The sequence below is a fragment of the Cibotium barometz genome, chromosome 34 (genome assembly GCF_041138505.1).
Source record: "Cibotium barometz isolate CiBa-2024 chromosome 34, ASM4113850v1, whole genome shotgun sequence".
NCBI classification, from domain to species: Eukaryota; Viridiplantae; Streptophyta; class Polypodiopsida; order Cyatheales; family Cibotiaceae; genus Cibotium; species Cibotium barometz.
In genome coordinates this window covers 45,031,568-45,175,746 of record NC_141079.1, presented here as the reverse complement: position 1 = coordinate 45,175,746, position 144,179 = coordinate 45,031,568, and the positions used below count along the sequence as shown (strand labels likewise).

General features: G+C 42.6%; 2 protein-coding genes across 3 annotated transcripts; both read left to right on the top strand.

Annotated features, from left to right (window-relative positions):
• The first annotated feature begins 45,473 nt into the window (after positions 1-45,473).
• LOC147619083 (putative mitochondrial import inner membrane translocase subunit TIM21) lies at positions 45,474-120,648 on the top strand. 2 transcript variants are annotated; one of them, XM_086774287.1, is made up of 6 exons: positions 45,474-45,629; positions 46,051-46,278; positions 88,304-88,488; positions 88,585-88,633; positions 88,723-88,842; positions 120,190-120,648. In XM_086774287.1, the coding sequence occupies exons 1-6, from the start codon at positions 45,627-45,629 to the stop codon at positions 120,346-120,348; spliced, it is 744 nt and encodes a 247-aa protein (XP_086630413.1). In that variant the 5' UTR covers positions 45,474-45,626; the 3' UTR covers positions 120,349-120,648. The 2 variants fall into 2 exon arrangements, with proteins under 2 accessions (XP_086630413.1, XP_086630414.1); XM_086774288.1 differs by lacking the exon at positions 45,474-45,629 and adding an exon at positions 87,910-88,097 and having other exon boundaries at positions 46,175-46,278.
• LOC147619084 (uncharacterized) lies at positions 58,615-61,573 on the top strand. Its single transcript, XM_086774283.1, has 4 exons — positions 58,615-60,140; positions 60,252-60,597; positions 60,703-60,864; positions 60,970-61,573. The coding sequence occupies exons 1-4, from the start codon at positions 58,642-58,644 to the stop codon at positions 61,390-61,392; spliced, it is 2,430 nt and encodes an 809-aa protein (XP_086630409.1). The 5' UTR covers positions 58,615-58,641; the 3' UTR covers positions 61,393-61,573.
• Positions 120,649-144,179: the final 23,531 nt, after the last annotated feature.

Genomic DNA, 144,179 nt, shown 5'->3' with positions numbered 1-144,179 from the left:
TATGTATGAATGCGGATGTGGAAGTGGATGTATGGATGTGGATGTGTATGTGGAATAATGAATGCGAATGTGTATGTGAAATGATGTGGCGTTGATATGAGTGAATGGATGAGATGTGATGACATGTGAATTGGGATGTGAATAAATGATATGTGATGTGAATGAATCTGATGTGATGAGATGGAAAATGATGTGATTGGATGAGAATGAGTACACATATGAATGGAATGTGGAATAAATAATGTGGACTGAGATGAGGGATAATGTGGAAAGACGGGAGTTCCTTATAGAAACTGTATTTGTGACCTGTTTGTAAATGATTGTTTTATGTCAAGAATGCTGGGGAAGCATATTGATCGTCTTGTGATTAAGGTCGTGGAGACCTAACTGATAAAGTTGCAACTGCTGAACGGAGAATCAATGGAGGACGTCTCGCGTAGCAAGATCGGCCGAGGTCTTGACCAGCCTCGGTTTCATTAAAATGGTGAGCTTCCGGTACAGTGGTGGATGAGGGACCAAGGAAGCGGCCTATGAGTGAAGTGCTAGGTGACCTGCGAAGGATCCTAGAGGGTGTTGACCATACGGTGCTCGGGCTCTAGGTCGCCGAAGATACCCACAAGTACATCACGGAAGATATTGGAACAAGGAGTAAGAGTTGTTTTCTGAATTCGGGTGTGGATCTGGTTGATTGACCTTGTTGGTCCTCAATGGATGAGTCCATGACCCTTTTATATGGATCTATTGGTTGATCTTGCTGATCTTCCTCGAAGATTTTATTTTGTTATGTGAACAGGCCCCTGAGTGAACAGGTGGCGAGCGTTCTAGTTGCCAATGATGCCATAAGTACACCGATGAAGGAATGATTGGAAATACGGACTAAACCAGAGATTTTGAGGATTGTGATCAGTGACACAATGGTTTCATTAAAGGATTGTTTTAAAGATAGCTGATGCTGAGAAAAAAAGACAATTTCATATTGGGTGTGTAAGTGGTGTGACTAGTTTTATGTTTGCATGAACATCTGGCTAGGGGGCCTGGGAACTCTTTTCCCTGATACCTGAGACAAAACCTAACCAAATTCCTAATTGGATCCCATCACTACAGTGGTTGGACGGTTGGCTTGGGCGGTTGGCTAACCCATCGGACTGGATAGGGTTAGGCTGGACTGATGGATCCATCGTAAATCGAGACTCAATTTCTGTTTAGTTCGATAGATGAAGTAAATTCCGGACAAAAATTGTTCTATGGAAAAGAATCAACAGCTGTGCCTCTCAATGAGGAAAAAAGTGTTGGTCTCTATGATCCAAGTGCAGTTTTTTTCCCTGATCTGCTGACTATGCGACTTACGGGTTCGGTTAGATGAGCTCAGTTAGTTAAGGCTTTTGACTACGTTAGGGAAAAGTTATCGTGGTGGAATCGCCCGTGCTTTTCGGGCAAAGGAAGTCTTTTCGGGTTCGGTTTTGGATTAGTCTCTTGTCCGGATATCCGTGGTGGGCGAGGCCCCAAGTGTGGGATCCTGCCCCGCGCAAGAAGTGCTACTTCTGCTACTAGCACCCCGAATCCGTTGCGCGCTAGGGACGGGGATCTTACAATCTAGATTAAACTCAATACAATCTGTCTCATGGTGAGTGAAAAGAAACTTCCCACTGGCCAATTCAACTTGCATAGGTTTCCCTGGTTTCTGTTCTAAGACTAGCTTACGCAAGCATCCTCGGGAAATAAATGAATGAGTACTGCCTAAATCAATCAAAATCTTAAATGGCTTACCCTTATACTTAGCTAGAGCATGGATGATAGAGAATTGATGATTTGGCCCTTGGTTTTCAATCGCGGCACAAATCTAACCTCTTTCCTCTTCCACTACTTCTGCTATCGTAACTACTCTTGCTGCTGCAGATTGGGGTGGAACTCTATCTCTTTGGTTATCCCAGTTCTGGGAGGGAGTTCTGAGATTACTCTGAACAGAGGCAAATGGTTGTGAGCTGGAGTCCTCCTGGGATTGCCTTGATTTTGGCAAGACGGACTGATACAAAGGGACTGGTCTCTGCACTCTAGGTCCTTAACTTCCCTGTCCTCTTGACATGGCAGGAGTCGGGTAGTCTTTAAGCTGGTGATCGAAACCCTGACACCCAAAACACCTGTTCTCACTTCTAAGCTCATCCCTCTAAATCCTTGAAAGAGGTGGGGCTCCAGAGAAAGTGTTCTGAGGGAAGGGTCTTCCTTCACTTCTGAATTTCCCAGCATCTTGATTCAGATTAGGGCCTTGCTGCCTCTTTGGGGGTGGAAAGTTTGAAGCACTTCCTGGGGTTTGGAACCTTTTAAAGTTTTAGGGTGCAGGCTTCGGCAGGACCTTAACAACAAATGCTTTGGCAAAGTCCTTTGCCATTCTGACAGCTTCTGCCATTGAGACTCGTTTGGCATTTTTCATTAAAGTGTCCAATGGCTCGTTCATCCCTCGAATGAATCTGGCCATCAATTACTCTTCATTCAAAAGTGGAGAATATTTGAGGAGAAGGAAAAATGCCTGATGGTATTCGTCAATCGTCCGGCTATCCTGCTTCAATTCCAAGAACTCATTCATTTTGGTTTCCAAGAAGCTCGGAGGACAGAACCTCTTCTTGAGGTAAGCTTTAAGATTTGACCAAGTCTGGGTATTTCGGTCGAGACGGTTTGTCTCGCAAAATGGTTCCTCCATGCGACCCTGGCCGTTTCCACAATTTTCAATCTGGCGAGAGCCATCGTGCTCTTCTCGTTATAAACCGGTTACATCAAAATACTCTTCCATTGCCTCGATCCATTTTCCACTACTTCTCCTAACTGTTCCCCTTCACCCTTGAAGGGACTAGGTTGGGATTGGTGCAGGGCTTTACGAATGTCCGGATCTAACTCTTCATCATCGGTAAGAGGATCCGGCTGCCTACCACGGGCCACACACCTCATGATTCTGACAAAATGATATTTTTGTCAACTTAACTTTGTCATCAGATTTATGACTATTTAATTTTTGAGATTTATTTCTCAAATAAATAAATATTCCATCATAATTCTCGAAGATAAGATTCACTCTGATAATTTTATTAACCAATATTCACAACCACGAAAACAATTTGAAATCTTTTGCAAAACATCATTTATTAATCAAAAGTTTTTGATATATACATAGAGCGTCTCGGCTCCAAAAGTCACTGCCTCAATCGCGTACGCATAAAAAGGCGAGACTACGATGGAGACATGCTATGATATACACGATTCATCACTGATAATGGTGCTGTAATTCTTCTCCTAGGAATAAAGCGGCTAAGAAGTCTAAAAATACAGCAAGAAATTCTAAAATTTCAGGGTGCGTGATTATATAGTTGTACATAAGGAATAACTCCTAGCCTTGTCAAGATCATCGCTAGCGAGATATTCTGTCTGAGTCTCTGTCGTTGATTGGTATTGATGCGAATACTTCGCCCTCCAGAGAACCACATAAGCTGACGTCGCTCTACTGGATCAGGAAAGTATAGATCCTCAAAGTGACGGAGTCTTACTCTGCTTCCTCGGGTTGTAGCGGAGTTGATGAGATTTTCGAAAAGGCAAAGGCGATCATATCCTAACTCTAGGAGAGTCCACGAATGCTAGACAGATTTGGGGTATCCATCTAAAAATCTAGTTCAATTTATGAAGTTCATTTCAAACATAATCTTAAAGAGTGAAAACATTATTTTCCAAATTTACTTTAAAATTTTTGGCAATTTCTACTGCTGTTTCGTAAGTTTACAACAGCGCTCTGATACCAACTGTGAGACCCCTCTGCCCCCTCCACGCACCGGATTCCTGGTTGCTAGCAATGAAAGTAGCTTCCTCTTGCGCGGGGCAGGGTTTCCCACTCGAGGCCTTGCCCTTCGAATGTCCAGACACGAGACTAATTTGGTGGTCATTCCAAAACCGAAACCGGGAAAATTTCCCTTGCCTAAAAAACGAGGACGATTCTACCTTTTTGATTTTCTTAACGAATTTTCTAACGGGGTCAAGAGACTAAACTATCCTTCACCTGATTAAACCAGATAAAAGGAAAACTATCACTGACTTAGTTTGAAGAAATCAGCGCTTTTTTCTTAACCAAAATCAGGCATAACCGTTGATCTAATCATTTGAGGAAAACGCTTTTTCCCTAACCGAAGTCAGGCACAGCCATTGATTTACACATTTGAGAAATTCTTCAGGTTTTTATTTAACTACTCGAAGTCTAAGCGTATTCCTATTATTTCAATTTAATTATTAAAATTTCACTGATTCCAGCCTACCCCATTCGGCCGATCAGTTAGCCACCACCCAACCACTGGAATTAGTAGAACCAGACAGTTACTCACCCACCCATAATTGAATGCATTTCTTAAGTTTTTCTTTCGAATACAGATACGCACACACTCCTCTTTAAAACTTTAACATATAAAATAATCCATTGACAAACAGTTATTGGTTACCGATGTCATAACTCAAAAATTCCATCCAGTCCCTTGTTTCTCAAAAAATAGTATCACTCTGGACTCTCTGTTGAGACCAACTCGTCAACAACGAGATCCAATGTGACAGATTACAATAATCATTTCGTCCATCATACATATCTTCCACGACATACGCATGGGTGTCATAGTTAGGCACCGCGATCCCGTGCATCTCCTGGTCAGAACCCTCCAAGATCCTCCTTAGGTGTCCTGGCACTTCACTCAGGGACCGCTTCGTCGACGGCCCTCACCCATCAATCGTACACTAGAAGCGCACCATTTTTCAAACATACCAAGGCTGGTCAAGACCTGGGCACGCTTTGCCGCGTGAGCCGTCCTTTGAACACTCCACGCCAGCTGTTGCAACCGAACTTCCCTTAGAAAAACATATACCAAATGCTCCCCCTCTAGCATTCTGGCGTAAGACAGTCCTTTAAGAAAACAGGGTTTCTAAGCAAGTTTTCAGTTTGATTTTCTTTTGAATACAAGGAGTATTTCTTGAATCATTATCCCCAAAACTGCTTGATCGAAATTTTGAATTTCATACTAGAATTCCTCAAATTCTACAACCTTGATCCACATATCAATTCAAAGGGTCTCAAACTTAGTTTCAGATGTGATGGGAGTTTTGAGTGTATTTTTCTAAACTAGTCACACCTTCTTTCCTCGAAACTGACGAAAGAGTTTGGTCTTGGTCATACGCTGATTCAAGGTTCAAGTCGGATAAGATTTTTCTTAAACTATCTTTCTCGAAAAGGTTTGATAATTCAGTTACTATTTTACTGAATTTTTTTTCTTTGAATATTCACTTAACTGATTTCAAAATTAGCTACGAATTCCAATGAGGAATAAATCAATCATTTATCTCAATATTTTGATCTTGATAGATTTTTTGAATTTTCTTTTTACAATCCCTGGGAATGTAAAACGATAGAAATTTCTCTCTTAGAGTGTTCACTCATAGAATTTAAACATAGAATTTAAGAGAATTCTAATTTTGATATAAAATTCTTTATGCATAAAAATCAACTTCAATGGGAATAACACTTTTATATAAAAGAATCCTTTTATGCATAGAAATCAAATTTAATAAGAACAACACTTTTATAATTAAAAACAATTCCATGACGCATCTTTCTATGCATAGAAATCAAATTTAATAAGAATAACACTTTTATAAAAAACAATTTCCTTTATGCATCTTTCTATGCATAGAAATAAAATTTAATAAGAATAACACTTTTATAATTAAAAAAATTCCTTTATGCATCTTTCTATCCACAAAAATCAAATTTAATAAGAATAACACTTTTATAATAAAAAATTTTCCTTTATGCATCTTTCTATGCATAGAAATCAATTTTAATAAGAATAACACTTTTATAGTTAAAAAAAATTCCTTTATATGCATCTTTCTATGCATAGAAATCAAATTTAATAAGAATAACACTTTTAAAATTAAAAAATCCATTATGCATCTTTCTATGCATAGAAATCAAATTTATTAAGAATAACACTTTTATAATAAAAAAAATTCTATTATGCATCTTTCTATGCATAGAAATCAATTTTAATAAGAATAACTCTTTTATAATAAAAAAATTTCATTATGCATCTTTCTATGCATAGAAATCAAATTTAATAATTAATATCAATGATATCTATGCATATTCATAGGTGAATATGTATATGGAGTAATTAGAATATTTCTTTTAGATGCAAAAATTGTGGGAATTACTCTTTTGGAATAACATAAAAACAAACTTTCTTTTTCACAAAATTTTGAAAATTTTTTGTCATAACCTCCTTTGTATGGCTGACCATTTCTCATTTTTATCTTTCTTCACTTAACTTAATTAACCCAATTTAGGATTATAGAACTCTAATCTACACAATTTTCTAAATTCAAGAGAGTAAACAATAAGAAGAGTATAATTAATCACTTAGTTAATCTTTCTAGGATTAAGAAGGTTGGAATGTAAAGAAGAAAAGGGGGTGGCCTTTTCATCAAAGGCATAGCATTTGAATTTAATTCAATCATTTTCAAAACATAAAAATCTAAAAAACCATAGATTTTTCATTAAAATTCCTAAACAAAGTAAGAAAATTAGCTTACATGGAGCTTGTAAGCTCTCCTTTGGCTTGAGGGATTGAGGGTTCTACTCTTGTTTGAAGCAATAGTGGCCACCAATTCACTTTGGAGAGGATTAGGCCAAAAACAATCAAATTATTAAAAAATTCAATGTAGATAGCTCAAGACAAGAGTAGAGTAACAGTGCATAAACACCATTAAGCTTTTACAAAAGGGAGAGGCTTCTATTCATAGGAGAAAGTGAGCCTCTAACCAAGCAAACTGATTCTAGAATTTTCCAGATCAATTTGGTCAATTTCTGACCATTTTTGGGTCAGTTCATCTTACTTTTTAGATCTAGATTTGAAATAGAAGAGAGGAGAGATGAAAATATCTCATTTTATTGATTGAAAAATTGGGGGTAATGATGAGAAAATGCGCCTACTTCATGAGGGGACATCCCCACACTGAGGTGTCAAAATTCAGTTTTTTTAATTCTTTTCTTTGGTTCTTAGTCCACTCTTCATCTTATGTAAGCATTTACTCATTTTTGGCAAATGAAGACCATATCTGCTTCTTCGAATTTTCTGCCTTACCTCTTCTTATCTGTATACTGCTTCTATCTATCCTGGGTAGCTTTTATATCCTTATGGATTGACTACATCTGCTGCTCCATGTCGTTAAGCATATGTCTCGACATCTCGACCCTAATCAATGGGTCGGACCAAGTTAATGGTGTTAGGTAGTCTTCTCCATACAGAGATTTGAAAGGGCTCATCCCGATACTTCAGTTATATGAAGCATTGTAGGCGAATTCGACCAGGTGTAGAGACCGAAGTATATCTTCGATTACTTGGTTCACCCTTTTTGTTTGACCATCGGTCTCGCGGTGGTAAGCTGTGCTGAGATCCAAGAAAGCTCCTACTGCTTTGAAGAATGTAGTCTAGAATCTTGACGTGAATTTGGGATCTCGATCACTTACTATTCTCCTTGGTGACCATGCAATCTGAAGATGTCCTTGAGGAACACTCTGGCCACATCCACTTCAATGTAGGTTTCTTTTACTGGAATCAGATGGGCAACTTTGGTTAGTGTGTCAACTACCACGAAGATGGAGTTGTAACCTGATTGCACTGAAGGTAGTCTAGTAATAAAATCCATACTGATACATTCCCACTTCATCTCTTGGGGATGTCTAAATGGATGTAACTTCCCATGCATTTTTACTCTCTCGGCTTTGACTTTCTGACATATCAGACATTGACGTACATGATTAAGTACATCCTTTTTTAGTCCAGGCCAAAAGAAGCTTTTCTTTACAGACATGTAGGTCTTGATGAAACCTCGATGTCCTGCTATAAGGCTATCATGGAAGGAAACGGTTCCATTGTGACAGTGAATGTCAGCTTGATTTTTGTGGAGCCAATCCATTCCAAGGATTTCGTCAAAAACTCCCAAAGGTAAGACTCTGAACTGGCAGTCAATTACATTCCCATCTAGATTAAAGTCAATACAATCTGTCTCATGGTGAGTGAAAAGAATCTTCCCACTGGCCAATTCAACTCAATGCATAGGTTTCCTTGTTTTCTGATCTAAGACTAGCTTACGCAAGCATCATGGGAAAATAAATAAATGAGTACTGCCTGAATCAATCAAAAGCTTAAATGGCTTACCCTTATACTCATCTGGAGCATGGATGATATAGAATTGATGATTTGGCCCTTGGTTTTCAATCGCGGCATTAATCTAACCTCTTTCCTCTTCCACTACTTCTGCTATCGTAATTGCTCTGGCTGCTGCAAATTGGGGCGGAACTCTTTCTCTTTGGTTATCCCAGTTCTGGGAGGGAGTTCTGAGATTACTCTGAACAGAGGCAGATGGTTGAGCTGGAGTCCTCCTGGGATTGCCCTGATTTTGGCAAGATGGACTGATACGAGGGGCTGGTCTCTGCACTCTAGGTCCTTGACTTCCCTGTCCTCTCGACATGGCAAGAGTCGAGCAGTCTTTAAGCTAGTGACCGAAACCCTGACACCCAAAACACCTCACTTCTAAGCTCATCCCTCTAAATCCATTCCTTGAAAGAGGTGGGGCTCCAGAGAAAGTGTTCTAAGGGAAGGGTCTTCCTTCACTTCTGAATTTTCCAGCATCTTGATTTAGATTAGGGCCTTACTACCTCTTTGGGGGTGGAAAGTTTGAAGCACTTCCCGGGGTTTAGAACCTTTTAAAGTTTGAGGGTGCAGGCTTTGGCGGGACCTTAACAACAAATGCTTTGGCAAAGCCCTTTGCCATTCTGACAGCTTCTGCCATTGAGTCTGGTTTGGCTTTTTTCACTAAAGTGTCCAATGGCTAGTTCATCCCTCGAATGAATCTGGCCATCAGTTACTCTTCATCCCTCGAATGAACCTGGCCATCAGTTACTCTTCATCCCTCGAATGAACCTGGCCATCAGTTACTCTTCATCCAAAAGTGGAGAATATTTGAGGAGAAGGGAAAATGCCTGATGGTATTCGTCCGGCTATCCTGCTTCAGTTCCAAGAACTCATTCATTTTGGTTTCCAAGAAGCCCGGAGGACAGAACCTCTTCCTGAGGTAAGCTTTAAGATCTGACCAAGTCTGGGTATTTCGGTCGAGACGGTTTGTCTTGCAATGGTTCCTCCATGCGACCCTGGCCGTTTCCACAATTTTCAATCTGGCAAGAGCCATCGTGCTCTTCTCGTAACCGATTACATCAAAATACTCTTCCATTGCCTTGATCCATTTTCAATCTGGCAAGAGCCATCGTGCTCTTCCCGTAACCGATTACATCAAAATACTCTTCCATTGCCTCGATCCATTTTTCCACTACTTCTCCTAATAACTATTCCCCTTCACCCTTGAAGGGACCATGTTGGGATCGGTGCAGGGCTTTACGAACGTCCGGATCTAACTCTTCATCATTGGTAAGAGGATCCGACTACCTACCACGAGCCGCGCGCCTCATGATTCTGACAAAACGATATTTTTGACAACTTAACTTTGTCATCAGATTTATGACTATTTAATTTTTGAGATTTATTTCTCAAACAAATAAATATTCCATTGTAATTCTTGAAAACAAGATTCACTCTGATAATTTTATTAACCAATATTCACAACCACGAAAACAATTTGGAATCTTTTGCAAAATATCATTTATTATCAAAAGTTTTTGATATATACATAGAGCGTCTCGGCTCCAAAAGTCACCGCCTCAATCGCGTACGCATAAAAAGGCAATAGTGCGATGGAGACATGCTATGATATACACGATTCATCTCACTGATAATGGTGCTGTAATTCTTCTCCTAGGAATAAAGCAGCTAAGAAGTCTAAAAATACGGCAAGAAGTTCTAAAATTTTGGGGTGAGTGATTATAGAGTTGTACATTATGAATAACTCCTAGCCTTATCAAGATCATGGCTAGCGAGATATTCTATCTGAGTCTCTGTCGTTTTGATTGGTATTGACGTGATTACTTTGCCCTCCAGAGAACCACATAAGCTAACGTCGCTCTACTGGATCAGGAAAGTATAGATCCTCAAAGTGACGAGCGAGTCTCACTCTGCTTCCTCAGGTTATAGCGGAGTTGATGAGATTTTCGAAGGCAAAGGCGATCATATCCTAACTCTGGGAGAGTCCACGAATGCTAGACAAATTTGGGGTATCCATCTAAAAATCCAGTTCAATTTATGAAGTTTATTTCAAACATATTCTTAACAAGTGGAAACATTATTTTCCAGATTTACTTTAAAAATTTTGGCAATTTTTGCTTTTATTTCGTAAGTTTACAACAGCGCTCTAATACCAGCTGTGAGACCTCTATGTCCCCTCCATGCACCGGATTCCTGGTTGCTAGCAACGGAAGTAGCTTCCTCTTACGTGGGGTAGGGTTTCCCACTCGGGGCCTCGCCCTCGAATGTCTAGACACGAGACTAATTTGGTGGTCATTCCGAAACCAAAACGGAGAAAATTTCCCTTGCGTGAAAAATGAGGACGATTCTACCTTTTTGATTTTCTTAACGAATTTTCTAACGGGGTCAAGAGACTAAACTATCCTTCACCTGATTAAACCAGATAGAAGGAAAACTATCACTGATTTAGTTTGAAGAAAGCAACGCTTTTTTCCTAACCAAACTCAGGCACAATCGTTGATCTAATCATTTGAGGAAATTAACGCTTTTTTCCTAACCGAAGTCAGGCACAGCCATTGATCTACTCATTTGAGAAATTCTTCAGGTTTTTATTTAACTACTTGAATTCTTAGCGTATTCTTATTATTTCAATTGAATTATTATTAAAATTCTACTGATTCCAGCCTACCCCATCCGGCCCATGGGTTAGCCACCACCCAACCACTCGAATCGGTAGAACCAGACAGTTACTCACCCACCCACCCACCCACCCATAATTGAATGCATTTCTTAACTTTTGCTTTCAAATACAGATACGCACACACTCCTCTTTAAAACTTTAACATTTTTAATTAATCCATTGACAAACAATTATTGGTTACCGATGTCATAACTCAAAAATTCCATCCAGTCCCTTGTTTCTCAAAAAATAGTATCACTCTGGACTCTCCGTTGAGACCAACTCATTTAGCAATCTAGTGACAGATTACAATAATCATTTCGTCCATCATACATATCTTCCATGACATACGCATGGGTGTCATAGGCACCGCGAGCCCGTGCATCTCCTGGTGAGAACCCTCTAGGATCCTCCTTAGGTGTCTTGGCACTTCACACAAGGACCGCTTCGTCGGACCTCACCCATCGTACACCAGAAGCGCACCATTTTTCAACCATACCGAGGCTGGTCAAGACCTGGGCAGGCTTTGCCGCATGAGCTGTCCTTTGAACACTCCCCACCATCTGTTGCAACCAAACTTCCCTTAGAAAAACATATACCAAATGCTTCCTCTAGCATTCTGGCGTAAGACAATCCTTTAAGAAAACAGGGTTTCTAAGCAAGTTTTTAGTTTGATTTCTTTTGAATACAAGGAGTATTTCTTGAATCATTATCCCCAAAACTTCTTGATCGGAATTCTGAATTTCATACCAGAATTCCTCAAATTCTACAACCTTGATCCACAGATCAATTCGAAGGGTCTCAAACTTAGTTTCAGATGTGGCGGAAGTTTTGAGTGTATTTTTCCAAACTGGTCACACCTTCTTTCCTTGAAACTGACGAAAGAGTTTGGTCTTGGTCATACACTGATTCAAGGTTCGAGTCAGATAAGATTTTTCCTGAACTATCTTTCTCGAAAAGGTTTGATAATTCAGTTACTATTTTACTGAATTTTTTTTCTTTGCATATTCACTTAACTGATTTCTAAATTAATTACGAATTCCAATGAGGAATAAATCAATCATTTATCTGAATATTTCGATCTCGATAGATTTCCTGAATTTTCTTTTTACAATTCATGGGAATATAAAACGATAGAAATTTCTCTCTTAGATTATTTAATTATTTATTTATCAAATACTCATAAAATTTTAACATAGAATTTAAGAGAATTCTAATTTTGATATCAAAATTCTTTCTACATCTATTTATGCACAAAAATCAACTTCGATGGGAATAACACTTTTATATTAAGAAAATTCCATGATGCATCTTTCTATGCATAGAAATCAAATTTAATAAGAATAACACTTTTATAATTAAAAAAATTCCATGATGCATCTTTCTATGCATAGAAATCAAATTTAATAAGAATAACACTTATAATTAAAAAAATTTCCTTTATGCATAGAAATCAAATTTAATAAGAATAACACTTTTATGATTTAAAAAAATCCTTTATGCATCTTTCTATGCATAGAAATCAAATTTAATAAGAATAACACTTTTATAATAAAAAAATTTCCATTATGCATCTTTCTATGCATAGAAATCAATTTTAATAAGAATAACACTTTTATAGTTAAAAAATTTCCTTTATATGCATATTTCTATGCATAGAAATCAAATTCAATGAGAATAACACTTTTATAATAAAAAATCCATTATGCATCTTTCTATGCATAGAAATCAATTTTAATAAGAATAACACTTTTATAATTAAAAAAATCCATTATGCATCTTTCTATGCATAGAAATCAATTTTAATAAGAATAACTCTTTTATAAATAAAAAAATTCCATTATGCATCTTTCTATGCATAGAAATCAAATTTAATAATTAATATCAATGATATCCATGCATATTCATAGGTGAATATGTACATAGAGTAATTAGAATATTTCTTTTAGATGCAAAAATGGTGGGAATTACTCTTTTGGAATAACATAAAAAGAAACTTTCTTTTTCACAAAATTCTGGAGAATTTTGTCATAACCTCCTTTGTATGGCTGACCATTTCTCATTTTTATCTTTCTTCACTTAATCAACCCAATTTAGAATAATAGAACTCTAATCTACACAATTTTCTAAATTCAAGAGAGTAAACAATAAGAAGAGTTTAATTAATCACTTAGTTAATCTTTCTAGGATTAAGAAAGGTTGGAATGTAAAGAAGAAAAGAGAGTGGCCTTTTCATCAAAGGCATAGCATTTGAATTTAATTCAATCATTTGCAAAACATAAAAATCAAGTATAGCATTTGAATTTCATTCAATCATTTGCAAAACATAAAAATCAAGAAAATCATAGATTTTTCATTAAAATTCGTAAACAAAGTAAGAAAATTAGCTTACATGGAGCTTGTAAGCTCTCCTTTGGCTTGAGGGATTGAGGGTTCTACTCTTGTTTGAAGCAATAGTGGCCACCAATTCGTAAACAAAGTAAGAAAATTAGCTTACATGGAGCTTGTAAGCTCTCCTTTGGCTTGAGGGATTGAGGATTCTACTCTTGTTTGAAGCAATAGTGGCCACCAATTCACTTTGGAGAGGATTAGGCCAAAAACAATTGAATTATTAAAAAATTCAATGTAGATGGCTCAGGGACAGGAGTAGAGTAAGATTACATAAACACCATTAAGCTTTTACAAAAGGGGGAGGCTTCTATTTATAGGAAAAAGTGAGCCTCTAACCAAGCAAATTGATTCTAGAATTTTCCAGATTAGTTTGGTCAATTTTTGACTATTTTTGGGTCAGTTCAGCTTACTTTTTAGATCTAGATTTGAAATAGGAGAGAGGAGAGATGAAAATATCTCATTTTATTGATTAAAAATTGGGGGTAATGATGAGAAAAATGCACCTACTTCATGAGGGGACATCCCCACACTGAGGTGTCAAAATTTAAATTTTTTAATTCTTTTCTTTGGTCCTTAGTCCACTCTTCATCTTATGTGAGCATTTACTCATTTTTGGGGGGTTTTTCTTTTACTCTTCAATTTATCTCCTCCCTACATTTGGATTAATCTCATTGGCTTGTCAAACCTTTGTTTGGACCTTAATTTAAAATTTTCTGAAAACAGGGGCTCTTAGGCTAAGGTCTTTTGTGCACATTATAATTTATTTCTAATGCACCTTAGGAATTTATTTTTAAACTTCTGTTTTGGGGGAATTTATTTTAATAAGAAGGGATATTTTTCCATCCAAAGATATCTAAAAACTGAATTACCTCTCTCTAGAATATTTTTTCTCTCTAGGTCAAAACAGGTAGAAACAAGATCTTTTATTATTCTGAAAAGGGGATTGATTACAAGGAAAGAAACTGGACATCTTGAGGGGCTGGGGGAGGAATCTTACATCCTCTCCCACTTGAAAAATGCAAGATGTCCTCATCTCGCAAACTAGGGGTAATCCCGCATCAATTCGGCTTCTTTCTCCCAGGTGGCGTCTTCAACAAAAGGATAGAACTTCCATTTGACTAATAATTCTCTCAGAATTCTATTACTAAGAACCTTCTCTCGAACATCATGGATTTCTTCAGGTTGGAGTTCCATCTGCCCTTGGGTTGAAGAAGTTAAGAGTTCATCATTAAGCACATGATTTGGGCTCGCTACATACTTCTTAAGTAGTAGGCTGACATGAAATACATTATGTACTTTGAGATGAGGAGGCAGAAGAAGTTCATAGGCTAAGTCACCTACTTTCTTTGTAATCAGATATGGCCCACAGGATCAGGGAGAGAACTTCTTGTACTTCCCAAGAGATAGAGAACTTTTTATGGAGCGTACTTGAATGAAGACCATATCTGCTTCTTCGAATTTTTTGCCTTACCTCTTCTTATCTGCTTATTGCTTCTGTCTATCCTGGGTAGCTTTTATATCCTTGCGGATTGTCTGCATCTGCTGCTCCATGTCATCAGGCATTTGTCTGGATATCTCAACCCTAATCAATGAGTCGGACCAAGTTAATGGTGTTAGGTAGTCTTGTCCATACAGAGCTTTGAAAGGGCTCATCCCGATACTTTGGTGATAAGAAGCATTGTAGGTGAATTCAACTAGGTGCAGATAGCTTAGCCACTTCTTGGGTTCCCTGCCCACAGCATGACCGTAGTATATCTTTGATTACTTAGTTCACCCTTTCTGTTTGACCATCGATGTCGGGGTGGTAAGTTGTGCTGAGATCCAAGAAAGTTCCTACTGCTGCGAAGAATGTAGTCCAGAATCTTGACGTGAATTTGGGATCTCGATCACTTACTATTCTCCCGGTGGGTAGGCCATGCAATCTGAAGATTTCCTTGAGGAACACTCTGGCCACATCCACTGTAGTGTAGGTTTCTTTTACTGGAATCAGATGGGCAACTTTGGTTAGTCTGTCAACTACCACGAAGATGGAGTTGTAACCTGATTGCACCGAAGGTAGTCCAGTAATAAAATCCATACTGATACATTCCCACTTCATCTGGGAGATGTCTAATGGATGTAACTACCCAGGCATTTTTACTCTCTCGGCTTTGACTTTCTGACATATCAAAAATTGATGTACATGATTAAGTACATCCTTTTTTAGTCCAGGCCAAAAGAAGCTTTTCTTTACAGACATGTAGGTCTTGATGAAACCTGGATGTCTTGCTATAAGGCTATCATGGGCTTCATTCAGAATTCGACCCTTAGTTCCCTCATCATTGGGAATGCATAGCCTGCTATTATAATACATAATTCCTTCATCCAGGCTGTACCCTTGAACTCGGTTCAACTCCTGAGAAGTTTGGCTTTCGTGCATAATTAGGGTAGCAATAGGGCCAAAGAATCTATCCTGCATTATCTTCTCTCTTGCTTCATTAATCAATGGATTTGACACCACTGTGATTGCAAGAAAGGAGGCTTTTTTGCTGAGGGCATCTGCTACCACATTTTCTTTGCCTGGGCGGTACTTAATTTCAAAATCAAATTCTTGCAGGGTCTGCATCCACCTTCTTTTGGTGCATGTTGAGATCCTTTTGAGTGAAGATCCACTTTAAGCTCTGATGATCTGTCTCATCAAAGTGAATCTTTGACCCATTAGGTAATGTCTCCACAACTTCAGGGCATAGACTACTGAAAGTAGCTCCAGGTCATGGACAGCATAATTTCTCTCATGCGTTCTAAGTTTTCAAGATTCATAGGCCACTGCATGACCTTCCTGCATGAGTGCACCTCCCAGGGCAAAACCACTGGCATCAATACTACCTCAAAGGGTAGAGAGAAATTTGGCAACTTCCGAATGGGATTGGTTACCAAGGCGGTCTTCAGCTTATCAAAAGCGCTGTGACATCTGGTATTCTTCTTGAGAAGATTAGTCAGGGGGGAAGCTATGAGAGCATACTTAGGTATAAAAATTCTATACCAACCAATTAATCCCAAGAATCCCCTGACTTCTTTCACTATCTTTGGTTTAGGCCAATCTATGACTGCTTGGACTTTTGCGGAATCTAGAGAAATTCTATCTTTGGATACCAGAAAGCCCAAGTATTCAACATGGTTGATAGAGAAAGTGAATTTTCTCTTTTTTGCAAAAGAGCTGGTGCTTCCTTAGAATCTCAAGAACTTTACGGAGACGTGATCTTCATAGTCAGCTGCATTCTTTGAGTAAATCAGAATATCATCAAAGAAAACAAGAACAAAATCATCCAAGTATTCTTTGAGAATGTCCTGCATTAGGCGATTGAATGTAGCTGGGGCATTTGTCAATCCAAATGGCATGACAGTAAATTCATTGTGCCCATAAACGAGTATTGATGACTATCTTCAGGATATCTTGATTATTAATCTTGATCTGGTAATACCCTGATTTGAGATCTATCTTGATTATTAATCTTGATCTGGTAATACCCTGATTTGAGATCTATCTTTGTGAAGAACTGGGCTCAATTTAGCCGGTTGAGAAGCTCATCAATTCTGGGGATAGGATACTTATTCTTAACTGTCAACTGATTGAGACCTTTGTAATCCACACAGAGTCTTAACGTTCCATCCTTCTTTTTCTGAAAGAGAACTGACACTCCCCAAGGTGAAACACTGTGTCTTACAAACCCTTGTTCTAACAGCTGTCTAAGCTGTTGAGTTCAATGGCTTTAAGGACTGGCATTTTGTACGTGCGCTGGGCTACTGGCTGAGCTCCGGGGGTCAATTCTATCTCATGATCTACTTCCTGAATGGGCGGCATCTCAGTTAGCTCTGCTGGGAATAAATCATCATACTCACTTAACCATTCTGGTTCTTTAGCCTTTAACTTTGTGTCTACTGAATTCATTTTGACAACATAAATGAGCAACTTCTTTCTAAGCCCTTTCAGTAACCTAGAAGCTTTTACTAATTGCAGATCTGGGGATCCTAAAATTCCAGTTCCTTGAACTTTTTTCTCGTGAAGGTCATAGAAGGAAATGGTTCCATTGTGACAGTTAATGTCATCTTGATTTTTGTGGAGCCAATCCATTCCGAGGATTCCGTCAAAAACTCCCAAAGGTAAGACTCTGAACTGGCAGTCAGTTACATTCCCATCTAGATTAAACTCAATACGATCTGTCTCATGGTGAGTGAAAAGAATCTTCCCACTGGCCAATTCAACTTGCATAGGTTTCCCTGATTTCTGTACTAAGACTAGCTTACGCAAGCATCCTAGGGAAATAAATGAATGAGTACTGCCTGAATCAATCAAAAGCTTAAATGGCTTACCCTTATACTCAGCTGGAGCATGGATGATAGAGAATTGACGATTTGGCCCTTGGCTTTCAATCGCGGCATAAATCTAACCTCTTTCCTCTTCCACTACTTCTACTATCGTAACTGCTCTGGCTGCTGCTGCAGATTGGGGCGGAACTCTTTCTCTTTGGTTATCCCAGTTCTGGGAGGGAGTTCTAAGATTACTCTGAACAGAGGCAGATGGTTGAGCTGGAGTCCTCCTGGGATTGCCCTGATTTTTGTAAGACAAACTGATACGAAGGGGCTAGTCTCTGCACTCTAGGTCCTTGACTTCCCTGTCCTCTTAACATGGCAGGAGTCAGGCAGTCTTTAAGCTGGTGACCGAAACCCTGACACTCAAAACACCTGTTCTCACTTCTAAGCTCATCCCTCTAAATCCTTAAAAGAGGTGGGGCTCCAGAGAAAGTGTTCTGAGGGAAGGGTCTTCCTTCACTTTTGAATTTCCTAGCATCCATATTTCAGATTAGGGCCTTGCTGCCTCTTTGGGGGTGCAAAGTTTGAAGCACTTCCCGGGGTTTGGAACCTTTTAAAGTTTGAGGGTGCAGGCTTCGGCAGGACCTTAACAACAAATGCTTTGGCAAAGTCCTTTGCCATTCTAACAGCTTTTGCCTTTGAGACTGGTTTGGCATTTTTCACTAAAGTGTCCAATGGCTCGTTCATCCCTCGAATGAATTTGGCCACACCATCAGTTACTCCATCCAAAAGTGGAGAATATTTGAGGAGAAGGAAAAATGCCTAATGGTATTCTTCAATCGTCCGGCTATCCTGCTTCAGTTCCAAGAACTCATTCATTTTTGTTTCCAGGAAGCTCGGAGGACAGAACCTCTTCCTGAGGTAAGCTTTAAGATCTGACTAAGTCTGGGTATTTCGATCGAGATGGTTTGTCTCGCAAAAATTCCTCCATGCGACCCTGGTTGTTTCCACAATTTTCAATCTGGCAAGAGCCATCGTGCTCTTCTCGTTATAGCCGGTTATAACTGATTACATCAAAATACTCTTCCATTGCCTCGATCAATTTTTCTACTACTTCTCCTAAACTGTTCCCCTTCACCCTTGAAGGGACCAGGTTGGGATCGGTGCAGGGCTTTACGAACGTCGAGATCTAACTCTTCATCATCGGTAAGAGGATCCGGCTGCCTACCACCACAGGCCGTGCGCCTCATGATTCTGACAAAACGATATTTTTGTCAACTTAGCTTTGTCATCAGATTTATGACTATTTAATTTTTAGATTTATTTCTCAAACAAATAATTATTCCATCATAATTCTTGAAAAAAAGATTCACTTTGATAATTTTATTAACCAATATTCACAAACACGAAAACAATTTGGAATCTTTTGCAAAACATCATTTATTTATCAAAAGTTTTTTATATATACAAGCGCCTCGGCTCCAAAAGTCACCGCCTCAATCGCGTACGCATAAAAAGGCGATAGTGCGATGGAGACATGCTATGATATACACGATTCATCTCACTGATAATGGTGCTGTTATTCTTCTCCTAGGAATAAAGCGGCTAAGAAGTCTAAAAATACGGCAAGAAATTCTAAAATTTCGGGGTGAGTGATTATAGAGTTGTACATAATGAATAACTCCTAGTCTTATCAAGATCTTGGTTAGCGAGATATTCTGTCTGAGTCTCTGTCGTTGATTGGTATTGACACGAATACTTCTTCCTCCAGAGAACCACATAAGCTGATGTCGCTCTACTAGATCACGAAAGTATAGATCCTCAAAGTGACGAGCGAGTCTCGCTCTGCTTCCTCGGGTTATAGTGGAGTTGATGAGATTTTCAAAGGCAAAGGCGATCATATCCTCACTCTGGGAGAGTCCAGGAATGCTAGACAGATTTAGGGTATCCATCTAAAAATCCAGTTCAATTTATGAAGTTCATTTCAAAAATAATCTTAACAAGTGAAAACATTATTTCCCAGATTTACTTTAAAATTTTTGGCAATTTCTGTTGCTGTTTCATAAGTTTACAACAGCGCTCTGATACCAGCTGTGAGACCCCTTTGCCCCCTCCATGCACCGGATTCCCGGTTGCTAGCAACAACGAAAGTAGCTTCCTCTTACGCAAGGAAGGGTTTCCCACTCGGGGCCTCGCCCTCGAATGTCCAGACACGAGACTAATTTGGTGGTCATTCCGAAACCGAAACCGAGAATACAACCTTGATCCACAGATCAATTCGAAGGGTCTCAATTTTAGTTTCAGATGTGGCGGGAGTTTTGAGTGTAATTTTCTAAACTGGTCACACCTTCTTTCCTCGAAACTGATGAAAGAGTTTGGTCTTGGTCATACGCTGATTCAAGGCTCGAGTCGGATAAGAATTTTCCTGAACTATCTTTCTCGAAAAGGTTTGATAATTCAGTTACTATTTTACTAAAAAAAATTCTTTGAATATTCACTTAACTGATTTCTAAATTAATTACGAATTCCAATGAAGAATAAATCAATCATTTATCTGAATATTTCGATCTCGATAGATTTCCTGAATTTTCTTTTTACAATCCATGGGAATATAAAACGATAGAAATTTCTCTCTTAGAGTATTTATTTATTCATTTATCAAATACTCATAGAATTTAAACATAGAATTTAAGAGAATTCTAATTTTGATATAAAAATTCTTTATGCATCTATTTATGCATAAAAATCAACTTCAATGGAAATAACACTTTTATAAAAAACAAATCCTTTTATGCATCTTTCTATGCATAGAAATCAAATTTAATAAGAATAACACTTTTATAATTTAAAAAAAATTCCATGATGCATCTTTCTATGCATAGAAATCAAATTTAATAAGAATAACACTTTTATTAAAAAACAATTTCCTTTATGCATCTTTCTATGCATAGAAATCAAATTTAATAAGAATAACACTTTTATAATTAAAAAAATCCTTTATGCATCTTTCTATGCATAGAAATCAAATTTAATAAGAATAACACTTTTATAATAAAAAATTTTCATAGGCCACTGCATGAACTTCCTGCATGAGCGCACCTCCCAAGGCAAAACCAGGGGCATCAATTACTACCTCAAAGGGTAGAGAGAAATTTGGCAACTTCAGAACGGGAATTGTTACCAAGGTGGTGGTCTTCAGCTTATCAAAAGTGCTCTGACACCTAGCAGACCATTGAAACGGGGTATTCCAAAGGTTGGAATGTAAAGAAGAGAAGGGGGTGGCCTTTTCATCAAAGGCATAGCATTTGAAATTAATTCAAATGCATAGCATTTGAATTAAATTCAATCATTTGTAAAACATACAAATCAAGAAAACCATAGATTTTTCATTAAAATTCGTAAACAAAGTAAGAAAATTAGCTTACATGGAGCTTGTAAGCTCTCCTTTGGCTTGGGGGATTAAGGGTTCTACTCTTGTTTGAAGCAATAGTGGCCACCAATTCACTTTAGAGAGAATTAGGCCAAAAACAATCGAATTATTAAAAAATTCAAGGTAGATGGCTCAGGACAGGAGTAGAGTAAGAGTGCATAAACACCATTAAGCTTTTACAAAAGGGGGAGGCTTTTATTTATAGAAAAAAGTGAGCCTCTAACCACGCAAACTGATTCTAGAATTTTCCAGATCAGTTTGGTTAATTTTTGACCATTTTTGGGTCAGTTCAGCTTACTTTTTAGATCTAGATTTGAAATAGGAGAGAGGAGAGATGAAAATATTTCATTTTATTATTAAAAGTTGGGGGTAATGATGAGAAAAAGGTGCCTACTTCATGAGGGGAGATCCCCACACTGAGGTGTCAAAGTTCATTTTTTTTAATTCTTTTCTTTGGTCCTTAGTCCACTCTTCATCTTATGTGAGCATTTACTCATTTTTGGGGGGGTTTTCTTTTACTCTTTAATTTATCTCCTCCCTACATTTGGATTAATCTCATTGGCCTGTCAAACCTTTGTTTAGACCTTAATCCAAAATTTTCTGAAAATAGGGGCTCTTAGGCTAAGGTCTTTTGTTCACATTATAATATATTTCTAATGCACCTTAGGAATTTCTTTTAACTTCTGTTTCGGGGGAATTTATTTTAATAAGAAGGGATATTTTTCCATCCAAAGATATCTAAAAACTAAATTATCTCTCTCTAGAATATTTTCTCTCTCTAGGCCAAAACAGGTAGAAACAAGATCTTTTATTATTCTGAAAAGGGGATTGATTACAAGGGAAGAAACTAGACATCTTGAGGGGCTGGGGAGGAAACTTACATCCTCTCCCACTTGAAAAACGCGAGATGTCCTCATCTCGCAAAAAACTGGGGGTAATCCCGCATCAGTTTGGCTTCTTTCTCCTAGGTGGCGTCTTCAAAAGGATAGAACTTCCATTTGACTAATAATTCTCTCAGAATTCTGTTCCTAAGGACCTTCTCTCGAACATCAAGGATTTCTTCAAGTTGGAGTTCCATCTGCCCTTGGGTTGAAGAAGTTAAGAGTTCATCATTAAGCACATGTTTTGGGCTCGGTACATACTTCTTAAGTAGGCTGACATAAAATACATTATGTACTTTGAGATGAGGAGGCAGAAGAAGTTCATAGGCTAAGTCATCTACTTTCTTTGTAATCAGATATGGCCCACAGTATCTAGGGGATAACTTCTTGTACTTCCCAAGAGATAGAGAACTTCTTTTGGGGCGTACTCGAATGAAGACCATATCTGCTTCTTCGAATTTTCTACCTGACCTCTTCTTATCTGCATACTGCTTCTGTCTGCAGCTTTTATATCCTTGTAGATTGACTACATCTGCTGCTCCATGTCGTCAAGCATCTGTCTGGAGGACATCTCGACCCTAATCAATGGGTCGAACCAAGTTAATGGTGTTAGGTAGTCTTGTCCATACAGAGCTTTGAAAGGGCTCATCCTGATACTTCGATGATAAGAAGCATTGTAGGCAAATTCGACTAGGTGCAGATAGCTTAGCCACTTCTTGGGTTCCATGCCACCCACCCAGCATGACCAAAGTATATCTTCGATTACTTGGTTCACCATTTTTGTTTGACCAGGTTGTGGGGACAGCATAATTTCTCTCATGCGTTCTAAGTTTTTGGGATTCATAGGCCACTGCATGAGCTTGCATGAGCACACCTCCCAGGGCAAAACCACTGGCATCAATTACTACCTCAAAGAGTAGAGAGAAATTTAGCAACTTCAGAACGGGATTGGTTACCAAGGCGATCTTTAGCTTATCAAAAGCGCTCTGCAGACCATTGAAACGGGGTATTCTTCTTGAGAAGATTAGTCAGGGGGGAAGCTATGAGAGCATACTTAGGTATAAAAATTCTATACCAACCAATTAATCCCAAGAATCCCCTGACTTCTTTCGCTATCTTTGGTTCAAGCCAATCTATGACTGCTTGGACTTTTGCGGAATCTAGAGAAATTCCGTCTTTGGACACAAGAAAGCCCAAGTATTCAACATGGTCGATAGAGAAAGTGCATTTGCTCTTTTTTGCAAAGAGTTGGTGCTTCCTTAAAATCTCAAGAACTTTACGGACGTGAGCTTCATGGTCAGCTGCATTCTTTAAGTAAATCAGAATATCATCAAAGAAAACAAGAACAAAATCATCCAAGTATTCTCTAAGAATGTCTTACATTAGGCGATTGAATGTAGCTGGGACATTTGTCAATCCAAACGGCATGACAGTAAATTCATAGTGCCCATAGCGAGTATTGGCTGTCTTTGGGATATCTTGATTATTAATCCTAATCTAGTAATACCCTGATTTGAGATCTAACTTTGTGAAGATCTGGGCTCCATTTAGCCTATCTAAAAGCTCATCAATTCTGGGGATAGGATACATATTCTTAACTATAGCTGATTGAGACCTCTATAATCCACACAGAGTCTTAACGTTCCATCCTTCTTTTTCTGAAAGAGAACTGGGTGTGCTCCCCAAGGTGAAACATTGGTCTTACAAACCCTTATTCTAACAGCTGCCTAAGCTGTTCCTTGAGTTCAATGGCTTCAGGGACTGGCATTTTATACGTGCGCTGGGCTACTGGGGGGGTCAATTCTATCTCATGATCTACTTCCCGAATCGGAGGCATCTTAGTGAGCTCTGCTGGGAATAAATCATCATACTCACTTAACCATTCTGGTTCTTTAGCCTTTAACTTTGTGTCTACTGGATTCATTTTGACAACATAAATGAACTGCTTCTTTCTAAGCCCTTTCAGTAACCTAGAAGCTTTTACTAATTGCAGATCTGGGGGATCCGAAAATTCCAGTTCCTTGAACTTTGTTCCTGTGAAGGTCACGGAAGGAAATGGTTCCATTGGGACAGTGAATGTCAGCTTGATTTTTGTGGAGCCAATCCATTCCAAGGATTCCGTCAAAAACTCCCAAAGGTAAGACTCTGAACTGGCAGTCACTTACATTCCCATCTAGATTAAACAGAATACAATCTGTCTCATGGTGAGTGAAAAGAATCTTCCCACTGGCCAATTCAACTTGCATAGGTTTCCCTGATTTCTATACTAAGACTAGCTTACTCAAGCATCCTCGGGAAATAAATGAATGAGTATGCCTCAATCAATCAAAAGCTTAAATGGCTTACCCTTATATTCAGTTGGAGCATGGATGATAGAGTATTGACGATTTGGCCCTTGGTTTTCAATCACGGCATAAATCTAACCTCTTTCCTCTTCCACTACTTCTGCTATCGTAACAGCTCTGGCTGCCTGCAGATTGGGGCGGAACTCTTTCTCTTTGGTTACCCCAGTTCTGGGAGGGAGTTCTAAGATTACTCTGAACAGAGGCAGATGGTTGTGAGCTGGAGTCCTCCTGGGATTGCCCTGATTTTGGCGAGACGATGGACTCTGATGATTTGGATGATACGAAGGGGCTGGTCTCTGCACTCTAGGTCCTTGACTTCCCTGTCCTCTTGACATGGCAGGAGTCGGGCAGTCTTTAAGCTGGTGACTGAAACCCTGACACCCAAAACACCTGTTCTCACTTCTAAGCTCATCCCTCTGAATCCTTGAAAGTGGTGGGGCTCTAGAGAAAGTGTTCTAAGGGAAGGGTCTTCCTTCACTTCTGAATTTCCTAGCATCTTGATTCAGATTAGGGCCTTGCTGCCTCTTTGGGGGTGGAAAGTTTAAAGCACTTCCCGGGGTTTGGAACCTTTTAAAGTTTGAGGGTGTAGGCTTCGGCAAGACCTTAACAACAAATGCTTTGGCAAAGTCCTTTGCCATTCTAACAGCTTCTACCGCCATTGACACTGGTTTGGCATTTTTCACTAAAGTGTCCAATGGCTCGTTCATCCCTCGAATGAATCTGGCCATCAGTTACTCTCTTCATCCAAAAGTGGAGAATATTTGAGGAGAAGGGAAAATGCCTGATGGTATTCTTCAATCGTTTGGCTATCGTGCTTCAATTCCCAAGAACTCATTCATTTTGGTTTCCAGGAAGCCTGGAGGACAGAACCTCTTCCTAAGGTAAGCTTTAAGATCTGACCAAGTCTAGGTATTTTGGTCGAGATGGTTTGTCTCGCAATGGTTCCTCCATGCGACCCTGGCCATTTCCACAATTTTCAATCTGGCGAGAGCCATCGTGCTCTTCTCGTTATTACCGGTTACATCAAAATACTCTTCCATTGCCTCGATCCATTTTTCCACTACTTCTCTTAATAACTGTTCTCCTTCACCCTTGAAGGGACCAGGTTGGGATCGGTGCAGGGCTTTACGAACGTCCGGATCTAACTCTTCATCATCGGTAAGAGGATCCGACTGCCTACCATAGGCCGTGCGCCTCATGATTCTAAGAAAACGATATTTTTGTCAACTTAGCTTTGTCATCAGATTTATGATTATTTATTTTTTTAGATTTATTTCTCAAACAAATAAATATTCCATCATAATTCTTGAAAGAAAGATTCACTTTGATAATTTTATTAACCAATATTCACAAACACGAAAACAATTTGGAATCTTTTGTAAAACATCATTTATTATCAAAAGTTTTTTATATATACAAGCGTCTCAACTCCAAAAGTCACCGCCTCAATCGCGTACGCATAAAAAGGTGATACTGCGATGGAGACATGCTATGATATACACAATTCATCTCACTGATAATGGTGCTGTAATTCTTCTCCTAGGAATAAAGCGGCTAAGAAGTCTAAAAATACGGCAATAAATTCTAAAATTCTGGGGTGAGTGATTATAGAGTTGTACATAATGAATAACTCCTAGCCTTATCAAGATCATGGCTAGCGAGATATTCTGTCTGAGTCTCTGTCGTTGATTGGTATTGACGCGAATACTTTGCCCTCCAAAAAACCACATAAGTTGACGTCGCTCTACTGGATCAGGAAAGTATAAATCCTCAAAGTGACAAGGGAGTCTCACTCTGCTTCCTCGGGTTGTAGCGGAGTTGATGAGATTTTCGAAGGCAAAGGCGATCATATCCTGACTCTGGGAGAGTCAAGGAATGCTAGACAGATTTGGGGTATCCATCTAAAAATCCAATTCAATTTATGAAGTTCATTTCAAACATAATCTTAACAAGTGAAAATATTATTTCCCAGATTTACTTTAAAATTTTTGGCAATTTTTGCTGCTGTTTTGTAAGTTTACAACAGCGCTTTGATACGAGCTGTGAGACCCCTCTACCCCCTCCACACACCGGTTTCCCGATTACTAGCAACAACGAAAGTAGCTTCCTCTTACGCGGGGCAGGGTTTCCCACTCGAGGCCTCGCCCTCGATGTCTAGACACGAGACTAATCTGGTGGTCATTCCGAAACCGAAACTGAGAAAATTTCCCTTGCCCAAAAAATGGGGACGATTCCACCTTTTTGATTTTCTTAACGAATTTTCTAACGGGGTCAAGACTCTAAACTATCCTTGACCTGATTAAACCATATAGAAGGAAAACTATCACTGACTCAGTTTTTCCTAACCGAAATCAGGCACAACCGTTGATCTAATCATTTGCGGAAAACTATCACTGACTCGGATTTTTCCTAACAAAAATCAGGCACAACTGTTGATCTAATCATTTGAGGAAATTAACGTTTTTTTCCTAACCGAAGTCAGGCAAGTTTTCAGTTTGATTTTCTTTTGAATACAAGGAGTATTTCTTGAATCAGTATCCCCAAAACTTCTTGACCGGAATTTTGAATTTCATACCAGAATTCCTCGAATTCTACAACCTTGATCCACATATCAATTCGAAGGGTCTCAAACTTAGTTTTAGATTTGGCAAGAGTTTTAAGTGTACTTTTCTAAACTGGTCACACCTTCTTTCCTCGAAACTGACGAAAGAGTTTGGTCTTGGTCATAGTCTGATTCAAGGTTCGAGTCGGATAAGATTTTTCCTGAACTATCTTTCTCAAAAAGGTTTGATAATTCAATTTACTATTCTACTGAATTTTTGAATATTCACTTAACTGATTTCTAAATTAGTTACGAATTCCAATGAGGAATAAATCAATCATTTATCTGAATATTTTGATCTCGATAGATTTCCTGAATTTTCTTCTTACAATCCGTGGGAATATAAAACGATAGAAATTTCTCTCTTAGAGTATTTAATTATTCATTTATCAAATACTCATAGAATTTAAGAGAATTCTAATTTTGATATAAAAATTCTTTATCCATCTATTTATGCATAAAAATCAACTTCAATGGGAATAACACTTTTATATATAAAAAATCCTTTTATGCATCTTTCTATGCAAAGAAATCAAATTTAATAAGAATAACACTTTTATAAATTAAAAAAATTCCATGATGCATCTTTCTATGCATAGAAATCAAATTTATTAAGAATAACACTTTTATAATAAAACAATTTTCTTTATGCATCTTTCTACGCATAGAAATCAAATTTAATAATAAGAATAACACTTTTATAATAAAAAATTTTCCTTTATGCATCTTTCTATGCATAGAAATCAAATTTAATAAGAATAACACTTTTATAATAAAAAAATTTCCTTTATGCATCTTTCTATGCATAGAAATCAATTTTAATAAGAATAACACTTTTATAGTTAAAAAAATCCTTTATATGCATCTTTCTATGCATAGAAATCAAATTTAATAAGAATAACACTTTTATAATAAAAAAATTCCATTATACATCTTTCTATGCATAGAAATCAAATTTAATAAGAATAACACTTTTATAATTAAAAAAATCCATTATAAATCTTTATATGCATAGAAATTAATTTTAATAAGAATAACTCTTTTATAATAACTCTTTTATAATAAAAAACTCCATTATGCATCTTTCTATGCATAGAAATCAAATTTAATAATTAGTATCAGTGATATCCATGCATATTCATAGGTGAATATGTACATGGAGTAATTAGAATATTTCTTTTAGATGCAAAAATGGTGGGAGTTACTCTTTTGGAATAACATAAAAACAAACATTCTTTTTCACAAAATTTTGGCAAAATTTTGTCATAACCTCCTTTGTATGACTGACCATTTCTCATTTTTATCTTTCTTCACTTAACTTAATTAACCTAATTTAGAATTATAGAACTCTAATCTACATAATTTTCTAAATTCAAGAGAGTAAACAATAAGAAGAGTTTAATTAATCACTTAGTTAATCTTTCTAGGATTAAGAAAGGTTGGAATGTAAAGAAGAGAAGGGGGTGGCCTTTTCATCAAAGGCATAGCATTTGAATTTAATTCAATCATTTGCAAAACATAAAAATCACGAAAACCATAGATTTTTCATTAAAATTCGTAAACAAAGTAAGAAAATTTGCTTACATGGAGCTTGTAAGCTCTCCTTTGGCTTGAGGAATTGAGGGTTCTACTCTTGTTTGAAGCAATAGTGGCCACCAATTCACTTTGGAGAGGATTAGGCCAAAAACAATCGAATTATTTAAAAAAAATCAATGTAGATGGCTCAGGAGACAGGAGTAGAGTAACAGCGCATAAACACCATTAAGCTTTTACAAAAGGGGGAGGCTTCGATTTAAAGGAAAAAGTGAGCCTCTAACCAAGCAAACTGATTCTAGAATTTTCCAGATCAGTTTGGTCAATTTTTGACCATTTTTAAGTCAGTTCAGTTCGCTTACTTTTTAGATCTAGATTTGAAATAAGAGAGAGGAGAGATGAAAATATCTCATTTTATTGATTAAAATTTGGGGGTAATGATGAGAAAAAGGCACCTACTTCATGAGGGGAGATCCCCACACTGAGGTGTTAAAATTAAGTTTTTTTAATTCTTTTCTTTGATCCTTAGTCCACTCTTCATCTTATGTGAGAATTTACTCATTTTTGGGGGGTTTTTCTTTTATTCTTCAATTTACCTCCTCCCTAGATTTGGATTAATCTCATTGGCCTATCAAACCTTTGTTTGAACCTTAATCTAAAATTTTTTTGAAAACAGGGGCCCTTAGGCTAAGGTCTTTTGTGCACATTATAATTTATTTCTAATGCACCTTAGGAATTTATTTTTAAACTTCTATTTCGAGGGAATTTATTTTAATAAGAAGGGATATTTTTCTATCTAAAGATATCTAAAAACTGAATTACCTCTCTCTAGAATATTTTCTCTCTCTAGGCCAAAACATGTAGTAGAAACAAGATCTTTTATTATTCTGAAAAGGGGATTGATTACAGGGGAAGAAACTGGACATCTTGAGGGACTGGGGAAGAATCTTACATCCTCTCCCACTTGAAAAACGCTAGATGTCCTCATCTCGTAAACTGGGGGTAATCCACATCAGTTCGGCTTCTTTCTCCCAAGTGGTGTCTTCAAAAGGATAGAACTTCCATTTGACTAATAATTCTCTCAGAATTCTGTTCCTAAGAACCTTCTCTCGAACATCAAGGATTTCTTCAAGTTGGAGTTCCATCTGCCCTTGGGTTGAAGAAGTTAAGAGTTCATCATTAAGCACATGATTTGGGCTCGATACATACTTCTTAAGTAGGCTGACATAAAATACATTATGTACTTTGAGATGAGGAAGCAGAAGAAGTTCATAGGCTAAGTCACCTACTTTCTTTGTAATCAGATATGGCCCACAGTATCTGGGGGAGAACTTCTTGTACTTCCCAAGAGATAGAGAACTTCTTTTGGGGTGTACTCGAATGAAGACCATATCTGCTTCTTTGAATTTTTTGCATGACCTCTTCTTATCTGCATACTGCTTTTGTCTATCCTGGGTAGCATTTATATCATTGCGGATTGACTACATCTCCTGCTCTATGTCGTCAAGCATGTGTATGGACATCTCGACCCTAATCAATGGGTCGGACCAAGTTAATGGTGTTAGGTAGTCTTGTCCATACAGAGCTTTGAAAGGGCTCATCCCGATACTTCGGTGATAAGAAGCATTGTAGGCGAATTCGACTAGGTGCAGATAGCTTAGCCACTTCTTGGGTTCCCTGCCCACAGCATGACTGAAGTATATCTTTGATTACTTAGTTCACCCTTTCTGTTTGACCATCCGTCTCTCGGGGTGGTAAGTTGTGCTGAGATCCAGAAAGTTCCTACTGCTTCGAGGAATGTAGTCCAGAATCTTGACGTGAATTTGGGATCTCGATCACTTACTATTCTCCTGGGTAGGCCATGCAATCTGAAGATTTCCTTGAGGAACACTCTGGCCACATCCACTATAGTGTAGGTTTCTTTTACTGGAATCAGATGGGCAACTTTGGTTAGTCTGGCAACTACCACGAAGATGGAGTTGTAACCTGATTGCACTGAAGGTAGTCTAGTAATAAAATCCATACTAATACATTCCCACTTCATCTGGGGGATGTCTAATGGATGTAACTTCCGAGGCATTTTTACTCTCTCGGCTTTAACTTTCTGACATATGGGCTTCATTCAGAATTTGACCCTTAGTTCCCTCATTATTGGGATTGCATAGCTTGCTATTATAATACATATGTCCTTCATCCCCCAGGGTGTACCCTTGAACTCGGTTCAACTCCTGAGGAGTTTTGTCATTTAGCCTGTCCAGAAGCTCATCAATTCTTGGGATAGGATACTTATTCTTAAACTGTCAGCTGATTGAGACCTCTGTAATCCACACAGAGTCTTAACGTTCCATCCTTCTTTTTCTGAAAGAGAACTGGTGCTCCCCAAGGTGAAATACTAGGTCTTACAAGCCCTTGTTCTAACAGCTGCCTAAGCTGTTCCTTGAGTTCAATGGCTTCAAGGACTGGCATTTTGTACATGTGCTGGGCTACTGGCTAAGCTCCGGGGGGGGTCAATTCTATCTCATGATCTACTTCCCGAATCGGAGGCATCTCAGTTAGCTCTGCTGGGAATAAATCATCATACTCACTTAACCATTCTGGTTCTTTAGCCTTTAACTTTGTGTTTACTAATTGCAGATCTGGGGATTCGGAAATTCTAGTTCCTTGAACTTTGTTCCCATGAAGGTGATGGAAGGAAATGGTTCCATTGTGACAGTGAATGTCAGCTTGATTTTTGTGGAGCCAATCCATTCTAAGGATTCCGTCAAAAACTCCCAAAGGTAAGACTCTGAACTGGTAGTAGTCAGTTACATTCCCATCTAGATTAAACTCAATACGATCTATCTCATGGTGGTGAGTGAAAAGAATCTTCCCACCACTGGCCAATTCAACTTGCATAGGTTTCCCTGATTTCTGTTCTAAGACTAGCTTACACAAGCATCCTGGGGAAATAAATGAATGAGTACTGCCTGAATCAATCAAAAGCTTAAATGGCTTACCCTTATACTCAGTTGGAGCATGGATGATAGAGAATTTACGATTTGGCCCTTGGTTTTCAATCGCGGCATAAATCTAACCTCTTTCCTCTTCCACGACTTCTGCTATCGTAACTGCTCTGGTTGCTTACAGATTGGGGCAGAACTCTTTCTCTTTGGTTACCCCAGTTCTGGGAGGGAGTTCTGAGATTACTCTGAACAGAGGCAGATGGTTGAGCTGGAGTCCTCATGGGATTGCCCTGATTTTGGCAAGATGGACCCTGATTTGACTCATACGAAGGGGTTGGTCTCTGCACTCTAGGTCCTTGACTTCCTTGTCCTCTTGACATGGCAGGAGTCGGGCAGTCTTTAAGCTGGTGACTGAAACCTTGACACCCAAAACACCTGTTCTCACTTCTAAGCTCATCCCTTTGAATCCTTGAAAGAGGTGGGGCTCCAGAGAAAGTGTTCTGAGGGAAGGGTCTTCCTTCACTTTTGAATTTCCCAGCATCTTGATTCAGATTAGGGCCTTGCTGCCTCTTTGGGGGTGGAAAGTTTGAAGCACTTCCCGGGGTTTAGAACCTTTTAAAGTTTGAGGGTGCAGGCTTCGACGGGATCTTAACAAAAAATTCTTTGGCAAAGTCCTTTGCCATTCTGACAGCTTCTGCCACCACTGCCATTGAGACTAGTTTGGCATTTTTCACTAAAGTGTCCAATGGCTCGTTCATCCCTCGAATGAATCTGGCCATCAGTTACTCTTCATCCAAAAGTGGAGAATATTTGAGGAGAAGGAAAAATATCTGATGGTATTCTTCCGGCTATCCTGCTTCAGTTCCAAGAACTCATTCATTTTGGTTTCCAGGAAGCCCGGAGGACAAAACCTCTTCCTGAGGTAAGCTTTAGATCTGACCCGATCTGGGTATTTCGGTCGAGACGATTTGTCTCGCAATGGTTCCTCCATGCGACCCTGGCCATTTCCACAATTTTCAATCTGGCGAGAGCCATCGTGCTCTTCTCGTTATAACCGGTTACATCAAAATTTTCTTCCATTGCCTCGATTCCATTTTTCCACTACTTCTCCTAACTGTTCCTCTTCACCCTTGAAGGGACCAAGTTGGATCGGTGCAGGCTTTACGAACGTTCGGATCTAACTCTTTATCATCGCGACGGTAAGAGGATCCGACTGCCTCAATGGCGGCCTAATCAGAGAAAGAAAGGTCTATATCTTGAGGATTATGGCCAAATGGATGACAAAAAAGGTGCTTATAACCAAGAAACCATAAGGTTCCATCTAGTCCAGAGTAATCAAGCAAGCAGATAGCCTCTTCCCTACTAACCCTATGACCAATTGAGGTTATGGTTTTAAATTTGCAAGCTGCCTTGCTCAAAATCTTTCTTGACTTCGCTTCAAACGATCATACTTTTGTCAATATACATTGAAAATGAAAAATATAAGGTATTTTAATTTAAAAAATGACACCTTATGGCTCCTCGGTCATAGATCTCTTGTAATCATGCCCTATAGCCCTTGTACTACTAAAGTCTGAATAGACATCCTATGGCCCCTTGATCACAAGCCTTACCCTCCTTCTTTACTTAATAAGTCCATATGAATAGACACCTTGTGGCCCCTTAGAAGCAGGCCTTAACCTCATTCTCTACTTGACAAGTTCATGTGAATAGCCACCCTATGGACCTTGGTAATATGCCAGGCTCTCATTATTTACTTGTCAAGTTTTTTATTAATAGACACCCTATGGCCTCCCGGCGGTCATAGGCCTTGCCTTCATGCTTTACTTGAAATTCCTTGTGAATAGGTACCCTATGGTCCCTCGGTCATAGGCCTTTTACTCATTCTTTACTTGACAAGTCCGGGCCATGTGAATAGCCACCCTATAGCCTATATGGCTTATTATCAAGGCTAAATACACACCCTGTGGCCCCTTGGTCAGACCCCTTAGTCGCAAGCCTTAACCTCATTCTCTAATTAACCAATTTATAGACACCCTATGGCCTCCTGGTCATAGGCCTTGCTCTCATGATTTATTTGACAAGTCCTTGTGAATAGGCACCCTCGGTCATAGGCCTTATTCTCATTCTTTACTTGACAAGCCCACGTGAATAGACACCCTATGGCCTTTTGGTCACTTGTCTTACCCTCATTATTTACTTACAAGTCCAAGTGAACATACACCCTATGTCCCCTTGTTCACAAGGCTTACCCTCATTCTTTACTTGACAAGCCCATGTGATCAAGTTTGAATACTCACCTTATGCCCCTTTGTAATCAAGTTCTGGAGGCCTTATAAATAAGTTTGAATAGACATCATATGGTCCCTCAGTCGTAGTTCTTACCATCATGCTTTACTTAACAAGTCCATTTAAATAGACACCCTATGGACCCTCCATCATAGGCCTTCTTGTACTCATTATTTATTTGATAAGTCCATTTGAATAGACACCCTATGGCCCCTCGATCATAGGCCTCTTGTAGTCAAGTCCTATAGGCCTTATAATGAAGTCTAAATAGACACCCTATGGCCCCTTGTTCGCATGCCTTAACCTCAGTCTCTACTTGACAAGTCTATCCGAATAGCCACTCTATGGCCCTCGGTCATAGGCTTTGCACTCATAGGCACCTAGTAACCAATTCGTGTAGGTCTTATAAAATAGTCTAAATAGATGACTTATGGCTCCATTGATCATAGGCCTTTCCCTCATGCTTTACTTGACAAGTCGGTGTGATAGGCACCTTACAGTCCCTCGGTCATAGGCCTTATCCTCACAAGTCCATGTGAATAGACCCCTTCGTCACTTGCCTTACCCTCATTACTTACTTCACAAGTCCAAGTGAATAGACACCCTATGGCTGCTCGGTCATAGGCCTTGCCCTCATGATTTATTTGACAAGTCCAATCAAATATACACCTTATGGTCCCTTGATCGTAGTTCTCTTGTAATCAAGATAGGCCTTGTAATCAATTGTGAATAGACTCCCTATGTCCCCTTGGTCAATGGGCCTTTCTCCACCATTCTTTACTTGTCAATTCCATGTGAATAAGCACCCTTGTGCTTTGCCTTCATTCTTTACCTATGGCCTCCCAGTCATAGGCCCCTAGTTACCAAACCATCGTATGCCTTATTATCAAGTCTAAATAGATGAACTATGGTCCCATTGGTCATAGGCCTTGCCCTCATGTTTTTCTTGACAAATCAATGTGAATAGGCACCCTATGGCCCCTCGATCATAGGCCTTATCCTCATTATTTAATTGACAAGTCCAAGTGAACAGACACCCTATGGTCATTTGGTCATAGGCCTTGTCCTCATGATTTACTTGACAAGTCCAAGTGAACACCTCATGATTTCCTTGACAAGTCCAATTGAATATACACCCTATAGCTGCTTGGTCATAGGCCTCTTGTTGTAATCAAGATAGGCCTACTCATTTTTGAATAGGCACCCAATGGACCCTTGGTCATAGGCCTTCTCCCATTTGTTACTTGTTGTTAATTCCATGTTAATAAGCACCCTATGGCATTATAATCAAGTACTGGAGGCCTTATGATCAAGTCCTAGAGGTCTTATATTATTCAAGTTTAAATATACGTTCTATGGCCCCTCGGTCTCATAAGCCTTGCTATCATGCTTTACTTGACAAGCTTTACTTGACAAGTCCATGTAATTATACACCCTATGGCTCCTCTATCATCATCATAGGACTTGTCCTCATTATTTACTTGACAAGTCCATTTGAATAGACACCCCCCCCCCCCCCCCAGTCACAAGCCTCTTGTAATCAAGTCCTATATGTCTTATAATGAAGTTTAAATAGATACCCTATGGCCCCTTGGTCGTCGTAGGCCTGTTGTAATCACGTCGTAGGCCTGTTGTAATCACGTCGTAGGCCTGTTGTCAGCTATATAACATTCTAGTTTTGAGACATTCTAGTTTAAATAGATACCCTATGGCCCCTTGGTCGTAGGCCTATTGTAATCACGTCCATTCTATAAGTTAACTATATAACATTCTAGTTTTGAGACATTTTTAATGCATTGGCATAGAAAATATCTCCACCACCACCAAATAAGAGATCATCTAGCAAATAACAAGTAGTCTGAATGGATGACTTATGGCCCCCATTGGTCATAGGCCTTGCCCTCATGCTTTACTTAGCAAGTCAGTGTGAATAGGCATTGTATGGCCCCTCGATCATATGCCTTATCCTCGTTCTTTACTTTACAAGTCCATGTGAATAGACACCATATGGCTCCATTAGTCACTTGCCTTACCTTCATTATTTACTTGATAAGTCCAAGGCAATAGATACGCTATGGCCGCTCGGTCATAGGCCTTGTCCTTATGATTTACTTGATAAGTCCAATTGAATATACACCATATGCTCCCCTGGTCATAGGCCTCTTTTAATCAAGTCCAATTGAAATAGTGTAAAACACTATTGAGTTTCAACAAAGGGGAAGGCTTCTATTTATAGGAAAAAGTGAACTTCTAACCAAGCCAATTGATTCTAGAATTTTCCAGATCAGTTTGGTCAATTTTTGACCATTTTTGGGTCAATTTTGCTCACTTTTTGGATCTAGTTGAAACAGGAGAGAGGAGAGATAAAAATATCTCATTATTTGGGAGTTTAAAACTCATTCAAGCATGTGAAATAGGCTCCTCCTTCACGAGGAAAATTCCCCCATACTGAGGTGTCAAAAATGCATCATTTCACCTAAATATCTCTCTTTTTTAACTATTAACCTTGTCCTTAGTCAACTCTTCATCTTATGTAAGTATTTACTCATTTTTGGGAGATTTTTCTTTTATTCTTCTATTTATCTCCTCCCTACATTTGGATGAATCTTATTGGTCCATAGGAACCTTAATTTAAAATTTCGAAAAAATCTTCACCCCCAAGATAATGCCTATTGAACAGATTATACTTAATTTCTAATGCACCTTCTGAAATTCTTTTTGAACTTCTGTTTCAGGGGAACTTATTTTAATAAGATGAGATATTTTTCTATCCAAAAATATTTAAAAATTGAATTACTACTCTGTAGAAGATTTTCTCTCTCTAGGCCTGGTAGAAACAAGATCTTATATATTTTTGAAGAGGGATTTGATTACAGGGGAAGATGTTGGACATCTTGAGAGGTTGGGGAGGAATCTTACAATATCATGATAGCAAGGCCTCTCTTTTTTAAGAGGGATGTAGATAATAGAGCAATGCCTTCTACAAGATGCTTATGACTGGGTGACATAGGGTCTCTTGGAACACCCATCTATCTAGTATGAGGGAAAAAGTCTAATGGGAATGCCTTTATTTTAGCAAGGGGGTGTAATCTTGAAAGGAAGTCCTTCCACAAGAGGCCCGTGACCAAGATGCCTTAGGATCTCTTCAACTAACATGTGAGCAAGGCCACAGATGAAGATGATAGTGAGGGCAATGCAAAAGAGGCCTATGGTGGCTGAGGGGCCATAGGGTCAGCTGAAACATACATCTATATAGGAAGAGGGAACTACCTTTCTTTTTTGCAAGAGGGGTGCAATATTCTTAGCAAGTCCTTCTAGAAGAGGGATGTAGAAGATAGCAAGACCATGTACAAGAGGCCTATGACTAGGGGGCCATAGGGTTAGTTGAAACACACATCTCTCAGTACCATAAAGTCAAGACCAATCTTTTGTAAGATAGTGTAGATGATAGCACAGTCTTTCACAAGATGCTTATGATCGAGGGGCCTTAGGGTCACCCTAGCATGAGGGAAAGGCCTTCCTTTTATAAGAGGGGTGTAGAAACGAAGGCCCTTCACAAGAGGGCCATGACCCTGGGGGCATGGGGTCCCTTTCAACACACATCTCCTCTACGCTTAATAGATTCGTGCCTATCACTAGGAGACTACTCTCTTTAGAATAAGGCAAGGCCGCATACTATATTTTAATAAAATATCTAGACCTCCCTTGTGTTGCAAGAGGGGTGTAGACAATAGCAAAACCATGTACAAGAGACCTATGACCGGGTGGCCATAGGGTTAGTTGAAACACACATCTCTCACTACCATAAGGACGAGACCTATCTTTTGTAAGATGGTGTAGATGATAGCTAGGTCTTTCACAAGATACTTAGGGCCGTCCCAGCATGAGGAGAAGTCCTTCCTTGTGTAAGAGGGGTGTAGAATTGATAATAAGGCCCTTCACAAGAGGGTCATGTTCAGAGTAAGGCAAGGCCACATACTATATTTCAATTAAAAAAATGCTAGACCTTCTTGTGGTACAAGAGGGATGTAGAAAATAGCAAGACCATGTACAATAGGCCTATGACCAGGGGACCATAGGGTGAGTAGGCACACACATCTCTCAGTACCATAAAGACACAACTTATCTTTTGTAAGATGGTGTAGATGATAGCAAGGTCTTTCAGAAGAAGATGCTTATGAACGACCGGGGGGCCTTAGGGTATTTCTAGCATGAGGGGAAGGTCTTCCTTTTAGAAGGGTGTAGAATTGATATTAATACCCTTCACAAGAGGCCCATGACCCAGAGGGCATAGGGTGTCTTTCAACATAGATCTCCTCTACTCTCATTGGATTTGTGCCTATCACTAGGAGAGTACTCTCTTTAGAATAAGGCAAGGACACATACTATATTTTAATAAAAGAGGTGCTAGACACCTCTTTTGCTGCGAGAGGGGTGTAGATGATAGCAAGACGATGTACAAAAGGCTTATGACCGGGGGGCCATAGGGTTAGTCAAAACATGCAACTCTATAGGAAGCTCGGGAGGGATCACTCACAAATATGCAAGCGTAGTAGGTGGGTTCAACAGAAGGGGTTTTTTAAATCCCCTTTTTACACATTTTTTTACATACGGAAGGGTACCATTTAAAGGGGGTATTTACAGATTGAATAGAAAAAGGGTGTGTTTTATTCATGAAAAATTTACAGATAAGGGTTTTTAAATTAGGCCTTGAACGCACGTGATATAGAGAGTTTACATATAGTGAACCCCCCGAGCTAGGAAGAGGGAATTACAATTCTTTTTTGGAAGAGAGGTGTAATATTGATAGTATCTCCTTCCACAAGAGGCCTATGACCAATAGGCATAGGGTCTCTTCTTCCACTAACACACATGCAAAGCTTCACTTTGGCAAGAGGGTAGCAAGGCCTGCCGTAAGAGGCCTATTAAACGAGCGAGCATAAGGTCCCTTAAAACACACCCTTCTAGAATGTGAAAAAGGCCTTTCTTTGTCAAGAGGGTGTGGGTTTGATAGTTAGGAGTATGGTCCTAACAATGCATGGTGTTTGAACAATAATGGTGTCTTAATAATACCTGGTGCTAAGAGAGGTCATTTGTATCTTCTCAGGAATATCACCATATCCCTAAATACTAGAAATTTTAAAAGAGTCTATTTCGGAGAAGTCATTGTCTGAAGATAAATCTATGTGAAAATTTCAAAATCTCCTCAGTGATAAATACATTCCCAAAATGTAATTTTAATTACAACAAGATAATTAAAACAATATACAAAAATGATAATCACTTTATTCACTTAGAGATACAAATACATAGAAAAGTGACATCAAAGAGTAATCATAATCTTTCTAACATTCTTGTGGTGTACAATGCCACTGGAATTCATAGCTGGCAAAACAACTCTTCCCCATTTGGAATGTCACATAAGGTTTCAACAATTACATAACCATACTCCGCTGAATCCACATTGTTGTCTTGTGTATTCCAAGATGGTAAATCAATGACAAGTGTAAAACATACATTTGGGCTTATTGTCATGCCTTGACAACTGTTTATATAATCCGCCACATTTCCATCTTGTACATCACCAAGAATATATACGAGGTCTTCCTCACAATCCACTTTTGGGTCCTCTAAGAATGAGTACTTTGAAGCCTGTGAATAAAGATTGCATAATTATTTCTAAATATTAAAAGTATATTTATGTCCTCCATAGAAGAGAATAGTTACACCACTCGCAAGAGGTGTGCATAAATAGCCCAAGATCTGCTCCTTGTATTATTGAGAGATGGACCATAAATGCTACACTATTGATCTCAAACATCTCATCGATTGGAATTGGGAAGATGGGTGTTCCTAAGGGATCATGCTTTCTCACATATAGTGCAACATAAGAGTCAACAATGGACTTCTTTTATTCCCTAAGTCTGCAATACAAAATATAAGTGTAATCAGCAAAAAAACTACCTCTATATATAATGCACAAGAAGCCACATGATCAAGGTTGTATAGAATTCTTATAGAGACGTCTATGCATGTAAGATAACGTTTATCATGCTTGAAGGCCTTTAAATGAGAGTGCATAAGCATTTGCATAAGAGGATTTATCACTAGTAAATCCATCTCCATGCATGCTATCATAAATTCTAGCCATTTGGCTAGAATTTAGTTAGTCACCACTTAGGCATATGACCGAGGGGCCATAGGGGTATCCTTAAAAATTATATTCTTTGGGTTGTAATAACAAAAAAGGATTTAAGAATGAGGTCAATGTCTACGCAACCATAGAACACTCTCCCCCTTGTTGGGAAGATTCCACAAAGCTGGTGGATATGATGTTGACATATCTTTTAGCATTAAGCAATCGTAGTAGGAAGGAACTATAAGGGTCTCTCTCAAAAAAAAATTCTTCTGGTCTAAATGGATACCGACATTTCAAAAAAGAATAAATCTCACTAGGATAAGACCCCTAGGCCCATGCAGAACATATTTGTCTATTCACAAGGCCTCTGTTTTGTAAAAGGCATTTTGACTTTGATTGCAAGGCCTTTCACATAGACATACCATCAAGAGTCCATACGTTTTCTTTCTATGAAAAACTCATATAGTCTCAATAGGTCAATGCATTTGTTAAAAGATTGGAACTCTCTTTTTTGAAACTATAACCGTGAGCCTATGATTAAGAGGCCACTGGGTTCATTTCTATGCACATCCCCTATAGTTTCAATAGGCTAGTGCATTTCAAGGGTTAGAAATATTTTTGCAAATTATCACGACAAGCCTATACTGAGCGGCCATAGGGTGTCTACATACAAGGATTGTATAAATATCAGAGCAATATTTTATTACTGGAGATATTAAAACTTGATCACAAGACCACATACTTCACAATAAAGAATCCAACACAAGGATTTTATGCAAGAGGTATTTTTATTGTGCTTGCAAGGTCTTTCACATAGGCATACCATCATGAGTCCATTTTATGCATTTCATAAAAGAGTAGAACTCTCTTTTGGAACTAACCCTAAGCCTATGACCAAGAGGCCATAGGGTTCCTTTCTATGCACATCTCTTATAGTTTCGATAGGCTAGTGCATTTCAAAGGTTAGAAATATTTTTGCGGATTATCATCTTAATCCTATGATGACCGAGTGGCCATAGGGTGTCTATATACAAGGATTGTATAAATGTTAGAGTAAGAAAGATTTCATTTTTGGAGCTCTTAAAAGTTGATCACAAGACCACATACTTCACATTAAAGAATCCAACACAATGATTTTATGAAGCCTTTAAAATAACACAAACATAAAAATATAATAAAACCAATTTCATCATTCTAAATTAAAAACCCAATGTCATAGATCAAGCTACATCAAAAGAAATTACAAAAAAAAGCATATGTCTTAATCAATAGAGCTAGGTGATATCAATTTAACCTGGTCTCTCTAATCCTTGAAGAAAAGCATCAGCATTTGGTTCCAAATCATCATTCTCTCCATTGTTGTATTCATCTCTCCCACCGGATGCTTCCTTTCGCTTGTCCAATCATGTCCACTTTCTGAGAATAGGTTCTGTCTCAATCATTGCAATGCAAGTAGATTGTAGTTGTATAATCTGCTCATTAGAACACGCAATAAAAATAACTCTTCTTTGTTGCTCAAGTGTTTCCCTGGCACCATATCCCAGTGAGAAAATATCCACCACATGGTCATCCTCATTGATGCACATACATTTAATGGCATGCCTAATTAAATAGGCCTTTACCATCATAATTGCATCCTGACCCTCACTCTCAATGTAAATACAGTCATTGACATCATGAGAGATTCTTTGATGCGAGACAAGTCAATGTATTCCTCTCCTTGGCTAAATAAAACCACTACACTAAAGCAAATCTCATTCACTGTAGTCAAGGAGCTCACCTCGGTAGCGATCAAAGAGTCAATGCCCCATAATTAGCATCTCATGCCAACCCGCCTTTGATGCTAAAGCCTTCTCCAATGCGGCAACATGTTGATACCAAATAAAGGCAACAATAACAAACTAAGCTGGCTGAAATGATATGCTGGAGACACCGTCAAGAACCTTTCCAAAGTTAGTAAAATACCACCTACCTTCTGTAATGAAACTATGTGTGGCATCTAAAATGCAAATACCAATAGAGAATGGGGATCCCTCTTCATCACTAAGAAATTTGATCCCCTCCAACGCCAAAAGGTGGACACAAAGACAAGAAAGGACAAATAATCAAAGAGCATAAAGTCAAGCCAAAGAGCAAAGACCAAGAACCAAGAAGCATCCAACAATGCAAAGAAGGACACGACATTGACATGGAGCATGAAGGAAACAACAAGGGATCTTCATCAAGCAAAATCAAGGACATCTTAAGCAAGCAGCAACCCTGAGCAACAAAGGAGCTGCTAACCACTACCCTCATCTAAACAATTCATGTGTGGTAAGCCACTAAATGAGTAGGCAAATCTATGTGTTTGTAAGTAAGCTTTACCACCCTAAGAGTAGTTAGAGAGCACCTAGGGGAAGTGATGCAAATGTAAACATTCATGACCACCTGAGAGTACCTAATCAAGAACCCAAGGGCAGAGATGTCCCATGTCCGAGCCCAAATGTAAACATTCATGACCACCCGAGAGTACCTAATCAAGAACCCAAGGGCAGAGATGTCCCATGTCCGAGCCCAAATGTCAATCCACCTACCATCTACATTAAGGGGGGGTGAAGTATTTGTAAACCGCATCTGACCACCTTGCTGTGGTGTTAAGAAATGTGGCATCATTGAGCATAGAGGTTGGTAGGGAGTGAGTATGAGTAATCCAAATGAAGTACAAGCCTAAAAAGTAGCCACATGAGCAAAGGTGGAATTATCCACATGAGCTAGCAAAGCCAATGTTGTGCCCACTTATATAAAAAGGGTCATTTCAAGCAATGAAATATGAAGCAAGCTCTCAAGCCTCTTTATGCCCACTTATATAAAAAGGGGTCGTTTCAAGCAATGAAATATGAAGCAAGCTCTCAAGCCTCTTTATGAGTACAAGTCTCAATCTTGTATCCTAATTATGCTTGAGTCTTAATCTTGGTTAGCATAATCGTTTCATCACCATGTGTGTAATTAGGCTGTAGCCACCTTAGGTTAGGTCACACTAATTCACTTCAGGGTTTAGGATTAGGAAGCACACCATAGCCAAGCTTGAGGTGCCATGTCTGATTTCTAACATGGAAAAGAGGATTGTTTGAAGGATGAAGTGAAGAGGCCTCACATAAAGGACTTCTACTTTACATCTATCTTCCATGCCACCTCGCCAAGCTGCCTACCACTAGGGTTACCCAAAGCTTATCACCAATATGCCCTTCATCTCGATGTGGATTGGTCCTAAACCTTACTACTTAACCACATATGCCAACTTCCTAATGCATCTTGGATTGTGCACAACTCTTCACGCTTGCACTGACTTAGGTGACGTGAGGATGCGGTCACCATTAGGAAAGGGGGTATGTTAACCACTTCATAGGTTAACATAGTTTCACCCGCCCGACCTATCACAAGGTGCTTTTCCATCTTACCCGCTCAAATGGGCACTTATCTTTTGTAAGACACTGTTAAAACATATAAAGAGGTCTTATCATGAGCTTAATGCCAAATAGATAAAGTCTAAGGACTTCATGTACATACTTGCTTAAGACTAGTAATAATGGCTATACCATTTTTAACTTTGGTCAGCCTAGGTAAAAACTAGCCACTTATATAGAAAGCAGTTTTGACACTAAGAAATACACAATCATTCCCTTGCATTAGAATACGTGTGAGCTCTTGTCTTTTATACTCTTGATTACTTGTATGCTATTGGATTCATACATGCTAGATGAATGCTTACTTGAATCAGATTCATGCATGCTAGATGGATGCTTGGTTGAATTGGTTTGGTTATAGGATTCCCTCTTGCATTAGCTTCTTCTTCTCCCCCTGTCTTTTGTAGAGAGTACCACCGTGAAGGATAATCTCTATTTTCTTCCATCTAGGTGAAGAGAGATCTTCTCCATTGGTAAAGGAGAATTCCGGTGAGATAACAAAGTGAGAATGTGACACATAAGCTAGCCGCATCCACATCGAGGACAAAGGAGCATTCTAGTGTGACAACGGAGTGAGGACATGATGGACAAGCTAGCGTACCCACATGGGGGAGTTGCATTGTGGCTCTAAGGCAAGGCCCAAAGACACGTGATTTAATAAGGCTAAAAAGTAAACCCTTGAGTATGAACACCAAGCTAACCTGATAATCATGCATTTGGATTTTTGCAACATAAAGGATAAAAATGCCACATAGTAACCGACAAAGGTATACATAGACAACACATGCAACTAACAACCATCCAAAGTGTAGCAAACTATAAATGGGTTGTAAAAAATCCCATGAAAAACATTAGCCCTTGTAGCTTGAATCCCTTGTAATCACTTTTGTCCTCTACAATTTCCTATTGCAAAATATAGGTCATCATCATCGTGTGAATTCTTTTCCTTGTCAAGCCCCTATAATCACTTATGCCCCCTATTATTTTCTATTGCAAGAAAATTCAAGGGTTTTAAATTATCTATGTGGCTAGATATGATACTTAAATTTGTAGAAGATACAATGATAGCATGTACAATCAAGGTGCCTCTCATTGCACAAAGAAGCACCCACAATTTCCTTCTTTAACCTTGTGCACATAACACTCTCAGATGCAATAAAGAAGCACCCACAATTTCCTTCTTTTAGCCTACACACATAACACTCTTAGATGCAATAAACATGCTCTCTCTGTTAGTATCTTTCCTCTCTGCCTCCACCCCCCCTCTCTCTCTCTCCCCCCAACCCCAAAAGAAGTAACACTTTCTCTCTCCCTAAAAACTGCAAATGGCAAAAACGTTTGTCCCAAAACAATTCCCAACCTGTCATAGAGCCAAAAAGTGTGTGTGTGTGTGTGTGTGATGACGGGGAGGTAGGATGTAGAGGGGACAAAGAGATAAATGCACCCCGCATTCACCTTCGCTATCTCCCATCATTTACACCTTAACCCCAAGCTAGCCCTTATTTCTACCTGCATATACTTACTACCAGTGAATCATAGTCTTCTTTCTATATAGAGAGAGATTTTAGTTTTTTAAAAGTGAAACGAGAAATATCGTAAAATAATGTGTGTGTGTGTGTGTGAGAGAGAGAGAGAGAGAGAGAGAGAGAGAGAGAGAGAGAGTTTGCAAAAGGTTTGGTGGGGATTTTGCACACGAGTTAAAGCCTAGTCCCTTCTGTCTCACTTGTGCTTGGGTGTTCGGTTCCCTTTTGCACACGAGTTAAAGCCTTGTCCCTTCTATCTCACTTGTGCTTGGGTGTTCGGTTCCCTTTTGCACACGAGTTAAAGCCTTGTCCCTTCTATCTCACTTGCGGTTTAGTCCCCTTTTGCACATGAGTAAAAGCCTAGTCCCTTCCATCTCGGTCAATGCATCATGGCAGCAAAAAAAAGCTAAAAAGAGTTTCGAGATAAGATGTCCTTAAAAGGAACGACAATCTCTGACCACTTAGATATCATGTACTCTTTTTTAAAACATTTCACATGTATTTGCCCTCGGCATATTCACTAGGTATCATCCAAACTTTTGTACAACATTTCATATGCATTTGTTGCGGGCGATACCATACCCGTCTCAGGACCAAAAACTAAAAAATGATCCAAGAAGATCTGAGAAACAATAAGCGCCCATCATCGCCTTCAATCCACGATCAAAATGAGGTGTCCTTGTTGGCAAGACCACTAGGATGGTGGTTGAGCCATGTACATATGCCCGCTCAAAAATTGGTCCACCGTCCATAACATCCTTGGAAGTTGACCGCTCCCACGCTGCATAACCTAGTATGGTAAAAAGGAAGCAAAACGAATCAGTCGCTCGCTGGGGTGAATCGTGATCGCACTGTTAATCTGCACTCGCAAGTCCCACCTTCAAAGGGTTTCGAGAGAAATTGCGCCTGCACATGGTTGCAGCTCAACATGGTATGTATACAACTCCGCCCGGCTCTCCCTCCTCCTCTCCTCATCAGCTCTTTCTTTTTACGTTGTGTAGTTCCTGTCTCGTGTCCTGTGTGTGTGTGTGTGTGGGGGGGGGGGGGGGGGTGGGGTCGGTGGGTGGGGTTGTCCGCTAGGCCACTAGAAATTAGCAGAGCCATCTTTCTCATTGGCAGTGAGTCTTGTAGACCACCACACTTGACAAGCTATGGTGTGACACTATTGGGAATATCAGTCTTTCTTAACAGCAATGTGTATATGTATGTGCATTGTCTCACCTCCTTTGCACTTTGTAGGATAGTGTGAAAAAGTTTGTCTAGGACAACAAAAGTAACTCAACTGTCTTAGAGCAGGTTCAGACTTGTTTTTTTAAAATAAAACAACTGAATTTTCCCTGGGCTGAAATCAGGGAAGAGGGATACGACGACTGTGCTACTATGTATTTCAAGCAAGCTACAGGTCATCAAGTCATCCTCATTCCAGTGTAGCTGCAAAAAACACAATAAAGTATGCACATGTGCATCCATTGAAGGGCCAGATGGCTAAGTATTGGTTGGTTCGGAGTGAGAGGGAATCACTTGACTCTCCAAAGTTCCTTTCAACACAACCTTCCACCAGCCGGCGAGCAAAACAAGAGGTTTGAAATGACCTCTTAGTGTCTTGTTTTTTTATATATTTTGAAAGTAACTGAAGCTTTTTTTTAGGGCAAGTTAAAGTGGTGATTATTTGTCTCTCTTTGTTGAAGTTTGATTGGGTGTGCCCTTTAATACCATGTGGGTGAGTGTACCCTGCTGCTTAAAGATGTGAGGGAAGTGTATCATGGTGGTTCACGTTCCAAAATGCAAACATTGAGATAGTCATGTCTCTCACAATGTACATATAATGGGCAATCATATTGGCCCTTATCAAGTATACAGTCTAGATTGCATGTGGGATTCATGATGTGAACTTTTCTCAATGGAGCTTGCACTTCGCTTTAATGATGACCTATTGGACCATGAGGAGCACCCTCAATCTGATGGGGTGCCTATTGAGGTTGGGGAGGTTGAAGGGGGAGTGGAGAAATCTTACTTGAGGAGCAAATGACCAAACTCCGGGCCAACTAACAGGCTGATATTCAGCAGTTGTGGGACCAGGTGATACTCGTGCAGAGGGCTTGGATCAGCCCCTACTCTAGGTATGGTTATTGTTGTGCCTTCTTTCACGCCACATGCTTTTATGGGCGAGAATGAGAGAACACTGGAGGTTGTAGACTCCCAGCTCAACCAATGGAATGTGCACTTCGAGTTTCACCCTTTCCTAGATGCCTGGAAGATTGAGACTGTGAGGGGTCTCCCGAAAGGGAAAAAGCTCTTATTCGTCAGAGAGAACTCAGGGATAAACCCACTACTTGGGCAGATTTTGAGGCGCAGTTTCACGATGAGTTCCTCCAAGCAAAGGACGAGTTTGATGTTGTGGCCAAGTTTGTAGGCTTGGATATGCGCAACATATCTTTTGACACTTATCTACAGAGGTTTAGGGAATTGCAGTCTTGAGCAAGGCACATGGATGCTGCTACTTTATGCAAATTCTTTATTCGTGGACTTGCCCAAGATCACAGACTCCAAGTGAGAAATAACCATAGCAGAATGCTTGAGAATGCCATCAAGTATGCTAGAATTTATGAGGAGACCGGTAACTTCAATGCTCAGAAAATCAGCAATCGTTCATGACGAGAATAACGCACAAAACTGAAAATAGATGTGTAGAAAAGAGAGAGAGAGAGAGAGAGAGAGAGAGAGAGAGAGAGAGAGAAAGGAAAGGAGAAGAGGACAGAGTATTGGGTCCCGAATACCCTCTATAGGGCCCCCACCATGAATGGTGTATTTGCTTTTGTTAGAATGATACAAAATCTGAAAATAAAAGACTGACTGAACCTGTTTTGGCTGAGATAACGCTATGCCAAAAGACTGACTGAACCTGTTTTGGCTGAGATAACTCTCTGCCCTTGACCTTCAACCTTCACCCTTGCATTAGCTTCTCCCTTGGCTGTGCAGGCCCTTGAGTAGCTTCAGCACCTTGTGAGATACGAGATGAATGAATCGCTTGGTAGGGTTGGGCTTTATATACCCTTCATGTAGTTGGCTGTCTACTAAAGGAGTCGGCCAGCAGCAAACTCCACGACTAGATAAAGTGGCACTTTTTGCTAATAAAACTCAACGTTTTCACACCTAAAAGGCTTGTCCATCTTGCGCATACATGTTGGGCTGCTGGGCAGCCCTGTGCATGGACCAAAAGCTGTTGGGCAGCCAGTGTGGGCTGTCCCACACCTGGCCGATAGCCAACTAGGCTTGGGTGCCCGGTCGGCTGGCTGTCCCCAGGCCCTAGGGCTGGCCGACAGCCCCTTCCAGCCCTCAACATGGCTGGTGGGCACAGCTGGGGCCCTCCTGGCCCCTTGGGGATGGTTCTACACCTCGCCCATGCTCACTCTATGAATGCAAACCTAAGCCTTGGGGTAGCCCTATGGGCTGGCCCCATTTCTACATGCAAAGTTCAAACCTGCATACTCTATACAGCTGTCTGACATCTGGTCGCAGACCAAACACACAGAGCAACTGACATCATTCCAGAGGGAGACTCATGGCGCAGACTGGCACTGCCTCATGTGTAGGAGGACAATGCACCTTGACCTTGGATGCATGGAGTGGAACCCTGGCTGACTCATCCCAGACTGGGCTCAATGGGACGAGTTTTGCACTCCAGGTCCTGCACCTTCTTGTTCAAATATGTCTACGTGGTATCCAAGTGCGGGATGTACGTGACATCCCCTTTTGCTTAACTTGACGGAAGCTGCATAGCTGCCAAGTAGTCCGTCAATAAAGCTGGATAGTCGTCGAAGAACTCCTTGCCAAGCCATACTGCTTCGTGGATCCCTCGGTCCTGAAACTTTGTGAGGAACTGTCTTTGTCTTCAGCCTGAGCCATGCTTAAAGCGGTGCAAAAGGATCTGTTCTGGAACCATCACTTCAGCTTCATCAATGATGTCTGGTTTCGCTTCGTCTTTCACTTTTGAAGGGATCAGACCTACATATGGTTTTAACCAACTAACATGGAACACATCGCGCATAGTCTAGCTCGGAGGTAGCTTCAACCTCATTGAAACCTCGCTAATCGTTCTTTGGATGGGAAAAGATCCGAAGCTCCTGAATGACAACTTTGGGCATCGCTTGTCCACCTGTTTCAACCTTTGCTTCATGATCCGAAGATATATCCAATCACCTTTTGAAAACTTCATATCCCTTTGGTCTTTGTTGGCCTGTTGAGTGTAGGCCTCTTGTGCTTTAGCCAACCTATCTTTTACTAACTCCAAAATCTTCTAGTAAGACTCCGTCAATTTGTTCGCTTCAGGTATTGAAGACGAGGTTCTAGTAAATAGCGATTGGAATGGTCTTCCAAACGCAGCTTCATATGGATTCTTGTCAATAGCTAAAGAAAAGGAATCATAGTTGCATTCCGTACTCTCTCATCCGATGAGTATCTTTAGTACTTTTCATACTCCATACGTACCGTACCTCGTACGGATAAGGTCTTCGTACCAAATATGAGGTTCAATGTACAACACTTATTTGGCCGGTTTTTTAACTATTTTAGTCGTTGGTCATTGCTTAGTAGTTAATAGATTAGTTTTCATTTCAGCATCACCATTGTCTTTCATGCTATTTTTGTATGGATGCTAGATATTTTTTATTTTACATACATACATACTAAAAAACGTGAACGTACTTAAAGTACTTATCGTGATGCGTACTTTACATACTCGTACCGTACATGTACCATACCGCACCGTACGTAAAGTACTCAACCACTATGAAAGGAATCATTCAAAACAGCTCGAACCAAAGGCAAATACGATTCCCACTTACCTTGCTGATCGTGGACATAACACTTCAGCACATCAAAGGCCAAATTGTTGTAGACTTCTGTTTGGCCGTTTGTCTGTGGGTGAAATGCATTGGAAAAATTCAATTTAGTACTAAAGTTATTAAACAATGCCCACAAGTTAGGATTTGCAATTGATCTCTGAAAACCTGTCCTTAGAAAGAAGGAATCAATCTTCTGATTCCAAGCCCTAGGAGCCTGCTTAAGACCATACAAGGTCTTCCGTAACGTGTGAACCATCCCCTTTGATCTCGGAACCTCAAAGCCTGGAGGACATACACCTCCTCTTGCAAGTCACCATTAAGGAACGTAGATTTTACATCCATCTGATATACCGGCCACCGCTAAGAAGAGGTAAGGGCAAGAACTGTCCGAATCGTGGTCATCCTCGCTGTCGGTGCAAAAGTATCCTCATAGTCGATGCCAGGCCGCTGAGCATAGCCCTTGGCCACAAGTCTGGCCTTGTGCTTGTCCACCAATCCATCAGACGTATACTTGGTCTTATAGACCCACTTGACTGATCGTTTTGACGGCCTTGGAATCAATTCCCAAGTGTTATTCTTCTCAATGGCTTCCAGTTCCACTTGCATGGCTGTCCTCCAAGTCTGGGAAAGAGCTTCCTTAACGGAAGTGGGCTCTTTGTTCCGAATGATACGAGACATCAAAGCATAGTTCACATGTAAAGGCTCCTCTGACTCTGACGATCGCAAGAACTGGAATGTCCTTGCTTGTGTCAACATCTGGCAAGCCATCCACCATCTGGTCGCGGAAAGCCCGCCGCAGCGTATCCACAGTCAAGTGGTCATGACGAAACTGCTACAAATCACCTAACTGAGAACCTGTAAGAGAGAGTGTTGAGAGTTTGTAGATCCCATTCTCCACTCCGCCTTCCCAAATAACCTGGCATGTTGCTTTGTCTCAGAGAGCAACAAAATGCTCATCAAACTCCACATGTACGCCAGCCTTGCAAACCTCATGCACTGACAAAAGATGAAAACCAAGGGATGTGACATAAAGAACGTGGAAGGGATGCTTCCCCCCTTTGCCATCGGGAACGATCTCCAACTTGCCCTCATTGTGAATAGTAAAGATGTGATTTGTTTGCCTTCGAAGATCCTGTAATAACTCTCTGGAAGGAGTCATGTGCTTGGAAGCACCACTGTCTAGAATCCACTCCCGAGTATCCCTAGTGGTGAGTCCAACCGCCTCCTTGCTCAAAGAAGATGAAACTCCGGTGCCCATAATCTCCAAGTGCACAAAAGCTGGAGTCTTCTCAGTTATTGCTGAGGAATTTGCACCTTTCTCGGTGCTCCGCTAAGGACATTTCCTCCAATTGTGGCCTTTCTCGCCACAATGGTGTCATTTGCAGAGAGTGTATCTACCGTGTGCAACACGCACACAAGACTAGCTTCAAGGCTTGGGGAAGCTTGGAGCTAGGCAAGCTGATTGGCGAGTTGGGCTAGGGATAGACTGACAGGCGGGCACCCAAGTATAGACGGGCGGCCGCCCAAGTGTTAGGACACCCGGTGACCGGCCAAGAGCCTATAAAAGGGTGGCCAAGGTTAGTCAGTTGGTCATAGAGTTTCGCGAGTCTTTGTGAGAGCTCTACGGTCAGGCGCTTGGATCTAGTGTAGACGTGCACCTGCTTCATGCAGCCAAGGCCGGCAGCAGTCTCGAGGCTTGCGAGGGTAGCTCCGTGGCGGTATGGGACGTCACGGGGTAGAGATTGGTTGGTGTGTCTTGCTAGTTAGCTCAGCTCGTGGCTCGGTGGGGACAAGCAAGACTTGTGGGTTTTGCCCACGGCTGTCATGGTTGGGTGGTGAGTCAGGCTTGCACCCCCTTCACGTTGTTTGGCTTTGTTTTGCGGGTTTCGAGTTGTGTTTCAGGATTGCTCTACGAGGAGATCCGTGGGGATTTGACAGTGGTATTAGAGCATGCCTCGAAGAGCGTGCAAGTTGGTAGGTAGAGAAGAAAGAGGTATGAGTTCGAGATGCTATTTTTTTTTTCATAAATACTGCTGTTTTTTTTTCAAAAATCAGCGTATGGTATTATGTTTGCATCATTGGAACCTGCGTTTGGGTTGTGGTCTTAGTAAGGGTTGATTAGACTGCTTGAGAAGAGCCTTTGTTTTTGGCAAGGAGAGAAGCAAGAGCCTGTCAGCTGTGTGAACCAGCAAGAGTCAGTCGGCTGTGTGAATGAGAGAGAGAGAGAGAGAGAGAGAGAGAGAGAGAGAGAGAGAGAGTTATTGGCTGTGCAGGCGGCTAGTTTGTCGGGCATGCAGAAGCAATGAAACAGCCTGTAGTTAGGCGGTGCCGTTGCTGTTTGTGGGTGACGGCGAAGACCTCCCTCGCAGTCGACAGGTGGCTGCCGAATTCAGCCTATGATTTTTTTTTTGGTCTAAGTGACTGCTTTTCGTTAAAAAAAAAAACAAACAAAACCTTATGTTTTTCCAAAAACGTGGGTAGCATGTTTTTTTAAAAACACGCCTAGCGTGGGTTATAAAAAAAAACCGAAAGCAGCATGTTTTTTTAAACAAAAAAAGTGTGGCTTTTCCATGTTTGATGCATGGCTTTTACATAAAGCCATCCTATATGTAAAAAAAATAAAATAAAAAAAATCAAAAGCAAAAAAGCACAAAAGCTTTTGTGGGCTTTAAAAACCCAGCTTGGGCGTCTAGTTTTCAGCACAACACTTCTCCGGGAGTTCTCGTGCACCATCTCTTGCTTGCAGCCAAGTTTTTCTCTCACTTTCCTACTTCGAGATGTCGACCCAAGAATTGGAGATGGAACCCGTTTCCAAACGTAAAGACCTGTTGGCTACTGAGACTGCCGATGGCGATCTTTTCGAAGATTTTGTGACTAAATCTGATTTTCGAGAATTTAAAGTGGCTTTCGATTCTTCTTTCACGGAGCATTAGGCACAGGTCGCCGCGCAGATGCAGACTTTGCAAAATTCCATCTCTTTGTTGACAACTACCTTGTCTACTCTCTCGGGCATGGATACCTTGGCGTTTGCTTTAGGCCCCAACATTACTCCGGAACAGTTTGGGGGCGAGAAAAAGCAACATACCAAGGAGATTGTGGACATGTGGCTACATAAGTGGCAGGTCCACTTCCAGTTTCATCCATATGGCGATGACAAAAAGATTCAATTGGCAGCAGGTTTCCTCTCGGGCAAAGCTTTGCTCTGGTGGAAAGAACTCAAACCTAAACCAACAACTTGGACGTAGATTGAAGAAGTCTTCAAGAAAGAGTTCCTCAAGAAGGAGGATGACTACGATATAGTTTCTCAGTTTGCCAGTTTGACCTTGACCTCGCAGAACCTCACTTATGAGGTCTACCTCCAAAAATTTAGAGGCTTGCTGGACGAGACCATTCATTTTGCATGTATCTACGATGATACGATGGTCTCTTCCAAAACCAAGTTCGTAACCGAGCAGGGGAACAAGCACAAAAGGAAGTTCTCTGCGTCGATGACTAGCACGACAGAAGGAAAGTCTTTGGACCAACCTTCGAAGAATTCTACTTCGACTCTAGTGAAGAAAAACCGTCGCCTCAAGGCTTTGAAGCTCAAGGAGGAGGGACGTTGCTTCATCTGCGAAGAAAAAGGACACATGCGTAACGAGTGCCTGAAGAAGAAGGGTGCTAAGACCCATGCAGGACCCAAGACGAAGGCAGTCAACTAGTTGTCTTTGATAGGTACTTCATGTTAGACATCATCCCCTTCTTGCTGGCTTCCTGTTTGGTGTTGTATTTTAGCCTCTAGGGCTGACCATGTTAGCTAGAGGGGCTGGTCAACCCTCACATATGTTATCCCATATTATTCCCCATTTTATGGAGTCTTGGGTATTTTTCCCTAGTCGTGGAGGACTTTTTCCCTAGTCGGCTGCCTTCATATGGGCATATATACTTGTGTTTTGTTCCTGGCCTACACAGTTACCCGGTTTCTTTGTGTTTCTTGCCTTCTGTTGGCGGTGGAGTGCTTTTTTTGTTGTTGGACATAAGTGTTTTGGCTGCGTTTTACTTCCCAAAGGAGTTTTCTACACTCACAGGGGGCCCTTCTCTAGCTACTTCACTTGAGGATCAGTTTCGGGAGCTGTTTGTATCTATGGAGACTTTCTTCTGTGACATGAGTTTACAGATTTTGGAGGAGAGTAGTGATCTTTTCAGAGATCTTGAGCAGAGTTTATTTTGTCCGAGCTTGTGTTCTTTGCAGTGTTTGCAGAACAAGGAGGGTGTTTTGCCCTTGAGGTGTGATCCTTTCACATGGATTATTTATTTGTTGCTAATTCTTGGGATCTAATTCTACTTATGGAACGGTCTTCTGCTATCAGTGATGCTTTTGAGGACTTTGTTACCACTGCAGTTTATATTCCTGTTTCCCTTCCTCATTGTGAGGAGTCTTCCTTTGCCTCTCTTTGTGATGCTTCTGAGGATGCCCCTCCCCCTGCCAGTTCTGCAGGTTTGTTTTGGAGGATGGTTTTTTGGACCCTGTGGGATGCTTTGGATCTGTGGTTGCTAACCGTGCCTAGGGCACAGTGGTACTTCCAGAGTTTTTTGGGTTTGGATCAGAATTAGGTTGGGCTTGTACCTGTCCGACGACATCTTTTTTCAGAGGGGGATGTGGAGTCCTTTCATCTTGCGATGCCCATCTTAGTGGCGTGTACTTATGTACATCATTGGGCAACTCATGGTACGGAGTTTGAGCAGATAGACCCCATCTTTTCTACAGAGTCTTTACATATTGCAATGCCGATCTTTTCAAAGGATGCTTTTGTACAGCATTTGGCTACTCTTGGTACAGAGTTGGAGCAGATTGACTCTTTCTTTTGAGGGTTCCAGTGAGGAGCACCTTGCTTCTCCTAGGATTGATTATATATAGGATTTGATCTTGGTTGGTTATGAGGTTTTTCATACGTTCTTCAAGCTGGATACACGATATTCGACTTCGGGGAGTGTTCTTACACTTGGGTTTGGAACCATTATTTGGAGTAGCATATCGCAGCCTACATGGTTGTTTTCTTCCAGAGGAGCGGTGTACCTGGCAACTTGTTATATTGCTTTTGTAGCTAAGTTGCTGAGGAGATTGCTTGTGGAGCTTTCTTGGTATCTGTTTCTGCAGTCTTTCATCTATGATCGAGGACGGCGTCTTTGGCTTCTTGGATTTCACTCAGCATCTGATGCTGAGAGGGGGTGTTAGAAATCATCCCCTTCTTGCTGGCTTCCTGTTTGGTGTCATATTTTAGCCTCTAAGGTTGACCATGTTAGCTAGAGGGGCTGGTCACCGCTCACATATGTTATCCCATATTATTCCCCATTTTATGGAGTCTTGGCTATTTTTCTCTAGTTGTGGAGGACTTTTTTCCTAGTTGGCTGCCTTCATATGGGCATATATATAGCTGGCTTGCCTCCCTCATTCTACATTGCTTGCAGTCTCTCACATACGAGGTCTTCTCCCCTTCTTCTCGGGACATGTATTCCTTTTGATGATGATATTGAGAGCAGGTTCTCGCCTGTGTTTCCACTTTCCCTTCTTCCACTGCACATTCTATCACTTCAGTCACTGTACTTTCTCACCCTAGTTCATGTTCTGATTGTCTGTTCAACTAAGGTTTTTGGTCTGCACGATCTTCTCTGAGTTTATGGAGAAGTGAATGGCCATAGAATTCACATTCTTCTAGACCTTGGAAGCTCACATAACTTTATTAATTACAAACTTGTGCACAAGCTGGGTCTGGCCACGACGGCTAGCGATCATACCTACGAGGTACGCCTTACTGTGGGTTGGCAAGTGTGGGATCGAAAGGTGGAGAAGCTACCGATCCGGATTCAGGACTACAAAGATATTCTGGAGTGCTATATTATGCACCTAGAGCATGTAGACTTGCTATTGGTTTTTCTTTTGAACATAGGAACACCCAGTATTGTATCCTAGGTGATTGTATACATCCCTCTCAGAGACCTCTTGTAAATACCGTTGATTTTGGAAATATAATGGATTCTTCTTTGTATATTTCTTTCCATTGTGTCTTGATTCTACTTTCTTCATTTCTCGTACCTACTATGGATGTTAATGAATTAAGTGTGTTTGAAAGCAAAGAAATAAAGAAGTTACTTGACTCGATTCAAGATGTATTTCATAAGGAGCTGCCATCGGGCTTACCACCCAAAAGGGCAGTGGATCATCGTATTGATCTAGTCCATGGTGCTCAACCTGTTAGCATTCCGCCTTACAGGAGGCTGAGCTAGGCTGAGGAAGATGGGTTGGCCAAACAACTCACAAATTATTTGAGGATGGGTCAGATCTGTCCAAGTATATCACCTTGGGGTGCGTCTGTGTTACTTAGGAGAAAGGACAACACCTGGTGAATGTGTGGATTATAAGAGACTGAACAAAGTGACAATCAAGAACTGCTATCCTCTCCCTAGATCAGATGACCTGATTGTTTAGTGGGAGCAAAGTATTTCACAAAGATAGATTTATGTACTGGCTACCACCAGATATGTATTCATGAAAGGCACATTGAAAGAACCACCTTTTGGACTAGGTATGGCTATTACAAGTTTCTTGTATTACCTTTTGGATTGACCAATGCTCCAGCCACTTTATAGCAAATAATGAACAATCTTTTTCGTGAACATTTGGGAAAGTTCGTGGTTGTGTTCCTCGAGGATATTTTAGTCTACATTCGAACTCTCGAGGATCATGTTAGATACCTCACGATTTTCTTGACTATTTTAAGATAGAATCGACTGTATGCTAAATTAAGTAAATGTGAGTTTTTTATGACGGAAATTATTTACTTGGGACACAAGATCACAAGAGACGGGCTGAGCATTGACTGTGACTGAGTTCAGAAGGTTTTGGCTTGGTCAATACCGCAGACAGTAAGACAACTTCGTTCTTTTCTCGGTTTTGTTGTCTTTCTTCGGAAATCTGTGCGGGAGTACTTTCAGCTCACACTACAGACTTGTCGGGAGTTTTTTTGAGATCACTGGACCCCGTCATGCGCGAGCAGGGGTTCGCCAGCTTGGTAGACCGGATGGATCGATAGCTACTGAGCTCGGGGAGATCAGAGCCATTGCCACTGCTTTTTATAGTGACTTGCTTTCAGTGGAGCCAGCCACTGAGGATCGAGATGTATGCAGACAGACTGTGTGGGCCCATGTGCAGAGGAGGGTCACAGACCATATGCGCACAGTTCTAGGTGCGCCTCTGTCAGAGATTGAGCTTGCCGAGGCCTTGAGGGTCCTGCCGCGACATAGTTGCCCAGGGGAGGACGGACTGACGCCGGCCTTTTTTATGCGCTATTGGGACCTTTTGGGGCCAGGCCTCCGCAGGGGCTTTCAGCATGTTTTGGACACTGGGGTGATGCCGCAGAGCTTTTCAGAGGGCTTGATCTATCTTATCCCCAAGGGAGAGGGAGTATCAGATGATATTCGGCATTGGAGGCCTATTACGATCCTCAATACTGTCTACAAGGTCTTGGCAAAGGCCTTGAGTTTGAGGATCCAGCCCTTCCTGGGGGAGTTGATTCATGCTACCCAGACAGGATTTGTCAAGGAGCGCAGTATCCTTGACAACATCTTTACTTTCTGGGAGGCGACGGCCCGAGCTAGGTTTCTTGGCGAGGACTTGGTCGTGATGCTTCTCGATTTTGAGAAGGCATACGATAGAGTTGATTGGGGATTCTTAGAGGGCACTATGCTACGCCTGGGCTTTGAGCCAGGATGGATCAGAGGGGTGGCAGCTTTGTATTCCACAGCTCGCAGCCAGGTGCTGATTGCAGGAGGTCGGGGGCCGAGTTTTGAGCTGACCAGATCAGTCCGTCAGGGGTGTCCTCTCGCCCCTTTCCTTTTTCTCTTCTTTGCGGAGGCTATGAGTATGTATTTGACGGCAGAGGAGGTTGGTTTGAGAGGACTTCAGCTCCCAGTCCGGGGGGAGGATTTGCTTGATGCTGAGTTTGCAGACGACACGGGCAGAACAGTCGCTCCAGGTTTTTAGTGCAGCTTCGGGAGCATTGATCAATTGGCGCAAGACAGTGGCCTTTTGGATCAGTAGTGCTCCCACTCCGACATGGAGCCCGGACCCCGGTTTTAGATGGATTCCTCCCGGCACAGCAGTGCGGTATTTGGGATGCCAGATTGGCCTCGATTTGTCACCAGAGCAGCAGATTGCCCCGCTTCTTCTGAGCATTCGGAAGAAGCTATTGTATTGGAGTACAGCTTGACTATCCTTGGCTGGGAGGGTGGTGGTGGCAAATCAGGTGCTGTTAGCGACTATGTGGTACATTACGTCTTGCTGGATTTTCTCGAGCTCTTGCATTAGCCAGGTACAGAGGCTGATCAGGAACTTTCTGTGGTCTGGGCGGGACGGTCAGCCAGCTCGGGCAAAGGTTTCATGGGCAGTTATTACACTTCCGCTGGCTCAGGGCGGTTTGGGCATTATAGATCCAGTCGATCAGAGTAGAGCCTTATTGGGGAAGCTTATTGTTCGGGGGTTGCTTCCAGGCGCTGAGCCTTGGAAAGAGCTCCTCTTGCAGCGACTGCAGGCCCGGGCGCCTCCTGCAGGGGGTACTTGGGCACCAGAGATTCGCTGGATCTTCATAGAGATGAGGAGGACAGGCCTCAGTAGAGGATGGGAGGACAGATTTGCTTTGAGTATCCTGAGAGCTTGGGAGCTGCTGAGACCGGGGCTCTCTCAGCGGCCTCCTTCTTGTGTTGAGGAGCGGGCCAGGCAGCCGCTCATCTGGAGCCCAGCGGTTCGTACAGAGCAGGGTCATATGCTGGGTTCTCGGCAAGGTTGATTCCGTACGTACGTACGGATCCGTACAGTACGGTACAGCCGTACGGTACGGTACAGTACCGTACTGTACGGATCCGTACGGTTTTTTTTAAAAAAATAATAATAAGTGGCGTGGCGTGGCGAAACGTGTGTGGCGACCATGCGCTTGCGGATAAGCGACCAGATTTTGGGCATTAAGCGAAAATTTTTTGGGTCCATGTGAATACTTGCACAATCGTGTGTACCTGCAAAACTCTGCAGAGTAGCTTCTTCGCTCTCTCTCACGCCCAGGCTTCATCATGCCGCGCAAGACCAACCCGAACTGGGCAATCCACACCAATGTCCTGAGGGTTGTGAACACCCCTTCTCAGCAAGGGTCAGGTACTCGGCTATGGGCATGCAAGTATTGCGGGGAGCAGTACACTAGCACCATAACTCGCGTCATCAAGCACATGACAGGTATCGGGTGCACCAATCAATGTGGTCCATGTGATAAAATACCACAAGCTGTGAGGGACCAATTGATTGCGGAGAATTGTCCTGCAATGGGTGGTGCAAGCAGTGTTAGAGGTGGTGAAAGTACGCAAGATGCTCTCCATGATGCTTTTATTGGAGATGTTACAGGTTCAGGTACAGTAGATGAGGGTGAAAGTCTTTCGGCTTCAGCCCAATCCACCACAGGCAGGAAGAGGGCACGTATTGCTGATGATGAGGACCTCCTGCCACAAGATGCGAGAGGCACAGGGGAGGCATCAAAGCAATCCACTCTGCGTTCTTGTATCTCATCACAAGCTTGGGTAAAAGAGCGGCAAAGGGTGGCAGAAATGGAGATTTGTCGCACTCTTATTGAGTGTAATATATCCTTCAATGTGTTAAGGACAGACCAATGGAAAAGAATGGTGAAAGCAACTGCGCAGGTAGGGCCTACTGAGACATGGACAGGTCTTCAGTATACGAAGATGCGTACATCCATGTTGGATGAGCAGAAGGCCTTGATAGACAAGGCGCTCACACCTGTGAAAGCAGGTTGGCAGGAGTTTGGATGCACTATTATTTCAGATGGGTGGGCAGACATTCGCAAGAGGCACATAATCAATATCCTTGTGTCATCTTGCTTGGGCACCTATTTCTTGCGTGCCGTGGATGCAGGGAGAGCAAGCGACAGGATCACAGGGGAGTTCATTTATGGCCACATTCGACAGGCTATCCTTGAGGTTGGGGAGGACAATGTTGTGCAGGTGGTGACCGACAACGCCTCTAACTGCAAGGCAATGGGTCAAATGGTCGAGGCAGAGTTTCCACATATAGTGTGGACTCCATGTGCTGCCCATTGTCTTGATTTACTTATGGAAGACATTGGGAAGCTTGTTTGGGTGCAGCCCATTGTTGCAGATGCTGTAAAGATCACCACCTTCTTCCGCAAGAAGCATCAGGCTCTTGCCATCTTTCGGAGCCATAGCCCTTTGGATATGGTGAGACCATCCAAGACCAGGTTTGCCTACATGTTCTTGGTCTTGGATAGGCTCTACAAGATAAGAGATTCACTATCATCAACAGTTGTGGATCCAAGGTGGCGACAGATGCATAATTCAGAGGATGAGCGTACAAAATATTTGCAGAGGCGGATCCTGGATGATGATTTTTGGCAGCAAGTTCATAGCCTTTCAGTTGCACTTAAGCCCGTGTATGTCCTTCTCCGACTTACAGACATGGAGGGCTCAACTTTGGGGCTGGTCTTTCATTTGTTTATGCAAATGAAAGACCATGTTGCTCAATGCTCCATGATGACTGCTCAACGGTAAGCAATAGTTCTAATTTCTTCCTCTTTCTTTGATTTTTATGACTTCTCGATTCTCGATTCTCTTAGCACTATAACCTAAGACATGTATGTTCAATCTCTCATTTTCAGCCGAGGTGAGATCCTGGACATTGTAGACAAACGGTGGACATTCATGAGCCGTCCCATCCATGCGATGGCTGCCATGCTCCATCCTCTCTACAGGTCGCCAGAGCTATGGAATAATACTGCTTTGAGCATGAAGCAGTCAGAGTATGTGGGAAGGATGTTCTCAGAGGAGGAGCAACTTCAGATTGATAGAGAGTTCACCACTTACATGAGTGGTATTGGTGCTTCATTTGCGAGACCTGTGTCATTGAGGAAGGAAGCCATGAAATTCCCTTTGACATGGTGGCACTCTTATGGAAGGGTTGGTCTTCCCAACCTTTCACGAGTTGCTCTTCGTGTTCTATCTCAGGTAACTTGTAATTAATCTCTAAAGTATAATCTTCGGAAATGAAGATTGATGTTTTAGCATTGAAAGATTTACAAATTTGCTCGCATTGCACTCATTTTTGCACAGGATTGCTCGGCTGGAGCATGTGAGCGGAACTGGAGCTCATACTCCCTTATACACACTAAGATTCGGAATCGCCTTAGTACTTCTCAATTAGAGAAGTTGGTGTATTGCAGAGCTAACATGAGGCTCGTGCGAAGCTACCATGCTTTGGGGTCACCGAAGCAGGTATACATTGAAATTTGGACTCAATAAGAACTTAGAAGTAGAAATTTTTTTGTAGTTCAATGGATGTCCATTGTCCAATATGCAATTTGTGGCATGTTTAAACAGGTTGATCCAACACTACTCAAAATGGTAGATGAACCCAGCCCGGAGCTTGTGGATCGGCAGATTAGAGATGAGCAAGAGGAGATTTTGAGAGCTTTACATAGAGAGCTTGAGAGCGTGGATCGTTGTGTGACCCGCTCACGTGCACGATCTCTCAGCATTCCTCTACGCCCGGCAGCTCCAGATCCAGGCTCTGCGAGACGCGAGAGCATTCGCAGGGGAAAGCTTCCAGTTCGTCGCACCCAGCAGAGGCGTGCAAATGAGGCTGTCGAACTCATTCACACTCAGATTCCCGAGGCACATGATGAGGATGCACTGGAGCTTGCTGCTACTGAGCCAGAGTTCGATGAAGAGGGCAATGGTATCAATGATGGAGGCATGCTCTCTTCAGAAGACTCATCATCTTCATCTGATGATGAGATTTGAGACTCTTGCGTCTAGACTCTAGAGTCTAGACAACTGTGTAGTGTTTCATTGTTTTGCTTTTTGCACTTGTGGACCAGGACATGTGCTGGCAGCTGTAGACATGATATTTGTACTCTCTTTTATTATCTATGACTTTCATGGTTCTTGCTTATATCACTATGACTGTTTAATGTTAACATGAGGTATTGTGTAATGGGCTTGGTAACTGATAATTGATTTAAACTTTAAGTAATGAGGTTCAGTCTCTTTATTTTAAGTATTTTGGTTGCTATGTCTACAAAATATTCAGGTTTCTAGGACTGTTTACAAATGGTACGTACTGTTTACGTACCTTAAAATTTGTTCCGTACAGAAGTACGTTCTGTACGTACTGATACCGTACCGTACACTACGTACCTTACCACCTTGGTTCTCGGCCTCGTCTAGCCTGGGGACCTTTAGCGGCTGGCCCAGCTCATAGTTTCGGAGACTGGCAGGCTTTCTGCAGTCTACCAGAGGAGACCCAGGTGGAGAGGCTGAGTCACTTCAGAGGGGGGTTGATTATGAGGGATGATATTCAGGAGGCACTTACAGAGGAGTGGTTCACACCTCTCGAGCCAGTGGCCCCACGGTGGATGGGAGCCTTTACACAGTTGGAGATCCTGATTGCTGTCAGAGCTAGCACTGAGGATGGCAGATGCCTCTATTATGAGATTCAGGATGAGGGCAGACTCCAGAGAGTGGAGGTGGAGTCGCCTTTGGTTGCAGAGTGCACCTTTCAGAGGATTCGGGTAGTGGCTGCCGCTTCTCGGAAGTGGCACATTGACCCTGACCCTGCTGACGTGCTCCCGGATTGGCGCATATGGGCATATGCAGCGCGCCCCTTGGCCCGGCTACAGTGGGACCCAGGAGAGTACGAGTGGCATGATCCTTATGCATCCCTTGAGGCCACAGAGATCACATTTTTCCAGTATACTGTTCGGCTGGGACGGCATATTTTGACGGCGAGGAGGACGGTTTCTCCAGCGGCAGCGGGGCATTGGCGATTGCAGGGACTATCACAGGAGTTCCTGGAGGATTTCTGGGCTCGGCTCTGGGCTAGTCGACAGGCCCGCAGGATCTCGGCTTTTCAGTGGCTGGTCGCCCACAGGGGCTCAGCAGTTGGCACTTGGCTTGTTTACAGCGGTCTTCCGGCGGCCTGCACCAGATGCGGCCACCCGATGGAGACACAGAGACATTGCCTTTGGGACTGCCCTCAGGCACAGCAGATTTGGCTGCGGATGCTGCGTATTCTAGCCCCCCTCTCTCCAGAGGGTATGTTTACGTGGGGTGCCGCGGCTTGGTCGACTTCGTCAGGGCCTGCTATGGGCTATGAGATGGAGCAGGGCAGTCAGGCCATCAGATTTATTAGGGGCCAGTCTCGCCTGGTTCCGGCACCGGATTTCTCGTCCGCCAGCTGGACACAGGAGAGGGATTTACGATGGGAGCTCCTCAGCAGCCTTACCATCTGGTTCACCTGGAGGGCCCGGTGCTTTACGGCCTTTGAGGGGAGATTAGAGCCACCAGCAGAGACTGTTCGGGGGATTTGGCAGGAGTTGATCCACACCCTGCGAGGACAGTACGACCGCATCCGGGGAGACTCGGATGAGGCGATCTTACGGCGCCAGGCCTTTCATACCACTTGGCGCTGCGGCCCGTTCTACACCCTACACACGGGATCCCCCCGTTGGCACTACAGGCCACCTGTTTGGCTTTTTCCCCCCCCCATTGTATGATTTAGCCGCTCAGTCCTTTAGACTGATGCTTGTATTTTGCAGCACCTAGGGAGAGTCTCCCGGGCTGCCATGATGTATTCACTGCTCTTCTCTCTGTTAGGAGCAGGAGAGATCTCTTTTGTAGCCCTATGGGCGTTTTTTACATAACTAATGAAAGGATCTTTTCTCGGGAAAAAAAAAAAAAATCGGTCATCGGTAGTATGAGCTGAAAGTACTCCCGCACAGATTTCCGAAGAAAGACAACAAAACCGAGAAAAGAACGAAGTTGTCTTACTGTCTGCGGTATTGACCAAGCCAAAACCTTCTGAACTCAGTCACAGTCAATGCTCAGCCCGTCTCTTGTGATCTTGTGTCCCAAGTAAATAATTTCCGTCATAAAAAACTCACATTTACTTAATTTAGCATACAGTCGATTCTATCTTAAAATAGTCAAGAAAATCGTGAGGTATCTAACATGATCCTCGAGAGTTCGAATGTAGACTAAAATATCCTCGAGGAACACAACCACGAACTTTCCCAAATGTTCACGAAAAAGATTGTTCATTATTTGCTATAAAGTGGCTGGAGCATTGGTCAATCCAAAAGGTAATACAAGAAACTTGTAATAGCCATACCTAGTCCAAAAGGTGGTTCTTTCAATGTGCCTTTCATGAATACATATCTGGTGGTAGCCAATACATAAATCTATCTTTGTGAAATACTTTGCTCCCACTAAACAATCAGGTCATCTGATCTAGGGAGAGGATAGCAGTTCTTGATTGTCACTTTGTTCAGTCTCTTATAATCCACACATTCACCAGGTGTTTCAGTGGCTGGCTCCGCTGAAAGCAAGTCACTATAAAAAGCAATGGCAATGGCTCTGATCTCCCCGAGCTCAGTAGCTATCGATCCATCCGGTCTACCAAGCTGGCGAACCCCTGCTCGCGCATGACGGGGTCCAGTGATCTCAAGGGATTTGTTGAGAGGTTGTGGATATAAGTCGAATTACCCTATCCCTTGGAATAATGATTTGGATATGGCCTTCAGACTTTTGAAAGATAAAGTCAATGAAGCTCCTACCTTAGCACTATCCGATCCTAGTCGGCTTCATGTTCTTGAGAATGATGCGAGTGACTATGTGATTGGGATTGCTCTATTCCAAGATGGTAGACCTGTTGCTTTCGAGAGTGAAAAACTAGATGACACTCAATCTCATTGGCCAACCCTTGAGAAGGAGCTTTATACTGTCATTTATACTCTCAAGGTTTGGAGGCATTATTTATATGGCTCCAAGTTTATGGTATTTGACTGATCATCAGTTAATTAAGTATGTGTGTGATGTGGATGATTTGAGAGGACGAAAAGCTAGATGGGCAGAGTTAATGCAAGATTTTGATTTTGATATACACTATTGAAAGGGGTCCATGAATAGTGTAGTAGATGCGCTTAGTCGGATCAGAAAGGTGAATACTTTGTTGTTCACCGAGATTTCCACCGACTTATTTCAGTCATTGAGAGGGCTTTGCAGGACTGAAAGTTATTTTGGTCCATATTAGCTGAGGATCCAGGGCAGGAGCTCATTGATTGACCAAGACTCAGCGAATGAGCAGCCTACCATTCAAGCTGCGGGAGGCCAATGGATGAATCGGAATGGTTTACTGTTCCGTAATGACAAAATTTGTGTACCACAGGTCCCGGATATTAGGTCCAAGATTCTTAAGGAGTGTCATGACACTCCTTCTGCTGGACACCCCGGGGTACACAGGACATTAGCTTTAGTGAAACACACTTTCTATTGGCCAAAGATGAAAGGGTATGTAGAAGATTATGTCCTTAAGTGTTAGGTTTGTCAAGCAAATAAAGCTGAACGTTTTAGACAGGCTGGGATGTTGCATCCTTTGCAAATTCCAAGTAATAAGTGGGAAAGTATTTCCATGGATTTCATTACTGGATTGCCAAGAACACGTCAAGGCCACGATTCTATTTGGGTTGTTGTGGACCGTTTGACAAAGATGGCGAGGTTTTTACCTACACGAAAGAATGTTACAGCTACACAATTAGCAAGGCAGTTTATCGAGCAATTGTTTAGACTGTACGGTATACCGCAGGACATAATTAGTTTACAAGTGACTTTTGGAGACTTGTTTTTGAGAAGTTGGAACCAACTTTGAATCTGTGTTCCTTATATCATTCTCAATCTGATGGCCAGACTGAAAAGGTGAATCAGACTTTGGAGGACATGCTTCGTGCATGTCTCCAAAAGACAGGATTCATGGGAGGATTATCTTCCTATGTTAGAATTTGCATACAACAGTACTAAGCATATGAGTACAGGTTTTAGTCCTTTTATGCTTATGTACGGATGTCAACCTAGATCACATGTTACCGTGGGATTTTCAGGACTTGAGCATCATGCAGTGCGTACTTTTTTGCACGACATGCAGAAAATGTTACAAGTTGCAAAGGAATCTATTAGAAGTGCTCAAGATAGAGATAGATTTTATTCTAATAACATCATTCATCAAGAGAGTTCTCTGAAGAAACGATGGTGTATTTGCGAGTTTCGAAAGATTCTGAGACTTAATGGACGGGTCAATCTCTAAAATTATCCCCTAGATACTGCGGACCATTTCGGGTTACGCGCTGGATTGGTTCAGTTGCATATGAATTGGACTTGCCTTCTCATGTGAAAGTTCATCTTGTATTTCATGTCAGCAGACTTAAGGAAGTACTGGGTGGAAAAGACCAGTTAGTTACTCCTCGAGAAATCATAGATGTTGAGGATATGACATTTCTGTCACTCGAACCTGAAAAGATTCTTGGATTTTGGAAAGACGATTGCGACATACGTTACTCTCACGGAATACAAGATCAAGTGGAAGGATCGTGTTGAGGAGGATGCTACATGGGAGACATTGACTACCCTTCAGAGAGACTACCCTGGGTTTTTACTGAGCTCAGGAGTGAGCTCTTAGAGGAGGGGCAGTATGTCATGTACTCCTTAAGAATCTTGGACCTGATGTACGGGACCTATGGTACACAAATTTTGTCATTACGGAACAGTAAACCATTCCGAATCATCCACTAGCCTCCTGCAGCTTGAATGGTAGGCTGCTCAGTCACTGAGTCTTGGTCAATCAATGAGCTCCCGTCCTGGATCCTCTGCCAATATGGACCAAAATAATTATCAGTCCTGTAAAGTCCTCTCAATGACTGAAGTAAGTCAGTGGAAATCTCAGTCATGGTTGTCACGGTACGAAAATACGATACCGTACGGGAATTTTTGGTATGATATGAAATTTTTGGATACCGTACGATAAAATACGGTTTTTATTTTTTACACTTACAACCTATGGAGCTTCAAGCTTGAATGTGAGGGAAGGTTGGGAGGGGAGGAGTCTACAGTGCTTGAGGAACCAGAACATGGATATGTGTCTCTCCCGGTTGGATCTCCCGATTGTCTCCAAAAAAGAACCTGGATGGGTAATGCAATACCAAAGGTCTCCCAGTGTAGCGTTATGACTAAGGGACCGTCTTTGCACAAATACGAGGAGTGCATCTAGGGTGATAATGTTAGGGACTCCTCTCTAGATCAAAATGGCCATGTCCAAATCTTCTCCCTCGTACATAACTTGAGAATCTAATTGTCTAGCCTATCTATACCAGGGATCCCCAAGTGATGTAGCAAGATTCTCTCATCCTACCAATCAAGTGTACACTACCAGTCTACCTCGCCAGATTTTTTAGGTCTCTCAACAATCCCATATGGAATACTGAGTGGACAAAAGTTGCGAAGTATTGCAAGCATTTGGGATCTTCGTAAAGCAAGGTTTCTATATTTTTTTAAAGCATTTGGAAAAATTTTTTTCAAGGAAAAATGATTTTTTGGAATTTTTTTTAAAAAAAAATCAAATCGTACCGTACGATATCGTACGGTATCGTACCACTCGTACTGTACCGTGCGAACCTGTTCGTACGTGTACGAGAAACAACTATGATCTCAGTGAACGACAAAGTATTCACCTCTCTGATCCGACTAAGCGCATCTGATCAATCAATACCACAAACTTGGAGCCATATAAATAATGCCTCCAAACCTTGAGCGTAAATGACAGCGTAAAGCTCCTTCTCAAGGGTTGGCCAAAGAGATTGATTGCGTCCTAGCTTTCGACTCTCAAAAGCAACAGGTCTACCATCTTGGAATAGAGCAGCCCCGATCGCATAGTCGCTCGCGTCAGTCTCAAGAATATAAGGCCGACTAGGATCGGGTAGTGCTAAGGTAGGGGCTTCCTTGACTATATCTTTCAAAAGTCTGAAGGCCATATCCAAATCATTATGCCAAGGGATAGGCTGATTCGACTTACGTCCATGACCTTTCAACAAGTCGATCATCGGTAGTGTGAGCTGAGAGTACTTCCGCACAGGTTTTGGAAGAAAAACAAAAAACTGAGAAAAGAGCGAAGTTGTCTCACCGTTTGCAGTATCGGCCAAGCCAAAACCTTATGGACTCGGTCATAGTCAATACTCAACTTGTCTCGTGTGATCTCGTGTCCCAAGTAAATGATTTTTGTCACAAAGAACTCACATTTACTAAATTTAGCATACAGTCGATTTTGTCTTAAAATAGTTAAGACAATCGTGAGGTAGCTAACATGATCCTCAAGAGTATGACTGTATACTAAAATATCGTCTAGGAACACAACCACGAACTTTCCCAAATATTCACGAAAAAGATCGTTTATCATTTGTTGGAAAGTTGCTGGAGCATTGGTCAAGCCAAAAGGTAATACAAGAAACTCGTAATGGGGATACCTAGTCGGAAAGGCGGTTCTTTCGACATGCCTTTCATGAATATGTGTCTGGTGGTAGCCAGTACGTAAATCTATCTTTGTGAATCATTTGATCTAGGGAGAGAATAGTGGTTCTTGATTGTCACTTTGTTCAGTCTCTTGTAATCTACACACATTTGCCAGGTGTTGTCCCTCTTTCTCCTAAGTAACACAGGCGCACCCCAAGGTGATTTACTTGGACGGATCTAGCCCATTGTCAAATAATCTACAAGTTGTTTGCTAGTCAAAGAGACCATCAAAGCTGAGCATATGTTTAAAGTATATCTTACACAAGTGTTTAAGCATCATGGAATGCCGAAGTCCATTGTGGGAGATAGAGATCCCAAGACTACAAGTCTCTTTTGGCGAGCCTTATTTGATAATATGGGCACCAAATTGGACTTCTCATTAACTTATCACCCTCACCCTCAAACGATGGGCAAAGTGAGGCTGCTAATTCAGTCGTGTTGGATCTCTTGAAATGTTATGTGGCAGATCAGATGTCTTCTTGGGAGAAGTACTTACCGCTTGGGGAATTTGCATACAACATGGTGCATGCATCTACGGGAAAGGCCCCATTTGAGATTGTTTATGGAAAATTGTTTTTTCCACCCATTCTTCACACAAAGGATGATATGTGCAGCTGATGAGCACGTAAAAGACTTGGATATTGCTTTTGCTTAGGTGCGGACAGCCATTGCTGTTGGGTAGGAGGGAAGCTAGCGCGCACACACATACACACGCACACAACCTCAAGCACAGAGAAACTGTGAGTGCTGGAAAAGATGTACTGAATAATGATATAAAATGAAAGTACAAGTGAGTACTAAAAGGCCTAGGGCTAAATGCCCAACACACATAAGTGTGTTCACACGGGGAAAAAACCTGTGTCTAGTCACAGGGAAAAAGTGCCCGTGAGTAAGTTGGGTTCACACCTGAACTAGCCGAGAGTGGACATGACCAACAAACCCCCCTCAAGTGAATGGTGTGAACGGGTAGCAGCAGGGTGATAAAGCTGTGAATGCTACCTTGCACTATGCTCCACAGTAAGAGTGAACTGGAGTGCCAATGGAAAAAGCAAGCACTATATGACGGGAAAAAGGAGAATCCCCAATGTCATAGTGCTAATACTAGAGCACAGTAGTACATAAATGCATCACCAGAAATCATAGTCACAGGGGACGGCGGGGACGGCGCCTAGGAACGCGGGGACACCGACACGGGACGGCGCAGGGACGGGGACGGACGGGGACGGACGGACGTCCCCTGACTGGCGTTTCAAACCGGGGACGGCGCAGGGGACGGCGTAGGGACGGGGGACGGCTGTCGGGGACGGCCTGTGCGGGGACGGCAGATAGCCGTTGCGCCTGCCCGTTTCTGGCCGTTGCGCCCGTTTCTGGCCGTTGCGCCTGCGTGCCGCGTGCCTGCCCCACTGTAGCCGTTTATGGCTGTTGGGCTTGGGCTCTACTAGCCGTTTATGGCTGTTGGGCCTTGGCCCTCTCTCTCTCTTGCCTATCTATATAAGAGCCCACCTCTACAAGGCTACAAGCTGCCACACACAAGTTCATTGCTCATTGCTCAAGCTTCTTGAATCTTCTCAAGTTCTCTCGAGTCTCTTCCAACTTCCAAGTTCCAAGCTCTAGGGCCTAGGCTCTCACCTCTCCCTCAAGCCTCTTGAGTCTTGACTCTTCCAACTTCCAAGCCTCTAGGCTCTCTCTCTCTCTCTCTCTCTCTCTCCTCAAGGCTCAAGAGTCAAGCGGCAAGCCATCTTCAACCATGGCATCCTCCTCACGTGCCGGGGCTTCTTGTAGAAGGACAACGGGATGGACATGGTGGGAGGAGGTAAACTACACCACATCCGTTCATGGAGGCGGTTCTCGGCCATGGGTATGCAAGCTTTGCCCGTACCGGCGAACGGGTGGCGCCGACAAAGTGCGAGCCCACCTCTTGCATGAGAGTGGGCATGAGGTGAGGTTTTGCACGAATGTCACGCCCGAGAAGAGACGGGAACTTCTTGACAAGCTTAGCGTCTACGAAGCGGTCGAAGCGACAAGAAGGACGCCACGAGTGGCCGTGGATCCCGCGACGATGGGGAGAGGAACTCAAGCCTCTACCATGGAGTCATGTGGTGGATCGGGATCATGCACACCATCACCTTCGCCATCAAGTCGGAATGTTACTCCATCCACGACACCGGCACCCTCCATCTCCACGGCCTCTCAATCATTACGTGGCCCACGGCGACAATCTACACTTGGGGAGAATTGGAACCCCAAGTTGAAGGAGGAGGTGGATATGGCGGTGGCCCGCTTCTTCTTCCACGACCACATTGCCTTTCAAGCGGCTAGGTAAGTGCAATCGATCATTGCCAATTCATCATTCATGTTTTCATCATCCTAGTCTCCTTCTCATTAGTAAATTACTTTCTTGAATAGGTCGGAATACTTCAAGGTAATGGTTAAGAAGATTGGGGAGTATGGCTCAACCTATATGCCTCCCTCATCCAAGAGCTTGCGCACTACATTGCTCGACAAGGAGAAGCGCATTGTAGAGCAAGCGGCCGACAACACAAAGCGGCAATGGGAGAGGAACGGAGTCTCCCTCATTGTGGATGGATGGAGTGACACCCGCAAGAGGAGTATTCACGGCATGGTTGCATATTCCCGTGGAGAGATGTACTTCATCTCATCTCATGATGCATCCGGCACTGGGAAGAGCGCGGATGTGCTTGCGGCAGAGTGGGCTACCACCATGGAGATCGTTGGCCCCGAGCATGTAGTCGGCTTTGTTGCGGATGGGGAGCCTTCCAATAGGGCGGCGGGAGCTATTCTCCAAGGTATGTATGGACATGTCACGGTGTCCTTTTGTATGGCTCATTGCCTAAACAACCTCCTCAAGGACATCGGGGCATTACCATGGATCAGCCCGCTCATTGAGGAGGCCAACACCATGGTCTCCTTTGTCCTCAACCACCAAAGACTTCGGCATGAGTTCAACAAGAGGTCCTGTCTCTCTCTTCTCAAATATTCCGACACCCGGTTCGCCTACAACTTTCTCATGTTGGGCCGGTTGAAGGATTGTAGTGGTGCTTTGAGGGGGCTTTTCCTTAGCGACGAGTTTGTCGCCATGCAAGAGTCCCATACAAACACTGGCCAAGAGTGTAGGCTACGGGCGGATGACGCCTCTTGGTGGGAGCGTGTGAAGACCACAGATGCTATGGTGAGGCCCATAGTCCACCTGTTGAGGATTGTAGACGCTATGCAGCCATGCATAGGCAAGGTCTACGAGGCCATGGATCGCATGATAGAGAAGTTGAAAGACTTCGTGCCTGACGAAGACAGATACGAGGAGATCCATGCCTTGTGTCTAGGAAGGTGGAATTCCTACTACTCTCCATTGCATGCAGCAGCTTATGTGGTGGACCCAGAATTCCAAGGCAACAAGCAGGAGAGCGACCGGGAGGTGAGCGCTGGATGGAGGATCATCTTGGATCGTCTTGTGCCTGATGCATCGGTTAGGCGCAAGATTAGGGACCAGCTTTCGATGTACAGGTCGTTTCATGGCTCCTATGGCTGTCATGATGCACAGGTTGACCGCTCCAAAGTTGGTGCTGCTCTATGGTGGGAGGACTTTGGTTCAGATGGACCGGAGCTGCAGCAGCTTGCCATCCGCATACTTAGCCAGGCCGTTAGCTCCTCTTGCTTGGAGCAACTTTGGAGTACCTACAACCACATTGCCTCTAGGAAGAGGAACCGACTCGGGGTAGAGCGTGCCAATGACCTTGTCTTCGTCAGCGCGAACTTGCAAATGCTTTGCAAGAGCATGACCAAGAAGGCAGATTCCTTCACCGAGTGGGAGATGAGTCAACAAGAAGAGCAACGGGAGGATGAGGTGCAGGAGCAGCATGCCAGTGAGGATGAGACTGAGGATGAGCTTGATGCTTCTTTGGCAGCCGCACAAGCTACCCATGACCATGAGGCGAGCACTTCACGTGGATGATCATTCATGGATCATGATTCATGGGCCTTACTACTTAGCTCTAGCCTCTAGCCTCTAGTCTTCAGCACTTTTTTGTCATTGACTCATTTGAGTCCGTCCTTGTATTTTGCCTCCTTAAGGCTCCTGAGTCTTGACTCTTGAGTCATGACTCATTTTGTATCTACTTAATTATTATCTTTGACTCAAAATCTTAGCATTTTAGTGTAAATTTGTGCTCATTTTGATGTGCTTCCAAAGTAGAATAAGTGCAGAGTAGAAAATTTAAAAAAAAAAGTATTTTTTGAGTGCCGTTCCCTCCCCCGTCCCCGTTCCCTACTTATGGCCGTCCCCCGTCCCGTCCCCGTCCCCGTCACCGTCCCCCGTCCCTTGTGACTATGCCAGAAATGCATGGCAAAGATCATGTGGACATCAACTGCATCAAATCAAGAGGCATCGCATAATACCCCCTTGAAGGCAAGTACCAAATGCCAAGCTGAACTGCATGTAATCCACATCAATGCTCTGTAACTGCACCAGTGATAAGCATAAGAAGAGGTAGCAGATATACGCATGTGTAATGGCAACAGGATACAGAAGTCATGCCTGTGAGACATGCAATGTAAGCTGCAAAAGTGAAACTCATCGAAGGAGGATCCGATGAGGAAAAATCAACAATGGTAGGGCTGATAAAGGTAAAAATTCAGCAATGGGAAAAGCTGAAAATGGGGAAAAAAAAATGGGGCCTCGAGGCGGGCATCAGCCAATGCTATGAGAGGATAGGTAAACTCTCAGCGATGCCATGATCAGTGGCATGTATGGCAAGTGTAAAGATGCATAATCCCACAATGAATAATATACATGTGACATGTCAAAACCATGAGAGCAAGCCAACACTGGCCAAGTGTGTAGAAGGCACTCCTAGTAAACATCACATGTGAGAAAGTGACAATGTCAACACTGTAGAAACAATCCCGCTGCAAGGGAAAACAGCATAAAAGGCATCTCCAGTAGACATCACATAAGAGAAAGCGTCTAGCATAGACCAGCATAAGGGACAACAAGCATAAGTGACCATGAGGCATCACGGACTGCATGTGGGCAAGTGAAATCCCCCCGTGAAATGCATCTGCTAGACAATGCATACCATGGAGTACAGACTATAGAGCATAGTCATCAAAAGTAACGGCATTAGAAGACATTTCTGTAAGCGATGAAGATGTAAGGGTCAAGGTTGACACATGTGTAGCCAAATTGGCATGATCTGCACTTGTGGAAGAAGATGCCAGCTTCTTTTTTTCACTCTCAATACGCTTCTTGCATTCCTCTATGGTAAGCCCTGTTTTCTTGCAATAATTACAGTGCTTTTTCTTTTCAGGTTTGTCCTCTTTCTTGGGAGGATCCGATGGGCTAGGTTTAGGCCTAGATCTATTCCCACGAAATGGAGCAGCTATTGCTGACTCAGTAGACATCATGTTGGTCCTGTTGGAACAAGATTGCTCTTCATTGAGCAAGAGAGTCACAAGGTTGTCAAAAGTGACCGCATTAGGTGCATTGCCAGCCAACAACCGCAAAGTGGTGCCAAATGTCTGATAAGAGTTAGGCAAATTACGCAAAACTGTGTGAACAAGATAGCTATCTGTAACTTGGTTGAACACAGTGCTAATCAATACACTTAAATACACTAAGATTTAATGGACACTTGCTCAAATACAAGAAGTAAATTGTTGAATTGACAAGAGACACACAATGAGCTGGAACGGCTGACCCCTCCCTCAAATAAAGTATATTGATCTTGGGAGAATCAAGTACATAGTGTCATGGGCATTTTTGACCAGATTTCCATACCAATGCATATGAATACAGTATTGCAAACAAGTGGTTGCCGATGTAGACTTACAATCCACGCTACCCTCTCAAGTGCCCATGCTCCTTACCATCTGCTCTCTATTGTTCCAACAACACATGGTAGCAACAATTTGCAAGAGAGCATGTAGGACAAGAGAACACTACACAGGGTATGTGATCTTGTAATCCGGTTCCTCCTTCCTGCTACTTGCTCCCATATTTAAGCATAAAAGCTTACCAATAGAGTAAGTAGAGTCGATGACAGCGGAAGTCTTCGCGATAGAAGTCCTTGGAGTCTTGAGATCTTCGATTTGTCGCATTTCTTCGCGACAAAAGTCTTCAAGAGGATGAAGGGAACCTTGGGAAAGCTTCCCCTATGGTTCAACTTGAGAAAGGAGGGTTGAAATTAGGGGTTTCAGCAAAAAGACCAAAAATTACAGTAATAAAGAGAGTTGTTTTGCTGAATTTCAGTCATTGGGAGTGTGTAGGAGAGTGATTAGCATCCGGAAACACTCTTGGAAGCTTGAAAAACACCTTAGCAAGCTTGGAAATCGGGTTGGGAAGGAGAATGTGCAAAAAATGCAGCCCAATAGCCCTCATGAAGGAGGCGCCAATCTCTAGAGAGAGGAGGAGGAGGAGTAGTGAGGTGGTGAGTTGTCCAGTGTAGGTGGCAGGCAGGTGCTTTGTGGAGCAAGCTAGAGTGGACACATGGTTGGTTACTCCCTTTGTACAAAGGGGATAAGGTTTGGGCGATCGACATTGGGTTATGTCCACCTCGGGACATCAGTGTGTGTGAACACCGGGCTGGTCATAATTTATAAGTGAGTTTTGGTTGCCCAAAACTTAATGAAGTGTGTACACACTCACTTATAAATTAGTGCTAACTCCTAAGGCTAGGTTTATGACCAATACTTACCACCTGCTGCTGTCACATGCCACATAACCATGTCAGCAGCGCAAACAGTGTCACACGCACGATTCATGGGCGGGCGTCCCCTAACTCGGAACTACACATTGGTCAAGCAAGCATGAAAATAGCATGCAATTTCCATGCAAGCAAGCACATAAAGATGCTATGCAATGCAGCATTGGTATGGACAATCCCCGTTCATGAGACTATACCAAAATAGATGTGCTCCAGGCAAGTACACGAGGTACCAGACCCAATGGAACACCAATCCACCAAGCATTTCCAGGCATGTACATGGAGGCACAAGTCCCAACGGAAAGCCAAGTCCACAGTATCACATGAGTGGCATCAATCCCCAGCATATACAATTGCCATGGACACCAGTCCAATGTACATACATGATGAGAAAGCACGGGTGGACCAATTAGGTGGCCAAACGGTGACACTATCTGTCAAGACCTCATCAATGTTAATGAGCTGCACTCGTAGGTCTTTCATATGCATAAGGTACTGATCGATAGAGTCACCTTCAAGCATGCGGTCAGTCTCAAGCTTGCCCTGAAGGTAAGCTACACGAGCCTCATTGCGACCTGAATACAACGCCGCCAAGGTATCCTAAGAACCCTTTGCAGTGGTGCAGGAACGAATATGCGGAATGATATGCCTGCGGCACGAGAGAGCAATCAATGCATGGACACGAGCATCCCTAGCATCCCAAGTACGTTGCTGCTGAGCAGGAGGAAGACGAGGAGGTGGACCTGCAAGAGGATGAGTGGGAATCACTTCACCTTCCGTTGGAGCAGGTGCAAGAGGACGCTCCTTAGTGCCATCCACATATAGCCATACATTCTTGGCAACCAATACATGACGCATCATATAAGCCCACATAGGGTAGTTATCCCCATTGAGCTTGTCCTCTTGAGATAGCATTCCAAAGAGGTCATTGTTACTGTTGGCCATGATAACACAGCAAATCTGTCACAAGTCACCACGAGTAGGCAATGCCTAGCAAAACCGTAAGAATGCGGGAGATAAATAGCAGGATAATCAATGGACTGAAAGGGAACTCCTTCACCACGAGAAATACATATGCATGTCCCAAATCTGCAAGTGTACTGCACGATGATGCAAATCTGTCAAAGTGTCCACAATGGCATACATATACTGCAACAAACTACAGACGTATACATGTGCCGTCAAAAACACGATCAGCTGACACCTGTAAAAGCTGCAAGTACTCAAATCCCGGCAAATCAAAGGTAACTTCGAATGCTCCAAAAATGGGCTCAATGTAGAAAAGCCCTAACTTTTAGGCAGCCAATTAGACCAAATCTGAACCGGATCTGCACATGTAAATCTGCTAATGCGATTGTCACCTGAACCAAATGCTGCAATGTCCAAAAATTGGGGGAAATGCCCCAATCCCAACCAAATGTGCCTGTAATACCCAAAAAATTGAGAAAAATGCCCCAATGCCAACCAAATGTGCCTGTAATACCCAAAAAATTGGAGGAAATGTCCCAATGCCAACCAAATGTGCTTGTAATACCCAAAATTGCCTGCAAATAGTGCTAATTTTTGCAAAATAGTGTCAATTTCTGCAAAATCCCCAAATTTCTAGTGCAATTATGCACCAAATTTGCTGAAATCAATGCCAATGTGTGCCAATGTTTCAATTGTAGGCTCAATGGTGAAAAGCCCCAAAATTAATGCAACTAATTTGCTAATTTTTAGCAATTTTAGGTCAAAATTTGCAAATCCCACAAACCTGAAATCTGTAAGGGATTTGGAGTTGCAGTTGGGCAGCAGCAATAGGCAGGTGGTGTACAGATATGAGGCAGGACATGCAGATCTGACAGATCTGAGGCAGTTGCTGCACAGTCGTACGACAGTACAGGGCGTGGTATAGGGCGCGGTACTTGGCGGCGACGGCGGGGCATCGTACGGCGGCTGCCCGTGAGGGCGACGACAGAGGCGGCGGCGACAAGTTTGAGAGGCGATTGATCTAGATCTAGAGGCGGCGAAGACAGATCTGGTGGCGCATAGGGGCGGGGGCGGATCTGAAGGCGACGACGGCGGCGAGCAGCTGAGGGGGGCGACAGGGCGGCTGAGGGCAAAACCCTAATCCTAAACAGCAAAACCCTAATGGAGCAAAACCCTAATACCAATAGGCTGAAGCTCAAGGGCTGAAGGGCAGCAGCGGGCAAATCCTAACCCTAACCCTAACCAGGCTTTGATACCAATGTTGGGTAGGAGGAAAGCTAGCCTGCGCGCGCGCGCACGCACACACACACACACACACACACAACCTCAAGCACAGACAAACGTGAGAGTGCTGGAAAAGATGTACTCAATAATGATATGAAATGAAAGTACAAGTGAGTACTAAAAGGCCTAGGGCTAAGTGTGTTCACATGGGGAAAAAACCTGTCTCCAGTCATAGGGAAAGAGTGCCCGTGAGTAAGCTTTCCTATGAGTGCCCGTGAGTAAGCTGGGCTCACACCTGAACTAGTCGGGAGTGGACATGACCAACAATTGCAAGGTCACAAGACAAGCATAAAAAGGTTGCCGACAAGCATAGAAGGCAATTCGATGTTAAAGAGCATGATTGGGTATTGCTGAAATTTGAGAAATCAAGACTTGCAAAGGAGCATATCCTAAGCTCTTCTAACAAGGTACTATGGGCCTTTTCAAGTGATCGAGAAGATTAATGAAGTGGCTATCAGGTTGGCATTGCCTAGTCGTTGGAATATACACAATGCTTTGCATGTGAGTCTTCTTCGTAAGTATGTAGGTAGGGCCAGAGCCCAGTGAACCGGTCATTGAGGATCCACCGGACGTGGATGAGCTTGAGGAGATTTTGTAGCCAGAACAGATTGTGTATCACAAGGAACGCAAGCTTGCTGCAGGCAAAGTTGTCAGGCGTCACCTTGTGAAGTTTAAGAACTCTCTTCCCATTGATGCTAAATGGGTAGATGAAGAGTTCTTTAGAGATTGCCCGCATTTGCTTTATACATATTTGGATGCTTTTCAGTTGCGAACAACTGTTTAGAAGCCGGAGGGGATGTCACCATTTGGCCAACCAATTGGTCCACCCGTGCTTTCTCATTATGTATGTACATTGGACTGGCGTCCATGGCAGTTGTATATGCCGAGGATTGATGCCACTCATGTGATATTGTGGAGTTGGCTTTCCGCTGGGACTTGTGCTTGTGTGTACATGCTCGGAAATGCGTCGGCCTTGGAGGATTGGTGTTCGATTGGGTCTTGTACCTTGTGTACTTGCTTGGAGCATGTCTATTTTGGTATAGTCTCATAAACGGGCATTGTCCATACCAATGCTGCATTGCATAGCATCTTTATGTGCTTGCTTGCAATTAAAATTGAATGCTATTTCCATGCTTGCCTGACCAATGTGTAGTTTTGGGTAAGGAGACGTCCGCCCGTGAATCGTGCATGTGAAACTGTCTGTTGACATAGTTATGTGGCGGTAAGTATCGGTCAAAAACCCAGCCTTAGGAATTAGCACTAATTTACAAGTGAGTGTGTATACACTTCATTAAGTTTTGGGTGACCAAAACTCACTTATAAGTTATGACCAGCCGTGTGTTCGCACACATTGATGTCCCGAGGTGGACAAAATCCTATGCCCACTGCCTAGACCTTATCCCCTTTGTACAAAGGGAGCAACCAGCCATGTGTCCGTTCTAGCTTGCACCACAAGGCACTTGTTCTCTCTACCAGTGGACAATTCACCAACTGCCTTCCCTCTCTCTCTAGAAGTAGGCGCCCCCTTCATGAGGCCTTTTTTGGCTATATTTTCTGCACTTTCTCCTTCCCAACTCCATGCTAGTGCATTTTCCAAGCTTCCAAGAGTGTTTCCAAGTGGTGTTCACTCTCCCATACACTCCTAATGACTGAAATTCAGCAAAACAGCTCTTAAATTTGCTGTTATTTCTGATCTTTTTGCTAAAAACCCTAATTTCAACCTTCCTTTCTCAAGTTGAATGATAGGGGAAGCTTTCCCAGGGTTCCCTTCATCCTCTTGAAGACTTTTGTCGCGAAGGATCGCGACAGATTGAAGATTTCATCACTCCAAACGCTTTCATCGCGAAGACTTTCGTTGTCATCGACTCTACTTACAATTGGTAAGCTTTGATGCTTTAATATTGAAGCAAGTAGTAGGAGGGAGGAGCATGACTTTATGTTTACATACCCTGTGTAGTGTTCTCTTGTCTTACGTGCTCTCTTGCAGATTGTTGCTACCATGTGCTGGTGGAACAATAGAGAGCAGATGGTAGAGAACATGGGCACTTTAGAGGGTAGTGTGAGTTGCAAGTCTACACCGACAACCACATTGTTTGCAATACTATGCATTGGTATGGAAATCTGGACATAAATGCCCATGACACTATGTACTTGATTCTCCCAAGATCAATATACTTTATTTGAGGGAGGGGCCGGCCGTTCCGGCTCATTGTGCGTCTCTTGTCAATTTAGCAAATTACTTCTTGTATTGAGCATGTTGTCCAAGTTACACTTGGGTCCATCGCCTCGAGTTCTGAGGATGCGCGAGCTTCTTTTCATTGCCCTGCACAATCTCCCACAAACCCTTGTGGATGAACGAGATCCACATATTTAGCTTCCAATGGGCATAGTTGGTTCTGTCCAACTTGTCCTCCTTGTTCATAAGCAATAGCAAACCTCTGCAAGCAAGCCTTTGTGCCACCGATGATCTTAGCACTCCACCAATCTCCAAAACTTCTCAAACAAACTCCAACGCCATGGAAGGGACGGACGGATGAGCCCCCTCTGAGAATTGAGGTAGAGTGGGACTGGACTGCAGCAAACAAGCTCACAAATCTTGCCGGAAAATGCCCACAAAGCAGGCAGAACCGCCAAAGAAGAGGTAGGTTGTTAATGCCACTAGTTGGGAGCGCTCCACACTTGAAGAAGATTTGAAGACCACCAATTGCTATCCAAGGCTGAAAAAAATGCAGCCCACACACTACTGGCAACATGAAAAACGCTGATGAAGAAGATGGCGAATGTGGCTGCGTTTTCATCTTGGGTACTGCGTTTTTGGCATAGCAACTGTGCTTTGGTGGGTGGCAGCAGTTTTCTCTCCAAGATGAAAACGCAACAACAAACTACAGCCACTAGTTGATTGAAGAAAAAAAACGCAGGCTTTCTCTTCCAGCAAAAAATGCCAACTTAAGCAGATGAGGGAGGATGTTGGTAGCTAAGCAATTGATACCATGATAAAGTTGCACAATGTGGAAGCAAAACAAAGGAGAGAGGCCGAGAGAGAGAGAGAGAGAGAGAGAGAGAGAGAGAGAGAGAGACATCAGACAATGAACATCTTATTATGTAGCATGAGGCTTTTACAACGGCGATACCAGCGAGCAAAGAGGCATTACAATGTGCAAGGATTGGATATTGTAACTGATGATGAGGCGGCTCTTTTTATAGGGATGCTAGGAGATGGCCGACTGTCCCTATGGAGCTGGCCAATTGCTCCACAACCCATATATCAAGGGAAAAAGAATATAAGCTCAATTAATAGGCATAGTTCCCAAACATTGAGATGCACAATATTCTAATAGGAGTTGCATAGCGTCTCGTTCAAGCCTTTGCTAGTGTTCTCGAGTTGCTTGTTCTGCCCGTCGTCGGTCTTCATCAGCCTTGCATTTGGCGTCCTTAGCCTTCGTTCATCATCACGTCAGGCTTCTTTGGCCCTCCATTCTTCAGCCTTTTTGGCTGCTTCTTTTTGTCTTTGTTTGTCACATGCACCTCGCACTGTAGTGCATGGTGACAAGATGGCTCATCATCAATGCAAGCAGTAGAACCCTTTAGGATTTGATATTTGTCGTGACTCATACGCCATGACCACATTGTAATCCTCAGTCCAGGATATGTTAGGCACGAGCTACGTAGGTCATTCCTCAGCCTTAGAGAGTCAGTCAGTCAGTCAAAGTCCCTTAACCCACTTGGAGAGAATCATTCATGCATATAGAGTCAACAGGAGCCTTAGGGTTTGCATCAAAGCATGTTTACATCTTGCATATCATTCATCCCATATGCATGTAGACCATCTAGATCATTGCAGAAGACTCAGAATATCATCCAGTATTTTTCCCATATTTTATAGCATTTATCTAGCATTTTTACCATATTATTATCAACATTATCCATTTATGCAAGACATGTTGCAGTTGGCCAGCTTTCAGCCAGCTGACCTACACATGAGAGGCATATAAATAGCTCTGCCTTGCATCATTCATCTCATATCATAATCATTGGAGTCGAGGGTTTCCCTTCAGCACAAGGAGCATCAACGCATGAAGCATTCAGTCCTTCATTATCAAAACGTAGCATCAACAACATTCAGCCAGTAGAAGCACTTCTGTACCTTGCATTTTCAGCATACGTACAGTTGGCAGCATTCACTCACATCATCGTTTTGCTACAGCTCTATCGGTGAAGGTAAAACGCATTCATTCATTCATTCATTTTCAGCATATACACACAGCTTAGAGCAGTCCCAACAATTAGCCCCTTCTCTTAGCCTCAGATTTGCAGCCTTCCTACATTCCATTGGAAGAGTGCATAGGCTTGAGATTGGTCATCATTGGTGCTTTTACAGTTGTGTACAGCTCAGCCCGACTCTTGGTCTTTCAAAGGTCTTGCATTTGGCTTATCTACAGTCCAAAGTCAGTCCCCATTCATTCTCTTCAAAGATAATAAAGCAAATACTCCTAGCAATAGCAGGGAGCCCTTCAGTGGGTAATTTGGGACCCAATAAGGTGTATAGATGTATCTCTCTCTCTCTCTCTCTCATCTCTTAAAGTTTGAAGTGATAAAGTGGATTGCTAAAGACTCGTGAAACTTAGGATAAAGAAGGCGGTGTGAGACTTATGTGACAAGATCCTTCGTTACGCATAATTCCATTGCATGTTACATTGGTATTAGATTCAACTTGTTTACACACATTGCATCCTAGCGTGAGAGCATCATTGGATGGTTAAACTTCCCGGCACGACTACCGACTTCAATACCATGTCTACAAAGGAGAGTACACATCGGCAAGAAGACGTCTCCTCCGAAGGAGACCTTGCTCTTCCGCCTACTATAGATATAGCTCTACCTTGAGTACAGAATGAGCTTCTTATGGAGCGTCTCCAACTCTTGGAGGCAACAGCAGCAAAACCCACTTCTCCAGTTACCCCCCGACTTCGTCACCCTCTTCTTTCAGATGGAACAACAAAGACGAGAGGATGAAGCTAGACGGCGGGAAGAAATAGTAGACAGACGGGACTACGAGGAAGGCCAACGTAGGATCGATAAAGACTAGTGTCAGGTTGAACTTGCCACTCGGGAGCACCAATGAGAGCTCGATCGAGAGCGCATGTTACTCAAACACCAAAGGGAAAAGGAGGCCATACATATGAAGTATCAACACCTCTCTTTAGTTTCTCCATCCATAGGTGCCACCAGCTAGAATCCCCTGACATCGACTAGACTACCGTCATCCAAACTCAACCGAATTTTAGTAAGTATTATGGTAAGTGTGATCATTTAGCTATTACTCAATTTATTCATCAATTTAATGGTCATTTTTCTTTAGCTAGGATCACAGATTCTCAAGATAGAGTCCACGTAGCGCCTCACTGTCGGGTGAGGCAGTCACTTGGTGGTAGCATTGGTCTAGTCTTCATACAGACCCGACCACATGTGTCACAGCTTTTTGCTGCGATACCTTTGTCCATGACCTTAAGACCAGATTTCTCCCTCCCCCCCCAGTATCTGACCAACCTGGCGGATGAGTTCTATGGACTCATATAGAACGAGTTACCTGTGCTTAAGTTTTCTGGAAAGAGTATAACTTTTTTCGGGAAAAAGATCCTTCAATTAGTTAAAGAGAAAACAGCCACAAAGGGCTAAATACAAACTCGCTTATAAGGGCGAGAAACAAGTGATCATAAGGGGGAGAGATGCTTTTCCTCTGGCTGGCCGCTCTATGAGAAGAAGGCTATCTCATATAGGGGGAGGGGGGGGGGGGGGGGGGAACCACACAGGTGGTCTGTAGTGCCAAATGGGGTCACCGCCTCTATTTGTGAGGAAACGGCCAGGCCTCCAAAGTCTCAAGAAGGCTTCCCGCCGCTTCCGCATGCGGTCAGAACCTCCCTGCAACTTCCCCCACTGATCGCGGAGGGTGTGAATGATGTCGAGCCATATGCTCCTGATGGTCTCAGCCGACGGAGTGTGGGTACCCTCGATGGCTTCGCTACATCTAGCACGCCAGATGTGCTAGGTTGCTATGCTACTGCAAATCTCCCAATGCTGGCATGGCATGAGCTTGGATGCCAAACACCTGTAGGTGGGGCTGTGACTGGTACTACTGCAATACAATGGTGGGAGACCTGAAGGGCATGGCCTCCCCCATCCTCCTCGTAAGTCCTGACCACTCTAGCCTCAGTGGCCCAAGCAACAATACCCCAAGTGATAATCCGGGTCGATACCCTGTCCATAGCAAAGATGCAGAGAATTCGCTGCCAAATTTGCTCAGCCTTCGGGCAATCCCAAAGGCAATGTCGCTGAGGCTCCTGGGGGTGGTCGCGCACCTCGGGCAAGCTGCTAACCGCCCTCCGATTGCTTGCCAAGTACCCACTGCCAGACTTTTGTGTGCCATCAACCAAAGGAAGAGAGTGATCTTCCTCGGCTGAAAGCTGTCTCAAAGCCTCTTCCAGAAATCTGAAAGGAAGCGCTGTGATAGGCCCTGAGACTATGAGGGTGCTGCTGCTGTCGGGTGTGCCATCTATCTTTGACATCCGGATCTTGCGGCTGAGCCTCGTTGTATATGCAAAGAAAGGGGCATCCAGAGTCTCCACCCGATATGTGGGATCATGTCACGTCCACTCTCCAGGGTCCCACTGCAACCGCGTGAGTGGTCGGCACTCCCAAATCCATAACCGCCAAAATCTCTCCCTGGCTACCTTGGCCGGTGCTGGATCTATGTGCCATGCACGTGTCTGAAAACCAATCACCCTCACCCTCTGTAAGGTGTAGCCTCTGAAATCTTCCATGGAAAGATTATAACTTAAGCACAACAGTTAGGGTTATCTGAGCAGGCCAAGATGGATCAATTCATTCGTGGATTAGATCCTAACATCCGGTTCACAATTTGTAACATTGAACCCAACACATATGATTGGGCTTTGACTCTTGCTCAAAATGAAGAAATGAGGAGAGCAAGCCTGTAAAGAGCCTTTTGCCACAGTTGCCGTAGTATCTCTCGCTTCTCCAAACCCGCTTGCTACCACCAATGCGGTTTAGGTCTTACCTTCTATGCATCCCATGCCATCCGTAGTGCTTGATGCTAAGCAGGAGGGTGAGACTACAACCACACAGAAAAGCCAAATCCAAGCTTATGGCTCTACCAAGGGCCGCTAGTTCATAGTCCTTTTTGACATAGGCAGTTCTGAGGATGCCATCTCTCCTCCGTTTGCTACCAAGTTCCACCATGAGCTGTACGTTAGTGCCCTATCATTTGGAGGTGGACGGATTTACACCTGTTCTCTGCATCCACATGTCTCAAAAGTGACAACAGTTTTCTTTTCAAGTTCAAAAGGCCTCATTCTAGTGAGATTTCATTGTCTTGCCTCTTTTGGGGTGTGACATGATTTTAGGAATCCAATGGTTTCGTTAGTATGAACCCATTCCCAATTGGGGGCAGGACACTTTTATTATCTCTAAAGGTTTTCTCGAGCGTGTCATGATTCATGGGGATAGGAACATTCTTGGCATTCCTATGATTTCTCATCTCCAGGTCCGATGAGCTATCCGCAAGGGAGCGGAAGGAGCATTGATTTATGCTCGTGCTCAGATAGAAGTTTCCTTATCGTCTTTCCAAGACTTTCAAGGGCAACCTAGAACAGCAGTCAGTACTCAAACATTTGAAACCTATTCCTTATGGATGCATTTTCACAGTCAACACAGACCACCAAGCACGTAAGTGGCTCTCGGCGATGCCAAGTGCCTAGTGGAGTGATTGGCACACTAGATAGATTCAGCTCTTCCACCAATTTGGAGGACTGAACAAGTACATCCCTGGTAAGCCTTACCCAGTGGCCGATGCTCTTAGTAGACAAACCCGCATCCTGATCATTCAGGAGTCTACTTGTTGGCGGACTACTTGGAAGCCATGAACCTGCCACCAAGCTAAGCAGGAGGGAATGTCACGTGCACCCTACGTAGGTCATTCCTCAGCCTTAGAGAGTCAGTCAGTCAGTCAAAGTCCCTTAACCCACTTGGAGAGAATCATTCATGTATATAGAGTTAGTAGAAGTCTTAGGGTTTGCATTAGAGCATGTTTGCATTTTGCATATCATTCATCCCATATGCATATAGACTATCTAGATCAATGCAGAAGACTCAGAATATCATCCAGTATTTTTTCCATATTTTATAGCATTTATTTGGCATTTTTACCATATTATTATCAACATTATCCATTTATGCAAGACATGTTGCAGTCGGCCAGCTTTCAGCCAGCGGACTTGCACATGAGAGGCATATGAATAGCTCAGCCTTACATCATTCATCTCATATCATAATCATTGGAGTCAAGCGTTTCCCTTCAGCACAAGGAGCATCAACGCATGAAGCATTTAGTCCTCCATCATCAAAACGCAGCATCAACAGCATTCAGCTAGTAGAAGCACTTCTGTACCTTGCGTTTTCAGCATACATTCAGTTGTCAGCATTCACTCACATCATCGTTTTGCTGCAGCCCTATCGGTGAAGGTAAAACACATTCATTCATTCATTTTCAGCATATACACACAGCCTAGAACAATCCCAATCAGCCCCTTCTCTCAGCCTTAGATTTGCAGCCTTCCTACTTTCCATTGGAAGAGTGTATAGGCTTGAGATCGGTCATCATTGGTGCTTCTACAACCCGACTCTTGGTCTTTCAAAGGTCTTGCGTTTGGCTTATCTACAGTCCAAAGTCAGTCCCCATTCAGTCCAAAGTTAGTCCCCATTCATTCTCTTCAAAGATAATAAAGCAAATACTCCTAGCAATAGGAGGGGGCTCTTCAGTGGGTAATTTGGGACTCAATAAGGTGTACAGATGTCTCTCTCTCTCTCTCTCTCTCATCTCTTAAAGTTTGAAGTGATAAAGGGAATTGCTAAAGACTCGCGAAACTCAGGATAAAGAAGGTGGTGTGAGACTTGTGTGTCAGGATCCTTCATTACGCATAATTCCGCTGCATGTTACATTGTTGCTCCATGATGAGGAATAATCTTTTATACTTTGAAAGTTCTTTTGGCTTTTTATCTTCTTTGATTGCTTCCTTGGCTTTTGCAGCTTCCTCTTTGGCTTTTCTTTTTTCTTTTTCTTTGGCTTTTTCTGCTGCTGTTGCTTCTTTGTTGATCTCTCCTTTCATATCTTCTTTGTAGCTTTCTGAAGAAGTCTCTCTTAACATTGTGGAGGCTTGGGTGGTTTTTCTTGACTGTAGTTTTACCATCCACGGGATGCTCTCACTTTTGGGTAGCTAAGTTGGGTCACAACCTGCAACTCTGATATCAATGTAGCATGCAATAGGTTGACCATTGTAACACGCAACAAAGCCTTCTTTAAACTTGTGAGTTTATGCAATTCATTTGACTTAAGAGAGAAGAGTTGAGAGAGAAGATGAGAGTTGACACCAAATTGGGCAAGCAAGAGTATTTGCTTGCATTACTTTGGAGAACTTTGTACAATGATGTGAATGATGACTGTGGATTGCCAAACGCAAGGACGAGGAAGATTGAACGCAGGTTGAACCAATAGCACTGTTGAAGACTATGAAGTGACTTCTGCAAAATCGTGAACTGCTGAGGATATGCACATATGTTGGTTGAAGATGACATGATCTTCTTTGCTGCCTTGGATTGAAGCACGGAGTGCTTGAGGCTGATTTGTATGCCCCAAGAACCGGAGGGAACTTAATCACACATGTTGACTTGAATCCTTGATTGAACTTTTGTAGTATAAGATGATTTATACAATGATTTAGGTGCTTCTTATATAGTGATCTATGCTGGCCGACTGAATATATATGGTGTTTATGCTGGCCGACTGGTATGTGTGAGGGGTTCTATGATGCTATGCATCAAGACAAGGCAAAGCCCATGTAATGGGCTGCCTTATCGGCTGACCCATGCCCATGTGCATACCTAGATGCTCTTTACATGCTTCTATATGCTTCTAGGCTTGACCTAGATGTGCCCTAGCCTAAGGTGACCTACGTGTGACTCTTCTCCAAGTGGGTTAAGGGACAAACCCTGACACCTAAGGTTAGAAGAAGACCTATGTAGCTTGTGCTTGACATGTCTTGGACTGGCGCTCACAATGGGGCCACGGTATACAACAAATACCTAAAAAGGGTATTAATGATGTATAATATTACATTGAATGCTGAGCGAGTGTCACAGAGCACCATAGTGTAGGGTGCATGTGACACATAGCTTGCTAAGTTTCTTGTTTTAGTCGTTCCTTTATCAGTTGAACTTTAGTGTTTGTGTTTGTAATGTTGGATATATTCCAATTTTTTTTTCCCGACTAGCCTTAGGCACAAGATCCTCCTTTAGTTATGATTTTTTCACTACCCGCCGTCGGAGATGTTGCTGAGGAAACACCTTGGGGGTCTTGAACCCAGGATCTCTTGGTCCTAGGGAAACACCTTCACCTCTTGGGCTATCACCTCATGGATATATACCAATCTTATGAAGGTATATATAGTATTTACCCAAGGCTTAGTGGGATTACAGGTTTAATAATTAAGATTTGAAATATTTGGGGTTTTTTTTTTGTGATCTATGCAATTTTCACGTTGATTGTGCAGCACTCCTTTTGACATATACTTGAAACATACTCAAAATGTTCATTGTACTCAAAAGCGCGTGATATTTTTGCGGGAGTGGGACCATGGCATCTTCTTTTCCTCTAGTCCCACGGGTCTTTCATGGCATCATGATGCTCCTCAGTGGTTGAAATCACCTTACATATTTGGGGTGATTCTATTCTTTTCCAGCTTATAGCTGTGATTGTTGTATGACTTTTTCATACTTAATAGAAGTTTCTTTTTGAAAAAAAAAAATGTTCATTTGAAATGTTTATGAAACCCTTCTCAACAGTGCACTGTTATGGCTTCCGTTTCGCTTGCATCATCCACAGGCAGCAAAAACATGCAGATTTAATCCTCTGATGATCATACGAATTCACTCACTTGTGTGGGAATTGTAAACCTTCAAAGCTTGTTTTGACATTTTTATAAGCAGCTCAATGAATCCAAGGTTATAGGAATGGGATTCTTATACTCAATCCTCTCATCAATGGCTGCTAGTTGCAAACATGTGTCTCATGTAAGACTGAGAAGAGCTATTCTCATGTGTCCAGTTGAGTCATATGCGGTTTATTGTTATGCATGTGTTTGCATAAACGAGTGCATGTGATTATTTTCTATTTATTTTGCTAGCCATGTATTTTGTTAATGATCCCTCAGGTGGAAAACTAGTTAAAATGTGTTGCATCTTTATTCTTTTTTCTAAATATGGATTCTCCACTGCAGACTACAAGAAGGGATCTTGCTGCACAGGATGAAGATCCTTTCGACTCTATCACAGACAAAATCCCTCAAAAACCTGTTACTTTTGTAGAAGGTGCCTCGTACAGTTTAATCATTTGCTTTGGTTTTGCTGTCGCTGGTTTCGCTGCATATGGAGTATTCAAGGAGCTTATTTTCGAACCCAAGGAGTGAGTCATTCCCGTGTGTTTTCTTAAATTTTTTTATTGGATTTGCACGCATACCATAGCTTACAAGCTCCACTAATGGGCCATGTCTTTTTCCAGGTATAAGGTTTTCAACAAGGCATTAAACAGAGTTCAGAGTGATAGTCAGGTTCTCTTGCCAGTTTTAGCAGGCTATAGCAAGCTACTGTAGGTGTGTGGCTTGCAACTGACCCCTAACATGGGCATGAATGCATGCAGGTGACAGTGAGGATCGGCACACCCATTACTGGCTATGGACAGGATACTCGTAATCGTGCAGCCAGACAACATATTCCTCATCGTACTTGGGCAGACGAAGATGGAGTTCAACGAGTAGAGGTGAGGTCCATGCATGCATCTAGTGTTTTTTTCCAGCTACACTAAGTGGGGATAGGACTTACAGCTCTTAAGAGGGACTAACAAAGGGAAGTGTGTCCTTGAGGGTCTCTTGGAGATTTAGATCACAAGATGGACAGCACTTGTGGGACTAAGAAAGGAAAGGGTGTCCTGCAGATTTCATGGAGGTGTTAGATCATCATGAGTGTTTCCTTATGACCCTGCAAGGTGTGTTTAAATGCAGAGGGTGCTGATGGTCTCTCTAAGTGGGGTTGTAGGGATACAAAGAGTGCCAATTAGCATGAAGGACGTGTTGGAAACTTGGAGTTTAACGAGTAGAGGTGAGGTCCATGCATGCATCTAGTGTTTTTTTCCAGCTACACTAAGTGGGGATAGGACTTACAGCTCTTAAGAGGGACTAACAAAGGGAAGTGTGTCCTTGAGGGTATCTTGGAGATTTAGATCACATGATGGACAGCACTTGTGGGACTAAGAAAGGAAAGGGTGTCCTGCAGATTTCATGGAGGTGTTATAGATCATCATGAGTGTTTCCTTATGACCCTGCAAGGTGTGTTTAAATGCAGAGGGTGCTGATGGTCTCTCTAAGTGGGGTTGTAGGGATACAGAGAGTGCCAATTAGCATGAAGGACGTGTTGGAAACATGGATTCTCCCACGTCCTGGTAGTTCACCCATCCCAGTTGTGTTCCTGTGCAAGTGCACTTAACTGAGGTGTTCCACGAATTGGTCTAGCCATCCAGACCCCAAAACCTTAAGGTGTTAGGTGACCTCAAATTATCCAATTGTAGAAACCTCAACTTGCCAAGATTCAAACCCAGTCTCACCACGTGCAGCTGGTTCTCTCTAGAAGTCTGAATTGCATCTCCAACAGGATAGACCAAAGACATTTGGTTAAAGCACAAAGCCTTAATGCTCTCAATTCTTCAGAGAATAGATGAGATGAGGCTTTCAACGTTGTCGCCAAGCCAGTGGCCACATATGATCTAGACTTAATGCTCTCAAATTACCAATTCTGCATAGGTGAGATGGGATCAGGCTTTCAACGTTGTCGCCAACAAGCCAGCGGACCCCATATGATCTAAATGAAGGCACAAGAATGCAAGAAATGCAACTTGAACCTGGGGTCTCTCGAACCGGTGTTTTAACCACCATGGCAACACTCCACAAAGAGAGAGAGAGTGTTATGTGCACATGTACATGCTAATCCCAAGACTAATCCTTGAAGGGCAACAGATAAAGAACAAGATTAGAACCAGATATAGGAGCTGATGCAGCTTGTATGAGTTAGGAAGCCTTGTTAAGAGGCTATCGGCCAGTGCATGAAAGGAGGATGTTCCTGTCGGCTGCAGCAAAAAGTGATTTGTCTAGGAAGCTGGCCGACAATAGGTCGGCCAGTCCATGAGGTGTTCCATGGCCCATATACAGCACCAATTGCTCATTGTTGGAATCACTCACTCCTATAGGGAGTAGGGTCCATAGACTAGACTGTAGACTAGGTGTTTACCACCTTTGAGGGGTAGCCTAGGGCTTGCCATGATGTACACCTTTTTGTATTATATGAATATACTGAAACTCAGCTATCTCTCTCTCTTTTCTCCATTTCTTTAGCTTGCGTTTTGCATCAACATGTTCCAAGAAGGTGTTTAGGGCTAAAAGAAGACTCCAAGAGCTTCCACATATAGCGTTTTGCCTATAGACTTATGTATAGCCTTTATGCATAAGGCTTATGCATAGGCTATAGGTAATAATGTGACATTGGTATCAGAGCATCAGGCTCAGCAAGGCTAAACACTGATTCAGTCCCAGATGAAGCCATGGAGAGTAATACAAGACACGGAAGAAGTTCCCGCTGTAGGCATATGCTCACTTATAGTAGTGCTATGTGTGAACAGGGCTTAACCAAGGGCACTTTTTCCCATGTGGTTTTTCCCCTTGGACATCAAGTGTGAAAGGACACTCTAACATATAATATTTTGTACTTCTATATTATATGGATGTGGCACACATGCAAGGGTCGACTTGCATTTTGTGGATACCACACTTTTGGCTCTCTCTCTCTCTCTCTCTCATTTCTGTGTGTGAGCTTCTCAACCTTGCACCTAACCCTAAAGTGCAGGTTTGTGTGTGTGAGTGTGTGAGTCCAACACCCAACAATTGGTATCAGAGCTGGGAGCTGGCCCTGGAGTGGTGGCTGTGCAGAAACTGCGGAAAAAAACTGTGAAATTCCGTCGACGCTGTGTTTTTCCGTCGACTGCGAATTTTCGTCGCCGTCCGTCCGTGATTTCCGTCCGCCGGTTCCGTCGCTGCTCCACCATCCAGCCACCAGGAACGGGCGGCACTAGTGGGGAGCCCACCACCACCGCCCAGCTCGCGGGCGGCACCGCCCCTGCATCCGGCGGTTACAGCAGCAGCCGGCGGCGCTCCTGTCCGGCCTCTGCATCCGGCGGTTATACTCCAGCAGCCGGCGGCCGCTGCTGTCCGGTGGTTATAGTCCTCTGCATCCGGCGGCCGCTCTGTCCCGACCGCCCGCCATCGCCGTTCAGTTCCGGCCGACCACTCGCCATTCCGGCCGACCACTCGCCATTCAGTTCCGCCCGGCGTCGCCCACCGGTTTCGTTCCAGTCGGCCGTTGCTGTTCCCTTCCCACGGCGCCCGCGTAATCCTTCCTACGTCACGGCCTTCGTCGTCGTCGCCCTGACCCCGCTCGCCGTTCAGCTCAGGCCGCACTTTCCCTTCCGTTCCGACCAACCATGCCCGCCGTTGCCTCCCGTGCGTGCCCGTTGCCCAACGCGCCTGTGGCTGGTACGCTCCGGACGTCTACAACAGCCGCAGTCGTCCTGAGCCCTCCGTGCTAGTGCAAGGCCGCCGGCGGGTCCTGCCTGACACCAGCCCTCTGCAAACCTCTTCGTCGACTGCAGGCGGGTGTTTGCTCGCTCGACACCTCCAGCTGGGCCCCGTCACCTTCAGCGCCTGCTCGCCCGACGCCTATGCACCGTGCTGCTTCCGCCTGGGCCCCGTCACCTTCAGCTCAGCTCCCCGTTGGCTGCCCAAAGCCATCCGCCGTCCAGCTGCCTCCTTGTGCTCCTAGCCTACACTCTGCAAGCCTGAAGGTATTTCTCTGTCAAAATTTTTTATCAAACCCAAATACAAAATCTGCAGCCATTGCAGTGCACAGGTCATATGCCGATTTTGCAGACAATGAAATTGCAGATGAAATTTGGGGGTTTTTGAAATTGAGGTCAAAATCAGCAAATTGAACCTCTCTAATTTGCAGAAATTTGGGGGTTTTCAAAATTGAGGTCAAAATTGGCAAATTGAAGCTCATACATTTGCAGAAATTTGGGGCTTTTGTGAAAATTGGCCAATTAGATGCACATTGAAGCGATTGGAGTGCATAAAAATTGGGGATTTTCTGATTGGAGCATGTAATTGGGCATTACAGCTTCGATTTGTCGCGTATGTATACACATTGAGTGTAATTGGACAATTTGGTGCAGGTTTACACTTGCTTTGGTTTGCAGGCATACATTTGCGCAGGACATTTGGTTGCCTGGCAGTGCACATTGGTGCTTGGTTTGCTTGCAGTTATACTTTGTTGACATGTAAAGGGAATTGGTAATGTCATACTTATTGCAGCCAATGGTGCCAATATATGTATGAAAAATGTATTGTATGTTCCAGGTATAAAGAAAAATCTGCTCTCCGTCTCAGCCATAAACGATCAAGGCTTAAAGGTTGAATTTGAAGATGGGAAGTGTTTGGTAAAAGACCCATCAAAGGGTTATGAAATAGTCACTTCTGGAACACGATACAAAGGCTTGTATAAGCTGGACAGCTATGACAAGCGCAATTATGATGCAAATACAGTGGCTGCCCACACTCCTGCTATGCATGATGCAGAGCTATGGCATGCTCGTTTTGGGCATGTAAATTTTCTGAGTTTGATGCTTTTACAGAAGCATCATATGGTTGATAATATGCTGCCTCTTGAGTCTCCGCCAAGGCAAGTATGTGAGGGGTGTATTTTGGGAAAGATGCATCGGAAACCATTCCCCAAAGATGGAGCTGTTAGAGCTGAAAATAAATTACAGCTCATACATAGTGATGTATGTGGTCCAATGCGGACAACATCCATAGGGGGGCATCTTTACTTTGTCACATTCATTGATGACTACTCCAGGTTTGCTTGGGCTTACCCTTTGAAAGCAAAAGAAGATGTGTTTACATGCTTTCGACATTTTGTAGCAATGGCTGAAAATATGTGTGCATGTAAAGTCCAAACACTTCGCTCAGATAGAGGTGAGAATACATGTCAAATGCATTCAAGGATTATATGCTTCAAAAGGGCATCAAACACCAATGTACTGTGCCTTATACACCGCAGCAGAATGGTGTAGCTGAGAGGAAAAATAGATCTCTCATGGAGATGGCAAGATGCATGGTAAAAGCACAAAAGTTGCCTCACAAATTCTGGATGGAAGCTATAATGTGTGCAACTCATGTGTTGAACAGGTGTCCAACAAAAGCTTTGAAAACCATAACACCATTTGAGGCTTGGTATAGCCGAAAGCCAACAGTGGATTATATGCGTACATTTGGGTGTTTGGCATATGCACATGTGCCAGAACAACTCCGAACAAAGCTTGATGACAAAGCAATTAAATGCATTTTTGTGGGCTACAGCAATGAAAGCAAAGGATACCGTCTTTATAATCCAACTACACGAAGGATTTTTGTAAGTAGAGATGTGGTATTTGCTGAAAATTCAGAACAGCCCATGGTCAGCTTGTATAAAAATAATGATACAGGCATACAGGACATGTTTGATGGACTTTTACCCATTGCAATTAGGGGGGATTCAGATCAGCCAGCCCCTACACAAGAAAATCCACATGTAGAACATGTGGACCAGCCAGCCATTCAGCCCCCTTCTGTGGAAGAAGTGGAAGATCTTGTCAGGGAAGAGCAAACAGCCATAGACACAGCCAAGTCAGTGCCAAGATGGTTGCTGAAAACTTTGCAAGAAAGCAAACTTGCAGCTCCACTCACAGGTAGAACAAGGGCTAGTTCCAGCCATGCTTTGAATGTACATCGTGGGGAGTCTGCATTCGCAATGGGTGGTCTCTTTGATTCAGAAGAGCCTTCTTCTTATGAAGAAGCACATGAGAATGAGCATTGGTTGCAAGCTATGCAAGCTGAAATTTCTTCTATCATGAAGAATAATACATGGGATCTTGTGGAATTGCCTAAAGGCAAGCATGTAATTGGCACAAAGTGGGTGTACAAAGTCAAAAGAAAGTCTGATGGTACTATTGACAGGTACAAAGCAAGACTTGTGGCTAAAGGCTACTGCCAGAAAAAGGGAATAGATTATGAAGAGACTTTTGCTCCTACTTCGAGAATGACCACAATAAGATCAGTGATTGCATTGGCTGCCCATAAAGGATGGAAAGTGCATCAATTGGATATCAAAACTGCATTCTTAAATGGGGATTTACAGGAGGAAGTATATGTAAATCAGCCCATTGGTTTTGTAGTTCCTGGTGAGGAACATAAAGTATGCAGGTTGCACAAAGCATTGTATGGGTTAAAACAAGCTCCAAGAGCTTGGTATGATAAGATACATGCTCATCTAACCAGCCAAGGTTTTGAGAATAGTTCAGCTGAAAGCACATTGTATGTGAAGAAAACCGATGCCGATATTCTCATAGTCATCTTGTATGTAGATGACATGCTCATTACAGGTACAAGCAAAGCACAAATTTCAGATTTCAAAGCTGATTTGAAAGCTGAATTTGATATGTCAGATTTGGGGCCTTTACACTACTATCTCGGCATACAGTTTATGCATACAGATGATGGCATTGTTATGCAGCAAACTAAGTACATAAAAAGTTTGCTAAAAAGGTTTCACATGGATGAATGTAAGCCCATTTCTACTCCGGTAGAACCAGGTGTACGGCTTACTATGCATGATATTGGAGAGCCTTTTGAGGCTGGCCTTTATAGCCAGGCAGTGGGATGCCTCATTTACTTGTGTAACACGAGGCCAGACATATCTTTTGGGGTGTCTTTGTTGAGCAAATTCATGCACAGCCCAGGCACAAAGCATTGGCAAGCAGTCAAACGCATTTTTCGTTATCTTAAGGGTACCCTGGATCTTGGTTTGTTCTATCCCAGGGGGGGCAGCTTGTAGCTTTATGCATACAGTGATTCAGATTGGGCTGGTGATTACGATACCAGGCAATCCACCAGTGGGAATTGTTTTTTTCTTGGCAGCTCATGCATATCTTGGTTGAGTAAAAAGCAACCCACTGTTGCTACATCTACTTGTGAGGCTGAGTACAGGGCAGTCTTTACAGCTACAGTAGATTGTGTATGGTTGAGGAGACTATTGGCTGATCTTCGTGAGTGTCAGCAGACACCCACCACCATTCTCACTGATAGCCAGAGTGCTATGGCTGTGGCACGAAATCCAGTATTTCATGCACGTACCAAGCACATAGAGATTCATTATCACTATGTCAGAGAGAGGCTACATGCAGGGGAGATCAGTTTATCTTATTGCCCTACACAGGATAATGTTGCAGATCTATTCACAAAGGCTTTATCTCGAGAAAAGTTTGAAGCTTTCCGCAAAGCTTTGGGCTTACTCTCATACAGAGAGTGATCTGCTACCTTGTACAGGTTCACACTTCCACTATAGGGGGGATTTGTAGGCATATGCTCACTTATAGTAGTGCTATGTGTGAACAGGGCTTAACCAAGGGCACTTTTTCCCATGTGGTTTTTTCCCTTGGACATCAAGTGTGAAAGGACACTCTAACATATAATATTTTGTACTTCTATATTATATGGATGTTGCACACATGCAAGGGTCGACTTGCATTTTGTGGATACCACACTTTTGGCTCTCTCTCTCTCTCTCTCTCATTTCTGTGTGTGAGCTTCTCAACCTTGCACCTAACCCTAAAGTGCAGGTTTGTGTGTGTGAGTGTGTGAGTCCAACACCCAACACCCGCTAGGTTGGTTTTAGGTGTTCCACAAGACCCAAGGGGAATGGTAGTGCTGTGAGTTAGGTGCCACTTGGGGCATAGCAAGAAAGGCTTTCAGGCAACGGTTCCAAGCGAGGATGATCCTCCAAGGGGTGGAGTGAGAGTGCCAGACTCAATACTCAGGAATAGAAAACCAGAGAAAGTGTTCAGGGACAGGGCATGAAGGGATAGGGGACAAGATGGAACAGATGCTTAGATCTTCATTGGATTTGGAGACCGGGTATGGTTTTCAGTGAAAAGGTTGCCAAGAAGGGAAGGATGACAGGTTTGGGACTCTAGGAAGAGACAAAGGGATAATGACAGTCATCCAAGAACAGAAGTTGGCATCCCGTCATCAAGTTTAGCAAAGGGGGATGCTATGTGCATGCACATGTACATGGTAATCCTAGGACTAATCCTTGAAGGGAAACCGATAAAGAACAAGAGTAAAACCATATATAGGAGTTGGTGCAACTTGTATGAGGCTTGAGCAGGGAAGCCTTGTGGAGGACTTAAGAGGCTGTCGGCCAGTGCATGAAAGAAGGATGTTCCTATCGGCTGCGACAAAAAGTGAATTTTTGTCTAGGAAGCTGGCCAACAGCAGGTCGGCCAGTCCATGAGGTGTTCCATGGCCTTATAAGGCACCACTTGCTCATTGTTGGAATCACCCACTACTTTAGGAAGTAGGGTCCATAGACTAGACTGTAGACTAGGTGTTTACCACCTTTTGAGGGGCAGCCTAGGGCTTTCCATGATATACACCTTTTTGTACTATACGAATACACTGAAACTCACCTATCTCTCTCTCTTCTTTCCATCTCTCTTGCTTGCGTTTTGCATCAGCATGTCCCAAGAAGGTGTTTAGGGTTGAAAGAAGACTCCCAGAGCTTCCGCATGTGAGAGAGAGAGAAAGAAAGAAAGAAAGCTGCATTAACGTCTACTAGAGGCCGAACTCGACCTATGAGACAAATCAATGTACAATTGTCAATGTCTTCCGGATGTCCAGAAAAAAAGAGGACAAAATGAACATGAAATAAACTATGAAAGTACTGAGCTAGTGGGGGGGTGTGATGGATGGAGCACTACTACTAGAGGCTGTGTATGCAACCTATATGCGCAGGGTATACAAGAATGCAATGCAGATCTGTCTAGCTCCAACCAGTACCATAATGGGGATGTAATGTGTGATGCATAGGCGATGACGAGGCAAAAATACCTCGGTCCCTCTGATGTAGTCAGGGAGTCTGGTAGCTTGGTGCTCTCGGTCTCCGTCTGGCTCGGAGGTCCGCAGTGCGCTGAAGTGTAACCCCCTCCTGTGTCAGGATAGGCACTGGGATAGATCTCTGGAAGAAATCACTGAGCTAGAGTTGTCGCCCACCTCTCCCTATGGTATGAGTCCGTATAGCAGTGTCTCTAGCAAGAACTGGCCAAACCTGTGCTGGTCTGCAGACTCCATGATCTGGTGGAGTGAGGGATGTCCACTGAAGATGGTGGTGTATCTCTCTCTAATGACACTATATGCTCTGCATTTGCATACATAATGTTCCTCACTCTCAACCTCCTCATGGCATAGTCTGCATATCCTCTCTGCTCTGGGGATCCGTGCTGCCCTACCTGCCTCAATCTCAAGCTGGTGTGATGACACTCTGAGGTGGCCAATCACCACTTGGGCACTGTGAGGCATGTACACATCCGTGTATCCAGGTCTCTGTATGAATCCATCCGCTGAGATACGCATAAACTGATCTCTGAAGTATAGCATCTTCGGCAGTAGAGGCTGACTGGGTGTAATCCAAGTCTCTTGAGTGTATCGTTGCCATAAATCCTGCCGAAGGACTCTGTTCCTCTCACTGTGAGAGAGCTAGATGTGCGGTGCATGTATATCATACTGGAAAGGTGGCAGATGATCTATATGTCAAGACCATGCTGAGTGAGCCACTGTATCATCTGTGAATACCATGATCTCCTATCTCCATTCTATGCGAGCTGCCTGGACGCCTCAAAAGCTCTATGTGAGAGTCAATCTGATGGCATATCTCTGATCCTCTGTATGAAGCAGATCATTTGGAAGAGGGCCTCTACTAGCATAGGAGGTGGAGCAAACTCCGTTCGGACAATGTCATGTGGGTTTGCTGCGGATCATCCGAGAGAGAGAGAGAGAGAGAGAGAGAGAGAGAGAGAGAGAGAGATTATTGTCTTCAAAAGACCCAATGGGTCTATGAGACCAAAAGTCCTACAAGGGTTCTATGCAATATTGAGCCATGGAAAAGACCAAAAGAAAGTAAAAGATGTTAGCCTTAGGGTTAGCAAACCAGCACCTATGGAGGGTCATGGACATCCATAGTGTATGTGCAGAAGAGAGAGAGTGTGAAATGTAACAAACTGAAAGCAGATAATTTCACCATACAATGTTACAAGGTACATTGCTTTTATAGGTTGAATGCCTTATCTTTCTCAACACTTTACTCATGGGGCAGTGACACTTGGCTAAACTAATGACATCATTGCTTACACACACAAGCACTTTAGTGGCTATAAGTCCTTGTTCACACACACTTACATACTTTCACCTCTAAGAGGTGTTCACACACACAAACACTAATAGGGAGTGTTCACACACAAGAAACTGCGAATACTACCCAACAATCTCCCCTTCGGAGTTAGGGTGGTGTTATGAGGAATAGCCTTCATACTTAAGGTGATTTGGACTCACTAGCAGCATGTGATGCAAAAGATCACAATGGCCATACTTGTCATGATACAACAGATCACAGTCAAGCTTGCAAATGGAGCTTGATCACACATAAGATTCTTTAGCTTCCAGAACTATCCCCCGTCTCCCCCTCTAACCCACCTTGCGATTCAAAACAGGGATAACATAGGAATGGAGTCTTTTATAAAATAAGGCGTTTACACACACAAGGTTTATTTAATTCAGATTTAGGGGGACATCTCGGGCAAAGAAACCTCGACTCAAAACATAAAGATTCTTCAAAAATCCCATCCGCCATCTACCTTGGAGAGAGAGAGATCAGAGAATGTGGTAGTGAAAGCTTTTTCCAGTACTGGAGTAGAGGTTTCTGCTGCATCTTGAAACTCTTCATCTTCCTCTGCTGTCACTAGGTTGGTATGATTCCATTCTTGCACTTTTGCCATCTACTTGTAGCATCTTTCTTTGGTGTGTCCCAGGTTCTTGCAGAATGTGCACTTGATTGCTTTTCCCTTGGGTCTACCCTTCATTTTGGACATGTAGGGGCCCTATGTCATGATTGGCAGAGCTTGCTCTTGAAGTCGACGATCCTCATCAATGAGGATAGCCACCATGTCTTCATATGGCATCTCTCTAGACACCCAAAGTTAAGACAATACCTCCTTGTACCCTTCCATCTCTTCCAAGTTGGAGAAGAGTATAGTTTTCTTGTGACTTGTCATCATCATCAATGTTGTCTTTTAAAGCAGCTAGTTGTCGGAGGGAACCTATGGAGTTGAGGTGCTCTTGCAATGTGTGGTGTTCTTTCATTTTCAAACTATAATAATTTTGCTGGAGGAACAGTCTTATTCCCGAATAGATTTTCAAGATTGTCACATACCTAATTGAGATTGTTGGTGTTAGATATCCGTAAGGGCGTTACCACAAGAGGGGACGGCCTCTGGCTCACCACCCAGCCATAGAGGAAGAATGAGGATTGCCCCTCATCCCCCAGGCTATATAGTGTGTGGCCTACCGTCCACACTAGCCTGGCCGTCCATGACTCCGCATGGGCGTCCTCTCCCACTGAACCCCGGACATGGCCATCCGGTCTGCCGTCGGTCACAGGCATTACAGTGTTAGATATCCGTAACGCCGCTACGGGCGTTACCACAAGAGGGGACGGCCTCTGGCTCACCACCCAGTCATAGAGGAAGAATGAGGATTGCCCCTCATCCCCCAGGATATATAGTGTGTGGCCTGCCGTCCACACTAGCCTGGCCGCCCATGACTCCGCATGGGCGTCCTCTCCCACTGAACCCCGGACATGGCCATCCGGTCTGCCGCCGTCGGTCACAGGCATTACAGCCTACGTGACATTACCCCTCCCTTAAGAAGAGTTTTCGTCCTCGAAAACAAACTGGGGAAACCTTTTGGAAATTGCACTACGGCGTTCCCAGGTTGCTACCTCCTCATCCCTATCTGTCCATTTAACAAGTACCTCCTGGTACACTTTATGTCGGGTTTGTCTATCACGATACTGTAGAATCTTTTCAGGTTCATGTGGTATCTTTGGTGGCTCTATCAAGTCCACCAAAATCTCTGGAGAAACTGCGTTCTCTAACCCGTGAACTGATTTCTTTAGTTTACTGACATGGAAGACAGGATGGACTTGAGAACTCTCCGGTAACTCAAGTTTATATGCTACGTCCCCAATCTTCTTAAGGATTTTAAAAGGACCACAATATCTCGGAGAAAGTTTATCACACTTTCCCGTTTTCATGGTTTCTGACTGCGTAGGAACCTTGAGGAATACAAAGTTACCTTCTGCAAAGGTCACCTTTCTTTGTCCTTTATCCGCATAAGTTTTAGCGCGATCCTGAGCGCTACGAATGCTCTCACGTGCGGCTCTGAGCATATCATTCATATCTTCAAGGAAATCCTTGACAAATTGAATCTTCTCCTTTTCTAGGCCTACAGCCATCGGAGATCTCGGTTGGAATCCATACATTAACATGAATGGTGTAAATCCAGTCGCTGAGTGTTTGGAGCTGTTATAGGCAAACTCCAATAAGGGCAAGTACTCTTCCCAATTAGCTTGCTTCTTACTAACATAAGAACGCAACATATCCTCTAGAATTTGGTTAACTCTTTCAGTTTGACCATCAGACTCCGGATGATCTGTCGTACTCATACTCAGAGTAGTATCCAACTTTTTGAAGACTTCCCTCCAAAAATGACTGTTGAACTTTCTATCTCTATCCGACACTATATCTGCGGGCAGGCCATATAGCTTGTAGAGATGTTCAATAAAGAGTTTTGCCAACTCTGGCGTTTTAACAGTTTTCTTCGTGGCAATAAACTTTGCCATTTTAGTTAACCTGTCCACTACCACCCACACCGAGTCATTCCCTCGACTCGTCTTGGGTAAACCGGTAATGAAATCCATGGAGATGCTTTCCCATTTCCCTTGAGGAATCTCCAGCGGATGGAGTAGTCCTCCAACCTTAAGACGTTCATGTTTATTGACCTGGCACTTATTGTATTTCAGCACATAAGTCTGGACGTCCTTAAACAAACTAGGCCAATAAAACTGTCTTTTTACTAGTGCATAGGTCTTCTGAATCCCAGGATGACCCGCACTTGGACTATCATACTCACGTACCTTTTTCTCTATCCACCATAGATCTATTCCCATCTCCCATTCTCTCACCATCTTCCCTTGCGCCACAACTTGACATTTCGAGCTTAGCACAAGCTCTAGGAAGGGGAGTGTCACAACACTTGCACCCGCAAACATCACATACAAAACCTATGTGGGCGAAAATTTTCAAACTTTTGCCGAAATTCCATAGAGTTGGTGTCAAACCCCCACCGGGTCTCCTCGTTGAACGCTCTTGGTACAAGACTCGAAACCTGCAAACAAACCAAACAAACAAGACGGGGGTGTAGGCCTAACTCACCTCCCAATCTCGACAGCCGTGGGCTAGCCCACAAGTCGTGGCTGTCCCCACCGAGCCACGAGTTGAGCTAACTAGATGGACGTACTGACCAATCCCTTCCTCATGATGTCCCATACCGCCACGAAGCTACCCTCGCGGGCCTCGAGATTGCTGCTGGCCTCGGCTGCATGAAGCAGGTGCACGGCTGCACTAGATCCAAGCTCCTGACCATAGAGCTCTCACAAAGACACGCGAGACTCTATATGACTAATGACTAACCTTGGCCACCCTTTTATAGGCTCTTGGCCGGTCATCGGGCGTCCACACATGGACACTCGCCCGTCCATACTTGGGTGCCCGCTCGTTAGTCTATCCCTAACTCAGCTCGTCAATCAGCCTGCCTAGCTCCAAGCTTCCCCAAATCTCGAAGCTAGTCTTGTGTGCTTGTAGCACACGGTAGATACACACTGTGCACATGACATACTCCCCTTCCTCTAAGAGCTCACTCCTGAGCTCACTAAAAAGCTAGAGTAATCTCTCTGAAGAGTAGTCAATGTCTCCCATGTAGCGTCCTCCTCAACACGATCCTTCCACTTGATCTTGTATTCCGAGATAAGCGTATTACGCAATCTTCTTTCACGAAATCCAAGAATCTTTTCAGGTTTGTGTGGAACAAATGTCATGTCCTCGACATCTATGATTTCTTGAGGAGTAACTAACTGGTCTGTTCCACCCAATACTTCCTTAAGTCTACTGACATGAAATACAAGATGAACTTTCACATGAGAAGGCAAATCCAATTCATATGCAACTGAACCAATCCGTCGTGTAATACAAAATTGTCCACAGTATCAAGGGGATAATTTCGGAGATCGACCTGTCCGTAAAGTCTCGGAATCTTTCGGAACTCGCAAATACACCATCGTTCCTTCAGAGAACTCTCTGGGTGAACGATGTCTATTAGAATAAAATATGTCTCGGTCTTGGACACTTCTAATAGATTCCTTCGCAACTTGTAACATTTCTTGCATATCTTGCAAAAAATTACGTGCTGCATTATGCTGAAGTTCTGAGAATCCCACTGTAACAGGTGATCTAGGTTGAAACCCATACATAAGCATGAAAGGACTAAAACCTGTACTCGTATGCTTAGTACTGTTATATGCAAATTCTAACATAAGAAGATAATCCTCCCATGAACTATCTTTTGGATACATATGTCCGAAGCATATCCTCCACAATCTGATTCACTCTTTCAGTCTGGCCATCAGATTGAGGATGATATGAGGAACTCAAATTCAAAGTTGTTTCCAACTTCTCAAAAACAAGTTTCCAAAAATCACTCGTAAACTTGAGTCCCTATCACTGACTATGTCCTGCGGCTCTAAACAATTGCTCGATAAACTGCCATGCTAATTGCGTAGCTGTAATGGTCTTCCGGGTTGGTAAAAATCTAGCCATTTTTGTCAAGCAATCTACCACAACCCAAATAGAATCGTGGCCTTGATGTGTTCTTGGCAATGCGGTAATAAAATCCATGGAAATACTTTCCCATTTATTACCTGGGATTTGCAAAGGATGCAACAACCCAGCCTGTCTAAAGCGTTGAGCTTTATTTGCTTGATAAACTTGACACTCGAGAACATAATCTTCTACATACCCTTTCATCTTTGGCCAATAAAAAGTGTGTTTCACTAACGATAATGTCCTGTGTACCCCAGGGTGTCCAGCAGAAGGGGCGTCGTGACACTCCTTAAGAATCTTGGACCTAATGTTCGGGATCTGTGGTACACAAATTTTGTCATTACGGAATAGTAAACCATTCCGAATCATCCACTGGCCTCCTGCAGCCTGAATGGTAGGTTGCTCAGTCATCGAGTCTTGGTCAATCAATGAGCTCCTGTCTTGGATCTTCTGCCAAAATGGACCAAAATAACTATATCAGTCTTGCAAAGCCCTCTTAATGGCTGAAATAAGTCAGTAGAAATCTCAGTGAACGACTAAGTATTCACCTCTCTAATTCGACTAAGCGTATCTGCAACACTATTCATGGACCCTTTTCTATAACGAATCTCAAAATCAAAATCTTGGATTAACTCAGTCCAACGAGCTTTTCTTCCTCTCAAATCATTCGCATCACACACATACTTGATTGACTGATGATCAGTCAATACCACAAACTTGGAGCCATATAAATAATGTCTCCAAACCTTGAGAGCGTGAATCACAGCATAAAGCTCCTTCTCAAGGGTTGGCCAATGAGATTGAGTGTCGTCTAGCTTTTTACTTTCAAAAGCAACAGGTCTACCATCTTGAAATAGAGCAGCCTCGATGGCATAGTCACTGGCATCAGTTTCAAGAACATAAGGCCGACTAGGATCGGGTAATGCTAAGATAGGTGCTTCCTTGACTTTATCTTTCAAAAGTCTGAAGGCCATAACCAGATCGTTATTCCAAGTGATAGGCTGATTTGACTTACGTGCACGACCTTTCAACAAGTCGGTCATCGATAGTGTGAGCTGAGAGTACTCCCGCACAGATTTCCAAAGAAAAACAACAAAACCGAGAAAAGAACAAAGTTGTTTCACTGTTCGTGGTATAGGCCAGTCCAGAACCTTCTGAACTCGGTCATAGTCAATGCTCAATCCATCTCTAATGATCTTGTGTCCCAAGTAAATGATGTCTGTCATAAAAAACTCACATTTACTTAACTTAGCATATAGTGGATTTTGTCTTAAAATAGATAAGACAATCGTGAGGTGTCTAACATGATCCTCAAGAGTACGACTATATATCAAAATATCATCTAGGAACACAACCACAAATTTTCCCAAATGTTCACGAAAAAGATCGTTCATCATTTGCTGGAAAGTGGCTGGAGCATTGGTTAACCCAAAAGGTAATACGAGAAACTCGTAATGGCCATACCTAGTCCGAAAGGCGGTTCGTTCGACATGCCTTTCATGAATACGTATCTGGTGATAGCCAGTACGTAAATCTTTCTTCGTGAAATATTTCGCTCCTGCTAACCGGTCAATCAGGTCATCTGATCTAGGGAGAGGATAACGGTTCTTAATTGTCAACTTGTTCAATCTCTTGTAATCTATACATATTCTCTAGGTGTTGTCCTTCTTTCTCCTAAGCAACACAGGTGCACCCCAAGGTGATCTACTTGGACGGATCTGGCGTATCCTCAGATAATCTTCGAGTTGTTTAGCCAACTCATCTTTCTCAGCTTGGCTCATTCTGTAAGGTGGAATACTAACAGGATGAGCACCAGGGATCAGGTCAATACGATGATCTACTGCCCTTTCAGGTGGTAAGCGCGATGGCAGTTTCTTAGGAAATACATCTTGAAATGAATCAAGTATCTTCTGTAATTCTTTGCTTTCAAATACACTTAATTCATTGACATCCATAGAAGGTATGAGAAATGAAGAAAGTGGAATCAATACACAATGGAAAGCGGTATACAAAAAAGAATCCATTATATTTCCAAAATCAAGTGTATTTACAAGAGGTCCCTGAGAGGGATGTATACAATCACCTAAGATACTATACTGGGTGTTCCTATGTTGAAAAGAAAAAATATGACTAGACCAATCTATGTGGACCTGAAGAGTCTTAAACCACTCAATCCCTAATAACAAGTCTATATGTTCTAGGTGCATAATATAGCATTCCAGAGTATCTTTGTAGTCCTGAATCCGGATTGGTAGCATCTCCACCTTTCGATCCCATACTTGCCGACCCACAGGTAGGTGTACCTCATAGGTATGATCGGTGGGTGTCGTATCAAGACCCAATTTCTGTACAAGTTTATAGTTAACAAAGTTGTGTGAGCTACTAGGGTCTAGAAGAATGTGGATTCTATGGCCATTCACTTCTCCATAAACTCGGAGAAGATCATTCAAGCCAAAAACTTTAGAGTTGAACAAACAATCAGAACATGTACTAGGGCGAGAAAGTACAGTAACTGACGTACCTGTCAAAGACAACTGGTTAGCTGTCTTTGGCTTGGGTCCTGCGTTGGTCTTTGCACCCTTTTGCTCTGGGCACTCGTTACGCATGTGTCCTTTTTCTTCGCAGATGAAACAACGTCCCTCCTTGTTGAGCTTCAAAGCTTTAAGGAGACGTCTCTTCTTCGCTGGTGTCGAACTTGAATTCTTCGAAGGTTGGTCCGAAGACTTTCCTTCAGTCGAGTTAGCCATTGGTGCGGAGAACTTTCTTTTGAGCTTGTTCCCCTGCTCGGTAACGGGTTTAGACTTGGAAGAGACCATTGCATCATCATAGATACGAGTGGAATGAATGGCATCGTCCAAAGTTTTGCATTTGTTATTTTTAACCTGTAAACGGTATGAGTCGGGTAAACCGGCTACGAAGAACCCCAAAAGAGCTGTAGGATCCATCTTCGTAGCTTTCATGTACAAGTCCCTAAATTTCTGGAGGTAGACCGCGTAAGTGAGGTGCTGCGAGATCATGGTCAAAGCTGTAAACCGGGCAACAACATCATAATCATCCTCTTTCTTGAGGAATTCTTTCTTGAAGACGTCTTCGAATTGTGCCCAAGTAGTTGGCTTAGGGTTGAGTTCCTTCCACCAAAGCAAAGCTTTGCCTGAGAGGAAACCTGCTGCTAGCTGGATCTTTTTCCCTATGGATGGAACTGAAAATGTACTTGCCACTTATGTAGCCAAGTGTCCACTATCTCCTTCGTACGCTGCTTTTGCGCGTCCCTGAACTGTTTCGGAGTAATGTTGGGGCCTAAAGCAGAGGCCAAGGTATCCATACCCGAAAGAGTAGATAGGGTAGTGGTCAAAAGAGAGATGGAGTTCTGCAAAGTTTGCATCTGCGCGGCGATTTGTGCTTGATGTTCCGAAGAAGAAGCTTCGAGAGCAACTTTAAACTCTTGGAAATCTGATTTTGACACATAATCGTCGAAAAGATCGGCATCGGTGTCTTCCGTAGCCGGCAAGTCTTCATGTTCGATAAGGGGCTCCAACTCAGATTCTTGGGTCGACATCTTGAAGAGGGCAAGGGAAGAGAAAATTCGATCTTGCACAAGAAAAGTGCTAGAGAACTTGAGAGCTTGAAAACTGGAGAGATGTGTGGCAAGAAGCCCGCTTAAGGGGAATATATGGGCTTCCCCAAAAGCAATCTTGAGCTTTTGCTTTTGTGCTTTTAATATATATATATATATATATATATATATATATATTCTGTTGTCTTAAAAAAAAAACACCTTTAAGCATTACGTAGGTTTTTTAAACCTTTTACTAAGGTTTAGGAAAAAAACGAAAGCATGAGAAAAAAGAAACCCACGCTACGTTGCTTTTCGCTAAATCCAACGCCTCCTTCCTGCCACCCGTCGGACTGCGAGTATGGGCCTAGAAACTGTTGTCGCCTGCGCACATGTTTGGCCGCCTGCACATAGGCTTGGCCGCCTGCATACGGCTGAACTGCCTGTCCAAGGTGTCGACTGCACACCTGTGCGCTTGCGCCGCCTACTCATCTGGTGATGCCCGTCTATACAAACTACGCCCACTGCCCGTGTGCAAGACCCGGCCAACGTCTACAAATGAGCACCCGCTCTGCGCAAACCAGCGCTGCACAACCACAGTCGGCGACCCTCTCTCTCTCTCTCTCTCTCTCTCTCTCTCTCTCTCTTTTCCTCTTACAAACAAAAGCTGACATGCTTTTTGTTTTCTCTCTCTCAAGTGTTCATACGGCTGCAAAAAGCGCATCTAGCCTTCTTCTTGCTAAACAAATCAACCCTACTAGACCACCATCTCCATCATCACGGGTTTCTTTGATGAAAAAGCAACATACTAATCTGAAAAAACAGCAGTATGCATAGAAAAAACAGCAAGCTTCTTGAAATCATATCTTTTCTTCGACCTCATCTTCTCTACCTACCGACTTGCTCGTTCACGAGGCCTGCTCTGATACCACTGTCAAATCCCCACCAGATCTCCTCGTTGAACGCTTCTGGTACAAGACTCGAAACCTGCAAACAAACCAAACAAACAAGACGGGGGTGCAGGCCTGACTCACCTCCCAACCTCGACAGGCGTGGGCAAGCCCACAAGTCGTATATGTAGGTATGTATCTATGTATATGTATGAGTATGTATATGTATGAGTATCTATTTATATGTAATGAAATATTTATCTTGCTCACCAACCACCATGCTGACACTCATGCTGTTCCACTTTCACAGGATCATGACAGTTGGAGTAGTGTATGATCTCATCTGAAAGGGCTGCATTTGGTGACTCTCCCAATGGCCCTGTGTCCTCCTCCTCGCCTCTACTCTCATCCTCTGCTGTCATGGCATATCTCGATCCTCTAGAAGAGAAGTAGCATAGAGCAATGTATAACACCCTGTCTGCTGAGAGCTGCAATCTAATCCACATGTATCTAGCCGCACGTGCTACCACGTGTAGGCGCTCCTGTAGCTCTCGCTTGAAGAGTACCGCTATACCTCTAGATCCTCTCAATGTGCTCTGCCGTGTGGTCCCCCTGTATGTAACCTCCCAGTGATAGCCCTCTACTTTGGGTAGCCCCCTCTCTGGGCTCTGGTGCGTCTCTGTAAGTAGTATGATGTCCCGTTCCTCCATGACCTCCTCCATCCTCCCAGGATGTGTCCAAAGTGCTCCATTGCAGTTCCAAACTGCTATGTGTATCTGTGAATCTGGATCCTCCATAGCTGATGTCCCATAGGCCACCTGGCGCTAATCGCGATAGAATGCTCTCTTGCCCTCTTTCCGGGCCTGTAGGACTCTCGGCATGCATGTTTTCCTGTGTTCTATCTGCATCCTTGTAAGGTCGTCATCCAAATAGATGTGATCTCCCTGTAATCCTCGTAGAATCACCCTCTTCCTCATGAAGGTGACCCTCTCCGTCTCTCCTGCAAACTGTAGGATGAGGGCTCGCTTGCGTGTTGAGTCTTTCCCGACTCTCCATGCTTTGGTGAAGGGGAGAAGGTCCTCTTCCCTGTAGCCGAGCTTCATGTATAGAAGCTGTCCATCTTTCTCGGGAGTGGAGTCGGGTGTCTCGGCTATACCTGTGACTCGAATGTTGAGGCGGCGGGCATGCCTCATCTTTACCTCCTCAATGGTGGTGTGAATGATTTGGTGTTCTTCCCTTTGAGTCTCCTCCCTCACTTCTTTACGGATGTTCTTCTTCACGACCTCAACCCATCCTGACTGCTTGGCTTCGAGTTTTCCCTCCATGTCCTTTGTGATCACCTTGGAGATCTCTTCTTTGATGGCCGTGAGAGTGTTGTCATTGATCTCCCCTTCTTCCTTCTCGGTGTTCTTGATGGCTACCAGTTCCACTTTCAATGCACTCACCTCCTCCTTGAGTGCTGTGTTCTCTTGTTCAAGGTCCGTGACCCGTGCTTCGAGGGCCATGATGTGCCGGTGTAGTTTGTTCTCCACCTCATTGAGGTTGGAATTGAATGTCTTCTTGTTCTCCTTGATTAGTGCCTTCATTGCCGTCTCGAGGGCCTCGAGCTTCTCTTGGAGACTCGGGGCCATTCCTCGAGATTACTCTACAACCCTTTCCACAGGCAGGGAGGGGGGAGAGAGAGAGAGAGAGAGAGAGTTATGTTGCTTCCTTGGGGGCCTGAGGAAGGGTGGGTGGGAGAACGGAGGCGGAAGGGCTAGCGGACAGGCAGACGGGCCAACATAGCGGGAAGGGTGGGTGGGAGAGAGCTTCTCTTGGAGACTCGGGGCCATTCCTCGAGATTACTCTACAACCCTTTCCACAGGCAGGGAGGGGAGAGAGAGAGAGAGAGAGAGAGTTATGTTGCTTCCTTGGGGGCCTAAGGAAGGGTGGGTGGGAGAACGGAGGCGGAAGGGCTAGCGGACAGGCAGACGGGCCAACATAGCGGGAAGGGTGGGTGGGAGAAGGGAGGCGGAAGGGCTAGCGGACAGGCAGACGGGCCAAGATAGCGGGAAGGGTGGGTGGGAAAAGGGAAGCGGAGGGGCTGGCAGACAGGCAAACGGGCCAGCATAGTGGGAGAGAAGGCGGCGGCGAGCAAGGGCGCGAACAATGGCAAACAGAAGGCGTTGACAATAGCGAAGCGAACAGGGGCGGCGAGCAGTTGTGGGCAGTGGGTGACAAGCAATAGCGAAGCGAACAGGGGCGGCGAGCAGTTGCGGGCAGCGGGCGGCGAACAGTAGCGAAGCGAACAGAAGGCGGAGCGAAGAGAGAGAGAGAGAGAGAGAGAGAGAGAGAGAGAGAGAGAGAGGAAGAGGAAGCAAGAGGGAAGAAGTGATTAACACTAATCACTTCCAAACCCTAATCCTAAGCACACCACACATGCTAGATTAGAGTTGCAAGAGAAAGAAAGAGAGAGAACAGTCTACTTCTATTTCACAAATGGGAGGATGAGTTACGACTAGGCCACCCGAGAGTAAGTGACCCGGAACGCCCAAACATAGTTACAAGGCTTTTCTCTATGGTTTGGCCAACTGACCAAGATCCTCTTGTCTATCCTTCGAAGTTCAATACTTGGGAGCGTCTTTAGGGCGTTTCCCTCATCAAATGACGGGATTTACAATATATAGTGTCGGCTCCCATTACATAAGTGTGCGGACATAGTTGTCGTAAGAATGTGTTAATCAATATGTGGTTAACATACTCCCCTTCCTAAAGTCGATTGTGTCCTCGTGATCGGTGAGAGGTTGTGGAGGCACGCTAGGAAGTGTCGCACTTGGTTGGTGCTCTAGTCTCTCCGGAAATGAGAGAGGATGGGAGAATTAGTAAGATGGAAAGAAGTTAGTGGAGTACTAACAATTAAGTATCTAGCTAGTTGTATGGGCTCTTATGAGTTTGCTTTTTTGTATATGTCTAGTAGTACTCGTTATTTTGTTTTTTGTGTTTTTCTTATGTGTCGCCTTTGCAGCGGGACATCCTCATTATAAGAGTCAAGAGTACTTGAATGAGTAGAGTAGCATGGAATACTTAATGACTAGTATCCAAGTGGAAGGTGATATTATTAAGGAGGGGTTAGTAAAACAATGGTGTTAGTAAGCAAGTGGCAAGGGGAGAATTTTGGAGGGACAAGGAGGTAAAACGCATTGAGACTGCTTGCGATCCGAGATGTTGTGTGTCGATGGCGATGTACATGAAGCTCTAATATCTTTGTCAAGACACCGTTATGGGTATCTTGGCTTCTGTGGATGTTCAGTCATCAGGTTGCGGTGTTCTCTCTGTTTCTTTGTGTGCTTCGTCTTCTTCTGTCATTGGAGCTCTGGGATCCTGTGGTGATAGGAGTGGTAGTTGATGGCGAGGATTCAAACATGTGGAGCCGAAGAAGAAGTTAAGGGCAGAATTGATTAGCCACGAAGCACAGTTATGGGGGTGAAGCGGAGGTGATGTAGAAGATCCAGGCGATGGGTTGTACCATTGACTAGGCTTGTGCTCACCATGGTCCCCTCATCCAGAGATGTACCTGGATGGCTATTGATTATGAAGCTGTGCGCGGTGTGCGCATAGGACAGAGCCCAGTGAGATTTGCAGCTGTCGTGCATAAGCGAGAGCAAAAGGTATGCGCGTGGTCCTAATCACCTAAATCTTAATCGCCTAGGGATTCTTCTTTCTTCTTTTTTTTAGTTTAATGGTCAGCACTGAGTGGCCCATTTGGCGAGATGTGTGAGCTTACCTTTGAGTTTATCTTTAAGTTCAGCCATTTGAAGCACTGCCCCTTGGTTTGGTGACGAAGTCGAGGGGCGGTTTGGAGCTTCGTGGACGAGGCTCCATTGGGGGAAAGGACTAGGCGAGTTGAGCTTTTGAGTGCCCGTGGGTTGGGTGGGGGCAAGTCCGTAGGTCGCCAAACTATCTTCATCGATTGGACAGATACAGGCTTGGTTGGTGTGGTTTGGGCGAACTGTTGAGAGTGAAGCCGTGGGAGCCAAATGATGGAGTTCCCATCATGGAAGCCTTGAGGTTCTAAGAGACCTGTGGTGGTCAAGGTTGTAGAGTTGAGAGGCAATGTCAACAATGAGGCTTGATTGTCATTGGTGGATGGTGTCAACAGTGGCCGATTGACCGGCTTTGGTGAGGCATGGGGTGTGGGCACAGGGAGACTGCTGGTGATGAGGATGGGGCGTGAGGGGGAAGGGCAATCGGGGGCGAGGGTGTGTTTACGATTTCCTCTTGGGGACACGAGGATTGTGGCCTTTTTACCGTTGATTTCCATGGTGGTCGTTTCTTCATGCCAATTGATTTGGCAGGGAGTGACATCAATCCACTCTTTTCCAATGATAATTCGACCTTGGAGTGCCCCTGCATCAATGACATGAAATATGTACTCCGACTGGTTATTTCCTATAAAAATATTAGGAATGAAATACCCAACACTCGTTAAACGCTGAATATAATTGTTTTCTTTTGTTAGTGTGGGTTTTCCAAAAGCTTTCTACGCCTCAAGAATATGAGATCGGTGTGGACCAAAGGACATTCTCGGTCGGGAGTCCAATCCATATTCTTAGGAGGTGGGTTGCGTTCTGGTGGCAATTCAGTGGCAGTGGAAGACTTTACCAGTTATTGTGGGGGGTGTGAGAATACCCTTTGTGGAAGCAATTGGGGATCACATTCGAGGCACTCTCCGCTCCAAAGGATCATTGTTACCTTGCCCTGGGGAAGCTTGAGGGTGGCTGTGTTGTCAACGGAGTTGATTGTACTTGTAGCATTCTAGACCCAGCTTCCTCTGAGGATAACTGCTTCTTTTATCTCACCTGTGGGAACCACATAGAACTTACAAGCCAATGGGTTAGAGACAATATGTACAGTTTGTGTAAAGGACCCAAGGCTTTGTATGCGTTGTCCACCCAGCAGTTGAACTTTGGCATGGGCAGTTTTAAGAGATGGTTTGCCCAGAGAGACCCATGTTTCTCCTAGCAAAAGATTATGGCTAGCTGTGGGTGACATCAAGGTATATTTCCGTTGCATATTTCTGCCAAAGGGGAAATCTATTCAGACCCTAAGGGTGGTTGTTTCAAGTTGGGGAGCTACACTTACATCGAGGGTGTTAAGCGAGGCAATGGCTTGCCGTTTCGGAGTACGAATTGTGTGCCAAGGTTACAATCTCGAAGGGTGTCAAGTGTAGCAAGGATTTTAAGCCAATTGTGATGGACTTCGTCACTATTGACAGAAGCGACCGTGCATGGCACCCGCGTGTCATCTAGGGCTTGATGACAAGCATCGCAAACCAAGAGATCATTGCTCCTGGTGGTGGTCACAGAGTCTTCGGCAAAGGGAGCTTTGGCCATGGGATGTGAGTGCTAGTAGGTATATAAATTAACCTTGAGCGTTTGAGACCCTTTGCGGAGGTAGAGATGATGCGTGCCCCAATCATGGATCAGCTGTATTTGTCGCATGAAGATTCCATCCAAGATGTTGTCATATGCGGCATTATGAAAGTCCATGACTACAAATGTGAGATGGAATGTCCTGTCACAGACTTTTACCTTGAGGTTATGCACTACGCCCAAGGATTTTATAGATTTCCTGTCCGCAAGCTTTGATCACGAATCTGGTGGGATCAAGGCATAGTTGGCCCCAGTTTTCCCAGCATGTTTGTGTGAGGATGCTTACATCAGCAACTCCATCTAGAATGCCTTTGACTACATGTCCATTATAGGAAATGGGCAATGCTGCATTGGTGTCATTACCCTCAAAGTAGTAGCCCAGCGGATTTACGCGAATTGTGGGTACGCTTTTAGGTTTTGGGTTGTGGTGGTGGAGTAAGTCTGGATGATGGAGCTCAGATTCATCCGAGGAATCTAAGGTAGCGCCCTCCTCCATAGAAGCCTGTAGTTTTCTTTCCATCCAATCTCGAAGATCATTTCATAAATTTGGACTACCTTTTAACAAGGTTCCAATGGGCATTTGGATTTGGGAGGAAAGGAAGGCAGAGAGGCCGGCCAGGTCACGTTGATGAGTAGGAGCTTCTCGAGGGGCCGGGCCTTGATCATAGGGTGGACCAGCAATAGTATATGGAAGTTCGATTTGGTCCTTATTTGACAGGGGTGGAGGTCGAGATTTCGTGGCCGCAGCAGGATAAAAGACCCCAGGAAATTTGGTGCGCAGACCTCGTGAGTCGCTATCGTATTGTGTGTCGTTGTTCACATCGAGTTATTCGATGTGTTCGATGTGAACGTGGGATTTGGGCTTGGCCGTTTGTGGAATAGGCACTGGAGGATGAGAAGGCACACGAGGGAAAAAATCTTCATTTGTTAATATCATGTTGACAAACGGATCTTCCTCGGCCTTGAGCATTTGCGGGGGCTCCTGCCTTACCTGGTGCGGAAGTTTAGGTTCAATGGGAGACAGCGCGCACTCAGTCACTGGGTCAAAGATTACAAAAATGGGTGGAGTAGAGACCTGGCTGATTGCCTCTAGGGCTGGCCTTGGATAAATGTTTAGGAGAAAATCCGGTAAAATCCCAGATAAATAGTAAAGCCCTAAAACACTGAGATGCACAATCTAAACACCCCTCTGCAACTCAAGTGTGCAAAGAGTCGGAAGAAGATAAGTCGATGAAGATGCAACCATGGACCCTCCAGCACCGCGAATATTGGAATCACCTTGGAGAGAGCACCCAACAACCTGTTTTCTCAACAAGATGCCACCACGAATAGCAAGGAACTTTGCTTGGCCACGAATTCCCACACAAGTGTGTGAACTCCAAAAATAGATGATGAGCTGCTGGACATAGCGCGCCCATAATCCCCAAGAGTGGACGCAACACATCACATCCCAAAGGCCTCGAACAATGAACTTGGAATAGATCCAGTTCATAATCTCTGTTGTACCAAAGATAACCATGTCCAGCCAGATGTCTAATGCTTGGAACTCCGAATCACGGTCCCCATGCACCATTAGTGGAGCTGTAATCAGTCCCCTCTCCCGCCCACAAGAAGGAGAAAGCACAGGCGGAAGCATAAACAGTAAACATATGAGAGAGTGCAAAGGAGATTGAGAGAGTTGGACAAGATCACCTTTTATAACAGCACTAAAGCTTTACAATGGCAATGGCCAGCAACTGAGTGTTGAACTATGTGCAAGGGAAATGGACGATAGAGTGAATAATGGGGAACTCCTTATATAGTGGAGTAGAGACCTGGCCGACTGCCTCTAGGGCTGGCCGACTAGCCCTGGACAAATAATTAGGAGAAAATCCAGTAAAGTCCCAAATAAATAGTAAAGCCCCAAAACACTGAGATGCACAATTCTAACAGTGTGCACAAGTGGTTTAGGGTCCATGTGAGGCACCGGCAAAGGGAGATGAGGTGTTAGGGGTGCCTCGCGAATGGCGGAGCACATGGACTCTATAGGTTTAGCAATGGACTTGGATGGAATCTTTCCATGAGCAATAAGGTGTGCCTGGAGAGGCAACAGTTGGAATACAAAGATTAGTATTGGAGAAGGTCGTAGTGGCGTTGGGTGTGAGTAGTTAGTTTGGGGTGGTGCCACTAGTAAGACTTGGGACCGAGGAGGAGAGGAAGGCAATGTTACAAATGAGCATTGGGTTGTTATTGGCGTAGTGGCCAATTACGTGAAATAGCTCTCTTGCATGTTATCATCGAGAAAGATCGCCCATTTGTAGGCCTGATCAAAGATGGAGTCATCCTTGACCAACATGTGGTTGTGTAGTCTTGGATTGGGCAACCCCAAGAGGAAATGATCCATTAAGTGCTTGTCACTTGATTTTTCCCTCTGTTCGAACGCGAATCAAGATACTTAATGTGTGTGATGTAGTCGCGTAATGTTTCCTCTGGTTTTTATTCCAATTGGAGACGATAGCAGGTACAGGCTGTTGCACGTCTACTAGCGTAGGTGGCTGCAGGGTGACCAGGTACAGGCTGCTTCTGTACAGGTGCTGCAGGCGGGTACTGTACGGACAGAACAGTACAGTTGCTGCAGGACATCTGACGCAGACTGGTACAGGTTGGTATGGCTGCTGGGGACTTTCTGACGCAGGCGGCTGCAGGTCCACTCATGCATACAGGTATAGGCGGAAACTGAACTGATAGTCCTGTCCAGCAGATACAGGTGGCAACTGTATGGACAGTCCTGTCCAGCAGCAGGCGGGTACATCTGTCCATCTCTGCAGGCAGCGTATCAGTCAGGCGGCTGCAGGTACAGTTCTGTACAGATAGGTACAAGGTGGGTACAGTCCAGTTCAGTCCAACAGTTCAGGCGGTGCATCAGTCAGGTGACCGCAGGGAGTGAAAGTACAGACAGGTACACACGTGCTGCAAGTACAGACCCATATAGACAAGTGCACACATGTGATGCAGAGTTGCTGATACAGGCGGCTGCAAGTACAGATTGGTACAGTCAATCCCTCTGGTGCAGAACTGCGCATAAAAGTTGGTAAGCTCTGAACATATCATTCTTTCTTTCTTTCCATTGGCTTATGTCTACTGCAGAGTTGTTTCATCTGGCCCTTTGTGAGAGGAAGGGTATAGCAGTTTGAAGGGTGGAAACAGAGATTGGATAGTGGATTGGTATTTAGGCTGAGTTTGAAGCCATGAACATGGAACAGCCAGATGTGTGCTCAAGGCTGCCCTGTTGAATTGTCTTGGTTGATTAGAGGGAAACACAGTGTGTTGCTTTTGTGGGACACAGATCTGTATGTGAATCCTCTATGCTAAGAGGTCTTGAGGGCTGCCAGATTGGACATGCAGGTTTTACTTTCCTTGACTGGCTTTGTTGTACTCAGTTATACATTTCATTGAATTTGAATAAAGAAATACTAAAAGGGGCGCCAAGCTTTGGGGCCAACAGGTGTCGATTTCCTAGCTCCTGCTAATTTGTTATTTGTTTGGACTACAATTGGAAGGGTGACTGCTAGTCTACCGCACTTTGGTTTCTACCAGAGGCTGGTTTCAAGGTTCTGTTGCCGGGACACATCATCAACTTTCTTAAGGGGGTGAGCTCGTGGTTGTCTCGAGGAAAGTCATTGCTGGAAAAAAATTCAGCAACATGTCAGACACAGAAGATGAATATTTTTATGATGAAGAGGAAGAGCAAGAGGTCTCTCTTGAGAGAAATGAATCTGAGGATATTCTTGCAGGAGAACAGGTTGCAGTAGATGCACAATATGAGGATGTAACACAGCCAGAAGACATGCCTAGTAAAGAGGAAGATGATGCTCAGTTTAAAAATTGTTTGGCAGGTGTAATGGATCTGTTTATGCTGCTCACTCAAAGTGAGAAGTTTGCTGAATTTATGAGATCCCGTTCTGAGCCTGAAAAGAAGAAGAAAGTGCGTTCTAAGAACCCACCTCAGGGCAATAGTCGTGCCTTCCCACAGGATCCATCTTTTGGACAGTTTCCGAACATGCAACATACTTTTGGTGCCAACTCACAGAGTTCCTTTTTCGGACAGCCACCTATTCCATAGCAGTCTATGCATCCAGGCTATTTTGGTGGTGGCTCTTTGTTCCAATCCATGACTGGGGGTTATCCTCAGGGAGGCATGGGTTTTCCAGGGAATTTTGGAGCTAGTTTTCAGCCTGGTATGCAAGGGAATATGTATGGTGGAATGCAGTCCAGAATGCAAGGAAACATGTTTGGGGGCATGCAGCCTGGAATGCAAGGAAACATGTATGGGGGCATGCAGCCCGGTATGCATAGTGGTATGTTTGGAAACATGGCCGGAGAATGCCAGGTGTGGGAACTGGCAATATTGACCCTATGATGGGCATGAATGCCGGGGGTAGCAATCTTGTGAAGCCACTTCCTTACGATAATCTAACGCCTATGGGTAAGGTGAAGGATTATAAGGAAGGGGGAGCTGCAGTGAAATTTGACACGTTCAGTGGGGCCAAAGATAAGCTGACACACTGGGACCCTTTGTTGCTCACCTCTTTAATAGGACACTAGTGGAGGGCCTACCAGCTGAGTGGACTATGCACACCATCGTGCCTCTCCACAAAGCTGGAGACATGCTATACCCCGCAACTACAGGAATATCATGATTGGTCATACATTGGCCAAACTTTATGGCGCAGTGCTCGAGGCAGAGTTGAGCTCATATGCAGAGAAGGAGGGACTGCGAGCACCAGGGCAGGTTGGATTCCGACGAGCTTTCTCCACTATTGACGATATATTCACTCTGAGATGTTTGATTGACCAGGCTAGGGTGCGGGAGAAGAGATTATACTACTGCTTTGTGGATTCCCGCAAAGCATTTGACACGGTGCCACGAGAGAGACTCTTCCGGTGCCTACAGTCATTGGGGATCCCATCAGAGATGGTTTGGGGCATCTATGCTTTATATGAGCAGGTCTTCGGGCGCATACGATGCCCCGGGGGGCTATCTGATGTTATTGCTAGCACCATAGGTGTGAAGCAAGGATGCCCACTCTCTCCTACACTATTTGGGCTATACATCGATGAGGTGGTTGACTTCGTTGGTCACGGTGGTGGAGACGGGGTAGACATCTCATGTGTCCACATTATGCTATATGCAGATGATATTATTCTGGTCTCTGAGTCACGGATGGGACTACAGCACCATCTCCATGCACTCGATGACTTCTGCGCATAGAGGGGGCTTACAGTGAACCTTGGGAAAACCAAGGTCATGATTTTCCACACCTCAGGCCGGTTTGACGACAGGCCATCTTCACACTAGCAGGAGGACAACTAGAGGTGGTGGACTCATATGTGTACCTAGGGATTACATTTACGACTCCACCAGGAAGATTTACTATGGCACAGGAAGCCAGGGATAGACTCACACCAGGGTATGCAGCTCTGGCCATGCTAGAGAGACAATGTCACCAGGCACACTTCCAAGATTCCCGCACGAAGGGGTGGTTGTTTGACACACTAGTCACCCCTGCTTTGATGTATGCTGCAGCAGTATGGGCACGGGCTCGCCACCTCCACATGGTCTCAGATAGAGAGGATTCAGATTCTCATGCTCTCACGGATGATCCGCAACAAACCCTTTGTCCCACATGACATTGTCCGGACGGAGTTTGCTGCACCTCCTATGCTAGTAGAGGCCCTCTTCCAAACGATTTGCTTCATACAGAGGATCAGAGATATGCCATCGGATCGACTCTCACATAGAGCTTTTGAGGCGTCCAGGCAGCTCGCAGAGAGTGGAGATAGGAGATCATGGTATTCACAGATACAGTGGCTCACTCAGCATGGTCTTGACACAGATCACTTGCCACCTTTCTAGTATGATATACATGCACCACACATCCAGCTCTCTCACAGTGAGAGGAACAGAGTCCTTCGGCAGGATTTATGGCAGCGATACACTCAAGAGACTTGGATTACACCCAGTCAGCCTCTACCGCCGAAGATGCTATACTACAGAGATCAGTTTATGCGTATCTCAGCAGATGGATTCATACAGAGACCTGGATACGTGGATGCGTATATGCCTCACAGTGCCCGAGTAGTGATTGGCCAGCTCAGAGTGTCATCACACCAGCTTGAGATTGAGGCAGGTAGGGCAGCACGGATCCCCAGAGTAGAGAGGATATGCAGACTATGCCAGGAGGAGGTTGAGAGTGAGGAACATTATGTATGGAGATGGAGAGCATATAGTGTCATTAGAGAGAGATACACCACCATCTTCAGTGGACATCCCTCACTCCGCCAGATCATGGAGTCTGCAGACCAGTGTAGATTTGGCCAATTCTTGCTAGAGACACAGCGCCACAGAGAGACATTGCTATGGATTCATACCACAGGGAGAGGTGGGCGACAGCTCCAGCTCACTGATTTCTTCTAGAGATCTATCCCAGTGCCTATCTTGACACAGGAGGGGGTTACACTTCAGCGTGCTGCGGACCTCCGAGCCAGACGGAGACCGAGAGCACCAGGCTACTAGACTCCTAGACTACATCAGAGGGAGATCACAGAGATACGGGCTCGACATCAGCACCATATCCAGGAGTGGCTAGCTCACGTACACTCACACCCAAAGATCATGCTCCGAGGTATTTTTGCCTTGCCATCGCCTATGTATCACATATTACACCCCCATTATGGTACTGGTTGGAGCTAGACAGACCTGCATGGCATTGTTGTATACCCTGCGCATATAGGTTGCATACTGAGCCTCTAGTAGTAGTGCTCCATCCATCACACCCCCCCACTAGCTCAGTACTTTCATAATTTATTTCATGTTCATTTTGTCCTGTTTTAGAATGCGGCGTGAATGTGGGTTTGGGTAGGTGCCCGATGAGTTAACCACTGCCAGCATTTCAGAGATATAAATTGGAGTAGGCAGTGTAGTGTACCTGAGTCTTCCAGATGATGCCTCCATGCAGCATGAGACCAATAATTGTGAAGGCGATGTAGATGTGTCTGAGGCAAGCACATGCCTCCTGAAAAAGGAAGCTTCTACGTGTTTGGTTTAGGATATCCAAGAATGGTTCAAGAGGTGGGATGCATCAGAATTGGAGAAGGTAGTGGCTGAGTTTACCTGACCAGTCCATGAATACGTGGAACTCTTAGAAAGGTGGAAAAGAGCTGAGAAGAAGTTTGGAGTACAACTACAGTAGGGCCTAAATAGCTTTACACAGCAGGTCACACTTTTTGCTTAGTTCAGCACGCCATTTGCATGCATGTATATGTCGGTATGTATGTATTCCTAAAGCTCCATCTTTTATTTGTACAGGTCCAATTCTATGTTCGGGGCCCACATGGAGTTGGCAGAGTGCATTCTGAAATGTTCAAAGATAAAGTGGACAAGCAATGGAAGTTCACATATCTAATTGTTGATATACTCTCTCCATTACCTACTCGGCTGATGCTGGAGTCTTATGTACCTGCTTGATGAGAGGTCTTTGTTTGTCAGAAGCAAAGTTGAGACACCATGTTCACCTGATTTTCAACGTAAACCTTTTTGCAAGTGTAACTGTGTGATTTTGCGGCAACACCCACCTGCCTACCTCCGGGGGTAAAATATGTACAATACCTGAAGCAACATATGAGAACTTGCTATTTTTTTCCGAAAGAAAGGCCAGTGTACCCTTTCTGTAAGGCCAGTTCTTTCTTTTTGTTTTACCATCCCACACATGCTGAATACACATATGCCCCCATCTTTTTTTTGGGGGCTGAGTGATATATTTACATAGTACTTGTTGCAATGTACCCTTTCTGTAAGGCCAGTTCTTTCTTTTTGTTTTACCACACAAATGCTGAATACACTTATGCCCCCATCTTTTTTTGGGGGCTGAGTGATATATTTACATAGTAGTTGTTGAGGTTCGAACTCAACCTGCAAGGGCCTACTAACTAGTACCGCCCCAATCTTCTATCTATGAATGTAATTTGCTTATTGATTTTCTCTTGTATGAGACTATGCTTTTGTAGTTGTTGAGGTTCGAACTCATCCTGCAAGGGCCTACTGACTAGTACCGCCCCAATCTTCTATCTATGAATGGAAATTTGCTTATTGATTTGCTCTTGTATGAGACTTAGAAGAGTGCTCCCATGTTAAGAAGGCTAGACTCTTTCGGATCCACCTCAAGCGAGGAGTTTTGGGAAGAAATGAGCCAACGAAACATAGACGTGAGTAGAAGAACAATGGAACACTTGGAAATAGGAGCTGCCAACAGTCCTTCGAGCTTTGGATTCTCCAATTGACTCTATAAAGAGTGCCTTATTTTTGGGTGCAGCTTCAGTGAAAGAGCGAGAGTAGGATCAGAATCTTCAAGGTGCTCGCTTGCACATGAAGCGATTAAACCTTATCAGATGCCACAATGTTTCAAACATTTGGGTTCGATCTTGAGTTTGGTTTATCCCAAGTCGACCATGACCATCATGCAACCCAACAACCACAATTAAGGCAATTGGGGCATGTCTCTTTTGTTGTACCACTAGAGACAAGTGTTCCATAGGACACCCACCAACAACAAGTGCACACAACGCAAGTAGGAGTCATGTGCTCCACATGAAAAGAGTCTTTACTATAGAACCAAGTTCGAGTGCTTCGCCATTTGGATGAGGAACATGAAACCAAGCATCTCCATATGATATACAATCCCCGCAAGAAATTAGTTGTCTTATCGCTAATCGATTGATTTATGATTGGTATCAATAGCAAGAGGGTGCATGACCATCTCTATGGTACAAATCTTTGAGGAGTGTTGCCAGCGAGGCAATCTAGACCTAGTAGACAATAGTAGACAATCTCCAAGATAAGGATGTAGAAGTCGTCCACACAAACCAAGAGATAGGGGACGTATCATCTAAAAACTCAGGCCAAGAGTGCCTAACCAACACCGGCTATATTCCTAGTCAAGGACATGAACATGGACTATAGACGGTGCCTAACTAGTACTGGCTATAGTCCTGTCAATGACATAAGCATGGGTGATTTGGAAGAGAATTTGCTAAACCGTTTAGGCTAGCAATATTGCAGGGCTAGTCCCAAGGGAAACCTCAAGGCTAGCCCTACCTAGCACCTCAAGTAGGACGCCCACATCTCTTCCCACGAGGAGAGATGGTTTGGTGCACAATTTGTTGCCAAAATCATACAAGCACAGAGTGTCCAATGGTGAGGCCTAGATATCAAGAATTTTGTGCTCATTGCCAATGCCATGGGAACCTTGATACAACCCATTGTTGGTACTAGGGAAACCCAACACCATAACCTATGCTCCTGGTGCCAAAGAAACCATTAACCTTACCGCCCATACTAAGTGCTTCTCAACCTACGCATAATCCAGTGCCCATTTATCATAACCCTATACTGAGAGGTATGTACAAACTGGCACCAATGCCATACCCACCTCTAGTATTAGCACCCCAATCTGTTCCTCCTAGAACCGCACCACTATAACAGTACTTGGTGAAATTTGTTAGCAGACTCAGCGAGTTCGAAACATGAGAACTATGAGTCATACAAGAAATATGATTCATATGGATACTTGGGGCAACCTCCAACCTATTTCTACTAGAACCGCACCACTACAACAGTACTTGGTGACATTGTCAGCAAACTCACAGAGTTTGGAACATGAGAGCTATGAGTCACGAGCAATATGATTCATATGTATACCTTATTGTAAAAATGATTGTCTATTACTCATTGTAAAAAATGACTAATATACAAATGACTAATTTTCACACTAGGTCAATCAAACTTAAAACTGGTCCAGCCTTTATTACTAGTCTTAAGTAGCTATGTACACTAAGTCCTCAGACATTAAGCGCATAGTAAGGGTGCTTTATATGCTCCAGCACGGTATTGCAAAAGTGTAAGATGGCAAAGCACCTTGAAGTAGGTCTAGTGAGTAAAACCATGTTAACCTACGGAGTGTAACCTATGTAGTGGTTAACATACTCCCATTCTTAATAGTGACTGTGTCCTCACACCACAAAGCTAGGCTGACGAGAAATGGATGGTGTGGATGGTCTAGGATACGTCATAGAGTTGATAGCCACGAAGCTAGGCTGATGAGAAATGGATGGTGTGGATGGTCTAAGACACATCATAGAGTTGATAGCCGAGGTTAAATGGTATAGCTCGGAACCGATCCATAGCCACATGCCAGACAAAGTGATGGGTGGTATAGTTTAGGATTGATCCAGTGCTGCCAGGGCAAAGTGATGGGAAGCTTTGGGTGTAATGGTAGACAGCTTGTCGAGGTAACATGGAAAGTGATAGGTGATGTAGAGGTTCTTTATGGCGGGTCTCTATTAGCTATGGAAGTGGTATGGACCCTTCAACATGGTAGAAGTGATCCACACCCTATTATTTGTGGAATGAGTGCTATGACCATCGTGTAATGATTGGCATAGATAGATGGTGGTCTCGGATGTCTTGGCGCAATAGGGTATTAAGCCCGGATCTCCAATCTTGATGCTTAGAGATTGGACTGTTGCGTGATAAGACGGCGAGGTTTTGTTGGTGTTGAGTTGAAAAGAAGAGGTTGCATGCATTGAAGTCTGTTGGAGGTACTTGCAAGGTCGAGGGTTCTCTAGGCAATGGGTCGTACCATTGGCTATGCTTGCGTCCATCATGGTTCCCCCATCTAGAGATGTACCTAGATGGTTGCCATCGGCGAGGTTAGTTGCATGTGCATGTGTTTGTGTGTGGTCTGTGAGATAGGGAAAGTGAGAAAATTATGATGCCCATAGTGAAAGATGGAAGTGACATGTATGGGAAATGGGCTGAAGGTATATCTGTATAGGTGCACTTCTCCAACACAAAGACTTCTCCAACTTAGTTGCTTTCTTTAACTCTCTTGTTGCTTTCTTCAACATTCATTTGAGATCCTTTTTCTTGGGGAGCCAAGATTATTGCATTGTGGCAGTGGACGTTGTACATGGCTATTGAGTCAAGGTGGAAGCCAATACTCTCCATTCTTGCTTATGCTTTGGAGTTGGCCATCGGCGGAGGCATGGCTTTGGGTCTCCACACCCACTTGGATGTAATGTTTGAGGGTGCATTTACGGGGATCTAGGCACACGTTTCTTTGATCTTGGCATCTAGATGTAGGGGTTTTCTTCGTAGAATCCTTGTGCTTCTAGCAAATTTATCAGGATCCAACAAAACGTAGACTTTTGGGGTGGTATTGGGTAGGCCTTTGTCACCTAGATCTTTTTTGCTTCCGGGGTTGTAAGGACAACGAGGTTTTTGGGACCCAAACGGATGGGTTTCCTTTATAGAATCCCATGTCTTATAGTAGTTTGACGGGGATACAGTAGGGCTCAGGGTTTGGATAGAACATTGTTGCATAGGGCTTATGCTTGGTAGATCTCCACTTATGATTGGGCTTTGAGCCAAGTGGGTGGCTACTAGGCCTTTTCTTGGGTGTCAAATTTGCCTTGGCTAGCCAAGGTAATGCTGGGTACCCTCGCTACTATTGGGTACCTATTTCTTCTTAGTGACCTCCTTGAAGGGTTGCTGAGGTTGAGGTTTTGGGGGTGGTCTTCATCTTTGCCTTGCTAGTGAGGTTTGGGATTTCCATAATGGTTTGAGGAGAGGACCGATGTGATGAGGCAAGTGTGTTGTGTAGTGTTAGAATTTATTGGAGTTGGTAGCTCGTAAGTGGAGGACGAGGCTTGGGAAGTTGATAGGCTCGGGGTCCCCTTATCCACCAAGGGTACGGGTATGGTAACCATTCCAAAGGGGAGCTCGAGCATTGTGGTTCTTCTTCGCTAGCTGATGAGGTAATTCACATAAAACTTGCACGACGTAGATTTAGATCCAATAAGAAAGTACTCTTCAAAATAGCTGACAATCATAGATTGGGAATTCTTTACCGTGGTAATGGTTGCTATAGATGGTGGCTTAATGAGGTCCACGTCTCCCAAGACCATGCCCCGGTGGGTCAGTAGGCCATATAGCTAGGTGGTCTTTTTGGGGGCATTTTTGGGTCAGTAGGCCATATAGCTAGGTGGTCTTTTTGGGGGCATTTTAACTCAAGGTAAATCGGTTCTATCTCACTGGTTCTATTCCGAATGTGTTGAGCATGAACATGGATATGATTTTAGCACCATCGTATTGTGCAAAACTTGTCCTAGGCTTCTTTGGAAGAGTGTCCATGGTTGCCAAAATGTGAATCCAGTCCTTAGAGTGAGCAAGCTTTGAGAGGGGCTTATATTCTTGGTCCTCATCTTCACCATCCAACATCTTGTTACAAGCTCTGTAGATATCAAATCAACGTGGTGTGAGCTTTTGCGTTGCATGCTCTACAAATATCAACTGAAGCAATCTAAGCAGTTATGTCAGACTCATTTGCTGAGAATGCCTCAACCCAGGGCATCAGTCTTCCCTATTTTCAAGATATAGCCTTGCATATATAAATGTGATTGGTTTCCCAATTATGAACTAGCCTTGTGTCTCTCATGTAAGGCCTTTCAAGGATCATGATGTATGACCCACTTCTATGGAAATTCATCACAATGAATTTGTGGTGTCGAAGCTTAGCCCAAAGGTCTTAATGTTGAAGGACACCCAAAGGTTAAGTTATGTTCCCCTTGGGCAAGCTTGATCACCAAGCTTGACTACGATTGACACACCTCTTGGCCTCTTTAACCCCTCTAATATAGGGACTTCCATGATCCAAAACAAGTGGTCTAACTACTAGCACTATGGTTCCTCACTAGAGAGTAAGAAGGTTCTTGACATGAAACGGGGTGGGGATTGCATTTTTCTTATACTTTTTTTTCTGGCTCACAAGTACGTTTACATTGATTATATAAGTGAGCGGTGATTCTAAGGCTTGTTAGCAATGGAGAGGAAGAGATGGCATGTCCAGAGGAACATCGACACAATTATCACAATAAGAAAGTGAATCTTAGTTCCTTATTTGATAATGTTAAGCACTACTACCAGAAACTTTTGCACAGTTGATGTTAGCCGTCCTATAATTTTTAACCAATTTGATTGATGTTATCGAAAATGCCAGTTTTTACTTAAAAAGAATCTTACTACGTAATATTTTACGTATGCAATGTCGCCGCTTGTATATAAAGGCGCACCACGAGATCCTAGGCTGAGAGTGTAGCTTTAGAATAGGTGTTTACACTAGTTGGACTGGCCAAATGAGCCCAAGGACCATACTTTTTGCTTTGGCCGCCCAAGAGTGTGAACCCATTTTGCTTGCATTTCTGTTTTCCCCTCTTGCTACCTTTTAAAACCCCTTGATTTTCACTTCTTTCAACACCCTAAATCATAAATTTCATGCATTTTTAAGCTTTTCTATCCATTGTTATGCTTGTTTTTCCAATTTCATAAATAAGAAAACAGTAAATTGGGTTTAAATTTAAGGAATTAGGTGAAATAGACCTTAAAATTGATTTTGGAATATAGGGTTTACCCCAATTCATCTTAAACTCATGGCTTAGCATATCCATTGTCACCTATGATGTTTAAGTCATCTAATATAGGACAACCAAAGCAATCTTTCCATGCCTTTTTAGAACATGCAATCAACCTAGCTTTGTTTTTTTCAAGTGAGCCATCAGTCTTATACTTAGCTTTCCAAACCCATTTAGTATACGAATTACCTTTTTATTTAGTGGTCGATCAACTAGATCCTAGGTTTTATTCTTTATGATGCTGTTGTAGTCAAATTGCATTGCAACTTTCCACTTTAGATGTGCTAAGGCTTCGTCCAAGGTGGCTGGCTCCTTCACTATTCCCATTATCTCAGCCTTCAAGGCCACATTGTGACTATGAGATCAGATGCTCTTCTCTGCTCCTCTATTCTCCTTGATCTACATGCTCTATACAAACACTGAAGATTCTAGTATCTTAGGTACTAGGTTATGCTCATTAAAGAGCTACCATACCCACTTTGGAAGTGGCTTTCTGTGTGGTGCAGTAGAAAGCTAGTATGATCTGTGAGAGCTTTCATCCTTTGAAAACTCCTCCTCCTTAAGAGAAAGTCTGGCTAGTGGCTCATGGTGGATTATTTCTTTGGCTGATGATAGAGTGGATGGACCTATCTACTCCACTGAGTGTGTGTGCTCAACAAACACCACATCTCTACTTCTTTACCTCTAGATCATAGAGTCGATAAGCCTTTGACTTGATTGTATCCAAGAAATAAACTTTTTACTTTTGGCATCAAGCTTCTTCCTAGATGCATTTGGTACATATGCATATGACATTCACAATGAAATGTTTTGAAATGAGACACTGATGAATGTTTCTTACACCAGAGTAACCTCTTGCAATGTGATACCCTTGACCACCTTTGTGTGGCTCTAATTGAGGTTGTAAGTTGTTGTGCTCACTGCTTTAGCCCAAAAAGTGTTTTGTAATCCTTTTCCTTTTAGCATACATCGAACCATTTCTATGGCAGTCCAATTATGGCATTCTACAACATCGTTTTATGGAGGTGTGTGAGTAGTGGTGGTGAGTTGGTGCTTCATGCTATTCTCCTTACAATAGCTATTATGGAGGTGTGTGAGTAGTGGTGGTGAGTTGGTGCTTCATGCTATTCTCCTTACAATAGCTATCATATTCTATTGAATCTTGTCCATGATTTGTACAAAACATTTTCACCTTCTTTCTTGTCTCATTCTCATCATAAGATTATGCCATTGTTTAAACTTCACCTTCTTTCTTGTCTCATTCTCATCTTATGCCACTGTTTAAACTTACTAAAAGCTTCAGCTTTATCCCGAGCCTTATCCCAAAGTAAATAAACCCACATCTTCCTATTGTAATTGTCGACTAACAACATAAAGTAAGATGATCCCCTTAATGCAGTAGTAAACATCTTACCATAGAGATCAACATATACGAGCTCTTTGCCCTATGCTGCTCTCATGTGGAAATGCTTTTACACTATTGTTTGCCCATTTATGCAAGCCTTACATGGTTCTTGCAATTCTAAACATGCAAGCAAATTAGCTACCATTAAAAAACAAAATCTACTTCAACACTACAAATCTGATGTGACCTGATTGCTCATGTTGAGCCTACTCGTGCTCTTATTGATAGATAAGGGCACTCGGCTTGTACAAATTATTGCACCTTGCTAGATTAACTTGCCAACAAAATCTAAAATTTTTGCTTTAATTTTCTTAAAGCATACTTCAAGCCCACGATCTGTCTCATCAACCAAGAGAAGGTTCCTCTTGATTTGAGCTACATAGAGAGTATGTCTAATAGCTTATTCTCTTCACCTGTAGCTACCGTAAAAGAGATGGTTCCACACCCTTCAACTAGACATTTAGCATTATTCCTAACAACAACACTGGCTTCTAGAAACTCTACTGGCCCTTTTTACTAGTCATGTGTCGGGATGCTCCACTATGCAAAATCTATGAATCATCAATTAATGGAGCTTGAGAAAATGAGCATACCTCTTTAATGGCACACAAAGTTCAAGCTCGGTTTGATATTGTTAATTGACTCCTTTCCATTACATGAAGACTTCAGGGTGTGCCATCCTTCTCGTCATAGAGCAAGCTACTTCTTTCTATAGTTTTTGATAGCGTGGATCTTCTTATTATAGTAATAGCAGCTCCCTTGAAACTTCTTCTTCTTTGGCTCCTTCTTCTTATTATCATCAAATGATTCCACACTTGTTCCTTTAGCATTGGTTGAAAATGTACTATCACCACCATCGCTGGGTCTTTAACCGCATCTCCTCCCCTCAAGCAACATAGCACTAATTCTTCAAATGATAGAGATGGTGTTTAGTGCTGCAACTAAGCCATCATACTTTTGCAAAAGAATTCGAATGCACCTTTGGGCTAGTTCCTTATTGGTCCTTGTAATCACCACAACAGCCATTTGATCCCACAAATTTTTGATCCGTGTTACAAATGCTTCTTTCAATTCTCTTTCAATAAACTTCTCATCAGCAAGTTGATTATCTAGGTTGTGAATCCTAATATGATTTTGGGTCTTATACTCTCATTATGGTCCAAGCCTTTGATGTCTTAATTGTGTGTTGAATCAGAGTAAGAACAGAATCACTTACGCTGGTAATGATTGCACAAAGTCTAGTCTTTTTTGCATCTCTTCCAAGCCCAAAGAAGTGTAGTATTGGTGGAAGTGTGTTTGTAGAGTTGTTGGGATCGGGGGTTCAATTGGTTCTACATTTGTTCCCAAAATAGTTTGTAGAAGCTCATAAGATTCTAGAATGGCATTGATTTTGAATTTCCAGAGAGTGTAGTTTATCCCATCAAGCTTACCTTCTATGAAGGCTGGTGAATGAATGCACAACACAACCAAGGTAGAAGCTATCACTCTCCTAGTATTCTATACAAAGAAAGACTAGACTTTATGCACTATGTCTACTAAAAGCACCCAAGCTCTGATACCATATAAGAATATAGCATAATGGAAAGATAGAGATAGCAAAACAAAGTGCAATAGTCAATGCAATAGAGAGAATTAATTTTTTTAGATAGGTACAATGTGATGGTCCACCCGTGTGCTCTCAAGTAGAGCTTAGAGGGTGAACTAGATAGACTCTCAAAATAGAGAATGTTCTAAGTGTAGAGGGTGTGGATACTCACAAGCATTGGATACCTTAGCCTAACAACTATGTCTATATATAGTGCTGGTGGTGTGATAGGCACATATACCTTAGCCTAACAACTATGTCTATATATAGTGCTGGTGGTGTGATAGGCACATATACACAAGGCGGGTAGCTACATGGCATAGTCACCCTAATAATGAATGCATTCTAACGCCTTGAACCTTAGATAACATTCCAACTCTTGACCATCTCCTAACCATCAATGGTCACAATAACAACCCCATCGACATCTAAGCCAGAGTTTCCATTAAATACATGTGCACCAATGGCTTCTCCTCATAATGGGGGCCTTTACAAATGTGCACCAAACATTGATGTGAGATACATACTAAGAGGCAAACATTGATTGTATACTAATATCACTTACATTCTTTTTTGTTTGAGAACTCCTTAGAGAGAGTGCATTTAGCTCATAAGACCTCCTAAGAGCTCACAAGAGTATGTTAGATCACTTTTACAACCTCAAACAATCATATGAGATCACCTGGGACCAAGTGCACAAGGAAGGAGAAGCATGGAAGTCACTAGCAAGGTAGAGTATCTCTTTCTGTCCTCTGTGTGTGTGTTTGTATGTAACCAGTGTATGTATGTATATACATGGAATTTTACCAAAGAATCTTATAAGTTTTCAAAGATTATGTTTACTCCTATGTAGTGGAAATGCCTTAGATAATGGACAAAGACAAACTTAGGTTACACACTCATGGGCTCAGTCTTATAGTGAAAATACCTTGCACTAATAGATAAAAATAAACTTAGATTGCACACACATGGGTATATGTGGGTAAATGTAAATTTATGAAACATAATATATGTGCTTATAGATGCTCATATAAAATATCTAAGATCACCATATCTCATTGCATGTAGAAGGGTTGAGTGTTCGAAGCTATTATCTTGGGGTTGTGATTGGATTTGAATGTGAAAGGAGAGAAAATATGTGTGCGTGTGTTAAGGTGGCTAACGGCCCTCTAGTTACATAAAAAGGGGATGGCACACCTCCTCTTTTAATATCTTTTGTGTGGGTGATTCGAGGCCTTATGAACTCATTGCCCTACATACATTAAATAATTTGAGTGCAACATCTCATTTAAGGACATTTAGTGATATTAAGCTCTAGTAGCCTTGTTTGACCTTAAATGCCTAGTTTTATGAATGGAAGAGATATAACAATAGATCTTCACATTGCTAATGAGCTCTAAAGAGACTATGTAGGAATTTTTAAACTCATATGAGATCTTATAAGCTCTTTGATATTTTATGAGCTTGAACAATTTATGTAGGCCATTATGAGTCCTTAGAACTTGTTCTCAACTCTTATGTGGTCATATATAACCTTGTTAGGGCCTTTATCATGCAAAAGCACATAAAAATATTCTTTTGGACTCCATAGAAACTTGTAAGTTCATATTATAGAACTTCTCGTATGATAATACAATAAGCTCATAAGACCTCCTAAGCCCTTTAGTTTTATAAAAAGGGGACATGACTCGTATTTGAATTTGAGGACTTATCACCTACATTCTCTTTTGTTTGAGAACCACTTGGAGATAGTGCGTTTATCTCATAAGACCTCAGAGATCACAAGAGTATGTTAGATTACTTACAACCTCAAACAATCACACGAGATCACCTAGGACCAAGTTGACAAGGAAGGAGTAGCATGGAAGTCACCAAGCAAGTTAGAGGATCTCTCTCTCTCTCCTTTGTATGTGTTATGTATATAACCAGTGTATGTATATTTGTGGCATTCTAACACCAGGATCTTGATAAGTTTTCAAAGATAGTGTCCTATGTAGTCGAAATGACTTGGATTGATGGACAAAGACAAATTTAGGTTACAGACTCGTGGTCTCAATCATATAGTGGAAATGCCTTGGACTAATGGGGGAAACACACATCATGGACTTAAACAAGATTCATCATCCATTTGGATTTCAATCACAAAAAAGCTTACTATGGGGTTGTTACAACAAGGTTCATGGACACACTCATTGAAGCCTCGTAAACATTCACAAGATAATAAAGTTCATGATTCATTTGGATTATTTCAATCACAAAAAGTCTTTCTAATGGGTGGTTACAACAATTACTCTAGGTTCAAGGTCCTTTGTGAACTAAAGTTGTCACATCACTATATCCATGTTGGCCTCCACATACTCTCAAACTTCTTCCACATAACACTCTTAATCCTTATCTTTGTTACCAAATAGCTTTTATGATCTAAATTTCAAGCTTCTACTCACTTTCTCACTATCCAAAAATAGTGAGAGTTCCCCTTATCATTCAGGATTCCCTTTAATGTTTGGATCATTGAGAAACTATTGTGGGACCCCTTGTTCCCTACTAAGTCTTGTAACATCACTTTCATCTTTCATTTGAGAGTTGTTTCCAAACTTAGTTTGTTGACTCATTAGAGTCACCTTAGGATTAGCATGACTTTGTACATGACAAGGGTTACCATTCAAGTTACTTGGGATTCCATACATATTTGAGTGGGAGGGGGGTCAGCCAAGGTACTTTGAAAAGGACCCTTTAAAAAGTACTTTGAAAAGGGTCCTTATTGGTGCTCTTCTTAGAAACCTTATGCCAACCACCCTCCACCCCATGGAATTTCTTACTTTTAATCTTTGAAAAGAATCATAGGATCTTTACTGCCATAAGTTACTACCATTACCTCCCTTGTATTTAGCCCTGGCCAAGTGAGAGGACTCTTATACCAATCCTTAGAGGGGAATCGAAATATCTTTATTGCCATAGGTGTTCCCCCTTATCTTTAGCCTTGGCCAAGGTCAAGGACTCTTTACCAAACTATTAGGAGTAGGCAACTCTTTTTCTTTCCCCTTTTAGAGTTTCCCCAAGCACCAGTTATTGATGATTCACCCAAATCCTTTCCCTTCTCTTCCCCATTAGGTTCCATGGTACCCTTAGGGTCCTACCACTCTCCTTGTTTTCTTTATAACCCTTATTATTCTCTTTTCAAGCTAGACACTCTTGAAATAATTATTCCCAACAAGGAAACAAGAACCATCAAAAGATAGTCTTGAAATAATGATTCTTCCCAATAAGAAAACAAGAACCATCAAAAGATCCAAGCCTAAGCTTGATCCCAAATGTTTCATAGACTCCTACTTGAATTTCCAATTTGTCCAAAATTGGGACAATATTGCCCAAGTAAGGATTGGAAGGAATAAAAATGGAACAAACCAAAGCCTTAGCTAGATCACTAAGAGAAGGCCAAATCCATAGAGAAAGGTGACAAAAAAGAAAATGAACCTCTTCCCAAGTAAGGATTGGAAGGAATAAAAATGGAGCAAACCAAAGCCTTAGCTAGATCACTAAGAGAAGGCCAAATCCATAGAGAAAGGTTTACAAATTCCATCCAGATTGGGCAAGCATGCAGCAAGCCTTCATGTACATCAAATAAGGGAGATCCCAAAGGAATCATAAGAAAAATGTTTTTAAGAAAAAGAATGGAGCTTTGGCCAGTAGAATAAAAACTATCAAAGCCTATGATAGCAAGACATTAAAGAAGAAACCTTTACCTAGATGAAATATGTTGTGAATGCCTTTTTTTGGTAGAATATTCTATTTGAGCTAGGCATCTAGTTCTTGCCTTAAGGGAATTCTACTCTAGTGAAAAATAAGATGATCACAAAAAGATTTACCTAGCAGTCTATAAATCATTAGGTAGGGCTCCTTTCTTATCCCCACCTTTCACTTAAAGAGCAGTCTGTAACTTCTCTTTTGTCCATCCAGTGTTAGGCTTCGAAGGTGCATCCTCTCCTAGAGAATCCATATGAGAAGGACTTTGATATTTTCTCCTAACTTCCACATTTGATAGGTTTGCTTGCAGTTTTTCCCATGTCAACGTTGACAGAGAACTTACACAACAATTTTTCCAAAGCATATCTTTCCTATTTGATCCCCAAGGCATTGAGCCATGTCAAAGTCTACATAGAGTGTTGATTTAAGTTTTTTATATGCTATGGAAAAAAGATGTTTTTTAACATGTGTGATTCACATGTACACTAGCATGTAATTAATGAAAAAATTAAAATCAAAATTAAAATGTATAGCTCAAATTCCATGTCTATCAAGGTATTGTATTATATATGTGTGTATATATAATATGCACATATATATACTATAAAAATTAAAATCATAATGAATAATTATAGCTTAAATTCCACATCCATCAAAAGGCATTATATTATATATGTATATGTATTCATTGATCAAATTTTTTAGAAATATATATTTAAAAAATATTTTCCTATATTAACTTCAACATTGTCTTCCTTATTTACAATATTGTCTTCCACATTTACTATACAATGATTTTATTCCTATACCAAAAATAGAATTCTTACTTTTTCCATTCTACAATATCCTAAGCTCATTTTTCCCAAAGTAAAGATTTGACTACATGGAGAATGTCTTTTCTCATTTCCTATATAGGTAACTATAATTTTCTACATAGGATGAGTTCTTATTAAGTTACTATATAAAGACCTCGTTACCTATATAGAAAATGGAAATTCCTATATAGAAAGTGGAGAATCCATCCAATTATCTATGTAAAAGGCAACATTTCCTAGGTAGTTCTATACGGGGTATATAGGAAATGAAATTTCCTAGATCAAGAGGAGAAAATGCTTTCATGTAACTAGGAAATATGATGAAGTTTTCTAGAAATTTGCTATATAGAGAATGAACAAAATTTCCTTGTGGGGTTGATCCCATGCCCCTAACTCCAAAACCATAAAATTCCCATCAACTAGTTTTCATGCCATTGAGAGGAGTCAGAAATTCTCATGACCATTACCGTTTCAAATCCAAAACCTCTTTCTAGTTCACTCTCTTAAATCTCATCAGTACCGTGGCTAGACCAATCTCAAATAGAGGTGACTCCTCATGTTGTGACAATCTCAATGATTCTCACATATGTGAGAACCTCTAGTCTAGTAGCTAACTACACTAAAGAAAGAGGAGTGTGTTTTCTGATAGACTAGGGATTCTCACATATGTGAGAATCCCTAGTCTATCAGCTAACTACACTAAAGAAAGAGGAGTGTGTGTTTTGAGAGAGCTTCATGGAGAGAGATTTTGAGGGATATTTTGGTGTCATGACGTTGCCATCCACCACAACCAACATCACCACTACCCTAGAACCACCACCGCCATAACCACCACCGCCTCCACCTCCACCTCCACCTTCATCCACCACCACCACGTCCACCTCCACCTCCACCTCCACCTCTATCCACCACCACCACCTCCTCCTCCTCCTCACTCTAAATCCCTCTCATCTTCTCATTTACCCCCCCCCTCTCCGTATTATATTCACATCTTATTTCATTCATCTCCATCCTCTCCCTACCTCCCTTCTCTCCCTAACTTTGTCATGATCTTATTTAATCTTCTCTCTTTTGTATTCCCCTCCAAATCCTTTCACTTATCACCTCTACCTATTTCCATCCTCTCCATCTAAATCCTTTCACTCATCGCGTCTCTACTATCTCCCTTTATCTAACCTCCCCCCCCTTTTCCCTTTGTATAATTTCAGACCCTCCATCTCCATATCATCTCCCTCTTCTCCATTGCTTCTCTTCTCTTCCTCCCCCCCCCTCATTGCCTCTCTTCTCTATCTCCCTTATTCCCTTTTTATTAGTTTTAAGGTTTGAATCTTCCACATATCAAGATGAAATTCATGGTCAAAAGTCACTAATATACAAGATTCTAATGCCATAATCAAGATACATAATTAACATAAGACTAATTCAATCCAAGATTTGCAGACCAATATTTGCAGAATGGTTTTTCCATAACAAGATTATTGTATGTAATACAATAATCTTGTTTTTCCATAACAAGATTATTGTATGTAATACATTCATTGACATAATTTTACAAGAGGGAATTTTACAATTTCCTCATCTGTTGAAATATGGTGCCTGTCATGTCATGTATGGGGCATATGTATGTGGGATCAGGGTCGATGGAGCTTAGGATGTCATGAAATTAGAATGAATTAAGGCTAAGGTTAGCAGAGGATGTGAATGGATAAATGTAAAAGGTAGTCAATGGTAAAAAAGTAGGCACATGGAAGGTACAAGGGTGCACAAGGTATGTGGGCATTTATGAACACATGGATGGCATAAGTATGCATAGAGCATGTGGATGATATCTCTATGAAAGCTACAAATGGATGTAACAAAATATTTTTCATAATGCAAAAATGTGAGTATGTGATTATCTTCATTAGTGTCAACACTATGCTCTAAGTATGTCTTCTTCCATCTTCCATCCACCACCATAGCTCTCATTTTCTTTGGTTATGCACTCATACTCTCTTCAAATCCACTTCTATTAACATGGTATCAAAGCCAAGGCACCTCATTTTCACCCCTAACACTAAGTATTAGTAAGTATTAAAACTATCATGAGTGCTAATCATAATTATACCTTATCCACTTTTTTCACTTGGCTGAAAATAGATACGCAATTGAAGGCTTAGCGTTGCCAACACACCATTTTATTGACCATGATCTTTTACAAGGGCCTTCAGCACTCTAGGATGTTTCCATGACTCGGAGGAATTGAAGAAATTCAAGTAGAATTGCGCACAATAGTTCATAGTCGACACCAAAATTTTTGGGGAAAATCAACCTACCAATGAGCTCGCGCAACCAATGCCTAATTCCACAAGGGTCTGGGGTTTTTTGAGGATGCTAAACACGCTGGTGAAGACAGTTTTACAAATGGTTGATTATGGGAAGAGATCTAGATCTGCTGTTAGGGTGAGATTTTTATTAAGATTCCATAATCCAAAATTAGTACTCCTAATCTCAATTAATAAAGGCCTAATCTCACCTTCTCCTACTACTATTTCATCTCCCAAATGTAGGTTCAATTGTATGCATAACCTCTTCAATTGCTTGCTCAAAATCTACCTAACATTGGATTATTATACAATTAATCAGCAATTAGTGACTAAGGTGAGCCAAATCTCTTTTTGGAGACAAACAAAAGAGAGATAGAGAGAAATAAAAACTTTATAAATAGAGGAGCTCTATGTATGTGTATATTTATAAATCTTAACACACACACACACACACACACACACACACACACACACAATATATATATATAATGCACATTATATATATATATATATATATACCTATGTATATATGTATACATATATATGTATGTATGTATGTATGTGTACATACACACACACACACACACACATATACACACAAATATATATATACATATACATATACATGTGTGTATGTGTGTGCGCGTGCATGTATATATATGTATATGTACACACACACACACATATACATGTATATATATTGATATGCACACACACACACACACACACACACACACACACACACACACACACACACACACACACACACAAACATGTATATATATGAGTATGATTTTTCTGCAAGCTTTCTCTTATGAGCTTTCCTGACATTCTAGAAAAAGTGTGAGCTTCTTTTGACCTTCTAGAGAAAGTGTGAGACTTTTTGAACATAGTTAAAAACTTATTCTCTCACAACAATCAAAACACACACTACTCCTCCATATGTATGTATCGAGAGATTATCATCCATTATGCATGCATATTAGACTAATCCATCACAAGATAATATAATCTAAAACGAGATTTCAACACTTGAAAAGGGACATTCAGGGTTGATAAGTTACTTAAGTTGTAACATGGAGTTATCATCCATTACACATGCATATAAGACTAATCTATCCACTATGCATGCACACATAGCCATACTAGTATATACAATAGTTGTAACATTGCTAAAGGATCATAAGATAAAACAATCTAAAATAACACTTAAAAAGAGATATTTAGGGTTGATAAGTTTGTTATGCACAAAACCCAACATTGCTATACATTGACATAGATTTTTTCCTACATCAAATCCCAAAACTGCATGACCACTATCTTAACCTATTCGATCTTTCTGCCACTATGACACCCTATTTTCAACATGCCCATCCCCTATATATGCCATCCCTAATTACATTAGCTATGTCCTTTGTGTGTATTCCTTCTTCACTCGTGCCTCTTTATCTCCATTACCCTTCTCCCATGCGTCCATGCTTCTTTATCTATAGTCTAATAATGCCTCCCCTATTATATACGTGACATACTGGCTTGCATCTTAGCCTCTATCCCTCCATATGCTACCAATGCATAAGTGAACTCTAACATTGACAACACCCTATTCTTCTTTGCCTTCATGCTGCTAGCATCATCCAAATGCCACAATGCTACCCATGGCCCTTGGTAATGCCTCCATGCATCCATAGCCTCAATGCCTTCATGATGTTGACTAGTGTTAAGAAAATAAAGGGGGCTCCCTATGCTCATGAGAGAAGAAAATGGACTGTAGGTGCTTGAAATTCCATCATAATGCTACCAACTTTTTCTAGTTGTAGAATTTTACACTTTTCACATATAAAATGAGCTCAAAAGGCTCAAAAATGGTAAAAACAATTGTAAACATGCCTGTGTTTGGATGACTTTTCTGGACCTTTTTTTAAATTTAAAGGGGTTCTAGGAAAACTTGGGTGATTCGCCAATCCTCACCCAGGTGTTCCCAGAACCCATATTAAAAAAAAAGGGGTCAAGAAAAGTCATCCAAGCATAAACATGTTTACAATTGTTTCTACCATTTTTGGACCTTTGAGCTTATTTTTGATGTCAAAATTATAAAATATGCGCCTAAAAAAATTGTTAATATTATGATAGGATTTTGAGCACGTAGAGTCCCTCTTCTTCTCTCATAAGCATAGGGAGCCCCCTTTCTTTTTTTAACACTAGTTAGCATGGAGGCATTGAGGCTATGGATATATAAATCCATTGCTAAGGCTCATTTTGGTAAAGCTCATGGTGGAGGCATTGTTGTATCTGAATGGTTGTTGGCAAGAAGGCAAAGAAGCATAGGATGGGATGTTGTCCATGCTAGAATATTTCTATGCATTAGTATCATGGAGACATAGAGGTGTGGAAGCATAGCATGTGTGGATAGAGACATACATAGGTGGGGTAATTGTTGTTGAGGATTTGCCAGGCTTTGTGAAATACCATCTCTCTCATAGCATAATAAGAGACCTCTCTATCTTTGCACTCATCCAATACCAGCAAATACACATCCATCCAATACCAGCAAATACACATCCTATGCTTTGTGAAAAAATCTTGCAAATTTGTGAAAGTGCCGAAAAATCTTGCAGAAAACATTTCCCCTATATATATACACATACACATATACATATATATATGTATGTGTGTGTGTGTGTGTGTGTGTGTGTGTGCATTATATTTATCGATGCACCTTTAATTATTTAAATTACATATATATTGTTGGGGGCTTGAATAGGGGTTGGGCTTCCCCTTCTGCGACGTCGGAAGGGGAATATGGTCGATGTCAAGACCATATTCTCTCTCAAGGGAATATGGTCGTCAACGACCATATTCCAAGCCCCTACGCTCTGCCTCTCCTCTCCTGCTGCCACCATAGACCCCTACTCTTCTCTTGCCCATCGACCCATGTGCCTCCCACCTCTCACCCTGCGTATCCTCTAGCCTTGCACCTTGCACATTTGCTTCCAACCTCCTACCTTGTGTCTCTCCTCTCTCACCCTTGACCCATGCACCTTTCACCTATGCCTCCCAACTCCTGGCCACATTGTGCCTCTCCTCTCCTGACCTAGACTGCTGCACCTTCTGCCTCCGCCACCTCTACCTCTGAAATTCTACCCCCTATGCCTTTCCTCTCCCACCCTTGACCAATCTACCTCCCAACTCTCGTTCGATGTGCCTCTCACCCTAGATGCATGCGCCTCTCCACTCTTTCCCTCGACCCCTATGCATACTTGGATAGGGGGAGACAATTTTCAATTATGGGTGCATGAGTTCACATTGGCCCCATAGTTCTAGTGGAGGTAGAAGGTTATACCCATGGGATTAGACTGAATCTATGAATCTGGTTGAAGTAGAAAAAGGATTAAACACGAGAAAGTGGGAGGTCAAGTGGACACTTCCAAAATAAAAAAGACGTGTCTATTAGAATAAGAAAAACCTAGGATGAGTAAGTTTAGTTTAGCAATCATAAAGAGGGATAAAAGAATTGCCTTCATAATGAAGGATTCATGACATCTTGTTGAATCTCAAGGAGCCGCTCAATATGACCTGCTTGTGAGAATTACAAAGGGAAAACACATGGAAGAATAAGAGTCCTATACATCAACCTATGAACTTTAAGATCTCATCGAAGAAATCCATAGAGAACTATCCCTCTCACAACATCCAGTCAAATACGGATCATTGCAAGGGCAATGTTCTCCACCAATTGCTCATCTTGGCTACATGGTGTCATGATTCGCTTCCTTGAGTATACCACCTATATCTCCGATTAACAACAATCGAAAAGTAGAGGGTCTCAAAATGTCTAGCCAAGGTGACTCGATGTGCACAACGAGTTGAGGAAAGAAGGTGCTTGAAGGCTAAGGCTATCATGTCATCCTTCGAAGATAACTTAGGGACTCCTAACAGATAAGGTATCACCATTTGATGCTCTATCTATAAAGAGAAACCCAATAATATACTGTAAAGTTTCAGTTTCAAGCTATGCACCATACAATAAAATCACGTCTGATATCATAAGCTCATATTTAAACTTGGTTTAGTTTTAATACCAACTGTGAGACCCCTACCCCTTTATCTATGTGCAATGAAATCACACTAAGGGTAGAGTGACTCACTCGGTGCCTGATATGATATGTCTAACACATGCCTATTTCGTGAGCTCCTTTGAGTCTGACTAGACCTTAAGCATGAAAGGTGAATGAGGCGCATGTAGGAGAAGGAGAAGGAGAGGGGGGAGATGGAGATAGAGGAGAGAAAGATAAGGAGGAGAAGGAGAAAACATAGGAGAGAGAGAGGAGGAGAAGTGATAGAAGAGGAGAAAACATAGGGGGGAGAAGTGATAGAGGAGAAAACATAGGGGGGAGAGAGGAGGAGAAGAGAGAGAGGAGAGAAAGGAGCATACCTGGATTTGAAACCTTCCTCTTTTTCAAAGTAAAAAAGAGAAGAAGCATGAAGTTAATATATATAATTATAAATTATAGTTTACATATTTTGAAATCCATATTTAAAATATAATTTACATTTTAAAATTTCATATTTTAGATATACACATAAATAAGAAATATAAGGCTACCTATGTGGTCCACGTTGATCATATTAGGGGACACAAAGTACGGTAACAACGTCACGACCATATTAGAAGTTCTCTCAAAATAGATCTATTTTAAATCATGCCTTTTTTAATGTATATGTATTTTTTAAATATTTAATAAAATTATTAATATTTTGATTTCATTATGAAGGATGTGTGAAGAGGTGTTGATATATTCATTTATTGTTAATGATTTAGTTCTCTTGAAATTTATTTAAACATAAAATTTTAAATTAATTAAATTTTAAATTCTTTATAATAAATTAAAAAATAAAAGGATCATAGCGAAGAATAATTTGTCCATTGACGTATTATGTGTATACCAAGAGAGACACACACTTGTATGTGATATAACCTTGTGAAGAGCAAGAAATATCTAGGAAAAGTGATAGTAGAGTTCCAGTTAAGAGAAGGTCTTTTGGACACTAATTTTAAGTCAACAATAAAAGAGAAATGAGTCACCCACTACTCGCACTTCAGCATTATAAGAAGTTACAACTATGGAACTTGTGATTTGCAATGATGAAAACCTTTGTGAATGTCCTACTTGGCATTTAGTATTGTGACAATGTTATTGGGAATATATTTTAAGCCCTTTTAAAAATATTTTTCTATCCTCTTAGATAATTTGGGGACGCTTGGATTATCTTTGCATCAAGCCAAATTATGTTAATATCATGGGTGATACCATTATAAATATTAATACGTTTGGTGGATATTGACGTATGTTTGGGGCCTCCAATGTTTGTTTCAGTAGTTGGTTTATATGGAGTGGTGATTTTTGGGTTACTTATGCCTGACAAACATGTGTGTGGTTATGGTTTGTATACTTATGGAATATTTGTTTCACCAATTTATTGTTGGTTATTTTATAAGTGAAGAGGATTCCGAAGATTGAGAAGGAATTGTAAAAAATTATTACTTGGCACACCATTTTTATAAACAAGCTTTGTATATACATGTGCTAGTTTGTGCACATTTTGACTTATTTGAAAAGCCTTAGTTTATCAAGCGTAGACTTGATCTTTAATATTCTTTGTAAAGCATGATATGCTTTAAATCCTAGCCTCAATTTATAAGCACTCTATTTTGAGCATAAGAGAGTGTTGTGCAAGAAAAGCACCTTTTTGTATTTTTGGAGGTTATGGCCTAATTTGGAATAAAGTATCTAGTAAATACTCATGTGTGGAGAATAGGCCACATACATGAGGGGGAATAAAGTATCTAGTAAATACTCATGTGTGGAGAATAGGCCACATACATGAGGGGGAATGATTGCACCCAATCTTGAAGTCATGCTTTGTGGAGAATAGGCCACATACATGAGGAGGAATGATTGCACCCAATCTTGAAGTCATGCTTTGTGAGCTAAGTATTTTTATTTATTTTTCTCACTTATTGAATATGTTGAACATGTGGTATTTGATGAGTTATTTGAATTAAATTAATTCTTGCAAAGTTTTTTTAAAAACTCTATTTTCCTAAAAAATTAGATCCGTGTGTGAACAGTGGTATTAGAGGTGGTATTAGAGCTAGATCTAGGAAGAAGTGGTATTAGAGGTGGTATTAGAGCTAGATCTAGGAAGATGGAGACAAGAATTAAAAGCTTAAAAGCTCAATTCAAAGGTTTTTGAAGAGTTGCATCTATTATCCAAGGAGCAAAGACCAAAGGATAAGGGGGTTGGAAAACCACTCCCTCGAAAACCATAAAACCACCTTCTTCTTGAAAAGTGGTTTTCCCAAATCCATAACCTCTGTATGATCCAACTGTATTGATTGAATCGGTTTCTGAAGGAGGGTTGAGCTCCATAATCATATTGCTAAACGACTGCACAACAGAAAGAATCCTATGATGGAGGGTGCTCATGCTTCCATAAATCAATTTGGGGATCTTTAACTTAATCGCTTTCTGCAGGCTTTTTTTGTTCTCTCTCTTTTCTTCCCCACCACGGCGTGGCAGTGGGCGAGCAGCGCGATTCCTCTTTTTCTCTTCTCCATAGTGCGCAGCCGGCGAACGGGTGTGAGAGAGAGAGAGAGAGAGAGAGAGAGAGAGAGAGAAGGCGATGTTTATTTCTTTTCCAAAGCTTATAAGCTTTGTTAAAAGCTTAAAAGTATAAGCTTTGAAAATAAAAGCTTTATAAAGCTTAATAATAATAAGGCTTTACAAAAAAAGGGCTTAAAAATCCTCTCTCTCTCCTCCACGGCCACCGGCTGGAGCCGGTGGCTTTTTTTTTCACCTCTGCGTTGGAGCATGCTGGCGGGTTTCTACAGAGCTGAGGTCCGCCGAGCCATGTAGCTTTACCTTGAGCATCATACTTTTAAAAGCACTCTACACCATGGCCTAAAATTCAGCACTCTCAAGTGTAGTAGTAGCATGTTTTTGCTGCCATGCAACAAATCTACATATTTTTTGCATGCTTTAAGTGGTCTTTTTTTACCTCTATGAGGGTCCCTACACTTTGGCGGTTTTCTTCTTGGGCTTGGCATCCAAGCACATCTTCTTTCTCTTACAACACTTCCTTTCTTTTGTCTTGCACTTGTCAAACCTTGGCACATTCAATGCTTAGAGTGCTAAGGCATGGTTCTACCTTTTTTTTTTGTCCCCTTTATCTTGTAAATTTGGAACTAGTCTCTAGTATTGCTATCCTATTCATGGCCATGATTATGACTTTAGACGCCATGATCTTAGCTTGCAAGGCATCTATTTTTTTGTTTAATGCCTTAAACTACATGTCATGTTGTTGATTTGCATTTTTCATCATTACTTCTTTCTTCCTATAATTCTTGCATATCTAGTAGCTTCTGGGCATCCAGCCCTTTCTCCATGGTTACAAGCATGATGCATTGTCACCTTCCAATTTTGTTACCATTACTCTAACTCTTTGTTTATCTGCTAAGGCTTTGTATAGTAATTTCATAATCGCATACTTCTTCTTTAGCTTATTGTTATCTTTGTTGTTTTCTTCTATTGAATCCCTAAGTTCTTTCTTCTTGTCTTCAAACACTCCTTTATCTTCAACACCCTTGGACACATTTTATTTTTTACAACCAAGTTTTTTCAAGTGGAAAAAACTATTTTTTTTACATAGGGGGTTTTGCTAGCAAGCCCCCCATGCAAAAAAATTCAATGTGAGAAAAGCACAAATAAACACTAGCCAAAAAAACACTTAAAATAAACATAGTGACATAAAAAGTAGCAAGTTATAGCAAACCAATTTTGCACTTTAAGCAAGCAGAATGAGGATAAATGTGAGCAGTTGTTTGTTATGCAACACATGTTGAATTCTATGACTATAGATATACCCAAAAACGGCGATGATGTGTATGTTATGTGGATTCAATAGCCTCTACTAACC

What these genes read in the sequence shown, in the direction of transcription:
- LOC147619083 (XM_086774287.1), top strand. An exon ending in CTTATTTTCGAACCCAAGGA is followed by an intron (nt 88,489 to 88,584) that starts GTGAGTCATTCC and finishes GTCTTTTTCCAG; the next exon opens with GTATAAGGTTTTCAACAAGG. An exon ending in GAGTTCAGAGTGATAGTCAG is followed by an intron (nt 88,634 to 88,722) that starts GTTCTCTTGCCA and finishes GAATGCATGCAG; the next exon opens with GTGACAGTGAGGATCGGCAC.
- LOC147619084 (XM_086774283.1), top strand. Translation starts at nt 58,642, where the DNA reads ATGCCGCGCAAGACCAACCCGAACTGGGCAATCCACACCAATGTCCTG. An exon ending in CTCTTCGTGTTCTATCTCAG is followed by an intron (nt 60,598 to 60,702) that starts GTAACTTGTAAT and finishes ATTTTTGCACAG; the next exon opens with GATTGCTCGGCTGGAGCATG. An exon ending in CTTTGGGGTCACCGAAGCAG is followed by an intron (nt 60,865 to 60,969) that starts GTATACATTGAA and finishes ATGTTTAAACAG; the next exon opens with GTTGATCCAACACTACTCAA.